Source organism: Salvia hispanica, chromosome 1 (assembly GCF_029641045.1).
Source record: "Salvia hispanica isolate PSC_SH4W2 chromosome 1, Shi_PSC_v1, whole genome shotgun sequence".
NCBI lineage: Eukaryota > Viridiplantae > Streptophyta > Magnoliopsida > Lamiales > Lamiaceae > Salvia > Salvia hispanica.
The window spans coordinates 33977490-34121668 of NC_142692.1; the positions used below are offsets into that span (position 1 = coordinate 33977490).

General features: G+C 36.5%; 12 protein-coding genes, 2 long non-coding RNA genes and 3 pseudogenes across 17 annotated transcripts; 10 read left to right on the plus strand and 7 right to left on the minus strand.

The window, feature by feature from the left end:
- Positions 1–9033: 9033 nt before the first annotated feature.
- LOC125222743 (putative serine/threonine-protein kinase At1g01540) lies at positions 9034–11368 on the plus strand. The gene is made up of 7 exons (XM_048125523.2): positions 9034–9626; positions 9713–9817; positions 10038–10160; positions 10246–10416; positions 10502–10631; positions 10704–10913; positions 11012–11368. Exons 1-7 carry the CDS (start codon positions 9142–9144, stop codon positions 11171–11173), a joined length of 1386 nt encoding a protein of 461 aa, XP_047981480.2. The 5' UTR covers positions 9034–9141; the 3' UTR covers positions 11174–11368.
- Positions 11369–13067: 1699 nt separating this feature from the next.
- LOC125220839 (subtilisin-like protease SBT3 pseudogene) lies at positions 13068–15670 on the plus strand (annotated as a pseudogene).
- A 164-nt stretch (positions 15671–15834) lies between these two features.
- On the plus strand, positions 15835–18472 carry LOC125222004 (subtilisin-like protease SBT3). The gene has a single exon (XM_048124376.2). It carries the CDS (start codon positions 16002–16004, stop codon positions 18300–18302), a length of 2301 nt encoding a protein of 766 aa, XP_047980333.1. The 5' UTR covers positions 15835–16001; the 3' UTR covers positions 18303–18472.
- A 796-nt stretch (positions 18473–19268) lies between these two features.
- LOC125217643 (subtilisin-like protease SBT3 pseudogene) lies at positions 19269–21779 on the plus strand (annotated as a pseudogene).
- A 10819-nt stretch (positions 21780–32598) lies between these two features.
- Positions 32599–34048, plus strand: LOC125219493 (heat stress transcription factor B-4-like). 2 transcript variants are annotated; one of them, XM_089058213.1, is made up of 2 exons: positions 32599–33078; positions 33166–34048. In XM_089058213.1, exons 1-2 carry the CDS (start codon positions 32930–32932, stop codon positions 33782–33784), a joined length of 768 nt encoding a protein of 255 aa, XP_088914339.1. In that variant the 5' UTR covers positions 32599–32929; the 3' UTR covers positions 33785–34048. The 2 variants fall into 2 exon arrangements, with proteins under 2 accessions (XP_088914339.1, XP_047977438.1); XM_048121481.2 differs by having other exon boundaries at positions 32606–33078; positions 33158–34048.
- A 2582-nt stretch (positions 34049–36630) lies between these two features.
- Positions 36631–39546, plus strand: RID3 (Transducin/WD40 repeat-like superfamily protein). The gene is made up of 8 exons (XM_048119768.2): positions 36631–36863; positions 37061–37174; positions 37264–37397; positions 37477–37624; positions 37858–38057; positions 38513–38640; positions 38761–39005; positions 39189–39546. Exons 1-8 carry the CDS (start codon positions 36651–36653, stop codon positions 39363–39365), a joined length of 1359 nt encoding a protein of 452 aa, XP_047975725.1. The 5' UTR covers positions 36631–36650; the 3' UTR covers positions 39366–39546.
- A 3649-nt stretch (positions 39547–43195) lies between these two features.
- Positions 43196–44022, plus strand: LOC125223977 (transcription factor HEC2-like). The gene has a single exon (XM_048127302.2). The coding sequence runs from the start codon at positions 43387–43389 to the stop codon at positions 43936–43938; it is 552 nt and encodes a 183-aa protein (XP_047983259.1). The 5' UTR covers positions 43196–43386; the 3' UTR covers positions 43939–44022.
- Positions 44023–48267: 4245 nt separating this feature from the next.
- On the minus strand, positions 48268–52080 carry LOC125219154 (S-adenosyl-L-methionine-dependent methyltransferases superfamily protein; the record flags this gene model as incomplete). Its single annotated transcript, XM_089064591.1, has 11 exons — positions 48268–48556; positions 48747–48870; positions 48956–49050; positions 49258–49393; positions 49642–49867; positions 49972–50887; positions 51369–51460; positions 51583–51637; positions 51756–51807; positions 51892–51952; positions 52059–52080. Coding segments are annotated over 11 exons (1857 nt in total), but the record flags the coding sequence as incomplete, so codon positions are not given.
- A 467-nt stretch (positions 52081–52547) lies between these two features.
- Positions 52548–54720, minus strand: LOC148933658 (uncharacterized). Its single transcript, XM_089061026.1, has 7 exons — positions 54644–54720; positions 54508–54559; positions 54312–54401; positions 54147–54257; positions 53600–53850; positions 53397–53514; positions 52548–53307 (listed from the first exon to the last, which is right to left on the minus strand). The coding sequence occupies exons 1-7, from the start codon at positions 54718–54720 to the stop codon at positions 53131–53133; spliced, it is 876 nt and encodes a 291-aa protein (XP_088917152.1). The 3' UTR covers positions 52548–53130.
- A 382-nt stretch (positions 54721–55102) lies between these two features.
- LOC125224354 (ABSCISIC ACID-INSENSITIVE 5-like protein 5) lies at positions 55103–58318 on the minus strand. 2 transcript variants are annotated; one of them, XM_048127740.2, is made up of 5 exons: positions 58120–58318; positions 56479–57752; positions 55765–55836; positions 55655–55684; positions 55103–55446 (listed from the first exon to the last, which is right to left on the minus strand). In XM_048127740.2, the coding sequence occupies exons 2-5, from the start codon at positions 57619–57621 to the stop codon at positions 55372–55374; spliced, it is 1320 nt and encodes a 439-aa protein (XP_047983697.1). In that variant the 5' UTR covers positions 57622–57752; positions 58120–58318; the 3' UTR covers positions 55103–55371. The 2 variants fall into 2 exon arrangements, with proteins under 2 accessions (XP_047983697.1, XP_047983696.1); XM_048127739.2 differs by having other exon boundaries at positions 56479–57770; positions 58120–58317.
- Positions 58319–60589: 2271 nt separating this feature from the next.
- On the plus strand, positions 60590–63071 carry LOC125219396 (protein DCL, chloroplastic-like). Its single transcript, XM_048121366.2, has 3 exons — positions 60590–61040; positions 61425–61539; positions 62680–63071. The coding sequence occupies exons 1-3, from the start codon at positions 60721–60723 to the stop codon at positions 62854–62856; spliced, it is 612 nt and encodes a 203-aa protein (XP_047977323.1). The 5' UTR covers positions 60590–60720; the 3' UTR covers positions 62857–63071.
- Positions 63072–64181: 1110 nt separating this feature from the next.
- LOC125222721 (protein DETOXIFICATION 33-like) lies at positions 64182–68371 on the minus strand. The gene is made up of 10 exons (XM_089062890.1): positions 68234–68371; positions 67826–68135; positions 67089–67284; positions 66668–67013; positions 66491–66577; positions 66195–66251; positions 65876–66114; positions 65607–65725; positions 64459–64545; positions 64182–64350 (listed from the first exon to the last, which is right to left on the minus strand). The coding sequence occupies exons 2-10, from the start codon at positions 68063–68065 to the stop codon at positions 64294–64296; spliced, it is 1428 nt and encodes a 475-aa protein (XP_088919016.1). The 5' UTR covers positions 68066–68135; positions 68234–68371; the 3' UTR covers positions 64182–64293.
- Positions 68372–73531: 5160 nt separating this feature from the next.
- LOC148933659 (uncharacterized) lies at positions 73532–75637 on the plus strand. Its single transcript, XR_016137194.1, has 2 exons — positions 73532–73611; positions 75365–75637. It is a non-coding gene; the product is annotated as an uncharacterized LOC148933659 (long non-coding RNA).
- Positions 75638–77512: 1875 nt separating this feature from the next.
- On the minus strand, positions 77513–81843 carry LOC125222720 (protein DETOXIFICATION 33-like; annotated as a pseudogene). The gene is made up of 9 exons (XR_016130229.1): positions 81549–81843; positions 81118–81313; positions 80698–81042; positions 80537–80623; positions 80242–80298; positions 79924–80162; positions 79654–79772; positions 77875–77961; positions 77513–77766 (listed from the first exon to the last, which is right to left on the minus strand). The product of XR_016130229.1 is annotated as a protein DETOXIFICATION 33-like (transcript).
- A 15485-nt stretch (positions 81844–97328) lies between these two features.
- Positions 97329–97721, minus strand: LOC148933660 (Ribosomal protein S12/S23 family protein). The gene has a single exon (XM_089063267.1). The coding sequence runs from the start codon at positions 97719–97721 to the stop codon at positions 97344–97346; it is 378 nt and encodes a 125-aa protein (XP_088919393.1). The 3' UTR covers positions 97329–97343.
- LOC125209450 (NADH:ubiquinone/plastoquinone oxidoreductase, chain 3 protein) lies at positions 97633–98135 on the minus strand. The gene is given in 1 exon segment (XM_089063268.1): positions 97633–98135. A coding segment is annotated over 1 exon segment (357 nt). The 5' UTR covers positions 98127–98135; the 3' UTR covers positions 97633–97769.
- Positions 98136–132407: 34272 nt separating this feature from the next.
- LOC148933661 (uncharacterized) lies at positions 132408–136640 on the plus strand. Its single transcript, XR_016134396.1, has 3 exons — positions 132408–133043; positions 133173–133460; positions 136342–136640. It is a non-coding gene; the product is annotated as an uncharacterized LOC148933661 (long non-coding RNA).
- Positions 136641–144179: the final 7539 nt, after the last annotated feature.

The following is a 144179-nucleotide window of genomic DNA, read 5'->3' on the forward strand; positions in this document are numbered from 1 at the left end:
TTTGAATAATTCTAATATAATATTATCTTATTCTATGGATTTATATGGATTTATTCCAAGATAAATCCTAGATGAATTAGGATAAATATTTATATTAATTTATTTTATCCTAGGGATTTGAATAGATTTAATTATAATAAGACAAATCTTAGATGGATTAAAATAAGTATTAATCCAAGTTATCCTTATCTTTTGGATTTATGTCCTAGATAGATTAGGATGTTGATGATATATAAGAAATCCTTATTTAATTGGATTCAGATATATTTATTTATCTAAGAAATCATAAGTAATGTGTGATATATTCTAGATGTCTATTCTAAATAGAATTAAGATTTGTACAAATCTTTATTGATTGGATTTTATTTTTATCTTATGGATTATGATGGAAGTGTTTCTATCTAGTAATATCCTAGTATGATTTAAATAATGATAATCCTAGATCAACGTTATCTTGAACGGTAGGATTTGATTTTATGGAAATAAAATCTAGAATAATCCTAAGTGGATTTATATAGTTGACTCTATCTTGATAAATCCTAAATGAATTTTGGATAAACATTATCCGAGATAAAACTTAATTATTTAATTGATTCTCCCTTGACTAGATTAAATAATTGTCGTTAATTATCATGTGTGTTTAAATGCCATGCATTAAATGGATTTATCTGTTTATTTGGTGTTTATCTATTTTAAGTGGATTATCTGTTTTATCTGCTTTATCTGCTTATGTGATAATTATGCAAAAACCATATAAAAATATCTAAGTGATGATTATAACAAGTGTGTTGTATACGGTCTCCATCGGTTGGACTGCCAAATTTTGTGAAGTTGATTTTCTAATATTATCGCCACCTAAAGAGTAAGGACAATAATCCTACGAAAAACAGCAAGTTCATAAGGGCGGACTTCTCACATAATAAATACAATGAACTAGAAAGTGGTTCCCAATATTATTGCCACCTGCAGAGTGGGGACAATAATCCTAAGGAACTGCGAGTTTCAGGGTTCAATCAGAATTTATGAGATAGCTTGGTTTTGTTGACAGCACATAACATTGCTATGGGAGTGTGTTGTAGAAATAAAATTCTATAATGCTAAATCTGATGGTCGTGCTTAGGCAGCATTAGACGTATCAACCTCCAGAGGAGGAAGCAATTGATGCGTCGGTGTTGTGACCAGTAAAATTGTCAAAATTTTAATGCGTATTAACCCCCAGAGGAGGATACAATTTATTAATTTTGCAGTTGTAAGATACATAATTGTTTTGTGGTTATTTGTGATTATGTATTGAGCATGAGTATGTGATAATAAGTTTATTTGCCAAATCTTCAGTATGTCATTTAATATTTGTCTGCGATCCATAAAGAAAGAAAACTCGAATGCCTAAATTATGTATGCCGGAAACGAAAATGGATAAAATTCTCATCGCTGAAAGCTTGGAGTTTATACTCAATAATTCATGTCCTTCATTTTCTCGACATAATTCCATGAAGAATGTTCGAGAATGCATTATGCATGTACTTGACAAGCTCTTTGAGGAATAAGGTCAAACTATTTTCCTTTAAGTAGCTCGACAAGTCTTGGTTAATGACGATGAAAGATGGATATCAATAGAATCTGTCAAGATGATTCGATTGGAATATCCTAGAGTGACATAATGTTTTGAGGATCTTTTGATCACTCAAATAGTTTCTGACACAAGTCATCGCCTAAAGTAACAAGAAATGACTATAAGAAGGTTTAACTGAAAAGTAGAAAATCTTCAGAATAATAGTCGTTGTGTTACTATTAGAGGAAAGTAACATGATAGATGACTAATTCATAAAGGCTGCATTTTTCTTAAGTCCTAGTTCATTTGAACAAAAGACTAGATAGTCATTGAAGTTTGTTTAAAGCGAGAAAAGATGCTTTGTGAGTTGGATTGACCTATTTTATAGAAGGACAATGACTTACATGACAATGCAACTTCTAAGTAAGAGATCTTGATCCAGTTAGGGTTTTGTTGCAGTGGGAGCTATTAATGCTCAACTATTGTTTTATGGTTGATGCTTAAGGCATCATAGTATTAAAATAATAATTGCGACAAGGTTGAGTATTAAACAACACATCAACTTCTTAAATGAGGAATGATAAAGTATTTATGGCTCTTAGTCTTAAGGCCAAGAAAATACTTAGCAATTGTTCGAACTGATTTAGACTATCAAGATTTTAACAATTTGTTTGTTAAATAGTTTGAATGTCGAGAAAGTCTGGTTGATGCACTATGAGTTAGAATCGTTTGATTCAGAATACTTATAGAAGTGCAATATAGAAAGACTAGCGAGTTTTAATGGTTTACACCATAAGAAGACAAGCAAAGGGTTATGATCAGTAGTGGGAGTCTAATCTCCATTAACGAATCCAAGCATTCCTCTAATGAATGAGATAGTTATGTAAGAAGGAATCGAAGTCTTTCTAAGACAAGTTTGATTAAGAGATGAGTTGTACTCATTAAAATCTTATCATTGATGGATAAACATTAAAGAAACTACCAACATCAGTACCTTCTACAAAACACGAGTTGTGGACTAGAGCGTCTCTAGTCTAGCACATCTCAAGGTGTAATGTTGTTCCAACACGTGTTGGAAAAGTGTCCAAGAAATTGGAGTTGTGTACTGAGGCATGTTTTAAGGTTTTTCCCAAATGATGTAAGGTTATAAGTTCTATAATTTTCAAAGATATAATTCTTGTATGAAGATCTAGAGATGAACTACAAGCCTAACAGCGTGATAATTCTCAAAATAAAGAGAGAGATATCGGATTTTCCACATTACCAAGAAGTCATACCATTAGAAACTTTTGCACTAGTAAAATCAACTTCAGTACCTAAGATTGTAAGAATCATATCGTAGTGGGAGCGTTCCACTGGAACACAACAAGTTCATGGGTCTAAGAGTGTCGTAAGACTCAGTCTTAGATCAACTCTTTAGCTACAATGTAGTATTGGTTCATTTGGATATTCATCCTTGAAAAGGTGATAGATTTCAAACTACAATCTAAGATAGACAACATGTTTTACAAGACTTGCAAAACTACCTATAGGCTGTGTCAGTCAGTGGGAGCTAGTATATTTGCAAGTGTAAATATGGATCTCAAAAGGCTAGACAATGACAATGGGTTATGCCCAAAGAGAATTATCTTCTCGCTATCGTTGTGCCAGGATTTATTTGATCCTATTGTCTATTAGAACTTACATAAATTAAAATGTATGTATTATGATTGTCAAGACAGTCTTCTATAAATAAAAATCTTGAGGAAATCATCTACTAGAACATTCTAATGGATGTGTAATTAAGGGCAAAAAACGCATGATTGGAAGCTTATAAAGACCTTCGTGGTCTTAGGCAAGCATCTAAATCAGAGTATATGTGTTTTATCAAAATTGTCAAATGTCTGGAATTTGACTTTTGCCCATTGTAGTGCTGTAAGCACTAGGAAGTTGAAAGTGCATTAAATGTGGTATTATTGGTACTCTACGATGATGAAATCTACAAAAGTTGCAAACAACTAAGATTGGCATCTGGCGTAGGAAACTGGTCGTCTACCCAGTTTAAGATAAATGATTTAAGAGAAACTAATTACATTCTTAAGCATGTAAGTCCTTTTAAGATGCTAGAAAGAATGTTGACATTCTCTTAGGAATCCTATATCTACACATTGCTTGGAACATTTAAGCATTAGAAATTCCATGAAAAGGTCTATACCTCTCAAGATGGAATTGTCTTGTCTCTAGTCAAGTGTCGTTTGACGCTTAGTGAGATCAAGAATTATGAGACTAGTTTCGGAGATAGTTGTCTCATGTATGCTATAATGTGTACTAAGTTTGATATTAGTTGTGCTTATGCATAGCAAGTATATATCATATTAACCATGGCAAAGGATTTTGATTGAGGTAATGAATATACCCTAGTGCTTGAGAAAGACTAGTAATTATATTATATTCTAGTTTACCAGTCATTCATGTAATGTCCTTGGGGTTACACTGTCTTAGTTTTATGACTAATCAGTGATCGAGTAAGTCATCCTCTGAATATGTGTTTACCTTAGGAATATCTTCCTAATAGCTTTAATCGTAAGTTTGAGTACGCCTACGAGTATTATTTTTGGATTACTCTAGTAAAGGCTAACTCAAGGGACACACGAGTTTATTAAGCTAAGCAATCACATATGGGGATGAAATTAATTAAAGATCAAGTACGCAACAAAGACATTATGGTGAAAAAAGATATTATCAGAGAACAACCAAGCAGATTTTTCTTTCACCTTGTGAAATGAATGGTAGTTCGATATATCTAGTATCAATACCTGCTTTGTGTATAAATGGGAGAGTGTTTGGCAGTGGGTATACTCGAAAGCATGTTTTGAGTATAAGTGAGAGATTGTTAGGTTCGGTATACTGAAAAAAACATGTTTCGAGCAAGTTTCGCGCGAATAGAATCTTGCTTGTATACGTAAAACTCTACAATCCACTTTTAACCCGATTCAGTATTATTCGAGCAGCCTCGCACGAATAGAATCACTATTAATATTACATTGTGTTTGCTTGTGCATTTATAAGATGTTTTACAAACATTTAAATGCATAAGAAGTAAACAAAGTCTAAGTCTTTTGCTTAGTAGACCGGTTGTGGGCGTCGTCCACTTTAAGGTAACACGGTCAGATCTATGCAATGCTTTGCAAAAGAAAAAGAAGAATTTCACAACCTAGATAGGCTTTGGCTACCTATCGTGAAAGGTTGCAATGTCACTCCGCATATTTCTAAGCCTTACTGAAATAATTTGACATTAGTGTGGTATAGCACTGAACGGATCTAACAGCAAGACGTGTCTTTATGCTATCTACTGAAAGACTAGGTCTTGATAAAATATTATTTCTTAATCTACATATGTTAGCATTGAGCATACGGTATCGATTATGCACTACTTTGACTTATCAAATGGTGCGGGTTTTTCGCAACTCAATAATCCTGATATATTGGGTAGTGGTGATTAATATCTAGCGGTGCTAGGATTGCTATTATGTTGAAACATGCACGAGGTGAGTCTCGTTTGATAATGTCCTCAAGAGGAGCTTGAACAAGGTTTTATTATTCGGAAAACTGGCCAGTTGGAGTTTTATTACTCTATGAATAATAAATAAGTATTTCTTGCTAAGTCCACTCTTGAAATTAATAAGATATTAATTAATTAAGTCCATAGCAGACATTAATTAATTAATGGACATTTATATCTTAAGCACGGGAAATAAATAATAAATAACGGAAACCCGGATCACTTGTAATTTCGGATATGGATGGGGAGAGTTCAATATTACTTCTGTAGTGGCTGCTCGTAATATTCCAATATAAGCTTGTATTAAATTGTGGGTTCAATTTAATTAGTAAAAAGCTAATTGGGCGAGCCCATATCCAAAACCTTCCATATATCCCTGTCTGGGCCCAAAAGGAACTTAATATAAATAGGAGAATAAAGGAGATAGAATCATCACAATTTTCATACTTGAAATTTTTGAAATTTTCGCCCCCCCCCCCCAGCTGAAGGAGATTTCGATTTCTACTCCTTTTCCCAAAAGGATTTCTTCTGTCTTCTTTATTCGAGTCCTAGTATTTTGATAAGATCAGCCCACCCTGATATCGAGATACAGTTCGGGAACCAGAGAGAAGATCCGTGGTCTAGTATTGAAGATCATCACGTGGAGAAGGCGCGAGCAATCGACGATTCTTTGGAGAATCAAAATCGGTAACTCTAAACCGTAGAATTCATGTTTTAGGATTTATATTTTTCTAAGCATGAATTATTTGCGTTCTAGCATGCAATTATCTATTTAACATGTGAATTGATTAATCGCATAATCAGTCAAATAGATCCGTGTCTGATTTGTTTGTTTTGTACAAGTCTTCCGTTGTGCAAGGGGCACCATACCCCAACAAAGAGTACTTCAGAGAAGGGTTTGACGTTGTTGGCCGTCCTAGCCATACGACGCTCCAGAAATGTACTGCGGCGATCCGTCAGCTTGCTACTGGAAAAACGGCGGATTCGTTCGACGAATACCTGCACGTCGGAGAATCCACTGGTAGACTTTGTTTGTTGAACTTCTGCAAAGGCGTCCGGGCAGCCTTCACCGACGAATTTCTGAAGAAGCCAACCACCGCAGATTGTCAGTTTCTGCTCCGACTTCACGATCAAGTGCACAGATTTCCCGGGATGCTCGGGAGTGTCGATTGCATGCATTGGCAATGGAAGAATTGCCATGTGGCGTTGAGGGGGTCATACACGAGCGGCCACAAAGACACCCACCCCACCGTTATACTCGAGGCCGTCGCCGACAACCGGCTATGGATTTGGCATGTGTATTTCGGGGTCCCCGGATCGAACAACGACGTCAACGTGCTCAACAACTCCGACCTTTTCGCTGAAGTTCTGAATGGTAAATCGCCGACCATCAACTTCATCGCTAACAATCGCCAGTATAAAATGGGGTACTATCTTGCCGACGGCATCTATCCGAAGTGGCCAACCTTCGTGAAGACGTTCAACAGGCCTGCGAACGAAAAACAGTCTCTTTTTGCGCAGAAGCAAGAGGCTGCTCGCAAGGATGTGGAGAGAGCGTTCGAGGTTCTCCAAGCTCGACTCAACATTATCAAAGCCCCGGCTAGACAGTGGTTTATGGAGAATATGGTCGACATCATGTATACATGCATAATCTTGCACAACATGATTGTCGCCGACGAAGGACCTGAAGTGGGAAATTGGTTCGACCCTGATACCCCGGGAAGCTCAACCGCAAGTAGTCCGCCTCGAACGAGAGTGCATCCGTCTTTGCAAGAGCGGTTATCTATTCAGGCAAGGACACGTGATTCTACCGCCCACGCCCAACTTCAGGAGGATCTAATGGAGCACATTTGGGCAAAATTTGGCAACTGTTAGATGATCGTCACTAGAGAACTCATTCTTCTGCTTCTTTGCCTTCATTTTTTTTATTTGAGTTTAAGAGTGCAATTTGTAATTTCTAGTTTTTTAAATTATGTCTTTTTTATGTTTTTAGGTATTTAAATTGTAATTTTATTTTATTTAATGAAGTGTGTTTTTATTAATTGAATTTATTGGAACTAAAAATAAAAAATGAAATTGAATGAATAGTTAAGATATGAGCTGAAAAGTACAGTGGAGTCCATGAATAATTAAAAGATGAGACGGTTAAGAAACGAATAAAAGATCTGAAATCAAGTATGCTATTCAACTACCCTTGACCAAACAAATTTGTCCTATTCTATTGCAATAGTTACTATACAATGAGTAGTACTGTATTCCCACATAAATCTTCCAATTACCAACTTTTAATTAAATAAAGTACTCCCATATGTATCTTATCCCCATATAATTTTAAATAAAATAAAATAAAACAAAAAAGAACCCACACCCATCATATGCAATCATCATTACAACTCCATACCTGTACAAACAAATTCAATAATTCGGTTAGCATACAAAAGAAGAGAATCTTTCACCAATAATCTAATTAAATAATTAAAGTAGGAGTACTACATGTTTCTGATAGATTTATAAGTATATTTATTAAATGATTTACGCATTTTTTCCCTCGGACTATATTACTAATCATACTGATATTTTAAGTGTCCGATTTTAGTAGTTGTCCTAAGTAATTGGATCGTGAGGAATTGGTCATAAGCATTAGCTAATAAAATATATACAAGAATTTATAAAAATACTATATATACACAAATTTAAAAAAAAACACAATAAGATACTCTATATGGACCATGATACTACATATTTTTTTCAAAAAGATGAGTGATCCATATTCCTTTCCTTGTTCACCCGCTTTAGATATTTTAATGTTTTAGTAAATATGAGAGATATATAAAAATTAATTGCAGTATTGTTAGTTAAGAATAAATTCCGAATCTTTTAAAATAAAAAATGTTATGAAAGAAATGAAGTACTAGTATTATAATATTATATTTGTCTCATTAATATTTTAACCGTGTTACTTTTTGACCATTCTATTGTAATTGGGTCATTTTCTTTTTTAACAAAATTTAATATGCTTATTTTTTTATTTTAATTCTTTCATACTTTTATAATTTATTTTTCAAAATTTATCTAATTTATTCACACTTTATTTAACTCGCTTAATTAAATAATACTCCTACCTACCATTTGTTCATCTACGTGTCTACAAAAATTGTGTCAACATTAATAATACATAGGGGTACATTTTATCTTTTCACCAAAATCAACCTTTTTAACCTCGCTTACCTTTCACGATTGTCTCGTATAATTAAAATCTAGATAAAATCTGTCATATAAATCGTCATAACTTTTTGATTGACTTCTAGTTAAATTTTAATATGGCCCTACAAATTGTACAAAAATTATAACAAATTTCATTAAAATTAATTTGGATAATAATTATGAAGAGTAGAGAAGTAAGTTAAAGATTTACTAAAATTAGTGATTTAATACATTTTCCCTTTATTGTATTCCGTACATTCTGACACATTTTTTATGACATAACAGCTAGGTACACTCCGATTGGACTTAATCCTCAAAGTCAAACACCAATACAAAATTTGATTGTTTATCATTACTCTTTCCCTAATCACTCACCACTATCCAAATTTTACTCTTAAATCTGAATTAGTTCACGACTAAAACTGTACTACTCCCTCCGTCCCGCTTAAGATGACACGTTTTCCTTTTTAGTCTGTCCCAACTAAGATGAAATATTTCCTTTTTTAATAACTTTCTCTCTCCAATTAATACACTCAACCACTTTTTCTCACTCCTATTAAAATATTCATCTTTCTTTATCTCTCTATTTTAATACTTCCACCCACCTTCTCTCTCCAATTAAACACTTTAACTAATAACTCCTAAAATCCCGTGCCGGCTAAGCAATGTGTCATCTTAGCCGGGACGGAGGGAGTAGTAAATTTCATCAATGGACAATGGGCCCTTTCCCCTTCCGCAGTTGTTCCCATCATTACAGCTTTGCCACTCTCCTCCTCTTCTCTTCTTCTCCCACCAAACTCCAATGTCTCAAACTTGACCAATAATAATACTCTCTCAATCTCAAATGTCGGATGGGAAGCCCGCCTTCCTCAACCAAGAGCTCTCCAAACGAACCCCAATCTTCGGCCTCCGCCTCTGGGTGGTCCTCGGCATCTGCGTCGGCGCCGCCGTCGTCCTCCTCCTCTTCCTCATCTCCCTCTGGTTCACCTCCCGAAAATCCAGAAAAAGCTCCCTCCTTTACATCAACAACAAGAATTCCCCCGCCGTCTCCAGAGAAATCCAAGAAATCCGGATTGACCCGCCTCGAAAGCCCGACCCGGCTCCCGAATCCGAAATCAAGAAGCCCGTTCAGAATCCCAATTGCGATGGCGGTGGGCCGGAGGTTTCTCATCTCGGGTGGGGCCATTGGTACACTCTCAGAGAGCTTGAGGCATCCACCAATGAATTTGCTGATGAGAATGTGATTGGTGAAGGTGGGTATGGGATTGTTTACAAGGGTGTTTTGGAGGGGAATCATATGGTTGCTGTCAAGAATTTGCTCAACAACAGGTTTTTTCCTTCTCCCAATTTGATAAAGATTGAATTTTTAGATTCTGTTTTGCTGATTTTAATAATTTGTGCTGTGTTGTTTGAAGGGGGCAAGCAGAGAGAGAGTTTAAGGTTGAAGTGGAAGCAATTGGGCGCGTGAGACACAAGAATTTAGTGAGGTTGCTTGGCTATTGTGCAGAAGGAACTCACAGGTACTTCATTTCTTGCACAATGTACACCTATGCTGGCTTGATTATGTTGTGACTTTTTGATGCTAAGCTTGAGTTGAGTTGAGTTGTGATGGTTTGTACACTTCTGTTGTGACTTGTGATGTTAAGCTTGAGTAGAGTTATGACGATGAAGTGCAACTTTGTTGGTAAGACTTTTTTTTGATTGATTTGTGTTGAAATTTGTAACATGTTTGTACATTAGGATGCTTGTTTATGAGTATGTGAACAATGGGAATTTAGAGCAATGGCTTCATGGAGATGTAGGGCCTTGCAGCCCTCTAACATGGGAGATTCGAATGAACATCATTCTTGGAACTGCAAAAGGGTAACTAATTTATTTTGTACAAATACCAACTTCAAGATTCCAAATTCCATCAAGATTGTTGAATCTCTTGTTTGGTTTCTACCAGATTGACTTATCTGCACGAGTGTCTCGAGCCTAAGGTGGTCCACCGCGACATAAAGTCAAGCAACATCTTGTTGGACCGGGACTGGCACGCCAAGGTGTCTGATTTTGGCCTTGCGAAGCTCATAGGCTCGGAGAAGAGCTACATCACCACGCGTGTGATGGGGACGTTTGGGTGAGTCTTGTTCGCTCTTGATTTGATCATCGCGTTGTTTTGCTCTGTGGCAATGGCATTCATGTTCGCTCGTCTTTGTCTCCAGCTATGTCGCCCCTGAATATGCCAGCACCGGGATGTTGAATGAGAGGAGCGACGTCTACAGCTTTGGCATCCTCATAATGGAGATCATCACGGGGAGGAACCCGGTGGACTACAGTCGCCCTGAAGGGGAGGTATACGACTTTATGTTTTCGACTTATCATCAACTTAGACACGATCTGGATTACCAATTCTCGTTTCCTCAGGTAAACTTGGTCGATTGGCTTAAAACAATGGTCTCGAACCGCAACTCTGAGGGCGTGTTGGATCCAAAACTACCCGATAAGCCATCTTCACGAGCATTGAAGCGCACCCTTTTGGTTGCGTTGAGATGTGTGGACCCAAACTCCCAAAAAAGGCCGAAGATGGGGCATGTGGTTCACATGCTCGAAGCGGATGATTTCCCTTTTCGTGAAGTATGTTTAGATCAATCTCATTTTCTTGGTGAATTGCATATTGATACACCAAAATGTGGTTGTTGTGGCTCACTTTTGCCCATGTTTCGAAACCACAGGATCGGAGAAGTGGAGGGAAGGAGCACGGGAGATCAGATCGCGATGGAGCCATGTCAATGGAGAGGCGGTTGGGTGAACCGGGTGACAGCAGTGGGTACGAGAGCAGCGTTCAAACGGATAGGACATTGTTGAGAAAGGAGGAAAGAGACGACGGGCGATAGGAAGACCAACGTCTCGTCTCGAACTACTGGTACACTGCTAGGCAGCCTCTCTCTATGTAAATACTGTGATTTTGGCCTCAGCTTTTGATATGAATGGTGATCATAGCTCATTGCATGTTATATAGCATTTGATTTATAGTGTTATTAAAGATATACTAGTGCTTCAATATGATTCATTTGTGATGTTTGATCGAATTATTTTGTCATTATGTTTGATTAAATTTAGTTATAGCCCAATCTCTCTGTTTATGAGGATATGCTTCCACACAATGCAATCAAATTTGTTCACATTGCATGTACTTTATATATTCAATATATGACTGACAATCAAATTTGTTCACATGTACTATACATATTTAATAACGACGAAACGCAATTTAGTTGGTATTTTTAATAATTGTAGATATCTGCTGATTAATGAATTTTGTGAAGTGGGGACAGTTTGGGTTGGGCCCACAGCCCAAAGCAGGCCCATCACTCATAAAGAGTCCAACATATGAAATTAAGGAAACTGACATTTGGTGAAGACAGCTAATTTGTTAAAGAAAATCATTTTTTTCTGGGACCCTTTATTTAATACTGGTAATTATGGCCCATCTACTTAATTTCAGTATCATTTTCGGATAACACAATTTGTTTTAGTACGTATGTTACATCATTTTGCGTCTCTCTTTTTTGTCGACTATTGTCCAAATATGTAAGAACTCTAATGTACCACATTGGTAATGTAGAGTAGGTAATGTGAGATTTTTAGACTGAATAGACTTTTAGGTTGAGTTTTTTTTTGTTTGGACCGTAATATTAGTACTTTTGAGGGTTTTTTTTTTTTTGGTTTGGACTGTAATATTAGTACTTTTATTGAGAGTCAAATGAGACAAGAGTGACCAACATGATTGTGTCTAAAATAACATTGGCTCTTCAGAACATAATCTTGCAAATTTTCTTGTTTCATGAAAACATTTGTAAATTTACCAATACTCACTTTAACTGATTCAGTGAAAGATAAATGTACTTTTAGCAACCAAAGAAAAGAAACATAAAATAGAATAACCAACAATATTTCCTTTTTACAAAAACAACCAAAATATTTATCTAATTTTCAGAAACTATGGTTATTGCGATAAAACACACATATATAGTCATAATAGAATTATTGCATTTAAATATGACCTTTTAGTATGTTTGTGAAGCAAACATAACTTTAATAAACTGATGGCTGAGATTTAGACTAACATCCAATATTGAAATTTAAATTGATCGAGAACTTGCTTTTGGAATCCATCAACACGGCATTTAAATTTATTAAGCAATGCTATGTAAGTGAAAAATATACTCCCTCCATCCCACCATAATCAAAGCACTACTTCTTGCACGCATTTTGAAAAAAAATAATATAAAATAGTTAAAGTAGAAATAATATAAAGTAAACGAGAGAATAATGTAAAGAATAATCTTTTCTATATTATTTTCACTCAACTTTAAAGTAGTACAACCATTTTTACAAAACGAGTTCAAAAAGTGAAGTGTGAGACAGAATAAAAGCTAAATAATTCTGGAAGACAATTATCAAAAGTCAAAACCATTCTGTCCCAATCCTGAAAATTTTCTAGATCTACGAAACTCTGAATAATTTTACCAATACTGATTTTAAACTATTTCAATGAAAGATAAACATAGTTTTAGTAACCAAAGAAAACAAACCAAAAACAAAAGAAACCATCAAAAAATTTCCAGTTGTTCGCATCAATTGATATTTGTTGCACTAAATGAAACAACTTAAAACTTGATTAAACAAAATTATCACCAATCTCAACTAAAGTTACAAATATGATAACGACTGAAGAAGATAAGCTTCAATTTTGATCAAGTTTGAAAAGGAAAAATGAGAAGAAGGCAGATTCTGTTTGAAGCAAAGAGATCATCTTATAGAGGTATTTCAGACAGTTTCTGTAATCATTCTATGAATCTTCAGACAACAAAATGAATCTGTTTCAGACAGTTTCTTTGATTCTGTTTTCTTTGTTTCTGCTTGTTTCAGCAGACAGATCGACCTACATTGTACACATGGACAAGTCTTTCATGCCTAAGGCATTCTCTACTCACCACCATTGGTATTCTTCCCTTCTCCGATCCGCAAAATCCACGGATCGGACATCGCTCAACAACGACAAATCCAACCCGAAGCTCGTCCATACCTACGACAATGCATTCCACGGCTTCTCCGCGTTGGTGTCGGAATCCGAAGTTGCGGTCCTGAAGAAGTCACCGGGCTTCCTCTCAGCTTATCCTGACGATGTCATGACACCCGACACGACCCACTCGTACAAGTTCTTGTCTCTCAACACTGCAACGGGGATATGGCCGGCGTCTCAGTACGGAAAGGACGTGGTTATAGGGGTCGTGGACTCGGGGATTTGGCCGGAGAGCCCAAGTTTCGACGATCACGGGATGACCAAGGTTCCGGTGGGGTGGAAGGGGATATGCCAGGCAGGCGACGGATTCAATTCGTCGCACTGCAACAAGAAACTCATCGGAGCAAGATATTTCAATCAGGGGGCTCGAGCTGCCAATCCTGATGTCCAGATTATGATGAACTCCGCGAGGGATGAGTCCGGTCACGGCACTCACGTGGCGTCCACGGCGGCAGGGAACTACGTTGACGGCGTTTCCTTTTTCGGCTACGCGGGTGGACAGGCGAGAGGAGTTGCCCCTCACGCCCGACTGGCTGTATACAAGGTGGCTGGTTGGCAAGGTGGGAGCTATGAGTCAGATGCGCTTGCTGGCATTGATCAAGCAGTGGCGGATGGAGTCGACATACTGTCGATTTCGCTAAGCTCTCGCCGGACTCATCTGTATGAGCATCCGATCGCAATAGCAGGATTTGGCGCGAGGGAGAAGGGCATCTTTGTCTCTGTCTCAGCAGGAAACCGAGGCCCAGGTGCTGAAACGCTGCTCGGAGGGATCCCGTGGGCGGTGACCGTGGCATCGGGGACGATTGATCGGTGGTTCGGTGGCACATTGGCTCTCGGCAATGGAAAAACCATCACCGGATGGACTATGTTTCCAGCCAGAGCCATAGTCAGAGACTTGCCTCTTATTTACAACAAGACTTCATCTCCCTGCAGCTCGAGTTTACTAGTAGAGGCTCCTGAGCACAGCATCATCATATGCAATAACATTGATAAAAGCACAAGTTTTTCTACCTTGATGAAAGATCTCTCCCGGTCAAATGTCCGAGCTGCCATCATCGTTTCTGAAGAAACGGGCATACGGAGATCCCCCTCATTCCCTTTCCCCGGAGTCGTGATCACACCCTCGGAAGCAGAGGACGTGATCAGCTACGCGTCATCCAAATGTTGTACCCCAACAGCAAGTATTGATTTCCAAAAGACCCTCGTTGGAACGGAGGCAAGAGCTGCTCCGGCCCTGTCAGCTTCCTCGTCGAGAGGCCCTGGCCGGAGCTACCGGAAGATCTTGAAGCCTGACATAATGGCTCCCGGAGTTCTCATTCTAGCAGCAAACAATCCTCATGGCTCTGAAGCAAGTATTGGGAACAACATATTCCTCCCAAGTGACTACACTCTTCCATCTGCAACTTCAATGGCTTGCCCTCATATTTCCGGCATTGCTGCACTTCTCAAAGCCGCACATCCCGAGTGGAGCCCTGCAGCTATCCAGTCTGCCATGATGACCACTGCTACTTCAACTGATAATACCAACCAACCAATCAAGGACACGGGCTTCAACAAGCTAGTGGCCACCCCTTTAGGCATGGGAGCAGGGCACGTCAATCCAAACCAGGCCCTCGATCCAGGCCTCATCTACGATGCAACACTGCAAGATTACGCCAATCTTGTTTGTTCCATGAACTTAACCCCGGAACACACGCGCACCATCATTAGATCAAGTTACAATTGCTCGAATCCATCCTCGGACTTGAACTACCCGTCTTTTATTGCCCTGTATGAAGTTGAAAAAAATAGAACCACTGTAACTCGGTTCAAGAGGACGCTCACAAACGTAGGGGTTCGTGCAGCAGCCACATATGCAGTCAAGGTAAAAGCACCAACGAATTCCATAGTTAAAGTATCACCAGATGCATTATTTTTCAGAAAGAATTATGATAAGATAAGCTATAGTGTGACTATTCAATATACGAGTAGCGGCGAACTCGAGAGCACAGATGGTTCGCTCACTTGGAATGAAGTGAATGGCAAGCATACAGTCAGAAGTCCCATTGTGGTCCATCCTAAATCTCACAGTGATGATGAATGATTGTAGAGGAAATGTATTTCATGCTATCCTTTATGGGAAAATTTGAATAATGTAAACCTTATAATAAGGATATAAAAAGCAGCATTTGAACAAGATAAAAAAAAATTGATGCTAAAACTTAAGAGCTAAGTGGATTATTGGGAAGTTGATGTGGCACACAAGCACAAATTATAAGATTAATTTTTTTTTAATTCCACATAAACACAATATATTTATTTCTTGAAAATCTAAACTTAAATGACCACTTGTACATTTATAAAATCTTTTCATTAACAAAATTCCACTTGCATCCCATTAGATTTATGATTCTATTAAAGCCAATGATTTGTATAATTCTTCTGTCTGTGAAGATGCTTCTTTTTTATCCTCTTTTGGCAAAGGTCATGTGACTTTATTCTCCACAGTCAATTTATTATTTGAATAATGAGAAACACACATGAAGATGACTAGGTAATACTAAAAAAAAACTAAACAATATGTGTAACAACCAGTTCCACTACATATCCTAATCTACAAAACCAGCAAACAACACAAGAAAAAATTCAGACTAAAAATGAGGTTTCAAATTCAGATATTACCTCTAGTTTTCCTCTCATCGCTTTTCTTGATCCATCATGCTTCATCACAAAGATCCACTTACATTATCCACATGGACAAATCCTCCATGCCCAAGGCCTACTCCAGTTGCCACCATTGGTACTCCACTACCATAAACTCCATGAGAGCAATGAATGTCGAAGCATCAGAAATCCACCACCATCGAGAGGCGAAGCTTGTCCACACATACGGCAACGCGTTCCATGGATTCACAGCAGTGTTGTCTGAGAATGAGCTGGAGTCCTTAAGGAACTCACCTGGCTTCATTTCAGCTCACAAGGATAAGCCTATTGTACCTGACACGACACACACACACAAGTTTCTTGGATTGAACACTGCCTCCGGCATATGGCCGGAATCCAAGTATGGGGAGGACGTGATCATTGGTGTGGTAGACACTGGAATCTGGCCAGAGAGCCCGAGTTTCAGAGACGAGGGCCTCCCTCAAATCCCTGCGCGGTGGAAGGGAACGTGTCAGGCCGGTCAGGATTTTAACTCATCACATTGTAATAAAAAGATCATTGGAGCAAGATTTTTCAATCAAGGGGTTTTGGCAGCCAGTCCTGATGTCAAGATAAGCATGAACTCTACGAGGGATATTTTCGGCCATGGCACGCATGTGGCGTCCATAGCAGCTGGGAGTCAGGTAGAGGGAGCTTCGTTCTTCGGCTATGCTCCCGGGACAGCAAGAGGGGTGGCACCCCGGGCTAGACTGGCTATATACAAGGTCCTCTGGGATGAAGGGGCCTACGAGTCTGATGCTCTTGCAGGTATCGACCAGGCTGTTGCAGATGGTGTCGATGTCCTGTCCATCTCCTTGAGTTACCTTACCATTGATCTCTACGAGAATCCAATCGCCATCGCTGCATTTGGAGCGATGGAGAAGGGCATCCTCGTTTCTGTTTCAGCAGGGAACCGGGGTCCAAGCTTTGGAACTGTGCTCGAGGGGATCCCTTGGGCCGTCATCGTGGCATCAGGAACCGTTGATCGTTGGTTCTCCGGGGAGCTGACATTAGGGAATGGAGTGAGCATCACAGGGTGGACGATGTTTCCTGCACGTGCCACGGTTAGAAACTCGCCTCTCGTCTACAATGAAACCTTATCAGCTTGTAACTCAACTGAGGTGTTGAGAGAAGCTCCATCTGATAGCATCATCATCTGTGTTGAATCTTTTGAAACTCCAGAGCTCGAAGATCAGATTACGTATGTGACAGAATCAAACATCCATGCCGTTGTTTTCGTTTCTGATGACACTGGTGTACTCCGATCCACGTCTTTTCCTCTCCCTGGTGTAGTCATTACACCAAAAGAAGGAAAAGATGTGATCAGATACGCCTCAAGAAGCTCACAAGCTACTGCCACCATCCAATTCCAGCACACGATTCTGGGACCTAAGCCACGGCCTGCTCCAGCTGTGTCCACATCCTCATCGAGAGGTCCAGCACGAAGCTATCCGGGGATTCTGAAGCCTGACATAATGGCACCAGGGGTGTTGATATTAGCAGCCTACAATCCTAACACGCCCACGGCTAGCATTGGCACCAACATAGCATTGTCGAGTGATTACAATTTGGAGTCGGGAACATCAATGGCATGTCCACACATTTCTGGAGTCGCTGCCCTTTTGAAAAGCATACATCCGAAATGGAGCCCTGCAGCTATCAGATCAGCAATGATGACAACTGCAAATCCACTCGACAACACTGGGAAGCCCATCAAAGATATGGGTAATGACTATGATGCTGCCACGCCTCTAGGCATGGGCGCAGGACAAGTTGATCCGAACCGTGCACTTGATCCAGGCCTCATATACGACGCATTTCCACAAGACTACGTGAACCTTGTCTGCGCCTTGAATTACACGCGTGAGCAAACTCAGACCATCCTAAGGTCGAGCTACAACTGCTCTTCCCCGTCCACTGATCTTAACTATCCCGCCTTTGTGGCGCTGTACGACCCACAGGAATCGAGGACACTTAAAACTCAGAGGTTCCGGAGGACTGTCACAAATGTAGGAGAAGGCAGAGCTACATACAAAGTTAAGGTGAAAAAGCCAAAGGACACAGTGATTACAGTATCTCCGGAGCGATTAATCTTTCGCAAGAAAAATGAAAAGCGTAGCTACTCTTTGACTATTCGATACCAGACTTATGAGGAGTATGTCATCAACCATGGATCAATCACTTGGATCGAGCAAAATGGCAACCACACCGTGAGGAGCCCCGTTGTGGTGACGCCAGCAGAGCCATCGGGTTGAAGAGAACTACAATCAAGCTGCAAGGAAAATCGTGGTGAAATCATTCGTATTGTTTCAGTCTCATTCACACTTCAACTCAGAGATTTGAGAATGTAAAATGAAGTTTTCAACAAATGCTGGAGCATTTCATGTGTTCAGTCCTTTGCTATGAATAAAAATTTTCAAAAGCATATATTGATTACTCTAGACTAGGAACCTCATTCCTGTTTACTCCTTTTCAACTCCTAAAGATTGTGGCCAAATCACTCATAAATTGAAGAAATGGGGAAAAGATTATACGCAAGAAATCACAAAATACTATACAAATGAGACAGTTTTTTGTGAGAACAGGGAATATTAGTTTACATTTCAATCAACCAAACAAGCTTGATAGTAATGTCATATTTATTGCCTAAGTTCATTTTTGCCTTCTTAAGTTTTGTGAAGTTTTTAATAGATTTATAAAGATCGAACACTGACCTCCACTTTTGAAGTAGAGACCATGCATTAATTCAGTGACATTGACATGCTACCCAATTTATCATTGATCAATATGGAGGAGAATAGTCAGAGTATAAAGTTTTTCTATATACTATCATAACATTTGTCAATTGTCATTATACATACCCCAGTTTTTATTTCGTAAGTTGTCATTTACAAAAAGAACATTTTGGAAAGTCATTTTAGATACGTTTCAGGTCTGCGAAGGAAACAAATAAAATACTCACCCAAACGTATCTCTAGCAAAATCTAAAATGTAATCCAATTATGATCAGCAAAAAGAAGAATGTAATAATGCCTAGTGGTAATATTAAATAAAAAAGTTTGAAAAACAGCAATATTTTCCACTTCTTGTTTCTTGCACTTAATGCAAAACAGCAGACTTTGACTTAACAAAGGCACATCACCAATCTCGAGTAATGCTTAAGGAATTCTTTAATGACCAATGACTCAGCACGAACAAAATTAGATAAGGTGCAATAATTCAGCAGATTTTTTAAAATAAATAACAAGAAAGGCATTTTCTGTTAGAATCAAGAAATCTGAACTGCATTTCTCAAGCTCCAAACAAGAAAATGGAGCTGTTTCAGGCAGTTTTATTGATTCTGGTATGTTGGTCTTTGCTTGTTTCAGCAGAGAGATCAACATACATTGTACACATGGATAAATCTTTCATGCCTAAGGCATTCTCCACTCATCATTACTGGTATTCTTACCTTCTTAAATCCGCAGCTCGGCTCCACGGCAATGGATCCGAGCCAAGGCTCGTCCACACTTACGACAACGCCTTCCACGGTTTCTCGGCAGTAATGTCGGAATCTGAAGTTTCAGCTCTGAAGAAGTCGCCGGGCTTCCTCTCAGCTTATCCCGATGATGTTGTGACGCTCGACACTACTCATACGTACAAGTTCTTGTCTCTGAACACTGCAACGGGGCTGTGGCCGGCATCCCAGTATGGAAAGGACGTGATCATCGGGGTTGTGGACACGGGGATTTGGCCGGAGAGCCCGAGTTTCAACGATGACGGGATGACTGAGATCCCGGCGAGGTGGAAGGGGATATGCCAGGCAGGCGACCAATTCAATTCGTCGCACTGCAACAAGAAACTCATTGGAGCAAGATACTTCAACGAAGGATCTCGAGCTAGCAATCCTGATGTCAACATCACTATGAACTCGGCGAGGGATGAGTCTGGTCATGGCACTCATGTGGCATCCACGGCAGCAGGGAGCTACGTCGATGACGTGTCCTTCTTCGGTTATGCAAGTGGAAGAGCGCGAGGAGTAGCTCCTCGCGCTCGTCTGGCTGCATATAAGGTAACTGGTTGGGAGACGGGGAGTGTCGAATCTGACGTGCTTGCCGGCATTGATCAAGCAGTGGCTGATGGAGTTGACATACTGTCGATTTCTCTGAGCTACCGCCGTACGAATCTGTACGAGAATCCGATTGCAATAGCAGGATTCGGTGCGAGGGAGAAGGGCATCCTTGTCTCTGTCTCAGCAGGAAACCGAGGACCAGGTGCTGCAACGCTGCTCGAAGGTATCCCGTGGGCGGTGATCGTTGCGTCGGGGACGGTTGACCGATGGTTCACCGGCACACTGACTCTCGGAAATGGCAAAACCATCACCGGTTGGACTATGTTTCCGGCGAGAGCCGTGGTCAGAAACTTGCCTGTGGTTTACAACGAGACTCTGTCTGCCTGCAGCTCTAGTGAGTTACTAGCGGAGGCTCCTGAGCAGAGCATCATCATATGCAATATCACTTTCGAAAGCATAGATTTTTCTTCCTTGATGAGTTATCTGTCCCAGTCGAATGTCCGAGCAGCAATCATCATTTCTGAAGATACGAGTATTCTAAGATCCACCCAATTTCCTTTTCCCGGAGTCGTGATCACCCCCTCGGAAGCAGAGGCTGTGGTCAGTTACGCATCATCAGATAATACGCCCACTGCGAGTATTGATTTCCAACAGACCATTCTTGGAACCGAGCCGAGAGCTGCTCCGGCCCTTTCAGCTTCCTCGTCGAGAGGCCCTGGCCGAAACTATCGACCAATCTTGAAGCCCGATATAATGGCTCCGGGAGTCCTCATCTTAGCAGCATATAATCCTTATTCGTCTGAAGCTAGTATCGGGAGAAACATATTTCTTGCAAGCGACTATACCCTTCTGTCTGGAACTTCAATGGCTTGCCCTCATATATCTGGTATTGCTGCACTCCTCAAAGCCGCACATCCCGAGTGGAGCCCTGCAGCCATCCAGTCTGCGATGATGACCACGGCAAATCCACTGGATAACACCAACCAGCCGATCAAGGACATGGCATTCAACTATCGTCTTGCTACCCCTTTAGGCATGGGAGCAGGGCAAGTTGATCCAAACCGTGCACTTGACCCCGGTCTCGTTTATGATGCAACAGTGCAAGATCACGTCAATCTTGTCTGTTCCATGAATTTCACCTCCGAACAAACTCGTACCATCATCAGATCAAGTTACAACTGCTCAAACCCGTCCTCGGACTTGAACTACCCATCTTTTATGTTTCAGTACGAAACTGAAGAAAACAGAACAACCACAGCTCAGTTCAAGAGAACACTCACAAACGTAGGGAACAGAGCAGCTACATACAAAGTCAAGGTGGAAGAACCAAAGAATGCCACAGTCATAATATCACCAGAGACATTAGTTTTCAGGAAGAAATATGACAAGCAAAGCTATTCCGTGACTATTCGTTACACGAGTATCAGCGAGATCGAGCTCGAGACAGCAGATGGCTCACTCACTTGGATTGAAGTGAATGGCAAGCACACAGTCAGAAGCCCCATTGTGGTCTATCCTAGGCTCGACAATGATGATTAGTTTCTGCTAGCCTTTTTTAATAGCAAAAATGCATTCCATGCTTTTGTTCATTGTGCACTATTCGAATAATGTAACAGTTTGAATAATCAGATTGACAGTTTAAAAAAAAAATCAACTCAATGAGAAAAAGCTAATGTACATATATTAATCTGAAGAGCAGTTTCAATTCGAGTATATGGAAAAACGTGTTCGTCTACGGAGTTGAAATACTCTGCACACAATTGTACACAAATTATCCGATTCAGGCATTTCTTCAAGCAGCTGACAGACACAAAACAGTACATAGTTTCTTACTCTAGAAGTTGGATTAAGCATCGCATGGCGCTTTCACTCTCATTCATTCACCATTCATACGAGCTAGCTGAGGTTGTGATTCCAAAATTAGAGATTTTCAATTATGCATCTGTTGCTACGCATCACCCTTTATTTAAATCAATGAACCGGATGAGTTTGGGGGTTGATTAAACTTTTCAATTTTCGGATTGGGCTTCTTACCTAGTAATGGTTTTGGGCCTTTTGGGCTTCGGTTTTAAGAATACAAAACAAACGCATCAACTTTCATAAAAATTAAAATAGTCAAACTATAAAATTTTGACATGTTGGAGATTGATAGAACACAACTCATTTTTCAATCACATATCAGACATGTTGGAAAAGCTTACGATTTTCACATATCATATAAATCAGATTTTAGATTAAAAATACATGTCGCGTATCGATCCTCCATTACCTTGACGAAGAGTATGCTTAAGCTGTTAAGCACGTATACACGTGGAATAGGAGCGTAACCAGAATCTTATTTGAGAAGGGACAAAAATACAATAATATATTAAAAAAAAATTATGTATTTAAGAAGGACACTTAGTATAACTGGGCATTCGCCCCACGTCCTCATAAGCTGGCTACGCCCATGACTGTGAAATAGTTACATGCTTAGGTGACTGTAGCGACGGGCTTAATGCGTTAAGCACGCACGCATGTGCTTAAACGTACCATAAACTAGAATTTGTAACATTTACCGCTATTTTGGACAGATAATTTTTTCGAATTGATGAAAAAGAAAATGTTTTATAGGAAGGGTTTATTGATGATGATAGAAAAAGCAAAAGTCTCCTTTTTCTACGTTGGATTTAAAGGTTATCTACCACTTTTGTATAAGTGTATGAACTCCCAATCCCATCGAGATCTGTGTGGGTTTTTGTTCTCGAATCCATATATATACTCTGACACCAAAAACACTTTCGATTTCATTCAATTTTCCTACCACAAAATGAGATGTTACATTTGATTTTGACCATCCAATAACACCTGAGCTCCACTACCATCATTATATTTTTGGTAAATTATACTCCCTCCGTTCCACAGTAATAGAGGCATTTCATTTTGCGCACTCATTTTAAGAGAAAAAGTGGAGAAAAAGTAAAGTAACAGAAATAATATTGTATATAAGACTCTTCTCTACATTATTATCTCTCTTACTTTACTCTTTCTCCATTTTAAATATTTAATATCATTTTTCCAAAACGAGTGCGGAAATTGAAATGCCTCTATTACTGTCGGAGGGAGTAGTACGTAATTGTTTGTACATAGTATACAAGGATAATCTGATGTATAATTTTTTTGTTGGTTTTGGTTTTTGGTTTAAGAGTTTGTTTTATTTATATATTAAATTAATAAAGAAGGCTCGATTTACGTGTAACGTGCCCTTTCTAATCGGATTTAGGAGCGTGGTAAACTGTCAATTGTGTCACGAAACTACTAAAATTCAACAATTGCTTTCCTAATTCGGTGATTTGATTAAAGCCATGATTTTTGCCTTTTTCTTTGTGTTGTAGTGGTCGGACATTACGCAAATATACCGAGAGAGAAAAAAAAATCATTGATTTCTAATAATTTAAAATTATTATTAATGCCATTAATTTTGGCAAGTTATACAAAAATGAAAGCACAATTTGTTTTTTTATTTATTTTTAAGTTATTCAGAAAATTGAAAAATCAAATTTTAATTTTTTATATAACTTATAAAATTAATAGACGTCAATAATAAATTTTAAGATATTAAAATAAATTAAATAGATAAATTAAAAATAAAGCTAACTTAGATTAAACGAGATGTTGAGAACATGCAGTTTCTCCATACAGAAATTTTGCCTAGTTGTAGAGTCTATTATCTTTGTTAACAAAAATTCGAGAAACTATTGTGTATATAAGAATTTGTTATTAAAAGTTTATGATGTATGTGTATTTTGATAAGGGATATGCTACTCATGAAAAAGTAATGTGATGATAATTAATAAAAATCTCGAGAATCATATCAAGAACTTTACAAACCAAAATCAATTGCAACGTGTGGTAAAATAGAGAAGAAAATGTTCTTATTAATTATATGATCATGAGATGTTCATTGCCCCAATCAAAAGAAAAACCTTAAAAAATCTATAAAATAGAATTCATACTATTACATACACTTTTTTGTGTTTTGAATTATTGGTAAGCAAATTACTACTATAATGCTACTTTTTGCAAGTAAAAAATGGACGTCAGATCTGTGGGTCTTCACTATTGCATGAAAGATAATTCTGAAAATCATGTAGAAGGGCCCAATATTCAAATCTACTTACCAGCCAGAGAGAGAAAATTTGGAAATTCCTCTTTTCTCTAAAATAAAGTTATTTTGTAACACGTAGATTATTTTAGTTAAAAAACTCCATGCAAAATATATTGTAAAATAAAATATATTACATCTTTAATTACAAAAAAAATTGGCAATTCCTTTTTCCAAATTAAAATAATATTAAATTGGAAATTGAAGGTGTATCTTTTTACAAAGAAGAGTATGCGACCATAGAAGTGTTGGAACAAATCATTTTCAACTCTAAGCTCTCTATAATCTATATGTGCTATGTTGTGTTAAAATCATTTGGAAAAATCAGAATGATTCGATCAATGATTCAATCATAATCATTAATCATTTAATTTTTAGATTAAATCAGTTTCTTTCTTGAATTCGAGTATTAAATTAGTATTTTATTACACGGTATAAAAAGAAGAGAAACAGAAAGGCAAGAGAAAGAAAGAAGGTGATATGCATGTGATCTAACAGCCTTTTTGTTCCCCTCTTGCATATGTTATCCAATTTTTTCTTTGTTTTCTCTTGTCATTTTGTGACTAATCCGTCACTTTTCTTTTTTGTTTTTGTCTCTCATTTTCTTTCAACTTTTAATTAGCCATGTTTGGTTAATTGCATAGAATATTGTAGAGTTAATACAGAGACTAATTTACAAATCTAATTCCAAATTTTAGAGTCTTGACACAATCAAATTCAAATAAACAAAGTGTTGAGTTGAATCGTTCAAGTTAGACTATTGAACAAAGTGTTATACAAAGTATATTATTTTCATAAATTAATTCGTAAGTTTCCCTTAATAATTAATTTGTGAATAATGAAGATAAAAGGGAATGAAGGAATAAAAATGATGAAGGAGACTTCTCTTCTTTTTATACTACATTCTAAAAGAGTGTTGAAATCGGGGTTTTCTTTAAGTGATTGAGAGGAATCACCCATGGATCTAATGTACTAAAACTCCAATTTACACATATATATTAATCTAATTTAATTAATTTAATTTTATCTTTATAGAAGCTGCTTTTACAAACTCTTTCCTTTATTGATTTCCAGTAAAGCAACTTTTGCCTGGAGAGTACTATTCCAAGTTAAAATTTCATTTTTTCGCCATATATTTTTCAGTCTTTTTGTATTAAAATATAAATGTAAAACTTGGTATCAAACTATTTGAATGGTAGTATGAATTGGATAATTTGTCGGTAAATGACAAATCTTGAATTTCGTATTAAATTTGTAGGTTATATTAATTGCTATACTTGGTTAAAATGGATAAATAGGAGGTATGTATACGTACAAATGTAGATTGTATCATTTGTATGTTGAATTAAGTTGGTGTACAAGTACAAAGCTTATGCACTTTGATCTAAGTTGGTGTACAAGTACAAAGCTTATGCACTTTGATCTGTCGATATTTATTCAATTTGCAAACACAAATTTGAAATGAAGAATAATTGATGCACATATAAATTCAAAGATCATTAATGCAGCTGATATCAAATTCAGTCTCACTGTATATGTATAGTACATAAATATATTTAAGATCGACACGACAAATCTCAACAAATTAAAAACAAAAATATGGCCACCTGTAATCATATATGTCTCTTCATTGCTATAATTTTGCATATACTCCATTAAAATAGTTCAAAAACCTTTTAATGTAACAAAATACTTACTCCCTCCGTCCGCGAATAGGAGTCCCAGTTGAGTTGGATGCGGGGTTTTAAGAAAAGTTTGAGTGTAATAATTTAAGTGTGTGATAGTGGAATGTGAGACCCATTTATATTATTGTTTGCAATCAAAGTGGATTAAAATTAATTACAGCTTCTAAATTAAGGGAAAAGTGGGGTCATTTTTTATACTCCCAAGATAAAATGTCTAATCGGGACTCCTAATGGCGGACGGATGAAAATGGCCAACCGGGACTCCTATTTGCGGACGGAGGGAGTACTACTCATTTTTTTATCTATAAAATGATCTATAGAATAAAACACAGATAATTACTCACCGTACCAGTAATGAAGATTGTATATATGATCTATGTTGAGATTCTAAGAGCATCCTTAAAGCTACTGGGCAGGGCCGCAACTCGCGAGTCCCGGCCCGATTTCAGCGTTGGAGGGGGGAGAGTCACGGCCCGGGACGGTCCCGGGGCCGCAGTTCCCTCCCTAGGCCGCTCCCGGGGTCCGGCCCGGCTCAGGGTTATATGCATCGGGACGGGCCGCAAACCCCCAAAAATATTTTTTTTTTCTTTTTTTGATTTTTTTGCCATTTTATTATATCCATTTCTTCAACATTCTTCCACCAATTTCTCCATTTCTATCCTCTAAATTATTTTAATATTTTTTCTAGGATGTAATTTTTATTTTCTAGGTCTTAATAAAATTTTTTTCTAGGATTTGTAAAAAATTTTCCTCGAATTTTTAATTTTCTATTTTTCGACTGAACAATGAATTTTCCCGGTTTTAATTGTTCAACATATTCTATTTTACGATTAAAATATGTTGTAGTTGTGAATAGTGCAAATGAATAGTTGTGGCCTGCGGGGTTAATGGAGTTGTGGCCTGGAATCTCAAATTTGAGGAAATGATGAAGTGGAGGGGACTTGCGGCCCAAATCCGGAAGGGTTAAGGATGCCCTGAGAATTGCAAAATGGGCAATATTTTTTTAATATAATCAAGTGATATTAAAATTAGTACTACTACTAGCTCAAGTCCTCCCTGCAGAAAGCTCCATCATATTGGACAAAACAGAAGTTGACAAAGAGACATAAAAGAAAACTTGTACCTTGTCCTCCCTCTTCCATGCCATGTACTCCCTCCGTCCCAGATTAAGAGTCACTTTTTACCATAAAAGTCCATCTCAGTTTAAGAGTTACTTTTAGAATGTTCTATATTTGGTCATACAATTTTACCCCATTTTTCATCAAAATTACATAAAAATGCATTATCTCTATTAAAATAAATCAAAACAAAAATCAAAAGTCAAAAGGGACTCACCTTCAACCAATTCTACCATCTCACTTCATTTATTACACACTCTACCATCTCACTTTATTTATTACACACTTCAACTCTTTATTAAAACCCGAGCCATAACAATAAGTGACTCCAAATGTGGGACGGAGGAGTACTTATCTTTTATGGAGTAATTTTTATTTTTTTGCCCTATTTTTCGTGTATATATATAGACGTTGATCTAATAATACTTAGGTTAGGGAGACAAAATTGCGGTTTCGATAATTGAATAAGAGAGCTTCCTATCAAAAAATCATGGCTCTATAGTTAGAGAGCTTTGGAGTTTGATTGATTAATATTGTATTCGATGATATGAAATCTTTACAATAAGATTATTTTATAGCGCTAGAAATGCACTAATAAGAGTATAAGTGCATCATGTTTTGACAATTAAAACTCAAATAAAATATAACCTATATAAAGGGAGAACTCAAATCAATGTAAGTTTTATGAGTATCCCTTTTTATTATCAATTGGTTTTAAAATGAAACCTATAAATTTCTATAAATTAAAATTCCTCTAATTAAGTTATAATCGAAATTATAATCGAAATACTCTTTGGGGGTGTTCGGTTGCCAAGATTAAATCCCATGATTAAATATGTATCATGTTTGGTTCATAAGATAGAACCCTACAACTTAATCCTAGATGGATAGTCTCATGATAATTAGTCATAGCCTCCCCCCTCCAACTAAAATAATCTCACAATTTAATCTTATATGAATAATCTCATGATTATTAGTCTCACCTTTCATGGTATTTGGTTAATTAAATACGTGATGTGTCATCATTATATACAAGGGTGGTGAGAGAACTGCATTAGCTATGGTTTGAAGAGTAAGGCCTGAGAGTGTAGTCTACCACCATTTTATATTTTTAAATGTGTGCGAGCATGTGTGTGTCTGAAAGAGATAGAGAGGGTGGGTGGGGGGATTTCTCACTTCTCAAGATTTGTCTTGATTTAAGAGCAAAGTTTGATCAGTGTTGGGTGTGAGTTCTAGGCTGTCTCTCCTTGAAATTCTCATAATGCTATTATTATTATTATTATTATTATTATTATTATTATTATTATTATTATTATTATTATTATTATTATTATTATTATTATTATTATAAAAACTATACAATAATTTGATTATTATGTTAAGAGAGTGTTGGCGGTGGTCATCTGAGAAGGACTAGTATTCACTATTCATGGAATAGAATCTTCATTTACATATCTACTACTATAACTTTAATTTTCAAATCAAATTTCCTTTACTATTTTCACATTAATTCATCAATTCGTGTACATGCACAGGATATACTTGAAAGATTGATACGAGTAAATAAGTGTTTATTTAATTTTATGTGGATTTATCTTTCTCATATTGCAATAGAATGTTTTACAAGAATTTGAATATGCCTGAACTTTCATGCATTAATTTAGGAAAAAAAATGTGTGGAAAAGTTGAGATGGATTGTGTATTCCATATTTGACTGACTAATGGTGAGTCCAATCAAAGACATATATTAATCTGTATTTTGATTGACGCATTTGTTCTTGTGCCCTCCACAAGAGACAATTTGGCATCACCTTATGCATTCAATTTTAGCTCATAGTAATGTACTACTCCCTCCGTCTCAAGGTATTAGACCAACTTTTTTTTTTGGAATGTCCCAACATATTAGACTCATTTCCTTTTTTAGCAAAAAGCATTTATCTTATTTTATTCTCCACCTACTTTTTTCTCTCTTCTCTCCCCTACTTTTTCCCTCTCTCATACTTTACTCTCTCCATTTTAACTATTTAAATATCAATTCCTTAAATCATGTGCCCAAAAGAAGCGAGTCTAATACTCCGGGACGGAGGGAGTATAATATTTCATACGAATTTGTCACTAGAATTAGTCTTAGAATTGGTGCAATTTATTGGGCTTATTAAGTGGAGTCATTAAATAGCCTAGGAAATTACTTGTCAAATTCTAATCACACAATCCATAAATATGAGACAATTAAACTTATATCACTTCACACACTCAAGAGGAGAACTTGTCCAAAATATACTTGTGGTGAAACAAGGGAGAATCCATTAGGAACTACTATTGGAGTATATTAAAATTGTAGTATATATACACATAAAAATAAGCATAAAAGTACATGCAAAGCTTATAATAGAAGTTGATAAGAAAAGAGGGGGGGCTGCTTCCATGCCAGCCGCTGATAATTTGTGCAGAGAATGCAGAATGGACAGTGTGTGTGTGTGTGTGTGTGTGAAAACTAGCTAGATGAAGAAAGTGTAGAGAGGAAAATTTTAAGAAGTCTTTTCAAACAGTTATTATGAGATTACTTTAATTTAATAGGAGTACCACTATTTTTATTTCTATTTTGGATTATCGGATATTGGGACTTGAAGCTAATCAACGTTACTTGATTCTGCCATGTTTTGGGATATTATTATTTAATTTTCAAATTTTGTAGATAGAGGTACCATAGTTTGTTTGTTTTTCTAGAAAGAGGCATGATTTTATAAACTTAAATATAATAACACAACGTAAAAATTTATCTGTACAAATTTGGATTACTATATAATAAGTGACCAAGATGGTTACAAAATTTAAGAATGAAAATATATATATGGATGATATGAAGTGCTAATCAAATTATCGTGTAATCCATTGTAGGAATCCAAATCTATATTACTCCACCATAAAATCTCCTAATCAAATTATAAGTACAAATTGGCAATATTCTGCGGAAGGGCTACATTCGAATCATCTTTCGTCAATGTTGTAGAACTCTATAACTTCAGTCCTACTCGCTAAGACAACATATCCCTTTTCATCTCAAAAAATCACACACATATCAACTCGGCCAATTTAAAGAATATTTATATTCATCATAAAAGTACCCGGTGAAGTATTTACCTATAAAAATATAAGACATTTCCATCCAACTTTGGTGTAATGACAAAAGAATTTATTTCCAATTAATTTTCTCTAGATCAAAGTAAATTTATTTCTCCTTTTTCCAGTTTTTTCATGCAATACAAGGGTTAGGGCATAATTGTTGCACTGTAGAGAATCGATAGCAACTCCAAGTACCGAATTTATAAAAAAAAATCCAGCCATCAGAGTTTGCAATGAGGTTGGTCGACCCCAATCCAACCTCCATCCGTCATTAATTTCTAAGTATTTTCCCCTAATTACCGGATCAATAATGTTCATCGTTGATATTTTTCGTCCATAAATTTCACTCAACTTTTAGAATACGTAAAAAATAAAAAAGGCCAATACTTTTTCAAGTGGTGACAACATAATAAGCAAATTAAAGGTACCATACCAAGTAGGTAGCTCGATAGAAAAAAAGAGAGGAATATTGTGATGTATAACTGCAAATTCAAGAAAGCACTTTTGGGAAAGTCCCACTAAATAAGGTAACATTGTTTTAGATGATAGATCGATGAAAAGAACAATCAAAAACAAGCTGCAAAAAGATACAAATAATAATCATCATTGGCGTGGGAAACTAGATGAACAGTCACAACTTTTGCACCTTATGATGATCACAATCTTCAACCCCAAATCCAACGATCTATATTAATCGGTGTTCATATCATTACTCATCATCATTTTCATAATTGTGACAAAGAAAATATATTAGTAATCAATGACTAAACTTTTTATGCCACTCATGGGAGAAAAAGGGAATCGTGTGTGATACTCAAATTAAATTTATAACATGCTCGTGTTTTTAAGTTACATGATATTATTATACGTGTGTTGTCACATTCTTATGAATAAGGATTTTTATAATTATCAAAATCAAAATCTTGCTATGAAAACAATAATAATCCTCATTATTTGTACAAGGTCTAGAGACCATGGCGAATCAAATGGAAATTAAAATATAATACGGAAAAACAATAAAATGACGTATTTGCCCTTTAAACGATCCATGATATATAGTCAAAATCTATCTACGAGTTCGATAACTCCTCATCCTATTTTGTAAATTTTGTACAAAATTAAGGTAATTATGAGTTTGTGACTTTTTCAACTTCGTCGACTATATAAAAAGGTCATGTAAGTTTATTAATTGGTCTCATCTTTTTCAATATATACTAGTACTACATAAATTTATTATTATTAATATAATAAGTGAGGAAAATGAAAAGCAAAAGGAAAAGAGAGATGGAAGCATCGATCACATGGAAATGGTCCATGGGAGTGTGTGTGGTTAGGGCAGAAAAAACAACAAGACAGCAAGAAAGATGGAGTGTGCAGAGGTATATATGTCTTATGTGCATGATGCAGTGATGCTGTATTGAAGTTTGGGATTGTGAAGAAGAGAAGAAGAAGAAGATATACATAAATAATAATAAATAAATATTAGTTTTATGACTCCCACAGGCTTTAACTCCCATCACATAATACGATGTGTGGCTTTTCCTTATATAATCTGCAAAAGAACCAGCAGCAGTAGGAGTAGAAAATGATGGGATTCGGAAATATAATGGTCTCTCTGTGTGTGTCCATTGTTCCAACCCATTACACAACAAAAGGAAAGCTACAAAATGGACTCGTTTCAAGTGAATTAGCTATCTTCACTTTTCTTCTTTCTTCCATTTCTTGAATTTTGACTGTAGTAAATTCCCAACTCTGAGTTGCATGGATATGTAAAAATGGTCTAAGAATAAAGTATCTTTTTTCCCAAAAATAGACTTTTATTTTATACTACTATATATTTACATAATAATATTCCATAAATTGAATTCGTCTATGTATAGACCCAACTCATTTTGGTCCTATCAAATAGATTGTACACAAAATGAAAAATGTAGTGCTTTTTTTAGGAAAAAATGACACTACCAAGTATCAACTGCTAGCTAGTTCATTAATATCAATATTTAGCAAGTCTAATTTCTAATTTGTTAAAAATACAGCCCTATCTGTTAAGAATATTCTTAGATTTTTTGTTTTCTTTTACTTTAACTCCTTATGTCTTAGAATTAGTGTAAAAAGGCTTTATATGTGATGGATCAAATTATCACATCTTTCTATTAATAATAGTTCACGAGTTTGATCTGTTTGAGTGTTCTCGAATTAAACTTATAGAGAAATTTATCCAATCCATTAATCAACCGACAAGGATACATGAGATACTAGTACAAAAGAATACAAAAAATATTGAAGTTGAAAAAGTGGGAGTGTAGAGCAGTATATGAGTGTCAAAACAAATAAAACCAAGATAATAAAGGTCTTCTTTTTCCTCAGAAAAAAGACAGTGAAAAAGAAACACACCCCCACCTTCATCTCCAATCTAATATGCATATATCAAGAGAGAGAAAGAGGAGCCATCACGGGTGTGTCTTGAAAGGCCCTTATTTCCACAGTTCTAGACAGACAGACACATATTCCTCTCTCTCTACATACCCGAGGTCTTCTTTCCAAATAAAAAAATCAAAATCCCCCCCACCCAAACAAAACCCCAAAATCAGCATACAAATTTACTACACTTCCACTCAAAACCCTCACTCTCAAGAAAAAGAAAGAAAGAAATCTAGTGGTATGGCGGCAATGCTAGAGAATTGCGAGAGCATAATGCTGTCACTAGATTCTCAAAAATCAGTCCCTGCCCCATTCCTCAGCAAGACCTACCAGCTGGTCGATGATCCCTCCACCGACCACATCGTCTCCTGGGGCGAAGACGACACCACCTTCGTCGTCTGGCGCCCCCCGGAGTTCGCCCGCGACCTCCTCCCCAACTACTTCAAGCACAACAACTTCTCCAGCTTCGTCCGCCAACTCAACACCTATGTAATTTTCACTGGGTTTTTTTTTTTTTTTTTTTTTAATCTTCAGCAATTTTTAATTAAACCCTATTTATGGAATCTAGGGTTTCAGAAAAATCGTGCCGGACAGGTGGGAATTCGCCAACGATTTCTTCAAGAAGGGGGAGAAGCACTTGCTGTGCGAGATCCACCGCCGCCGCACGTCTCAGCCGCAAATGTCAATCGACGCCGGCGGCAATCACCACCACCACCACCTCAGCCACCCAGCATTCTTCCCTTACCCTTCCCGCGTCAGCATTTCCCCACCCGATTCCGACGAGCAGCAGCAATACTCCTCTCCCCCTCCCCCTCCGCCGCCGCCTCCGATCGCCGCAATCACCGCGCTGTCGGAAGACAACGAGCGGCTGCGGCGGAGCAACCACATGCTGATGTCGGAATTAGCCCACATGAGGAAGCTCTACAACGACATAATCTACTTCGTGCAGAATCACGTGAAGCCCGTGGCGCCCAGCAACTCATTCACCCCCTCTCTCTTCCTCTGCAACTCCAAGCCGCCGTCGAGCGAGCTGAATCTGCTGAGCTCCGGCAAGAAAGAGTCCGAGCCCTACCGCACCAAGCTGTTTGGGGTGCCGCTGCAGTCCAAGAAACGTCTGCATTCCGAGTTTAATTCATCAAACAAGCCGAGGTTGGTGATCGACAAGGATGATTTAGGCCTCAATCTCATGAGTTAGCAATAAAGATTAGATTTTTATTAGTATTATTTAGTGCTCGTGAATCTTGAAGCAGAAACCGAATCTTGAGATGGGAAAAAAATGTTTCTGTACATAGAATTGTAGGCATGGTATTATGTTGCAGGTGGGTTTTCCATTTAGAGGGAGAGAGAAGATCAAATTAAGGTTTTAATCAGATCAAGACTGTCTTTTTTTTGGTTTAGCTCAATGGATATTTCTCTCTTTGTAGTGTGTTTCTCAATAATCCAGCATTTAATTCCTATCTTTCTGGTTCTTGTTTCTGTCACATTAATTAATGCTAACATGAAGAAAGATGGAGAGAGAGAATCTGGAGCTGAGGAGAAAACTCATAAATTTGCAGTCTGGCTTTAATGGCAAAAAAATTTCTTGTTTTTTGTTCTTGTCTGATATGATCAATCATGAATCAATGTATCATACGTACACTGCCAATATATTAATCGTGAAAAAAAGAGAATTAATTAACCCCACAAAATGGAGAAACAAACGAGAAAGTGGGGAAAAAACACAGAGAAGAAAACAAAAGGAAAAAAAACAGAAAAAAGTGAGTGCATAGATACATAATGGATAAATGTAATAAGAAGAAAAGGGAGTGGTGTAATATTCTATGAAAGCGAAATGTGGTAAGAAACTACTAAAAATGTGGTTTGAGATGTAGCTATCAAGGCTGCTTCTATACTCCTTCTCATCAACAGGAAACCTTTTTCTTTTCCTACTTTAAGTATCTGATCCATCTCTTTAACACCTTCCTTTCAATCCTCATACATCCCACCCCAAACAAAAATATCTTCCACTTATGTTAAAGAAAACCCTAATCACTATTCCACAAATAGCTAGGGCGTACACAAAAAAAAGATCTTTGTGGCGGACGAGATTAGGGATTTTCTAAATTTCAAGTTCGAGATTTTAGTTTCGGCCAGATAGTTTTATGCGATTTAATTTTGACGACGGACGCTTTTGCACAAAAAGCCATCGATTTTTTATGATTTCAAGACCACGAAATATTGTTGCCTAAAAAAGTCATGGATAAAAAAATGTGACACCTTAGAGTAGTATATTGTTATCGAATGAAATTAAATAAATTAGTGAAGAGTTAACAACTAGTAGTACTATATAAATTGTGATTGGGGTTGAATTCAAATCATACATTAGTTGGAGGAAAGTAAAAGGAAAAAACAAAAATAATTAATTACAGTGAGCCAGCTAGCCATGAAATACAAGAAGATAAAGAGAGAGAAAGTTGACTGTTAGGTATATTGGGTAAATGTGTGTAGTGAGTGTATATTTCTTGAATGATTCAAAACAACCTTTGCTAAAGATCCCAACTTTCGTTGTTCCTTTGTCCAAAAACAACATAAAGGCAAAGTTTCAATGGAAAGTTTGACCACCCATTTCTCTGCTACCTTTTGCTTTACTTCAAGTACTACTAATTACTAAATGCTGGGTTTTTTAAATCCCAATTTCGAGAAAGAACCAAGAAGAAGAACTAGTGTGGGGAAAAAAGTGTAGGAACGTTAGATTGGAAAAATCTTGGTCGTGGGTGATTTGGTTTTATATTAAAATAAAATAAATAGATAAAAATAAATAGAATAAAAAAACCCTAACACCTAGTATCTTGGCACACCTAGATAAGTACTTCCATTTCTTGTCTTATTTTGTGGGTGTCCACGAAAATGCACGTGCTGTAGAGAGATGGATACAAGATAAGGTTGTAATGAGCTAATTAAAGTAGTGGTAAAGTATGCGAAATTAGAAATTAAGAAGATGTACTAATAATAAATTGTGGGAGATTGAGTTATGATTTGTAATTTACAAAAAGTGAATAGTGTAAGGGCTTTCAGGTGATAAAGATGCTTTAAGAAGATGGTTTTGCACTTTGCATGTTGCTTAACAGCCTAGAGTTTTGAAAGTTGGGAAAGGGGAAGAAAAAGGGAGGCAATTTTGCAATTGGGAAATTTCCTTTTTGTTTAGTCTTTTTAGTGAAACTTTTCTTTTTGTTTTTCCATCCACAGGGTTTAAAATTTAAAAGTAATTTAAGTAGATATAGCATTGTAGCTTGTGAATGGTAGTACTAGTATTCAAGCAAAATACTCACTTATATCAAAATTGTGTTAATCTAATAACAAATCACAAACTTGACAAGCACTTTTCTGAGATTTTTTAATTGTAGGAGTGAGGTATATATTCTTTTTAAATAAAAGAATATGTTTTTTAGTTGAGAAACATTTTCAATCATTTTGATTGGGATTCTTGATGTTAATTAGGTGATGATTAGCCATTCATGTTATTCATATTTCATTAAAAGATTGTAAACGGTATGATACCAATAAAGGAATACAACTTTCTATATGAAACAATCATGAGTTTGGGATTCTATATATATGTCTCGCAAATTGAGCAATTTCATCATTAAATAATAGTAGTTGCATACAGTTAAACAAATTTCCAAATTAATAGTAGTAGATAGCTAAGTAATGAAATAGGTATTAGTGATAATTTCGTTTTATAGAATAATAATCAATCGTTTATTTAATTTTGTTGTTTTTTTGCATGTTTGACCTAGTGAAAGAATGATAGTTGGGCCGTAGAGTGATTATTGGGTTGGAATTCAGTATGACACAATCTTTACAAATTTAATTATGAGGTATGATTTTCAACACATTAGCATTTAGCTCCTCCATCTTTCTATCTTGAAGAGTGAATCAACATATCCACACTCTCAAACTAAATTCTTCTATGGGCCATAGCCCACTCTAAAATGGGCTGTAAAGAAAAAAAAGCCCAATCCGTTTACCCCTTTCTTCCTCAGCCGTCTCCTAAAACCCCAAATTTCAAAACTGTGCTAACAATGGAGCCTGAAATAATAATCGCCTCATCTCCGACTGACGCCGGCGTCAGCTGCTGGGACCTCCGCACCGGGGCGGAGCACCTCCGCTACAGGTCATGCGCCTCACCGCTGCACGGTCTCACCTCCGTGGCCGGCCGCTTCCTCGCTTCTTCTCAAGTCCGAGACGCCAAGTCTTCTACTTCTGGCTCCATTCTCTACTGGTCGTGGAACAAGGTATTTTTCGTTTTTAGCTGCAGATTATCTATTAATCAGACATTAGTAGGAGTTAATTAGTTCCTATTATTCGGAATTTATCGGTTTATGCAGGTTTAGGGTTTCAATAGATGCAAAATGTTAGTGTTTTTTGCTTGGGGCTATCTATTATTGTTAAAGTTGTGTTTTGAGAAGAATGAGCGTCGTCGTTTTTGCAGGCTCAGGTTGAAGTGAGGAGCTTCCCAGCCGAGCCTATTAGGCCGATTGCGTGTAACAGCCAAGGAACTTATATTGCGGGAGGAGGCATTTCTGGAGATATCTACTTTTGGGAGGTGGATTGTTTGAAATAGTATCTTTCTTGATTGCTCGAATTGGGTATAATGGATGAGTTTGTTTCGTAATTCTATATATGCATTTGTAGGTTGCGACTGGAAAATTGCTTAAGAAGTGGCATGCGCATTACAGGGCTGTTACTTGCTTGGCTTTTAACGATGACCAATCCCTCTTGATTTCAGGGGCGGAGGATGGATGTGTTCGTGTTTGGTCGTTGTTCCTGTAGGTTTCTCGTGTGTGTATAGTTGTGGTGCACGATTTTGTTGAATCTCCCAACTTAGATGTTTCTACTTTGTTTTAGGATATTTGATGCGGTTAGGAGGGAAGAAACGAGGAATCTTTTCGAGTATAGTTTCCACGAGCATTCTTTGAGAGTCACCGATGTAAAAACTGGCTATGGTGGGTGTAATGCAATCATCGTGTCTGCTTCCGAGGATCGTACATGCAAGGTTATTAACAAAATTTTGATGATATAGCCCAAGATTATTACTTTGGTGTAAAAGATAATTTGGGGAGAGAAGATTCTTGTCTTTTGAAGAAGATATGAGCTAGCCATCTCTTCTCATTGAAATTTCACTTCTTTTCAACTCCTTCAAGTTAAAGAAATCTTGTTATTTGATGTTGAAGTTTACGATGGTGTAATAAATTATGCTGATTTTCGAATGGTCTTCTCTTTCCTTAGGTGTGGAGCTTATCGAGAGGAAAATTGTTAAGAAATGTTCTCTTCCCTGGAGCAATAGATGCAATTTCCCTTGACCCCGGGGAGCATGTTTTCTATGCAGGTGGTAGAGATGGTAAGATACACATTGCTGCCCTAAACGCTCCAATGAGCCAAAACAGCAACAATGGACCGCATGTACTTGGTTCACTAGCTGAGCACAGGTTAATCAACACATTAATATATTCATTATTCCTTTTGAAATCTGATAATATGTAAAGTTTAGTTTACCTAGTCCTTTACCATAGATATGATGCTGGCTTAACTCCAATTGTTCTTAATGCTTTGGTAAGAAGTCAGGGCGGTTTTTTTGCATGTGGAATATAGATTTGTATGTGACTGTGAATCAGAATTAGTGTAACCATATGTTTCTGCTAATAGGGCAATTTCTTGCTGATTTATTACCATTTCCTTTGGTGATATTATGTAAGGAATTTTTCTTCATTCATGATGAGTTTAACTTCTATGTTTCTGAGAAGATTATTACGCATAGCGAATTAGCAATAGCCTTTTGGATATTGTGCTAACGGTGTTGTAGTGGTGTTCTGCTTGATTTTGTTTTTGTTGACCTTGTTATGATTTTAATTTTTGCATGGACAATTTTTTATTTGTGAAACAGCAAAGCTGTAACCTGCTTGGCTTCTAGTGCTGATGGATTTCTATTAGTTTCTGGATCTGAGGATGGTATGATTAGGGTGTGGGATACAAGAACTCGAAACATCATCCGTGTCTTTAGGCATGCAAAAGGCATGTCGCTTTATCACTCAGTTATATATAGCAAAATATCATTGTTTCCTCTTTGTCATTTATGGGAACCGTATAGAAAGTACTACCAAGTTCTCATCTCCCGCATTTGCTCTCCCTCAGGTCCAGTTAATAATGTTATGGTCACCAGACAACCACAATTGCTTAATCCTCGGACATCTGCTCCGACTGCTTCATCAAGGAAGCAAGCATTAACATTACCTCCTCCGCTCGAAAAATTTGCCAATTCACCTGATGAGAACACCCATGTTAAAGTACTCATTGGGGGCCAGGACCCTTCCAATGGAATCACAGACTCTTCTTACGTCAGTGTTCAAGCAATGGAGGCTCAAATTCGAGAACTACAGGTTCTTATTTTATATGTTTCACTTCTAAATTTTCTAACCCGATCTTTATATATAAGGTGGTAAGGGTAATGCCAGATTCTTCCTGCAATTCTTAGTTTTTTTGCCCTTGCTACTTAACAATAACCTTTTGATCTTAACACAAAACCATGAAGCTTCTAATTTTCTGGTTGAACCCCTCTACAGCAAAAGGGATCGACTGCAGCTGCAGAAGTGGATGTGGAACGACTGAAAAACGACCAACTACGATCCGTGCAAATGATCCAACATTGGAAGACGATGTACGATGATCTGCATCAATTCTGTGTTGACGAACTTCTGGAAGATGTTCGTACTGAAAGACCTACTCATCACAATCAGTGAGACGACGATTCTGGTAACCTGGAAGAGTTAGGATCATTCTACTATTTGCTTCTTTGGTCTTGATTAGTTGGAGGATTATTTACACATACAAAAATGGTGATCCCTACAAGGTTTTGTAGTACTTTGAGAAATTGAATTTTGTATCACTTATGCAATATTAATATTTTGGTATTTACGTCAACGACCCTAACTTTAACTATTTACTGTCCACATCTCATTATTACTCGACAAACAAGAAAGAATAACAAGTCAGTTATGAGTTAATGTTGGGATTTTTGACAACATATTTCGACATTCAATTATATATGATTTGAGACTTGATCATTGATTTTTCTAAAAAGTTTTCAAGTTCGATTTTTGTAACCTGCATATACATGTGAAGTGTCGGAATTGGAGGCGTAATTTCTACTCCAGTATCGACACTTTTGTATAAGACTGTTTTTTAAGTAGAAAAAGTAGTGCTAGTAATAGAAAATTAAAACTGAACTGAGCGAAATCCACATTAACAAGGAGAAGAAAACCAATGAATGGTAACTTACTTTCATACTTCTGTATATAATTATTTGGAAAATAAATGAGTTGGACACAACAATAACATTTAGAGGTGCTCCCAGTTTCAGAACTGGCGGTTATGGTTCAGAATCACCGGTTCCGGTTTTAGAAATTGCCGAACTGGAACCGAACCGCGAGGTGTTTTGCGGTTCCGGTTCCAAAATCGTTGGTTTCGTTTCAGAACTGACGATTTTCCGACGGTTTTTTAAGGTTTTTCACGGTTCCAAACTGCCGGTTTTCGACAGTTTTTTGTGGTTCCGGCTCGATTTTACGATTTTCCGGCGTTTTTTTGCAGATCCGGCACAGTTTTGATTAAAATTTTTTCGAACTTGAACTGAACCACGGTTCTAAAATCAATGGTTTTGGTTTGAGTAAATTCTCGCGGTCCCGGTTCGTAACCGTAACCGCCGGTTACGGTTTCACGGTTAACCGCCAGAATCGTAAACCTTGGGCACCTCTAATAACATTGACATATTTAAGAAATATTTGCACTAACATCAATTAGTTCAATGGGAATATGTGCGGACATATTTGCGAATGCATTCAGTGGTGTCGTCTTTCACTCTGTATCGTAGTTTGACGGTCGTCACTTGTCAATGGATGGCGTACAAATAACATAAGTGAACTCTAACCTCAAAAGACGGGGGCACAGCTAGTGGCGGACTTGTGAAGAGACATGGGGTTCCATGGGAACCCCAACAATTTTACAAAAAACCAGGGGTATTTTAGTAATTTCCTAATTAATTAAATTACTACTATTATTAATATTTAATTAGTGTTAACCTTCACTAATAATCGGCAGATTTTGCATAACCTACACCACTAATTGGTGTGCACCGTATCCTATTCTCTCTCTAATTCTCTAGCTCTCTCCCTTGTTTAAAACATTTTTATTCTTGAACAAAGTATTTTTTTCAATATATTATATTGATTGCTTCTATTATTAAAAAATTTATGAATATAATTAAAAGTGAAAGAAACCGTGACTAATTGACATAGAACAATGAAGAAAAGTAATAAGAAAATAATGAAATTCATTTGTGAAAATGATGGAAAAATGATGAAAAATTGTGACTAATCCGATGAAATTGATCAAGAAGTTCTCTATGTAATAGCATGAGAAACCAATTGTACAGAAATTGCTTAGTTCCTTATATGAAAAATGATGGTTAATGTTACTAATAAAATTATTATGCAGCGATTATGAAAGATAAAGAATAGAAATGTTATGATATGATTATATTTTGACTTTTATATTTATACATTGTGATTTAATTTATACATATGGAGTATGTTTTACTTTTATTTTTAAAATTATTTTTGGACCCCAGTATTAAAATCCTGCGTCCGCCACTGGATACAGCTACCGCATTTTAGGATCAATGACAACAACAAAAACAGAATTTATGGAGTTTTTCGACTCTTATTGGTTGACAATGGGGTGGATCCACCACTGACATAAGACCGACCCACCTGAATTCGCAATCAATATAAATTATTGTGATTAAACACCTACTATATGATTTTTGTTTGACGTACTTTCACATCACCAACTAGCCACTTTGAACATAGTATATGAAATTATTTTATGAAGGGCTAGTAGAAGTTCAAGTTGCCAAGCACCAAGATTCCGACGTTACATGCTACAACAAACCAACGGTCCTCTTTCATAATTTCCTTTTCGTTCTTTTTGAGATATATATATCGATATATTTCAATTAAATTAAACTTTATACTTACATGTATCATGTATGTTACAATGATGATTGTATTGTAAGTTAAAAATAAATTTAAATACAAGGTCAAATATGACGTGTAAATGTCTAATCAAGTAACGGGTAACAAAGAGTAAAACATTGGCAGTTGAAAGTATTTAAATGTTTTTTTCTTCTTTCTGATTTTTTAGTTAGGGGAGTTAATATTTGATGCATTCACATGAAATGAAAAGGAGTTGTTGCAGCCATCATAATCTAATCTACCTCGAATAGTGTGCCACCCCAAACAATATTATAATTCAACCTATACACACACCTTATTTTTCAATTCTTTGGGAGGAAAGGGACCCTTCACAATTTCTGGTCCAGTTGTTTGAAACTAGATTATAGTAGTATATTATTTAATATTTTTTTTAAAAATACTATATATGACTAAAAAAGTTCAGCTATATATTCTCACGTATTTGTCACCTTGCAAATTGTACATATTCAAAGAATGTATTTATGAATTCACAGGTGCATTTGCAATTCACAGAGTCGGCAAGATAACTTAATTATCTACGTTAAAAAATATACTCTCTCTGTCTTAAAGCATCCACATCAAATGTAATACTAGAACAATGTCGTTTCACCCACGTTAATAGTTGTAAGTGATCACCAGTTATTAACTGTTTATCTCGATATAAAAAATCACTTTTAAATTAAACAATTGGACTTTAAATATATGACTCGTTAGACTTAGCATAATATTTTAATAATACTCTAAAAATTTATGGTTGTCGCCAATCTCACGGTGCGACGATTCCACGCTAATTCTTTGAGGTTAGAGTTTAGTTTTTTTCTTCGTCCGTCATCTATGGCTAATAACGACTATTTTACCATCTTTTGTCTTCTAATATTGGCAATTATTTTTTCCAATATGTTTGACTCCATAAATTCTGTTTTTTTTTTTTCCTTTGTCAATTAGTATTAATTTAGTAATTAAAGAAACAAGAGGTGGAGATGGGCAACCGGCCCCCACCGGGTGGTGAGGGGCTCATTTACACAATCCTCTGACTTGTAACATGTGCAATGGGGTATTTAGATTTCTTTAAATAAAGTAAATTCTAAGCCAAAGTTTCCACTCAAATTACTATGTACCAGTTGGTAGATTAGATCTCTGCCATTTTCCACTGTGCCCCAATTTCTCTTATTTCGCCTTCAATCGCATCTTTTCTTAATTATCAATATATCATATGATCATATACGCATACATCCCATAAATTTACAAAATTACCAAGAAAATGACCAATTTTACTCCTTTCACCCAATTAATAAGGGGAGTATTCATTTATTCATTAGGTTTTGACCTGATTTTAAGTACTGCCAGCGTTTACTGTTGAGACTGCATAACTCTATTTCTCCACAACATGGCTTTCTCATGGATAAATAAAGAGAAAATTTAAAAAACTATAGACTCGAATCCGAAATATTTGACCAATACATTAATCAAGCTATCACTAGACCAACGCATGTATCTGTTATGTGCGTTCGATGATGTCCGAATATATTATATATATTCCTCTCTTCACTCCCTCAATTAGTTTCTTCCCAACATATCATCACTATTCTTTTTTCTTCATCAAACCACAACTCCTTTTTTTCCATTTCCCCATCCCATCCCTCTCCTTTCCTCTATTCCTTCAACAATCCCCCCTTTCCACAAGCCCATTTTCGTCATTTCAACAAAGAAACCATCGGCGGCGACGGCCACCATGGACATGATGAAATCCGACCAAATGGAAATGATGCTTATGCAAATGGACAAGCTCCCCGACTTCTCCACCGCCTTGGACGACGACGACAGCGACACCAACAACAACAACAGCAGCAGCTACGCCTTCGAAAACTTGGAGGCCCGGTCGCCGGCGGCAGCGTACCAAGATCCGGCGGCGTCGATGGCGGCGATGAGGGAGATGATATTCCGGATAGCGGCGATGCAGCCAGTCCACATCGACCCGGAGGCGGTGAAGCGGCCGAAGCGGAAGAACGTGAGGATATCGACGGACCCGCAGAGCGTGGCGGCGCGCCACCGCCGCGAGAGGATCAGCGAGCGGATCAGGATCCTGCAGCGGCTGGTCCCCGGCGGCACCAAGATGGACACGGCCTCGATGCTCGACGAGGCCATCCACTACGTCAAGTTCTTGAAGAGCCAGGTGCAGTCGCTCGAGCGGGTCGCTGCGGCCCGCCCCGAGGTTGGATTTCCCGTGCCGATGTCCAGCGGGACCTATTTTCCGCCCAAGGGTTACCATAATGTTGAATATTGATTTAAGGGTTAATTAATTGGTTACTTATATTTGGAGTTTGTTTTGTGTAAAGCTAAGTCTAATTGTGATTGCCAAATTATGTCATGCATGCTTCTTTCTCAATACAATAATCATCTAATCTCCTTATTACACACACTTTTATTTAACATGCTGTATTCTCAAATTTTATGTGAAATTTCAAAAAAATTCACTTGTCTAAATATCCGTGTGCAAAACAATATCTTTTCATAATATTCACACGGGTTATTTTTGTAAATTAAGGATTTTTCCCCTTTCGGTTCCTTTTTTTTTTATTTTAACGAAATACTACGGAAAAGATAATTGAGAATAATTGTAACTTTATGATTCAGAAATGAAATTGGTTGGAGTTAATTTGATCAAATTTCGTGACTTAGACGGATATTATATTTGTAATATATGTTGCAAGATTGTTTTGCATGTTAACATCGGTTAGACGAGATGTTCATGTCTAAATACACGACACATTGATAAACTTATGAATACAATGTGGGACATGATGGAGTTTGATTAGTACTAGAATTATTACTAAACTAAGTAATCAAGGGTGCAAACTGAGGACATAAATATAAGATGGTATATCAAAACATTCTAAATTACTAAACAACACATTCTAAAGTTACAAATTAAAATCACATATATAGCTATACACATTTCATGTAACTTTAAAATCTAGTCACTTTATAGAAACTTGGCGAGAAAAAATAAATAAAGAGTATGGAATAATGGATTAAAATAGGGACCAATTTGGTAGGGGAATTTCGATGGCATAAAATGTCATGTAGCAAAAATGATGCTCCATAAATAATAAACTAGTAGGTCCATTTGAAAATATAAGTGTACCAATTCTAAGGGGCAAAGGGTCAGCCTCTTGGGGCAGAAAACATCATTTCATGAAGCACTATACAATTATTAAAGATTTGAGGATTTTTGGAAAATAGGACCCTCCAATATTAATTACTTTGCTCCCTCGTGAATCGTAAATTTTGGAATTTTTTTTGTTGCAGATTGATGTATTTTTCTAATCGAAGAAATCGTTCCTTTTTTTTTTTTTTTTTACTATTAGTGATCTGTTACACAATAATTCGATGGGATTTCAAATAATTTACTTGTATTTCAGACGTTATAATTGAAATTGGGACACCATAATTAAGAGAGAAGGTCAAAGGTGATACTCCCTACTTATTTTTTTTTTTCAATTCCTAATAATTTATCACCTATAATTTTTAGTAGTACTACTACTATATTTAATAATATATGGACCTCACATTCCATTAATTCATTTTTATTCATATTTTTTTTATAAAACTAATACTCTCTCCGTCTCAAGATAAGTGAGCACAAACTTTTCGACACGGGATTTAAGGAAATGCGGTTTTGTTAGTAAAGTGGAAAGTGAATAAAGTAAGAGATGAAATACCAAAAAAGGAAATGACTTTTGGGACGTCCCAAAAAGGAATATGAATCGCTTATCATGAGACGGGGGGGAGTATTATATAAAAGTATATATGTTCCACATTCTACTAACATTTTCAACTCATGCTCTATTATATTTCTTTAAATGGTGACAAATTATTAAAAAAGGAGGGAGGATATATAGAGAGAGACAAATTGGTTTTAATAAAATTGATGTTTTTGATGATAAATTGTGACCTGTAAATTTGATCCCGTGATTTGTGGGATAGAACTTGATCTTCAATTTTTTTAGGTTGATTTAACATAAAATACATAAATATACATAATAATATTTAGGAGTAACTGCTTTTAAAGTCACCTACTTTCCATGAATTCTGGTTTTTCCCACGAACTTTAAAAAGTTCGTGTAATGTCACGAACTTTATCTTCGGTTGCCATTTTCCCATGTCAGGTTTTCCAGTCCGATTCAAACTGTTCGTTTCCTATTAAGAAAATATCCAAATTCTTTTATCTTACTATCGTTATCTTCGTCTTTAAAATATCTTCGTGTGGGTACCTTGTACGCCTCAATCGGAACTCGGATGAAGAAGTTATGGCCATTATGATAGTACAAGGTCGCACAAAGGTCGCAACCTTCATCAAATGGCCATAACTTCTTCATCCGAGTTCCGATTGAGGCGTACAAGGTACGCACGCGAAGCTATTTCAAAGACAAAGATAACAATAGTAAGATAAAAGAATTTGGACATTGTCTTAATAGGAAACAAACAATTTGAATCAGACCAGAAAACTTTACATGGGAAAATGACAATCAACAATAAAATTCATGACATTACACGAATTTTTTAAAGTCCATAGAAAAAACCAGAATTTATGGAAAATTGGTGACTTTAGAAGCAGTTACCCTAATATTTAATCAATGTCAAACATAACAAGATGACTTTTTTAGGTTGGGTCTGATCTTTTATTTATTTAAATATTTTCTTATACACATGTCCTAATTATATTAATACGGAAATAATTGTAAATATGAAGGGAAAAAAACTACTTAATGAAATAAAAAAATAAAATAATTAATGTATTCTAGAATACAAAAGCCAACCAACGCTAGATCCAACGAAACATATTCTAGAAAGTGAAAAAAGTTTAAATAATTTTATAATAATAGCAAATAAATGTTTTCTATATTACTAAAATAGTATACAACACTTTTGTTGGTATATATTGGTATCTTGGTCCCAACGCACCCGATGAATAATTTTTAATTTGCTCCTAATAATTTAAAGAAACTGACAATTAAGTTAAATTTAATTTTTGGAATGTTCTTTTCCAAAGTACATAACAAATTATTCAATATTCATTTTTTATGTTTGGCATTTGCATAGTTATTATATATCTAATTGCGTAATTTTCCAGTTATTTGTAACAGATTAGTATATTTTTGCGTCAAATTCGTCTCTTCAAAATTCAAAAAGAAATACTACTAATGATCTATTTACGTTTTATAGGAGGAAGAAATTAGAATTCAATGATATCAAAAAATAAAACTCGTTGATCGAGTTGTAGGTGAAACCATAATGTCACCATTATTTTATTTAGGTCTGATGTTAGCTTTTAGTATGTCTTTAATTATTTAAATTATGAGTTAGCACGAGAAGTCCACGTGATTTATCCATAATGAAATTGCTTTCCCATGTGAATCCAACCTACGTGTTCATTTCTTCCCACGTCAGATAATTAGATTAATATTCTAGTATTAATTTTTCTATTATGCATCCATAAAAAGGGAAAAAAGAACAGAAAGCAAATGTGCAGCAGCGTACCCCAAAATTCACAAGTGCAATGTGAAGAATTTTTTTATATAAATTTTCTTATTTTATATTAATATTAAAATAAAATCCAGATATTTATATTAAATAAAGCTATGTATTGCTGTCTAGCCATAAATTAATATTATAAATTCTAATATTAGAATAAATAAATTAATAACCTTATTTCATGCATAAATATTTGAAATAAATAAATTAATAACCTTATTTCATGCATAAATATTTGAATATTACTCCTTATTCATTTATGCCTATTCTAGAGAGACGATGATTTGTACTACCAAATATAGGGTATTATAATTATAAATAATTACGATTTTTGGATGAATTAAATGTTTTACTATTTCATTAGCAAATGAATCATTTTTATTTGAACCGGAATTTGATACAATAACTACCTAATTCATTAAGATCTAACTCAAACACGATATATTAAGAAAACATCCAATCTTGAAACAGACCCGACATACTCAATACAAACATAATCGGAGTAAAATACGAATCACGCACAAAAGATGAAAAGTAATCAATACAACCCCATGTGATAAATCCAGAAATGGCCAGCATCTTCTTTATTATAATGTATGAAGATTTTTTTTTAATAGTACTAGTATTTATATGCCTCAATAAATTGTGATTGGATAAAAGTCCCTATCCTATATATATGTTGCATGGATCTTTTTTCAGATACAGTGCATCCTTTCATACAACATGTACATGCTATTTCTATTTTCAGTTCAATGTAACAGGAGCAATTTTTTAAACAAATAAAATAAAATAAAATTGTTCTCTTCATGGAATTTTTTTTATTTCTTCTGCATTTTCGCTTGAATACGACATTCCATTTAAAGATATTTTTAATTATATAATATTATCCACTGTCCCAATTTATAGATAGAGTAAGAAAATTAAATATATTTTAAAAAGTTACGTTTTCGGATAAGGTTTTCCAAGTAAAATAAATATTGTAGTATAGTATACTTACTATTATCCTATTCAGTGCAAAATAGAAAAATAGAAAATATTTTAACTGCAGTATATTTGCAAGCTTCTATATCCAAATACAGACACATTAATTTTAACCATATATACATATAAATAATAATTATAAATCAACAACATTATGCTGCATCAACACAAACATTTACATCTCAAAACAGACATCAAATACTCCTCCCTCCTATTACACATTTTTTCCTTAACTATGAAATCCCATGGTTAAACGGAACACGAACATTGAGAGATCCCGAGTTTGAATTACACCAATAAATTACTTGTTATATAGTAGATCTGAATGGATCACAAAAGTATGCCGTGACAGCCTTCAATCTTCCATTCAAGTAGTTCTTTTCCACCTAAAATTATTGATCATCAAAATCAAGGAAATCAGCAATGATAAAAGCAAGTTTCTTGCTAAACCATCTCATGGGTGTTTTACATGAGACTCCCCCCGTTTTCTTAGTACAACATGAAACATGAACGGTGAAGAAGGACGAGAGTGTAAAAAGATGAGACGATAAGAATGTAGAGAAATGTGAATGGTACCTCCAAAGACCATGGAGGCAGAGATGATAAGGATAACTCTGCGAGTTGGTTTATATCAACGTTCCTCGGGAGAAACATGACAATCTTGGGAGCAATTTGTTTTCCAGCATCGAAGAGTGATTTCCTGATGTACACAAGATTAAGTATAACATCGAGGAATAACATGAAGTAACGGGAGTCAAATAACCACCAAAAAAAACAAGCAATACCCATCACGAGGCTTAAGCATAGAGTTGATGTCGAATTTTGCTACTTTGGAATAATCAGGACCTCCCCACGGTGGAGAACAAAAGACCGTGTCTGCCTGCAAATTAACAAGTCACACTATTTAAACAACACCTCGAGAATTAAATGAAAAAGAGAAAAAAAATTGTCTTAAGAATCCCTACACAGCCTCGTATTCAAGTAAGCAAACACCATTTTCCAATAAAATAAATAAATAAATGAATATTCCAAGAATATAAAAACTATTGGTTCTATAATTCATATTTATTGAATAAAAAAATCCTACCTTTAATTTAGGGGCCAAAGAAAAGGAGTCACCGTTAATGAAATCTATTCTCTCATCGACTCCATATACCGCTGCATTATGTCTTGCGTAGTCAATTTTAATAGGATCAATATCTATCGCAATCACATGTCTACCCCTGCAAAATACAAACGAGCAAATCCATCACCCAGGTAAGTCTAAATTTAGACGAAGAAGCTATGTAAACGATTAATTTTCTTCCTACACAATGCACAGCCTCATGTACCTATTATAAAAAGACCGAGAAGCTATAATATAAACTGAAGATTCATAAAGGAGAATAAGCACCATTTTTATTTGTTTTCGCTTATATTATTAATAATGTTCAGACAGTGCATAGGGAAACAGAGAGCGAAGACTGCTAACCATTGCGCAAATTGAATAGCATTCCCGCCAACTCCAGTGAAAAGATCAACTATTGCGCCACGACCACAGCGTTCTGCGTGATGTTTGGCTAAGGTCTCAGGTGTAACAGAGAACCATCCTTCTTCATCCATCTTAATGCCATTGTCGAATCTGGAGAATAGCAGGTACCTCTGCCACCAGTATTTGCTTATACTCGAGGGAAGCTCATCCGGAACTCCTAGATAATCTAAAGACATTAAACAAGGAAAAATTACTCGGGTCAAAACCTGATATCAGCAAGTAATATTACTTTTTAGCATGATAATATTGCCTTAAAAAAAATGTTCAAACCTTCACTTGTAATGGATAATTTCCTCTTGGATTTTGTTTTCCTTGTTTTCTTTTTGTCATTCCAAGTGTTTTTGCTGGAGACTTCATCATTTGAAACCCAATCACCATCTATATCATCCAACTCTTGACTTAATGAATGAGCATCATTCGTCGATTCTTTAGCCAAACCGTGGTCCAAATCACAAGAAGCTTGAACCTCTTCAGGCATCTCGATATCCATTTCATTGTTGACCATCTCCGACAGCCCAGGCACTGTGCTAGTAGACTCGTCAGCAACATTACTATATACAAGATGTTCCATACCCGGAGGCGGGTCCCATGTCGATTCCTGCATCGTAACATTGTAGAAGTAGGTCCTCATGTGATAATCATCCCAATATGCTACCCATTCTCCAGAGCCGCAAATCATTTCAGAATCAGCTTGTTCTGAAAACAGTGCATTGGGAGCAACATCCAAATCTTTTATAATCTCCGAATTCATATCATTTGTCCTTCCATCAGCATTGTGGTTCATCACCAAAGAGGCCTCCTGATGGAGAGTATTCGGTTCACACGACATATCATTACCAAATCCAGAAATGCAACCAACACTGGCATCAAATTTGAGTTTCAGTGTTTCACCGTTGTATTCATGTTTGTTGCTGAGGGTGCTCGCACAAGCATCTGAAATCAGTGAATCCCCCTGTTCAAGAGATAGGTCAGGCAAACAACCTATCTCTGCAACAATTTCGTTCTTTAACGTTAACGTATCACTTTGGTCCAGCATTTCGGAAGTATTAAGCACACTAGCAGGGGACCTACTCTCCTCCTCAGTCCCTTTTGTTGAATCCAGCTTGTAATCATCAATCTCAATAGGACTCCGCTGCTTGCTCTTCCTCGAGCCCTTCCCTTTTCCTCTAGTCGTTCCATAATTTGTCTACAGAGCAACATCAACACTACTTGTCACACTAGGCAAAGCCGCAAAGGCAATAGCTAAGGCTCACCAAAAGACAATGACACATCAACATCATACTATCATAGTAAAGATTATGACATGGATCCTCCACAAAATCAGTTAAGATCTTCTGAAAATCAGAAACACTTAATTCTGAAGTATATATGCACCATAAACATCAAATTTGCAAATTCTCTATACATCATAAACATACATTAACGACATCTTGTACTTCGTAACTTATCAACTGAGAGCTGAAACATCATTATCGGCCAGCTGAGGCATTTCACGAAAACAAGTTGCTGCTATAACGATAATAGGTATTGAGAAGCAACTAAAATACTCTCTCAGAATCATAAGCAAACAACAATTCAAATTCAAAATTCAGCTAACTGGTCGATAAATTTCAATTTCATCGTCTAACTAACATGTTAAAGATACATAATGAATTGCAGGTGCCTACATGTTCATTAGCTCGGAAAGAGAGAGGAAGCCCCAAATCATTCATTTGTCTGGCTAGCTCTACATCTACGTCTTCGGACAACGACCAGAATCCTGAACAAATGCAAACATCAAACAATCATTCTCCAACTCAATATGAGAAAAACTACAAAAACTTCAAGAAAATATCAACTGCAAAAACATCAAGAAAGCTAAGTAAAAAAACACAAACTTGCCATTATTTCTCCCACAATCATTCCTCTCACAATCCTTATCATCACTGACAAGTTTCTGCATTTCACATAAACCAGACAGAAAATCAAAATAGCACCAACTTAACCAAGATCACATTTTTATTTTGGGCCAATGTTAATCCAAGCAAGACTGAGAAAAGCACACAGAAACTCACAATGGATTCTTGAATATAAGATGATTCCGCCACTTCACTTGAGCCATCGTCCCTGTTGAGTGAAACAATTCCAATATTTGCAATTTTTCAATAATTAAACACAAAAAACACACACACATAGGGATGATGCTCTCACCACAAGTGAACTTCGGTGAGCTTAAAAAGCGAGCCAAGAGCTTTCGCCGCCGGCGAATCATCTACACAGAAATTCATACTGCTTCAATTCTTGAAATGGGATTTTGTTCAAATAATTCAACGACGGCTAATTAAGATTTTTATCTGCAAAGGGTTTTTGGTGCTTACCCTTTTTAAAGAATAATAGAAATCATAAACGCATCACTTCTATACAAAATTGGGAGGAAAAGAAGAGAAGAAATCAAGTTTTGAAACGGATTATAGGTAAACAAATTTAGTAACGATTCATTATTTTATTACTACTTTTATTTCTTATTTCATTTATTTGGTAATTGTACTTTCACAGTAATTAATTTCAAAAATGCCTAAAATTAACTATGATCCACTGAACTTTACAAAAACCATACAAACACACTTTATAAAAATCATAGTCACAAGATTTTTTTACTAATTAGTAGTACTCTCTATTTTGTAGTCTTAACATATATTCAGCAAATTGGTGGTATTATTAAAAAGCTTGTGACAAAAAATATTGATGGTTAAAGGTTGAATAATTCAAGAGGAAGAAGTAGAAAGGGTCTTTGTCAAACGTCAAATGTATAACTAAAAGATAAATTGAGTGAATTCAACAAATTATTTGAAAACTTTACCCTTCATGGTTCTATATTTGCAAGGTTCTATATCTCGAGGTCAAATACAAATTGATTCAATCTAAACTAATTTTTACTACTTATGTCAATCAACAGTTAAGGTTTATACCTCAATTACAAATATTTCACATTTTCTTTGTAACAAATGCTAACAAATAAACCCAGCAATCATACAGTATACAAATATTGAGACGTGGATGGATCACAAAAGTAGGCCGTGACAGTCTTCAATATTCCATTCAAGTAGTTCTTTTCCACCTAATATTATTGATCATCAAAATCAAACAACATATCAATCAAGGAAATTACCAATAGATGCATCAATGATATGAAAAAAAAGCAAGTTTTTTGTAGTTCTTATTAGCAAAAACTTGTGCCAAACCATCTCACAAGGTCCGTCAGACGGGTTCGCATCTTTCTTAGTACGACATGAAACATGAACGATGATGAAGAAGGATGAGAGAAAAAAATATAGACCATGGAGGCCGAGCTGATAAAGACAACTCTGCAAACTGGTTTATATGACGTTTTTAGGGAGAAACATGACAATCTTGGGAGCGATTAGCCTTCCAGCATCGAAGAGATATTTTCTAATGCACACAAGATGAGTATAACATTGAGGAATCACACGAAGCAACGAGAGCCAAATAACCACCGAAAAACGAGCAATACCCGTCACGCGGCTTAAGCGTAGTGTTGATGTCGAATTTCATTACTTTGGAATAGCCAGGACCTCCCCAAGGAGGAGAACAAAAAACTACATCAGCCTGCAAATTTACAAGTCACACTATTTAAACAGCAAACACCATAAGCAAACATCAATCTTCAAGAACAAAAGAACTATAAAAGTTCTCACCTTCAATTTAGGAGCCAAAGAAAAGCAGTCACCCTTAATGACTCCATACAGCGCTGCATTATGTCGTGCGTAGTCAATTTTAATAGGGTCGATATCTATCGCAATCACATGTCTACACCTGCCTAATACCAACGAGCAAATGCATCGCTCGGATAAGTTCAAATTTACACGAAGAAACTATGCAAGCGATAAGACGTGCTAACCATTGCGCGAACTGAATAGCATTCCCACCAACTCCAGTGAAGAGATCGACTACTGCCCCACGGCCACAGCGCTCTGCATGATGTTTGGCTATGATTTCGGGCGTGACCGAGAACCATCCTTCTTCATCCATCTTAATGCCATCGTTGAATCTGGAGAATAATAGGTACCTCTGCAGCCAGTATTTGCTTATACTAGAGGGAATCTCGTCCGGAACAAGATCCACACTTGTCACGCTAGGCGAAGGCAATAGCTAAGGTTCAAAACGAAAGACGACGACACATCAACAACAATACTATCATAGCAAAGATTATGATAGGACACTCCAAAAAATCACATTATAAACTGAGAAACTTAGGGAATGGATCAAAATATGTTAAGCCTCGGTAGAAATAAGCATATAACGACATCTTGTGCTCGTGACTTATCAACGAGAGCTTAGGCATTTCACCAAGAGAAGTTGCTGCCATAATCTATAATGAGAAGAAACTACGATACTCTCTTCAGAATCCTAAGCAAACAACAACCGAAAGCCGAAATTCAGATCACTTGTCGATACACTCCAACTTCATCGGTTAAAGACGCGTAATGAAGTGCAGGTCCTTGCATCTTTATTAGTTCGGAAAGAGAGAGGAATGTCTTCGGGCAACGAACAGGTTCCTGAAACATCTTCAAACATCAAGCAATCATTCTCCAACTCAATATCAGATAAACTGCAAAAATCTTCAACAAAGCTAAGTAAAAACTCAAAAAAAGAAACTTGCCATTAGTTCTCCCACAGTCTTTGTCATCACTGACAAGTTTCTGCATTTAACATAAACCAAACAGAATCAAGAATGCCAAATTAACCAAGATCACATTTTTATTTAACTTTATTCGGGGTTGACCAATATTAACACATAAAACTCACAATGGATTCTTGAACATAAGATGATTCCGCCACGTTACTTGAATCATCGTCCCTGTTGAGTTAAACAATTCCAATGTTTGCAATTATTCATTATTCACACACTCAAAACACACACACACAGAGGGATGTTGCTGACCATAAGTGAACTTCAGTGAGCTTAAAAAGAGGGCCAAGAGCTTTCGCCGCCGGCGATTCATCTACGGAGAAATCCATATTGTTTAAATTCTTGAAACGGAATTATGTTCAACGCCGGCTAATTAAACAATTAGCTGTAAATGGTTTTGGATCTTACCTTTTTTTTAAGTTGTGCACGTTTCAATTTCATAAAAAATTGTGAAGAAACAATGTAGAAGGAATCGCAAAATTCAGAATTTTATATTCAGATTTAGCCATCCACTTCTTGTTGTTGAACTCAGTCTGCTCTCTACTAGACTTCAAGATGTATACTATAAAAAATCATAGTCACAAGGTTTAATCTCCAATTTATTTTGCAGTCCAATGTATATAATTAACAAATTGATGCTATTATTAGAAGGGCAGTAACAAAAGGTCATTAGATCTTTGAAGAATGCAGCAAGAACCGAAAAACAGAAACTCAAACAATGTAAATATATGTCATTCAAATCTATGTCAACACGAACATGAACACGGGCACGAGAAGCACGACAAGGCAGTAAAATACAGTCTCGACTAATCTCTGTACCTAATCGACTGCCCTTTCGTTAGCTTGAAGCAAATTGTACCTACATTCCATCAGAAACAAGGAACACTACTCTTCTAATTCTCTATACTAGATTACAGCAACATGAACGTTGTCGTCTTCTATGTACTATTTACATAGGCGCATCTCGTTCCACATTGTGTTCACCATGGCCCCGTCTGTGTCCTTCTCAAGCACTGTCTCTTGGTCCCGTTCTGCTGTTTCATCAACTCCAGAGCCTGCCAACATCAAACAGAAAGATGATGAGAAATGCTCGTTTTGGATGGCCGGAGGGGTTCATGTTGGTATTAGTCTACTAACTCATGTTGGACGAGAAAATATCAAAGAATGAATCTTGATGGGAAGTGGAAACGAATCATTGCAAGAAACGAAGACATTCATAAGGAGATCAAAGCAAAATTGTGGCCTTAAAGAGAAGCAACAAACCTGATTCTTCTGCATTTCAATCATCTCGTCCTGCATAGCACAACCCAAAAGCGCGTTAATTTCTTTCCAAATATACGTATGCCATCGCACAGAATTATACAATGACCAACCTGTTTCTTCTGCAATTGTTCGTTTTCCTCCTTTAGTTTGGCAACTTCTTCCTCCAACTCCATATTGTAAGCCTGGAAGAACCCGAAAGGAGATCTGGTCAGTAAGGTTAACATCTTATTCGAACAGGGTCAAAACGAAAGAGAGAAGAAAAGCCGACACCAAAATCGACATCACTGTAGCTGAAAACTCAGTTTGTTGATTAAATGCAGGTACATACATGTTCCTTAGAGCATACACTAACTTACCTCGCTGATTAAGCGTCTCATGAGACTGAGTAACTTGTCATAACTTTTTCATGTCTCGTCACACTCAGAACGTGGCAAGAACATGAAATTTATAGTCATTCCTTTATGTAGCACTTTGCTATCATATCCCTACTTCTACTCTTTTCTCGAGCACTCATTACATCAGACACAGACACAGCAAACAAAAATGTAAAATCTTTCGACATGGCACCATATAGAGATGGACAGGCTGCTGAGGCGAAAATACAAAATTGTTCAAGTTGCAAATTATGGGTAGAAAAGGCACATAATTGCTACAAATATAAATCTACAATACACGAGGAACAAAAAGTTCGATCTAAGTGTGCACGATTGTTGACATAAACGAGGGCAAATTTGATCTTTTATTATAAATTTGATCTTCATGTTTTAAGGCCTCCTAGTTCTATCTGCTACACCCACATTCATGATATATTTAAGATTTTTTACCTGCTTACGAGCTCGTGATCTTGCAGCCGACTCTCTGTTTTTTATCATCCTCTTCTGCCTCCTCTCGACCACCTTCTCCAGGGCAGCACTTTTCCGGCCCCTCAAACTCCCATTAAACACATAAGGAACAGGTGACACGGAAGATGTATCACCATTACTCTTCGAGAGACCATCCGATGAAACAGCTGGAGATCCATTAGACACCAAACCAACCATGTCAAGTCCTCCACCTTGTAAAGCTGGATTATGGACTGGCGAGTTATTCATTACCGGATCAGAAATCCCAACCATTCCGCCCCTAATCCGTGGACTACTCAACTGACCATTAGTTGGAATTCCCATAGCTGATCCATAAGCCAACCCGGACTGCTTAGGAAGGATCTGTTGATGCTGATGTTGTTGTCGTTGCTGTTGCTGCTGCAGCGGATGATTCTCCATCTGCTGAGCAGCAGACCTTACGCCATTCACATTCAATGGTAAATTAGCAGCTGGTTGTGCAGCCATCTGATTACTAGTTTCATTAACCCCAGCACCAATCAACCCCAAATTCCTACTAGCCTGTTGCTGCTGCTGCTGAAATCCGAATCCCATACCCAAGCTGTTATTCACAGGGTGCCACAGATCACCAAAAATCCCAGCATTGTTGGCAGCAGCTAACTGAGCCTCCTCCCTCACGACCCCGGCCCTCTCCAAGAACTCTTCCAGTGTAATTTCCCCCAAAGTCTGCTGCCTCTGCGGCACGCCAAAACTAGCAACAGTGACAGCTCCTTCCTTTGCTGCAGCACCCTCCTTCGACATATCCCTCCACACCTCATCAACTGTTTTCTGGCTTAGTGTCCGAGGAAGGATCAACGATCCCTGCCTCTGCAAGCCACCCCCTTCTTGGCCACCACTCCCACCACCACCAATGGCAGGGCCCAAATTGTGATTATCCTCTGCACTCCATATACTCTTCAAAAGCTCATCCATGTTCATCGACCCAAAATCCTTCCCACTCCCCCCAATAGTATTCTGGAACTCATCGAAGGTCAAAGAATAGACAGAGGACTGCCGTGCCAAAGGGCTATTATTCGGCGGCCTCCCACCACCTCCACCTGCCGGTGGCTCGTTCCCAAAATTCTTGAAATTCAAAGTACTCCCCATTTCTAATACTTCCCCCCTTAAACTCCAACCAATTCAATCCAAACCAATTTCCTTTATCCAATAAAATCACAAAGTAACCCCAAAAGTCAAACAAGCGTGGATCACACCTTTCCTTTCTAAATTCTTCACTCCTACAAATTCACCTAAAACTGAAGGTGAAAGTTGCAAAAACATCTATAATCAGCATATTTACAGCTACCAAAATACATAAAAATACAATCTTGAACCAAAAAAAAAACAGATTATGCTATGATTGCTATCATGCTTCAGTTTCAGTCCACCATCAAAACTTGTTACCACATTCTATCTCACAACATGAACTTATCTACAAATCCAATATGTAAAAACCAAAGTAAAGATTCCCACAAAAGACCCATCCCAAAAACAGCAAAAAGAAAAACAATCCAAATCTAGTAAGCAAATGCAAATTGAGCCCACAACAAAATATCTGTAAAGCTATCAGCTTGTAACGAAAACAGCTCAAGAAAAAACACTAACCACAAATCTCTACGAGATTGACCCAAAATGGAAACTGAACAAATCAGTCCCAAATAACGGATAACTGAAGCCAGTGAGGAATAGGACTAGCCAAGAAAATGAAATTAACAATCGTAAGTCGTAACACACAAAAGTTTTCTTGCCCAAAAAAGACATAAATATAGCAACAAATGAAGGAATAGAGCATTTTTTTTTATTTATTTTAACCAAAATGTTGTTGTAGGATTCCGCCATCTGTCCGGTGGTGACTTTTCCACAGAAAGTGGGATGTAAATTTATGGGCTAACATAAAATAATGGTGGGCCCCACCGACTAAATCGTGGACCAATCATATTTGAGGAGTTAGGTGTGATATCAAACCAACCGTGAGAGGCTAAGTGGTGAGATCAGAACCGCACACGTTTTTTTATGGATGGACGGCAAGGATTTGATTTAGTGTTTGTCGTTTAGTAGGCTTTGACGGGGGCCGGCCCGGCCCGGTTCTAACATGATTGGTTTTGGTGCTCCACTAATTTTGTCCTTTTGAAATTTGAATTGATTAATTAGATGATTTTGTTGCTAATCGCCGATTGCATGTGCAATTGTGATTATGTCAGCTGCTAATTGATTTTATGTTTCATCTAATTTTTCGTACTACTAGTATTTAATTGGTACGATTCTATTTAATTTTTGTTAAAGGAGCGTGGTAAATATCTTGACATGTGTTACATACTATTGAAGCCGATTTTATTTTTGTAGCTGAATATATTAAAATATTAATGTCGTTGCGTTGATATAAAAAAAAATCACTAAAATTATCGTTTGATAACATCTTATCCATTTGCTGATATTTTATCTACTATTCATTAAAATTCGTAAACTTTAATATCTTCAATTCATTTCAAAATTTAAGAGTGTATGGTCTTAATTTTGTATTAGAATTCTATAAACATTATAAGAGGATCTATTAAGAAAGTCAGTAATCCACGTACTTACATTAAAAAGGATGTTCCTAGGGGTGGGTCGATACGATATATCGTATCGAAAATGTTGTATCGTGTTTCGTATCGAAAATATCGATATGAAAGAATTTCATATCGTTTTCGTATCGAACTTTCGATATGGATAATATCAATATCGTTATCGTATTGATATTTCGATATATCGTAAGATCGATACGATACATCGAAATATCGTTATCGTATCGAATACCTATATATCGAAAAATATAATTTCAAAACTGAAAAATAACATAAAAATTAATAAAACTTCTACACAATAAAATAAATAGTATTCTTATTAGGGTTCATATATATATTTTCTAAATATATGAATGAATTAAATGGATTTATATATATTTATAATTTTAAACTTCAATATGTATTAAATTTCAATATATTTCGATATATTCGATATAAAACGATATATCGCGATATAAGGAAATTCATATCGTTATTGTATCGGAAACTTACGATACGATACCGTATCGTATCGGAAATTATGATATACCAAAAATTCGATAATTTTTCGATATTTTTCAACACGATACGAGCGATATATCATTTTTTCGATATTTTTCCCTAACCCTAGATGCTCCTATGAGGGCCGACAATGGAAGGGGTTGTTGGTACAATGGTAGCGAAGTAAAGAATGTGGTTGGCTATGGAGCAAGCAGCCGTGCTAGCATGACTGATTGGCTATGGAGCAAGTAATAGGACGTTCTTGATGAATCGTTGTTTGAATTTTTGTATTTTAAATAAAGTTATTGGTACTACAATTTATATTCAAATTTTATATTTTATATAAAATTGAAAAATGATTAAAAAAATCATTAACATTGACTTTATAGCTATTAGTATTCATTCCGTGCTATGTACTTAACTAATTTTTCTTAAAACTAATTCAAAATTACTTTTTTATCATTCTATGAATTTGAAAACTAAAAACACTAACAAAATTTAGCATCCACAAATGTTTACAATATGCAAATATATAGACTTCATATGTATTTTGTTCTAAAGTTTTCATCATATCTTCTCTTCTAGAGTTTTATATTTTTTTTTTGTATATTATATCTATTTCTAGATATTTTTATTATAAATTATTTTCAATTTTTATACATTATGCTTATTGTTTATTCAAATACATTCCGTATAACGAATAAACATAATTAAAAAAATAAGTCGATGAAGCTCAAATCAATTGATTAGGGGATCATTATTTTAATCATCCTTTTCAAAAAATTTAGCATACGAAAAATATACAACTATAAAACTATAAAAACAACATCATTTTGACTCATTTATTTATAGGTTTTTTAAATCCACAATCACTTATTACCCGACCCAATTCAATCCCGGTCCATTATCAGGACTCCGTTGTTGTCGGCTGTTGGTACCGAGCAGTTCGGATTCGGGTATCCATATTCGTCGGATAGGACGACCCGAGCCGGATCATTCCTTCCAAATTGTGGGGCAAAATATGACATTTGTTATCTTCTACTCTTCGACCTCAAAATTTCTTTTCCTGAACTGAACAAAATTCGCCGAAAACAATCGATGAAATGATTGTTTTTCGCGAATTCAATCCATAAACTGTATAAACACTCTAAGTTAGATTGCTATGGCGTCGTCAATTGTATCTTCGAGCTCAGCTACTAATACTATACATTCATTCTACAGAAATCCGATTTCACAAAACCTAATTTTATCCTCATTTTACATATCTTTCCCGCTTCACAGAACTAGATTGCACGCCGTGAAGACCAGAGCGGATGGCGGCGGCGACTTGTTGAGGAAGCCGTTGGCGCCGGAGTATTCGGATGATGATGGGAGTGAGAACAAGGGCGGAGATGGTGACACGTGGGTGGATTGGGAGGACCAGATTTTGGAGGACACTGTGCCCCTTGTTGGATTTGTTAGAATGATTCTTCACTCTGGAAAGTAAGCTCGTCGTTTAGTTTCATTAATTTGAGTTGCTTATGTTAATCTCTGCATTTCAGCTTACAGCCTTACAGTATGTGTATCTATCTTGCATACAATGATTACAATCACACAAATACACACTTATTAGTTATCGCATTAGTAGAATTTAGTTAGTATAGTGTTGATAAAAATGTTTGAGGCATCTAAATAAACTGATGATGGGAAGTTGAATTCATCATTTGATCCTGTTATTGAGAATTAATCTGAACAAAAAATACTATGAGCAACGAAATCGATGAAGATGCTGGTTTAATGTGATCTATATCATTACTATATGATAGTATGAGGTAGTATAAATCACATTTTTGTCAAACTTACCAATGCACGGATTTTCTATTGTAGGTATGAATGTGGTGATAGGTTGAGCCCCGAACACGAGAGAACTATTCTAGAGAGGGTCCTTCCTTATCATCCAGCATATGAAGACAAGATAGGATCTGGAGTTGATTACATTACGGTATCTATCTTACACTCTCTCTGGTGATACAATACAATAGTTCCTCAAGCTTTTATAGGAATTTAGAGCGATATTCCCAAATTTTATGAAGTTTTCGTGTTTTTTGAACTAGTAAACTTGAAAATTGCTTCACTTTGCATGCATTCAGAAAATAACTCTGGTGCTGAAACATTTTCGAGGCAGCGTGTACCAAAAAATTGTTGCTTTAATTATACGCCAATATCAGCATTTCGTGACGTATAGTAGAAACTATTAGTATTTAAGAACATATTGTATATTTGTACTATCTCCTTCTGGACATATTGTATTACTTGTAACTGTGCTGAAAGTTGTGCCTAAGGTACCATCTATGTCAAGTATTTAAGAACAATGATTCTCCCTGGGGCACTTCACTTCAAAACTTAAGTATTTGTTATTGAAAAAAAGTTTTTACTGATTAAATGTGCATATGCTAGCTTGCAAAATAATGATATTATGAATTAGTGATGTAGTCAGCTATGTGAAATGGAAAATCGATGTGTGATTGCTTTTTCTTGAATAGGGATGAAAAAAATCCTGATGACCCTTTGGACGGAAAAGAACCTACAAATGCAATATCCTTTAGTTCATTACACATACATACCTGAGCAATGACAGCATTGTAGCTTTATCTGAAACCACCGTAGATATCCCTTAGTTCTTTTCTTCTCCTAAAGGAAAAAGCATTAGACTATTGATGATGATGCTTCTGAGATGCAGTTAAGTCATCTGGAAAACAAATACTAATTTCCTTTCCTGCCTTTGACTTTTGGGCATGTTTGCCGGACACCTAGGTTTCAGTTGCTCACAACCAAATGCTCTAACAAGATCCATTTCTCTTCATGTCATTTTATTTGATTCATGGCATCTTTTATAGAAGCTTTTAAGTATGAAAACCAGTCCCATTATTTATTAGGCCGTCAAATATCAATGCAAGAGGCTATAAGCTTATCTATACTGTCAAACACTTTCAGCAAGCATAAATGTGAAAAATGACCTTTTACTTGTTTGTATTGTGTTAAGCCTGATCAGGCTATCACATTCACACAATGTACCTCTAAAACACTCGGTCTTGTTGGTTAATTGCAGAAAGTTTCTAATGCTTGACTCTTTGTTTGACAGATTGGGTACCATCCTACTTTTGGAACCTCAAGATGTTTATTCATAGTTCGTAAGGATGGAGAATTGGTCGACTTCTCATACTGGAAATGCATAAAGGGTTTGATAAGGAAAAACTACCCTTTATATGCAGACAGCTTCATTCTTAGACATTTTAGGAAGAGTAGACGCAACGACTGAAGGTAACTCGTTTTTAAAGAAAAAAAACAGGCTCTCATACTGATACCCATATATGGCTTAGTGTATTACCTCTTTTTCCTCAACCATATCATATTACTGAGAATGAGGATTGGTATATATATTATGCTGGAAAATAGTTGGAAACTATCATTCTGAATATAGCCGTGTTGGATTATGAATGCTTAAATGGAAATAGTAGCTCTGTCTTATGATTAGCATTTTATTAATTGGCTCTTTCTGTTGTAAATTTAGGATGATGTTTTTTTCTATATATTTGTAACATTTGATTTTCTTTTGAAAATACAGCCAACATTTGTTGGTCTTCCATAGCATCCATTATTTTCTTTATTTTTAATTTCCAAAATAATATTTTAGTATTTGATAAGTGAGTCTTACATTCACTGGCGGATCCAGCTTAGGACAAGGGGATACGCTGCACCCCAAATATTTGTCCCTATTATGTTATATTCAGATTTCTCATTACCAAAAGCGTTAGTGGTGCAGTGGTTGGGGGCGTGTTTTCGCCATTCCAAGACCCGAGATCGATTCCTATTAATCCTATTCTTATTTCGTTTACTTTTATATTAGATAGTTACTTATATTTGAATATTTTAGGAAGTTTTTTTTTATGTTTTTTAAACTATTTTGTGGTAGTAGGGGAGCATTAGGGTGCCACCATAGTTAGAGTGACAACGTACCACCAACCTCGTGATGCCACGTGACACGCTATCTAGCAATATTAGGGGCGTATCCAGCAATATCATAGTAAGCGTTTTAGATGGACTGTATAGCTAATACAACAATACTCAACACTCCACACAACAATCCACACAGCAATCCACGTAGTACTATCATGCAATCTGTAAACGCGTACTAAATGAATATAGCTGGATATGCCTCTAATATTGCTGAATAACGTGCCCCGTGGCAGCACGAGATTGGTGGTACGTTTGTCACTTTAAAAGGTTGTCATCTTAACACAATCCAGTTTATATATATATTTTTTTTGATAAGAAGAAAGGCTCAAACCATTCAACATGGTGAGCAAATAATCCAGTTTGTATATATTATATATGTATGAAATTTATTTTTTTATTTATATTTTGATGAATAATTTTTAAAATGTTGTATGTTTATTTACCATAAAATTCGTTTTGGATCCGCCACTGCTTATATTTAACTAAGTCTATATCAATCACATTTTATTATAAAATTATAGTAAATAATTTCACCGCAACAACATCCATGCTAGTTTGGATTTCGGAATAGATTTTTGTCAAATGTGGACCAATCTGAAAATCCAAAAAGCTGAGAGACTATGAATCTGAACCAACCCACAATGTATAAAAATCTGAATTCAAAAATCCAAAATTTTATAAATCCCAATCATATCGAACAATCCAAATAATTCAACTAAAAACAGCATCAGCATTAGCTTTAGTGGTTGGCAACATTTCCACCCCATTTTTTGACACGGCTCTCTGCTTCATTGGCCTATATAATTCAAGTTGAGAAATTGGAATCAAACTCTTCCTCACACTTGTATCATATCACAATCACTTTATTCCAATTATACTAAGTAAATAAATGAAAGAAACTAACCTCTTTCTCCCAATTTCTAGTTGATACTATGCCTATCAAGATCAGTGTCTGCAGACAAATTCCACCAATCATTCCACCCCAAATTCCCTGCATATATTCACCATGTTTTAGATAATAATACATGCGTTAGGATGCGTTAAAATGATAACACCTCTTAAAATAACATCATACCACCATTTCTAGCCAATCATTTGTACACGTGGACGAATAATAAGCTGCCATGTGGCAATAAAAAAAATTGCTCAAGTGTAAAAATCTCGGCCAACAATATACAACATTGTATACATCAATTTTTTCTCAGCCAACAATATCCAACACGCTATACAGCAATCTATAGATTGTTGTGTAGCGTTTATAATATTGCTGGATATGTGGTGTCACAGTGTCACTTTAAGAGATGTTGTCATTTTAACACAAACCTACATATGTTTTAAAAAATATTTCTCTTTCCATTTTTTCGATTTTATACAGAGTTAGTATTTGACATGTTAAGTTAACAAAGAATAAAACAAAAATATTTCTACTCTTTTAGAAATGTCACTTTAAATTGGATAATCCCAAAATAAGCTAAAAAATGTGCATGTGCTCCTTAATGGATATGGATACCAAATGTATCATCTTTACCAATCATAAAATAAATCTCACACAAACCGACCACATGCAAAATCTTAGCATTCAATAGGTGTGGATGTCATATGTATTCAAGACATGGATATAAATTTATTGGACGTCTTAAAGAAATAAAACAGTTGGATGGTGGGTAGAAATTACTGGTGTGGATCCCGTTGCTATTATGGCCGATATAGTACAATAGTAGATTTGTTTAACACTCAATTATTTTATAAAAAAAATTAATATTTTAAAATTATAATTTAGGAAAAAAATAATAGATGTGTGATACAACCTCCCGTGTTATGCTATCAGCCGCATACATATAAATAATACTTTCTCCTTACCTATAATACAAAATATTTTATACACTATTTTTTTTATATAAGTAGATATATTAGTGTTTTTGTTTTAAAAAACGTGGTATCTTCGTCGTAATAAACCAAAAAAGAAAGTATGCTATTTCGTTTAACTAGAAGAATTATTTTAGTAATGAATAAGACAACTAGGTTTAAATTGTACGATGGGAAAGTTCTTACCACGGAGCCAAGGTCGAAAATAAAACCTAAGAGTATCCCAAGTGGTAGTCCAACAATGTAATAACACCCAATGTTGATGTATGCCACAATTGATTGCCATCCAGCTCCCACAGCAACCCCTATCAAGCCACCATGTCGAGCCATTATCTCAACGTTTCAAAACTAATGTCGAAATTATAAAATTGATGAAATTTCGTGCAATAATGATGCCAATGAGCACCCTAGGAATATGAGAAGGGTGCTCGTTGGCATTATAGGCGATATAGTACCAGATAAGACGGGCTGAAGGCCGTTGAGCAAGACCGTAAGAGCGAGGAGAGTTGATAGCCTTGTCGTCTCCTTAGCCACCGCATCACTACTGGTGAAGAGGTAAGGGAAGAAATCCTTTGTGGCTAACACAATAGCCATGCAAACCACCCCGATCAAGATGGTGGTGATCGACACCACCACCACCGAGAACTTTGCAGCCCTGGCATTGCCTGCCCCGAGCTCGTTGGCGACTCTCACACTGCAATGTATTTTGATACAATGAACGCATGTTTCAAACGAGTTAGATTTCCGTGTATAAATAAGTGAAAGAAGGAGCACCTGATGGCAGCATTGAATCCAATTGAGATCATTGCATCCCATCCATTGATATTCATGCTGCAACACACATTTACAAAAGGTGTTAAAACCTAACTCAATGTAGCAATGATAAAAATGAAGAATCTTGTTTTCTCAATCAATGTAGCCATTTTTCATCCATGATCAAAATCAAGAATCTTGTAAAAATCATAACTATATGTAGCAATTCATCTGTGATCAAAACCAAGAATCTTGTTTTCTCAATCGAAACAAGAAAAGAAGAGAAGGATGGTGGGACAACAAGATGAGCCACGTACCAGATAGACAGGGCATCCACCGGTATCACAGGGTTGTCCAAATACCCTGCTATCACTAACAACACCATCAAATACCAGAACTCCAAGCTGCAACATCGAAGCAAAGTCACACCAACATCAACCAAGATCCATGCAAACCTCGATAGGAAAAAGGCGTGAACGACAAAATCACTTTACCATAACATGACAGCAGAGGCCAGAGAGAGCTTCACAAAGTCATACAAGTCGCGAAAGGCCAGCCAGGAGAAGCCACTCCACGCCCCATCAGACTTGGTGTAGAAGATGTACACCAGCTGCAAGATCACAATGAGCCACCACGACGCGTTGAGAGTGATTGCAGCTCCAACAAGCCCCCATCCGAGGTACAAGATCAGAAACCAGCTGAAGAATGTGTGCAGAATCAGAACGAAGAGGGAGATCCACGCCATCACCATGAGCTTCCTCTGCGATTGCAAGAACTTCTGTATAGGGAAATTCACCGCATACGCAAACATCTGTGGTATCATCAAAATCGCAAACCTACCTGCACCAAACACATACTTTGTTCAAACACCAAACTACATTAAAGTTTTATATTCAAAGATTGAATGAAATGAACCTGCAGCTTGAGAAATCTCATCAGACTCCCCGAAGAATGTGAGGATAGGAGCAGCAAAGAGGTAGATCGGAAGGAGCAAGAACGACGTGACAAGCAAGATGATCCATGATCTTTGCATATAAACACCAAGCATCCTGATCTGCCCTGCACCAAATGCTTGCCCACACAATGTTTCTAAAGCACTTCCCATTCCCAACTGCAATCAATACCATCTTTCTTGTTGAATTTCACAACAAAATGCCTTGTTCTATAAACAACATTACAACAGCATATTTCAAGAAACTTATGTGTTTTCTTAATCATAGTCTAACACACATTAAGGTATATGATAAGATATCTGTTTTCCCTGTTTTTCACATAAATATGATAAGATATCTACACACACCCTCACAGTGTCTCTTCCTTACTTTTCATTAAAACATTCAAAACAAATTGTAAGTTCCAACATGCATTAAAGGTGAAAAAAATCCGTTTCCCCTGTTTCATATACAAATCAAGCTCTTTCGAAAAATTTACAATATGTTTCAATAAAAAATTACAAAAAAAATTAATCTTGCAATCCCATTATCCAAAACTAATAACTATAATGAAAACAGTGCCACAGAATCGAATTAAAACCTGAAATTAATTCAAACCCACTAAAAAACAACAAAACCCCACCATAATTCTTCGATTAAATCACATAAACAAACGAGAAAAAAAAAAAAAAAAACAAAGATTGGATTTTTATTTTTTACCATGGCGCCAAAAACAAGACCAGCAATGACAGAGTTCTCGACGGAGACAGCGGCGAGCTCGAGCTCCCCGACTTGGCCGGCGAAGGTCTGCGTGAGGGCGCCGAGCGAGTACTGACAGATGTAGGTGAATATCGCCGGCCCAGATATCCCCCACAGCGTCTTCGACTCCGCGCCGAAACTCTCCAAGAATCCGCCGCCGCCGCGCTTCTCGAGAAGCGGCCTCTCTCCGCCGCCGTCCATGGCCGGAATCACGGGTTGAGTAGTGAGGCAGCGTGATCAATTATACTAAGTACTAGATAATATTATTCTCCTAGTATTACACACGAAAATGAGTGATCAATTATGCTATATTTATGGTGATCAATAAGTCGTATTCAAATTGCCGAATTCAATCGGGTGTACGTGTACCTTAACATACACTGATGCACATGTATTGGATTTATGTTAGGTAAAATGATCGGTTCGCATAGAGGGAAAATAATTATACTCTACTTTATTTGTGTGTGTGTGTGTGTTACTCCTTCTGTTCCGGCTAAAATGAGAGTTGATGGTTAATGTGATTAAATGCAGAGAGAAAGAGTGTGTGTAGGTGTTAAATGGAAAGACAAAGAGAGTTAAATATTTAATTGGAGAAAGTAAAAAAATAGTTGGATGTATTAATTGAGGAGAAAAAATTACCAAAAATAAAAATGTATCTTATTGATGGAGACAAATTAAAAAAAAAAAAATGTCATATTAATTGGAACCAAAATAGTAATTTACAGAGTCTCGTTTCATCTCGCCGTTATATTGAAAATACGTTACGTTAGTCATCGCTTTGGTAAATTGGTTAAATAAGGTTCGGTTTTAAATTCTTTAATATCTACCGACTGGTGCAGTATATAACGTATTTAAATTGTTGAAAAATGTCGGCTATGACAGTTTATTCGTATGATTAAAATGTTTTTTAATCTATGTTTAAAGTGCATGAAATTGCGAATTCGATAATCGTTTAATCGCTTCAGCAATCAATTGTATTGTATCTGCAATCTTGTAAAATAATGGGTACAAGTCCATACAAATGAAATGAAATATAGGGAAAGTAATTTGAATTTGTAAATGTGTTTTGTGTTAAAATATTTTATTTTTACTTCAATTCAACCATGACTTAGCTGTTCTATATATATGAAATCGTGTAAAATAAGGGGACAAGTGCAGACAAATGAAATGGAATATGTATAAGCAAAGTCAATTTGATATTTGCAAATGAGTTTTGTGTTTACATACTATTTTTTTCCTTTTCAATTTAATCATAATTGCATAAAAATAATGTCGTTGAAAGTAGGATGGAATAAAATGATCTCTAATGAAGAACGTGACGAGGCCGAACAAAGATACTACAAACAATTTAATGCATTTGTTTGGATAAACATAAAATTCGTTCCACCAAAAACACCATAAAATTTCAAACGAAATTTAACAAATTTTGTTGTAGTTTAATTATCCAAGAACTGATGATGGCGTCAACATATAACCACTCCATTATCAAGCAAACATACGTCAAAAAGTGATACTATAATAATTTTGCCATGTGGCTTAAAAGATTTTGCATAGCTTTTTCGATAAAGTTTCTGTCGAAATCAAGGCAGAAGTTATATTCACAAATTAAATTTCTTTAGCAAATGTCTCCAAGTCTTATTTTTAATAATTAATTGTCTATAAATATAAAACTGATATCCAAATTTTGGTTTTCAACTAACTCAATTTATTCTATTAAATCTTTAATCTAAATTTTACTATCGGTTACTAACCTAGTTTTTCAAAAATTCTTTGCGATGCTTTCGTAACAAACAGTATATGGTACTCCTTGTCCTTATGTCCTATCTCAAGTAATAATCATTTTTTCATGTCGAGTTGTCCCACCAAATGAGGTGATAATTTCATGATTAATGAGCTCACCCAATTTTCCACGAGCTCATACAATTCCGAATTTCCTATACAAAATCATCATCGAACCAATCTAAATAAAGGAGTTAAATTGACCACTCTTTCCTCATCCATTTTCCATTATTTTGGCAATCCACCAAGAGTGAAGAAATAGGTAGGGATTAAGATGAATAACATCAAAACCACCCATAACACATCCCTAAATTGTTTATTTCCTATATTTATAGGCAATTAAATCACATAAATATGACTGAACAAAATTAAATAAACAAATGAAGCAAGATTGAGATTTAGATTATGATAACCCATATAAAGCCTTACTTTTGGACATTGCAATCTTTATTTGTGCTACATTTCATAATCAATAAAATTCAAACTTGGGCTTCTGGACATATGCAATTCTAAAACGAACTTTTTCAAAAATTGTGATTGGGCTAACTTATTCCATAATCAACATAATTCGAACTTGGGCTTCTTGACATATGCAATTCTAAAATGAAATTTTTGAGTAACTTTTCTAAAAATTGTGATTGGGCCAAATTATTTGAAATCTACTTAAAGAGTGAAGAAGAACTCAACTAAGTTTGAATATTGGATATGCTCAACAAACTAAACTCTAAGCCCAGGCCATAATACCCTTGTCAAAAAATGATTTTAAGACCATACAACACAATTAATAAAATGAGTTTCATTAGCCTAATTAGTTCGTCTACCATGCACCATTTGATATTATTTAATATCATGCACCATAACATTGCATTACTATTCTCATACAAAAACATAAATAAATAAGCTATAGTTGAAATTTACATATATGAGTGTCTAGACCGATATGAAAATCAGAAAATTTGATAGTTACGAATCCACACCAGCCCAAATATATAAAAACTGACATTGGAAATCCAAAATTTTATAATTAAATCCCAATCATAACAGATTAAATCTAAAATTGAAATTTTAATTTATTGATATTTAAAAATTGATATTTAAAATATAATTTTTTAAAATTAAATCTAATATAGAAATAAAGAAACAAAGTGATGACAAAAGGAAAGAAGAATGATAATTTTAAAATAATATCAGATTTAGTACATAAATGAAATAATATCATATTTAAAATGTTAAAAAGTACAAAAGACCAAATTGCCCAAATCCCTCCAAAACCCCCAAAAGGGTATTTTCGGCCGAAAACAGTGAAAAAAGACCATTTTCGAGATAAACCCTTAGTCCATGGATGTCTGACGATATTTTTAAAGTTCAGGGACTATGGGCGAGATAAACCCATAGTACGAGGACCATTTTTGTAGTTCACTCTTCGTCATATTATAGTTGTATAGTTTTAAGACTGTCACTTTGGCAAATGTCCGGAAGTCTTACTTTTATGATTTAATCATGAGTACATATAAGTATAGAAGAGATATCCAGCTTTGATTTGTAACTAAGTGTCTCCGGCGGCGCCCCTCCCACTAGGACCTCCACTAGCCCTTCCCACAAAAACCGCATGCCACGTCAGCACTAGCCCTTCCCATTCCACTGGCACATCTCTAGCCCTTCCCACTGTACTAGGACTTCCCACTAGGACTTCCCGCAATAAAATTAATAAATTCACAATTAAAATTAAAATTTACGGAATTAAAATTTCGACACGAGCGTATTTATAGAGTTTTTTTTTTTAAAAAAAAAAAATTTAAAAATTCCGGATGTCCGACCTTCGCCACAGTGGCGGATGTCCGGTTGGACGTCGACGCGAGGGGCGAGGCCATCGCAGGGGCACTCGGGATGGGCGTGGGCGCCCTTCCCGCCCACTATGGCGCCCGTCCCCGACGGGCGAGTGGGAGGGGCGCCGGTGGAGATACCCTAAACTCTAGATTTTAATCAAATTTTTAGTGTATAATAATTTGGCATTAGTCCAAATTGGCTATTGCAGAAATTAGTTGAAATATAGTGTCAATGATTAGAAAGGATAATTGAAGAAAAACAAGATTGACATGCCCCATGTATTGTTTTAAGCTTAAGAAGATATTTTATGAAGTACTCCAGCAGCTTTTTTTTACTATAAATTTTCTTTTGAAATCAAAATATACGTTAAACTTCAAAGATAAATTTCTTTTGCAAATGTCTAAAAAGTCCTATTTTTACGAATTAACTTCCTATGAAAATAGAAGAGATTCCCAAGTTGGGTTTATAACTAACTCTATTTTTTTTTATATCAAATTTATAGTTTTAAGTAATTTGGCATTAGTCCAAATTGCATTGGCCACTAACTTAATTTTTCAGATTCAGATGTGAAATTCAAATATACTATTGAAAAGCGATACTAAAAAAAAGAAAAAATAGAGTTTGTGGCAATGAATTTCCAAGTCTTTTTTTGTGTGACCAAAACCCAACATAATTAGACAACATTATAAAACTACAATCAAGACATACTAAAAAAAACTATGATCAAGATATAGCTAATTAAAAGTCCTCACGAATTTCGTTGATGAATTCGTCATTGATGATATTATAAGCAATTTCACCTTCAATTCTAGACATATGATTAATGAGCTCATACAATTTCCTATACCAATCTAAAAAAGAATTTAAACCGACCACATTTTCCTCTTCAGCATCACCTTCCATAACACACCCCTAAATTAGGTGCTTATTCATGATTAATGAACTCATCAACTGTGAAGAAATAACCACCCATAAAACACTCCTAAATTGTATATTTCCTATATTTATAGGCAATTCATATATATATAAGTATACAAGAAAAAAAATTATTGAAACAAATGAAGCAAGACTATGATCTAGATTATGAACAATGAAGCCTTTTTCCGGACATTTCAATCTTTTTTTTTATGTTACATTATCATAATCAAGAAAATTCCAACCTGCGCTTCTTTAAGCAAATTTTGAGCGACTTTTTAAAAATTGTGATTGGGCCAATTTGATTGAATGTGTTTAATAAACTAAACTCGAAGCCCAGTCCATGATAAATTTGTCAAAAAAGCATCGTAGTAAGACCAAACCTAATCGATGAAATGAAATTTTAAATGACATTAAATTTTATGTTGATGTTTGGTATAATATAAGTGTAACACCCGCACTTTTTGAACCATAGCCGAACAAATATCACCTTGCATTAGTTGTTATTTTCTTGTTTGTTCGGATTTTAAAATGTGTGCGATCTCGATAATCATAAAAAAGGGACGTTTAATAGTTTTAGTAAATGCGGTATAAAAATCTATGAGTTCGTTTAACACAAGTTCAAATAGAATTTGTAAAGTCCTACACTATTACAATTTATATATCGAGAATAAAGCAAAACAAGGAGACGTGCCCCGAATCTCGTTGGTTGTGCACATCCCGGACCCCCACCTTCATTTTGTGCTCCTATCGATTGTTACATCGCACACTTCCGAAACCTACAAAAATAGATAAATATTAGTCGCATCACCATCACATCTTTCAAATCAAGACAAGACTTTTGACGAAATCACATCACATCAAACACGTTCACCGAATGACGGCACATGTTTTCCAAATGGCGATTGTACTTGTTAGCCGTCATTTTGGATGACTGAGACATAAGATTCTTTCCAAAATTGGTAGTGTGAATGATAGATGTGATAACTTAACCCAAATGGTAAAAAGTCGCTACATTTTGGACAATACTTTTCCTTCATGAATCAAGCTATTGACCATGCATTTCCATGCACCTATTTTCTCTATAAATACTACACCCACTCCACTCTTTAATCTTTGGATCCACTGCAAAATCTCCAAGTAAATTATCTCAATGTGAGGTTTAACGAGAGTGCTAGAGGAAGATCCAAATTTCATCTCCACCTTTCTTTCCTCTTTTCTCCAAGGTAATTATCTTTCCAAAACTTCTTTTACTTCATAGCTTTTGTCTTTCCACATTCAAAGCATGGACATTTAGAGTTGAACATGCCCAACACCATCACATTATTGAATGCCATCAACTTAGGAAACACCAATGCTTATGATCAATTAGTTTATGAACAAAACTTTCTTATCTTAGTAACCAAGAATCCAACATATTTCTCTTATTTAGCTTAATCAATCAAGAAAAGCATGAAAGTATGAACTTTTGATAACCACGAATATAATGTTGAGCTTGAGAACGAAGATTTAGCTTTTAAGGGTACAAAAAAAAAGCATCGGGCTGACCAAACGGCGCCGCTGCTGTTGCTGTCACTCGGCAGAAGCCGCCGCTGCTGCCGTCTCCGGCAGCCACCCACACCCGCGCAGCTGCTGCGCTCGGCAGACACACGTGACTGGGCACCGCTGCAAGCCGGCAGTTGAGATCGAGAGAGAAGAAGAGTTGAAATCATGGGAGAGAGAGAGCTCGACCAGAGCTGGCGTTGGTCGCCAGCGGCTAGTGTGTAGACGGATAGAAGAGTGTCCGAGAACTTTGGCATATAGAGAGGGAGAGCGTGAGACCGAGAGAGAGAGAGAGAATGACAAGGGTGGCGGTCAGGAAGAGAGATTGAAGGAGATGAGACAGAGAGAAAGATATGAATGGGGCCTTTGTTCTATTTAATTTACTGGGCCATAAGAATAATTTAAGTAATTAGGATTAGTTTTGGGTCTAACAATTGTTTAATTAGATTGGGCCCGTAGAAGAGGTGGGCCACTCTAATCTTACTAAGAATGAGACTTAAAATTTTTCGGGGGACACAAAAGATCGAATGAAGATACAGACGACGTCCAACGTTCACGGAGTTTAATTAAGACTTCCCGAAATAATTAATTTCAAAGAAATGCTATTAATTAAATTTCCCGATTTAATTAATATGCAAGTTTTCGGAATTTTTCTTAAGAGTGAACGAAGGATAAAAGGATTAATTAGGGGCATGCATTCATATTAAAGTATAAGAATTTCTTGAGTCTCATTAGTACGTTGTTTGTTTTCAAAAGGCTTTTTTTTTCGCAAGTTAATGGCGGTGTGAGAAAAACTCAAGTTAAGGAACTTTAAGCGGACGAGGTGGGCTTTCTAACCTATGTATTAATGTGGCTTTGTGAATTATGTTTCAAGTCTATTTTATAGTGATAATGATGTTATGTGTGAGCTTTACTATCCTACTTTTTTTTATGCGGATGAAATTGTCAAAAGCTATGAATGATTTATGAAATGATGTTAATTTAAAATCGCACTTTCTTTTCTTTCAAAAGATTGTCAATGCCATAAATATTTTTGTTTTGTCGATGCCTATCTGTTTGGCTATGCCAAAATGAATGAATGAATGAATGGAATGATTACGAACTCCAATAGGACTGAAAATCCTAATCGAGTAGCATGCACAAAAGGAATGGACCGTGAGTCATCGAGAGGGTTGGCCGGTCAATGTGTCGTGGAAGGTGACCGCCTTCTCGTCACTAAAGGAATGTACAAATATGGCAGATTGATAGAAAGAACTTAGACTACGGTCAAACTTTAAGCTCACTGAAAACTTAGTAAGCTCAGGCCTTTTAAGATAAAACCCCTGAGTGTTACTGTGATGACATGGCAAAAATTCTTATATGTATATGTGTATCTTTTGGCAAAGTGTCCACTGAGTACTCTCGTACTCAGCCCTGCATGTATTTCTAAATGTGCAGGTTGAGCCGTGGATGAAGTGGTGCTGAGTGAGATTGGTGATTTACGTATCTTTGTAGGACCCTCGAAGATATATGTCTCCATACATATTGTCGCGTTCAAACCTTCTTCCGCTGTGTATTTTATCCTTGTCTTGTGATAGACTTATCAGTGAGAACTATGATAGGAATGTGAAGTACAAGTTGATGAACTTTTTTTTTTTTTTAGTTTGTATGACCATGTAAATCCCTTGTGAAATCCTAATATCTTTCGAAATAAAATGGACGTTTGGTTCACGATTGGTTTCCTTTTTATTTCCTTCTTATTTTTCCTTTATTGTCACGATTTCCTTTATTTGCTATCATTAGCAAAGTGCGGTCGTGACAATAAGATTAAAAATAAAATTATTTTAGTAATATGTGTTTGATAGGCTAAATATTTTTAAAACTAAATTGTAAAATGACATTTTTATCCTTACAAATTCTATAATACTACTACATGGAGTACTATTAATTTATCTCATTTTTTTTAAAAAGCTGAAAATAATTATAATATGCAACACATGCTAATTAATTTCTGAACCAAAATACCTAATACACAAATATTTTTCTAGAGTTAATGGTGCGAAATGTGTAAAATCAAACTGATCAAATTCACTGTAACGCAATTTTGTGCGAATTTCGGAAATTTGACTAAAATTTATAGTTTTATACAAATGAATTTGACAGCCATTTTTAATTTCCACTATCCACAATTATCTCATATTTTGACTAATGCTAATGTACTAAAAATAGAATATTAATAATTAGTCTAATATTTTGGCACCGACGTAACAAAATATTTTATTGAGCTTTAACATTAATTAATACTAATAAATACATGAGACTCTAAAACGACCTTTTTCGATGTACTAATTAATAAAATATCCTCTCAATTTAAATATTAATGGGACAAAGGCGCCTAATTAAAATAATCACATTCACAAAAGTAAAATTAAATAAGTTATATATAAATATATCTAAGATTAAAATAACATAATGAAAAGTAAAATATTACTTAGTATATGACTAAATTCAAAATAAATTGTAGTAAGATCCACAGAAACACATAATATCTTATGTCAGTTACGTGCATTGCGATTTATTGTGGTGTTCTGTCAATTTAGAGGCTTCCATATAATGTAGTTCTTTATTACATATTATTATTCTTTTGAAAAAATCTATATCTGTCGACCTATATATATGAGTAATTATGGGGTCCAAAATTACATGCCCACTTAAATGATTCTAACTTTAAGTAGCTCACAACCATATGCTCTAACAAGATCCATTTCTCCTCTTGTCATTTTATTAGATTCATGGCATCTTTTATAGCAGCTTTGAAGTATGAAAACCGGTCTCATTTGGAATTATTTATCAGGTCATTAAATTTCAATGTAAAAGACTATAAGCTTATCTATACTGTCGAACGCTTTCAGCAAGCATAAATGTGAAAAAGATCTTTTACTTTTTTGTATTGTGTTAAGTCTGATCCATCTATCACATTCACACACACATCAGTTATCATGTATTTTTCCTCTAAAACACTCGGTCTTGTTGGTAAATTGCTGAAGGTTTCTTAAGCTCGACTATTTGTTGGACATATTGGGTACCATCCTACTTTTGGAACCTCAAGATGTTTATTCATAGTTCGTAAGGATGGAGAATTGGTCAACTTCTCATACTGGAAATGCATAAGACATTTTAGGAAGAGTAGACGCAACGACTGAACGTAACTCGTTTTTTAAGAAAAAAAAACAGGCTCCCATACTGATACCCATAAATGGCTTAGTGTAATACCTCTTTTTCCTCAATCATGTCATATTACTTAGATGAGGATTGGTATATATTATGCTGGAAAATAGTTGGAAACTATCATTCTGAATGTAGCCGAGTTGGATTATGAATGCTTAAATGGAAATAGTAGCTCTGTCTTATGATTAGCATTTTATTAATTGGCTCTTTCTGTTGTAGATTTAGGATGATGTTTTTTTCTATATATTTATAACATTTAATTTTCTTTTGAAAATACAGCCAATATATGTTGGTCTTCCATAGCATCCATTATTTTCTTTACTGCATTTTTCATTTCCAAAATAATATTTTAGGAGTATTTGATAAGTGAGTTTCACATTTGACTAAGTCTATCTCAATCACATTTTATTACAAAATTATAGTAGTGTATGCTAGTTTGGATTTCAGAATAAATTTTTGCCAAATGGGGGGGCCAATCTGAAAATCCAAAAGCTGATAGACTATGAATCTGAACAAACCAAAAACGTATAAAAATCTGAATTCAAAAATCCAAAAAAACAGCATCAGCATTAGCTCCGGTGGTTGGCAACATTTCCACCCCATTTTTTGACACGGCTCTCTGCTTCATTGGCCTATATAATTCAAGTTGAGAAATTGGAATCAAACTCTTCCTCACACTTGTATCATATCACAATCACTTTATTCCAATTATACTAAGTAAATAAATGAAACAGACAAACCTCTTTTTCCCAATTTCTAGCTGATACGATGCCTATCAAGATCAGTGTCTGCAGACAAATTCCACCAATCATTCCACCCCAAATTCCCTGCATATATTCACCATGTTTTAGATACTAATACATGCGTTTCAAAAAATATTTCTCTTTCCATTTTTTCGATTTTATACAGAGTTATTTAACATGTTAAGTGAACAAAGAATAACACAAAAATATTTCTACTCTTTTTCAGAAATATGTCACTTTAAATAGGATATCCCAAAATAAACCAAAAAATGTGCTTCTTAAAATATGATATAGAGAATAATAGGACTCGGATAACACATGCGGAGTATCATTCGTACCAATCATAAAATAAATGCAAAATACATTCTTAGGTCCTTATACTTTAGTCAAAATGTTCATTAGGTCCTTGTACAATTTTTTCGTTTTAATAGGTCCTTAAACTTTTCACAATATTTTTGTCAGGTCCTCGTACAATTTTTCGTTTTAGTAGGCCCTTATACTTTTATCATAACTTTCATTAGGTCCTTGTACAATCTTTTATTTTAGAGACTTTTTTACATTTATCTTGGATAATAATCTAAATTTAATTAAACTTAATGAACTTTTTAATATTCCATTATTTAACTTAGCATAGTATATGAAGATAATATCATCTTGTTATCCAATAATCTCAATAACTGTAGAGAATAATAAAAAGATTAACCGTGATGATTGAAGATTAAAATCGATTTTTTTTAGAATAACTATCCGAATTTTCAATTGATTATTTATATTTATATTGAAAGATACGTTTCATGAATATTTATAATCATAAGAAAAGTTAAATAACAAAATTAAAAGGTTCATTAAATTTATTAAATATAAATTATTATCTAAGATAAAAGTAAAAGAATATCTTAAAATAAAAAATTGTGTAAGGACCTACTAAAAGTTATAATCAAAGTATAAGGACCTACTAAAACGAAAAAATTGTACGAGGATGTGATGAAATTTATGAGAAAGGTATAAGGACATATTAAAACGAAAAAATTATACGAGAACCTAATGAACATTTTGATTAAAGTATAAGGACCTAAGAATATGTTTTGCCTAAAATAAATCTCAAAGCTTAGCATTTAATAGGTGTCGTTGTGACGTGTATTCAAAACATGGATAAAATTTGATTGGACTGCTTAAGAAATACTCCCTCCGTCCCATAATAGATGTCACACTTTCCTTTTTAATTTGTCCCTTAAAAGATGTCACATTTCCTCTTTTAGAAAAAGTTCTCTCTTATATCAATTATAAAATTATATTTTCTCTCACCACTTAATACACAAAATAACATCTCCTAAAATCATGTGTCATCTTCCAAGTGTCACATCTACTATGGGATGGAGGGAGTATAGTAAAACAAATGAATGGTGGGTGGTTTGGATCCCATGCTATTATGGCCGATAGAACAATAGTAGATGTTGTTTCACACTCAATTATTTTATAAAGAAGTTAATATTTAAAATTATAATTTAGGAAAAAAATAATTGGGTGTGTGATACAATATCCACTGCTATGCTATCAGTCACACACATTACACATATAGTATAATACTCTCTCCTTATCAATAATAAAAAATATTTTATACACTATTTTTTATATATTAAGTAGATATATTAGTGTTCTTGTTCCAAAAAACGTAGTAATAAAAATGAAAGTATGTTATTTTCATGCAGATAGAAGAGTTATTTTAATAATGAATAACACAACTAGGTTTAAATTGTAAGATGGGAAAGTTCATACCACAGAGCCAAAGTCGAAAACAAAGCCTAAGAATATCCCAAGTGGTAGTCCCACGATGTAATAACACCCGATGTTGATGTATGCCACAATTGATTGCCATCCAGCTCCCACAGCAACCCCTAATCAAGCCACTATGTCGGGCCATTATCTCAACGTTTCCAAAGTAATGTCGAAATTATAAAATTGGTGAAATTTCGTGCAATAATGATGCCAACGAGCACCCTAGAAATATGAGAAGGGTGCTCGTTGGCATTATAGGCGATATAGTACCAGATAAGACGGGCTGAAGGCCGTTGAGCAAGACAGTAAGAGCAAGGAGAGTTGATAGCCTTGTCGTCTCCTTAGCCACCGCATCACTACTGGTGAAGAGGTAAGGAAAAAAATCCTTTGTGGCTAACACAATAGCCATGCAAACCACCCCGATCAAGATGGTGGTGATCGACACCACCACCACCGAGAACTTAGCAGCCCTGGCATTGCCTGCCCCGAGCTCGTTGGAGACTCTCACACTGCAATGAATTTAGTTACAGTGAACGAGGTTTCAAACGAGTTAGATTTCCGTATATAAACAAGTGAAAGAAGGAGCACCTTATGGCAGCATTGAATCCAATTGATATCATTGCATCCCACCCATTGATATTCATGCTGCAACACACATTTGCAAAAGGTGTTAAAACCTAACTCAATATAGCCATGATAAAAATGAAGAATCTTGTTTTCTCAATCAATGTAGCCATTTTTCATCCATGATCAAAATCAAGAATCTTGTAAAAATCTAACTATATGTAGCAATTCATCTGTGATCAAAACCAAGAATCTTGTTTTCTCAATCGAAACAAGAAAAGAAGAGAAGGATGGTGGGACAACAAGACGAGCCACGTACCAGATAGACAGGGCATCCACCGATATCACAGGGTTGTCCAAATACCCTGTTATCACTAACAACACCATCAAATACCAGAACTCCAAGCTGCACATCGAAGCAAAGTCACACCAACATCAACCAAGATTCGTGCAAAGGCGCAAACGACAAAATCACTTTACCATAACATGACAGCAGAGGCCAGAGAGAGCTTCACAAAGTCATACAGTCGCGAAAGGCCAGCCAAGAGAAGCCACTCCACGCCCCATCAGACTTGGTGTAGAAGATGTAAACCAACTGCAAGATCACAATGAGCCACCACGACACATTGAGAGTGATTGCAGCTCCAACGAGCCCCCATCCGAGGTACAAGATCAGAAACCAGCTGAAGAACGTGTGCAAAATCAGAACGAAGAGGGAGATCCACGCCATCACCATGAGCTTCCTCTGCGATTGCAAGAACTTCTGTATAGGGAAATTCACCGCATACGCAAACATCTGTGGTATCATCAAAATTGCAAACCTACCTGCACCAAACACATACTTTGTTCAAACACCAAACTACATTAAAGTTTTATATTCAAAGATTGAATGAAATGAACCTGCAGCTTGAGAAATCTCATCAGACTCCCCGAAGAATATGAGGATAGGAGCAGCAAAGAGGTAGATCGGAAGGAGCAAGAACGACGTGACAAGCAAGATGATCCATGATCTTTGCATATAAACACCAAGCATCCTGATCTGCCCTGCACCAAATGCTTGCCCACACAATGTTTCTAAAGCACTTCCCATTCCCAACTGCAATCAATACCATAGTTCTTGTTGAATTTCGCAGCAAAGTGCCTTGTTCAAAAAAACAACAGCACATTTCAAGAAACTTATGTGTTTTCTTAATAATAAGCTAACACACATGAAGGTAAAATCTGTTTTCCCTGTTTTTCACATGAATATGATAAGATATCTACACACACACGCACAGTGTCTCTTCCTTACTTTCCAACAACAATTAAAGGTGAAAAAAAATCCATTTTACCATGGCGCCAAAAACAAGACCAGCAATGACAGAGTTCTCGACGGAGACAGCGGCGAGCTCGAGCTCCCCGACTTGGCCGGCGAAGATCTGCGTGAGGGCGCCGAGCGAGTACTGACAGATGTTGGTGAATATCGCCGGCCCAGATATCCCCCACAGCGTCTTCGATTCCACGCCGAAACTCTCCAAGAAGCCGCCGCCGCCGCCGCGCTTCTCGAGAAGCGGCTGCTCTCCGCCGCTGTCCATGGCCGGAATCACGGTGTGATAAATTATAGTACTATATTTATGTGACCGGATAGTATTACTCTCCTCGTATTATAGAGGAAAAATATTTATTTCAACCGGATCTTCTAATCTCATGACTAAGATTTAGTCTTAGTTTGAGATTGCTAATTAATTAGCAATTGATTACTCCCCCTATATATGGGATTACTCCCCTATATATGGTATAGTGTTACAATAAAGAGGGTTGTCATCTTAATACACCCATATATGTACTATGGTGCCACGGATAACACCATACCACCAATATAGTACTATATTTATTAGATATTGCAGTCTATTGTATTAGATATTGCAGTCGTGGTAAACTGCAATATTGTTGTGGTAAGACTGCAATATTCAATGAATAACACTGCAATCTGGTAACGTAAAATTAGAAATTTTCTATTTTACCCCTCCGTGTTTTTATACATGGTAGCATGACAAGCGTATAATGTTACAGTAAATAAGGTTGTCATCTTAATACATCCACACACACACACACACACACACACATATATATATATATAGAGGAGTGATCAATGTTTAACTAATTTTAAGTATATAACTAGAGAACAAATCTCAGCCACACATCTTAATACATCGAATTAATTCTATGACTTAACTATTTTTACATATTTTAATTAAAAAGTAATTAAGAAGGGCATTTTTGGAACCATATTCTATGGGAGATTCACGCTTCATCCAGATTTGCTCACACAGAATCAAAACACCTACATTTCGGCGACGCCCTACTCCGTTCTGCCACCGATAAACCTCCATGCTCGCGCCCTCACCTTCTCGTGCTCCTCTTCCATCTCCTACAACTTCATCTCCATCTATGCCATCACCAACGTCTTGCGCAACAACAAGAGAATCCTCTTCTTCCTCGACGGAGTCCATCGCTTCAGCAAGACGCAACAAGACTTATGCAGATTTGCTACAATCTCCATCGCTCACGCTCATGTTCAACAATTACATCTTGCAAAATATTCATCTCAAGAGCTGATTTCTTTATCTTAATTGTCGATTTCACGAACTGCTATATCACTTTCATCGCAAGAGCTGATTTCTCCCTTGTCAATTGTTAATTTCACGATTTGCTATATCAATTTTCATCGCAAGAGCTGATTTCTACATCGCTAATAGTCGATTTCATCGCTAATAGTCGATCGTCCTTCATCATGAATCCTTCGAGGTACTGCAAAAAGATGAAAGACAAAACAAAACAGAGGCAGTGGGAATCTGGCAGAAATAGTTCACTTTGTAGAATGTTTAGTTCACTTTTGAATGATTTTTAATATCTGAGTGAAGAATATTGGTTATAGTGTACTGCTTTTTCATAGAGTGAAGTATATTGCCCATAAAGTGAAGTATATTGAGCATATAGTGAACTATTAAATGCTTATAGTGAAGTATTGAGCATACCTTATGGTGTACTGTCTTTTCATTCCGGTGAAATAAATATGATTTTTAATATTGCATAAAGTGAAGTATATTGAGCATAAAGTGAAGTATATTATGCATAAAGTGTAATGTTCTAATGATGTACTGTTTTTTTTCATATAGTGAAGTATATTGGACATAAAGTGAAGTATATTGAGCATAAAGTGAAGTATATTGTGCATGTCTTATAGTCTACTATTTTTTTCATTTTCAGTGGAATATATTGTGCTTATAGTGATGTAAATTGAACATGCCTTATAGTTTACTATTTTTTCACTACAATGAAGTATATTGTGCATATAGTGAACTATTATATGTTTACAATGAAGTATAATAACCTTACAGTGAATTATAGTGAAGCAAATATGCTCTATAGTGAAACAAATATGCTCTACAGTGAAGTAAATAGTCAACATAATATTTAATTTAATTGAAACGGATGAGCTTTATATTGAATATAATGACAAATATTATGAACTATATCATTTTCATACAAATGGTCATGAACGCTTGAAGTTTACAATAATTTTTCCACATCTATCTCCAAGTTGTGACTTCACTCTAAGCATAATCTGTTCACTCTAAACATAATATTGAATTTAAATGAACTGAATACGGTTTACAATGAACTAAATGAAACATGTTATGAATATATCAAATTGGTACATCTTCGCCTTCATAGACGCCAAGCTTCCAATCATCATCTTGGCCTCTACTTTCGTTGCTCTAGATCTTTCTCTTCGTCTTCCTTTAAGTATATCAACAGCTTTCAAAAGATTAATAGTTGTCCTGCCATTTATAGAAACTATAAGCATGGATCACAAACACTTCACTTTAACCATGAAATGAAAGGTTAATTAAGTGTCACTCTAAATCAATAGCAACACTTGTGCCAATATCAACGGCTCAGAATCAATCTTAGCACCTCAACTTTGACATGTTAGATTAAGACATCATTAACTAAATTCCCAATAAGATACCCTATTTGGAAGGATATCCAACGCAAAAAAAGTCAAAAGCACATGGAAAATACACCAACTTCACTCTAACACTGGAATACTTCACTCTAACACTGTTTTACTTCACTGAAATGGAAAAACAAAGCACTACAAGCATAGATCACAGACACTTCACTCTAACACTAGAATACTTCACTCTAACCATGTTTTACTTCACTGAATTGGAAAAACAAAGCACTACAAGCATAGATCACAGACACTTCACTCTAACACTGGAATACTTCACTCTAACTATGTTTTACTTCACTGAATTGGAAAAACAAAGCACTACAAGCATAGATCACAGACACTTCACTCTAACACTAGAATACTTCACTCTAACCATGTTTTACTTCACTGAATTGGAAAAACAAAGCACTACAAGCATAGATGACAGACACTTCACTCTAACACTGGAATACTTCACTCTAACCATGTTTTACTTCACTGAATTGGAAAAACAAAGCACTACAAGCATAGATCACAGACACTTCACTCTAACACTGGAATACTTCACTCTAACCATGTTTTACTTCACTGAATTAGAAAAACAAAGCACTACAAGCATAGATGACAGACACTTCACTCTAACACTGGAATACTTCACTCTAACCATGTTTTATTTCACTGAATTGGAAAAACAAAGCACTACAAGCATAGATCACAGACACTTCACTCTAACATTGGAATACTTCACTCTAACCATGTTTTACTTCACTGAAATGGAAAAACAAAGCACTACAAGCATAGATGACAGACACTTCACTCTAACACTAGAATACTTCACTCTAACCATGTTTTACTTCACTGAAATGGAAAAACAAAGCACTACAAGCATAGATGACAGACACTTCACTCTAACACTGGAATACTTCACTCTAACTATGTTTTACTTCACTGAATCGGAAAAACAAAGCACTACAAGCATAGATGACAGACACTTCACTCTAACACTGGAATACTTCACTCTAACCATGTTTTACTTCACGGAATTGGAAAAACAAAGCACTACAAGCATAGATCACAGACACTTCACTCTAACACTGGAATACTTCACTCTAACCATGTTTTACTTCACTGAATTGGAAAAACAAAGCACTACAAGCATAAATCACAGACACTTCACTCTAACATTGGAATACTTCACTCTAACCATGTTTTACTTCACTGAATTGGAAAAACAAAGCACTACAAGCATAGATCACAGACACTTCACTCTAACATTGGAATACTTCACTCTAACCATGTTTTACTTCACTGAAATGGAAAAACAAAGCACTACAAGCATAGATGACAGACACTTCACTCTAACACTAGAATACTTCACTCTAACCATGTTTTACTTCACTGAAATGGAAAAACAAAGCACTACAAGCATAGATGACAGACACTTCACTCTAACACTGGAATACTTCACTCTAACCATGTTTTACTTCACTGAAATGGAAAAACAAAGCACTACAAGCATAGATGACAGACACTTCACTCTAACACTGGAATACTTCACTCTAACCATGTTTTACTTCATTGAAATGGAAAAACAAAGCACTACAAGCATAGATCACAGACACTTCACTCTAATAATGTAATACTTCACTAAATGAAAAACAGAGCAGGTAGTTGTTACTCACGATCGGAGTCTACGGTTGTTGTTTTTCTTTTTTTTCTGTCGATCAAAACCTACACATAACATAGAAGTAGTTAACTGTAGTAATTAACTGTAAGCTAACATCTGTTCTGTTAAATTTGGATTCCATAATAAACTACTGCATATCTCACTTATTAAAAACTCTCGACGTTTGAATTTGCAGAATTCTCAAAACTAAATCTAAATAAGAATGAGAAATCTAAATCAGAAACTAGAAGAACAACTTACATTTTGAAAAATCTTTCTATTTGAATTCATTGTTCGACTATGGATGGAGGCGACGGCGATTGCAGCGATGATGGATGGAAGCGATGGCGACGATGGATGGAAGCGACGACGACGGTGGATGGAAGCGACGACGACTATGGATGGAGGCGACGGGAAGAGCAGTGATGGTGGGAGATGAATTCTGCAAATGAGAAATTAATTCAATTGTTAACCCTAATTTTATTAGTGAAATGTCCATTATACCCCCGCCTTGTATAGTGAAGTAAATTTGTGATAGAGTGAACTGATTTCTCCTTCAAATTCGAAAATCTCATGTGTTAAAACTAGCCCTTGATTTTCTTGATCCTGTGGCTGTGATTTGTTCTCTAGTTATATACTTAAGGGGCACTTTCCCCATATCACTACTATATATATATATATATATATATATAGGGTCCTATTCTAATGTTTATAGCACCCTAATCCAAAAAAGAGACTAAATCTCCACCATTGGATTTTAAAATGAGTGGATGAGATTAAAGCTCACAAATCTCAATAAATAGTATACAAAAGATCAACAAAAGGGTAATATCGTCATTATGTTATCATATGATAATTTTCGTGAGTGTTTTTTTATATCAACATTGTGTATTACAAATATCAACAATATGACATTAGAATATCAACACAAGGACAAGAAAATATCAACACATTTTTATTGAGATTGGACATGCATAATATTGAGATTTTGCCTACAATATATTGAGATTTTTTGTTGCATTTGTTGATAAAAGCTGCTTATCAACATGTACGAAAATTGAAATATAATTTATCAAATTTCATCACCCGAACATCGTTGGAACATATGCAATTGAGATCTCGTTGGAATCCTTATTAAATTGTCTATAATTTGATATATTTTTTGCGAAAAAATAATTTAAATTGAGAGAGTTACGTAAATTTAAAGATTTGAGATAATTTTGAGGAGAGAGAAAGTAGTTAGTTATAATTACTACATATAGGATTTGACATTAATACCCTTTTAATTTAATTAATAATTATTTAAATTTAAAATATATTACACTTGACATTATATCAACCACAAGATCTTCTAATCTATTGGTTAAAAATTGGTCTCAATTTTGGATTGATAATTAGTTAGCAATTGATCACATCCCTATATATATATATATAGGATTGTGATCAATTGAGATTTTTTATGCTAATTGAGAAATGAGATGCAATATCAGCCACTCATTTTTATTAAATGAGTGGTCCAGATTTTTCCACATGGAAAATATCTTTAGATTAATTAATTATGAAAGGGCAGAATGGTAATATCATAGTAAATTTTATTCAATAAATATTTTTTTTTAATTTTTAATTTTAATTTTTTATTAATTTTTTTAATTTTTTTTAAATTATTTTTTATTTTTTATTATTTATTTTTATTTATTTTTAAATTTTTTTATTTATTTTTTATTTATTTTTTTATTTATTTTTAATTTTTATTTTTCAACTACATATACAATTCATGTCAACTACACACATATAATTGACGTAAATTATGTGTACAATCCATGTCAACCACACATACAATTATGTCAACTACACACATATAATGTCAACTATGTGTACAATCCATGTCAACTACATATACAATTCATGTTAACTACACAATATAATGTCTACTACATGTACAATCATGTCAAATAATATTTATTGAATAAAGTTGTTGACATTTGATGTGTAGTTGACATGAATTGTATATGTAGTTGAAAAAAAAAAATTAAAAAAATAAAAAATAATAAAAAAACGAAAAAAAATTAAAATAAATTAAAAAAAATTAAATAAAATAAATTTTTTTTTTTATAAAAATAATAAAATTACAATTATGCCCCTCTGTTGACATAAACTACATGCTGTTGACATTTCACAAATATTCTGGATGAGTGGCCGAGATTGCATCTCTTTGCATCTCAATTCTCAATTAGGTTGATAAATCTCAACCTAACAAGACTATATATATATATATATATATATATATATATATAGGTTCATGATTAATTGAGATTTTTTAGGCTAATTGAGAAATGAGATGCAATATCAGCCACTCATTTTTATTAAATGAGTGGCCCAGATTTTGCCACATGAAAAATATTTTAGATTAATTAATTATGAAATGGCAGAATGATAATTTAAGTTTAAAACAAATGAAACGTGGTTTCCAGCACTCCAATTCAATTTCATTCCCAATTTTCCTCCATTAAAGCAACGCCTTCACCAAATCTTTAACCAATTAGCCAATGGAAGGCGTTTCCGCCACCGTCTACCGAGGAATCAGAGGCTACTGACGCCGCAAGGGCTACCAGCGCATCGCCGACGCTGGTCACAAGCAGAAGATGCGAGTTGTAGAGCTAGGCGATTCCGGCGGGGTGACGCGGCGGAGGTCGTGGCGCATCAAGCTGATGCTGCGGCTGAAGCTTGCCGTGAATCTCCTTCGATTTCGCTATCGTCAGATCGATCATGCCGTAGGCGATGTCTCTGTCGCCGTCGGAATCGAAGCGGTGCACCTCCGATCTGAGGATGTTCCGACACACGTCTGATCTATCAGTTTCAGAGCAAAGATCTCTCAGGTATTTTTCAGCGTTGTCGCCGGAATCGGAGCTGTGTGATTTTCTTGATCTTTTCCGGTAGCCTCAAAACTAATTCAAAACTAATTTGATTAGAAGAGCGAATTAAGTATGCTGCTTCATCTAATTTTGTGTTTTCGCACAACGTTGGCAGATTGAAATGCTAATTTGATTAGAAGCGCGAATTGTGATTTTTTCAATTTGAAACTTCAACTGTTTGATTGGCTTTCACTGAGTTTTGAAGAAACAGAAACTTCAACTGTTTGATTGAATTTTTTATGCAGTTGTTTGGATTTCGAGAAATCTCGTTATTTTTGGCTATGAGTGAAGGTTCAATTCGTAGGAGAAATCATTAGTTTATTGTTTTTCTCTAGAAATTTTGTTTCTCCGGCGTGAATCGCGAGCGTAAGCGAGGTCAGATCTGTGATCATAATGGAGTTGCTGATTCTCTACTATATGAAAATAAGTTCAGAATTTTGTAGCGGATTGCTGTAACCGACTACGTCCGTCTCTGATTTTTCAGATTTTTTTTATGGTGGTGTTGGTATATAAATCAATTCTCAATTTCTGTTATGCTTTCTGTTTCTGGAAAGTGTATTTGGTGTTAATTTTGATAAATGCAGTATATATTGCATCAAATTGTGTTTGCTTATTCAATTATTTGCTTGTTTGAGGTTGGATTTGTTCCTATTTCTGCAAACTTGAACTTAAGTAGTTGAATCTCCAAAAAAACTTCAAATTCTGTTTTGTGTTTCTGGAAAGTGAATTTGGTGTTAATCAATTGTGATTAGATAAAAATAATTGTTATTTTTTAATTATCAATTGTGTTGGATGTAGCTAGATTGGAGAATCTAGCTTAATCATAATGCACTCTAGATGTTTGGTGATATTCCTTTGTTAATGTCAACTACGCACATATAATGTCAACTACATATATAATGTATGTCTAACTACATATACAATTCATGTCAACTACACACGTATAATGTCAACTACACACATATAATGTCAACTATGTGTACAATCATGTCAACTATGTGTACAATCATGTCAACTACATATACAATTCATATCAACTATACACATATAATGTCAACTATAAGTTGTTGACATTCGATATTCTCGGTATTAATATGTGAATTGTAAGTATTATTTTTTAGTTGTTGACATTTTAATACGAGTTGTTGACATTCGATATTCTCGGTATTGATATGGAATTGTAAGTATTATTTGATAGTTGTTGACATTTTAATACGAGTTGTTGACATTCGATATTCTCGGTATTGATATGTGAATCATAAGTGTTATTTGTTAGTTGTTGACATTTTAATACGAGTTCTTGACATTTGATATTCTCGATATTGATATGTGAACTATAAATATTATTTGTTAGTTATTGACATTTTAATACGAGTTATTCTCGGTATTGATATGTGAATTATAAGTGTTATTTGTTATTTGTTGACATTTTAATACGAGTTATTGACATTCGATATTCTCGGTATTGATATGTGAATAGTAAGTGTTATTTGTTAGTTGTTGACATTTTAATACGAGTTGTTGACATTCGATATTCTCGGTATTGATATGTGAATTGTAAGTGTTATTTTTTAGTTGTTGACATTTTAATAAGTGTTATTTTATTGAATGTTGAAGATTTGAAGATTTGAAAATTTGAAGATTTGAATGTTGAAGATTTGATGATTTGAAGATTTGAATGTTGAAGATTTGGAGATTTGAAGATTTGAATGTTGAAGATTTGAAGATTTGAATGTTGAAGATTTGAAGACTTGCAGCTAGAGGTTTAGAGAGGATTTTAGAAAATGATTTCAAATATAATTTAATGAAAAGACAATTATACCCCCGTGTTGACATAATGTGATAGTTGTTGACATTAAGTTAATCTTGTGAATTAGTGGCTGAGATTGCACCTCATTTCTCAATTATGCTAAAAAATCTCATCCTAACAAGACCATATATATATATATATATATATATATAGGATTGTGATCAATTGAGATTATTTAGGCTAATTGAGAAATGAGATGCAATATCAGCCACTCATTTTTATTAAATGAGTGGTCCAGATTTTGCCACACAATAAATATTTTCAGATTAATTTAATATGAAAGGGTAAAACTGTCTTTTCGCGTTTTAATATAGGTTTCTTCAGCATATTACCATGAGATTGGCGATTCTTGTTAGATTTTGCAATTTCCGTCAGATCACTGATTGAATCTATTTTAACGATTTATGATTCAATTGATTCGAAAATTAGACTCAGACGATTTCAACGATTTCAACAATATCTGATTTGCGATTCAATTTTCGAAAAACAGATTTCTGTGTTGATTTTGAAGTTTTTCGGTCGATTTTACCGATTTTGAAGTTCTTCAGCTTTCAATTGCGATTTTGGTGAGAATTGCGATTTCGTGAGATCTCTGATTCAATTGACTAAAAAATTAGAACGCAGACGATTTCAACGATTCGAACGATATCTGATTCGACGATTCCCCAGGATATCAATTTTCGAACAGAAGACAAATCGACGGATTTCGGTGTTGAATTTGAAGTTTTTAGGTCGATTTTATCTACTTTGATTCTGTTTTTATGTTTTATTTGTTGATGCCCAGTCAAATTTCTTCCTAATCAATTTTTATTTTTTTTGCTTTTCATCTTTAGCTTCGATTTCACTTCATAATCAACACCTAAGTGTTATCTGATGGATTCTTCATCTTATTCCGAGTCGACGTCGACGAATGGTGGAGGTAATTTGGTTTGATTTTCATTAACATGATTTTTTTGTTTTGTGTTGGTGAATTATACTTTGTTGACATGACATGATGTATGTTACCTGTCAAATTTTGTGTTATGTTTGTGAATTATACTCTGTAGCTATACTCTTTGTTGATATTCTGTTTCATTAACATAATTTTTTTGTGTTATGTTGGTGAATTATACTCTGTTGACATAAACGCACTATTGATATTTAAATTGATGTTCTGTTGACATAAATGCAAATCTGTTGGCATGATGTATGTTATCTGTTAAATATTCTATGTAGCTATACTCTTTGATGACATTTTGTTGATATACAAAATAGTTTTATGCAAAATGAACCCTCCCATGTCTGAACAGCCCCTGCTGTGGTGTTTGTTGGTGGAGGAAGGGGTTAGGGATAGTGTTGAGAGTCCATGATAGGATGTCTGATGTATGTTACCTGTTAAATATTTTATGTAGCTATACTCTTTGTTGAAATTTTGTTGATATACAAAATAGTTATATGAAAAATGCAACCTCCCATGTCTGAACAACCTCTGCTGTGGTGTTTGTTGGTGGAGGAAGGTGTTATGGATAGGGTTGAGAGTCCATGATATAATGTCTGAGATGTTGGTGCTGGTGTGGGTCAATTAAGATATGCTATAGTTGACATTATCTGTTTCAGTTTGTTTACATATTTTCCCATTATGTTGTAGGATTTGTTATTCCAATTTATGATTGCTTGCTTATGCAATTTGCATAATTTGAGAGATGAATCTGATTGGATTGCAGTTATCATGATAATTCATTTGCAACTTCTAAGGCTCTGCATATAGCTAATAAGATCAACTCTTCATCAACATTCCATGTATTGGAAGCCTTTTTCCACCATCAGGTACATTGTGAATCTCCTACATCGGTTCTTGATCTTATACTTCATGAAATCTTGTGTGTGGTTTTTTTTTTTCAAGCGCGGTTGTGTAGTATAAAGCTCGAATTACTTAGTTGAAGATTGCAATGCTGCATAACATGCTAATTGCACTTGAGATTGATTGAAAATTAAAACAGGAACTGTTTTATGGGAAGGTGACATTTAACAAGTCTAAAGCAGCTGTGAGGGAGCGTATAGCGGACTTCGCAGCAAAGGCCCTTGGATCGTTGCCGTATTGTTCTGCAGTCAAATCCGGCTTCAACGACATGAATTATATGTAAAACATTGTTGTTGACATGAATTATATGTAAAACGTTGTTGTTGACATGATTTATATGTAAAATGTTGTTGTTGACATAAATAATATAGGTCGTTGACATGAAAATATTCGTTGTTGACATTAATTATTTGTAAAATGTTGTTGTTGACATAATAGTTGACATAAATAACGTTTGTTGTTGACATCGTGGTTCCCATAAATAAAATTTGTTGTTGACATCATAGTTGACATAAATAATGTTCGCTGTTGACATTATAGTTGACATAATGTCTCCGTAGTTGACATCGCGAAAATGACAATTATGCCCCCTAGTTGACATAATGTTTGAGTAGTTGACATTGTGCGAAAATTGTGAATGAGTGGCTGAAAATTGTTGACATTTGGTTATAAGTTGTTGACATTTTAATACAAGTTGTCAGACTTGCCTCCGTGCTACTCGCTGATGAGGGCGTCCAGGCTGCCTCAGTGAGGGGTAATTACAATTACAATTCATGTTTTTAAGGTTAATTACAATTAAAAATCATGTCAACTATATATACTAGTCATGCCAACAACTAATATAATTATGTCAACTATGGTGCATATCGTGTCAACGGTACATAAAAGTCATGTCAACTACGGTACATATCGTGTCAACTACACGTACAAACCATGTCAACTATGTTACACACTATGTCAACTACACGTACAAGCCATGTCAACTATACATAGAAACCATGTCAACAACAATTATAAGTCATGTCATCTACACGTACAAGCCATGTCTACAACAATCAGAGTTGTTTTTTAGTTGTTAACATATACTAAAAGTTATTGACATTATCTTATTAGTTGTTGATATTTGATTTTGCTCTCTAATGACATCTATCTTATAATTTTCTTTATTAATTATAATATTTATTTTCTGAGTTGTTGACACTTTATACAAGCCGTTGACATTTGGTTATAGGTTGTTGACATTTCAATACAATTTGTTGAACTGATTAACATTTGATATAACTGCTAAGTTCAAAATTCAGAATCCACAATAATAGTTTTAAAACTCATCCAACTATATAATTTAAGATTACTAACACATGGAGATGTAGTCATATAATTTAAGATTACTTAAACATATAATTTAATTATGCTCAATTATAATTCATGTTTTTAAGGTTAGTTACAGTTAAAAATCATGTCAACTATATATACTAGTCATGTCAACAACTAATATAATTATGTCAACTATGGTGCATATCGTGTCAACGGCACATACAAGTCATGTCAACTGCGGTACATATCGTGTCAACTACACGTACAAACCATGTCAACTATGTTACACACTATGTCAACTACACGTACAAGCCATGTCAACTATACATAGAAACCATGTCAACAACAATTATAAGTCATGTCATCTACACGTATAAGCCATGTCTACAACAATCAGAGTTGTTTTTTAGTTGTTAACATATACTAAAAGTTATTGACATTATCTTATTAGTTGTTGATATTTGATTTTGCTCTCTAATGACATCTATCTTATAATTTTCTTTATTAATTATAATATTTATTTTCTGAGTTGTTGACACTTTATACAAGCCGTTGACATTTGGTTATAGGTTGTTGACATTTCAATACAATTTGTTGAACTGATTAACATTTGATATAACTGCTAAGTTCAAAATTCAGAATCCACAATAATAGTTTTAAAACTCATCAAACTATATAATTTAAGATTACTAACACATGGAGATGTAGTCATATAATTTAAGATTACTTAAACATATAATTTAATTATGCTCAATTATAATTCATGTTTTTAAGGTTAGTTACAGTTAAAAATCATGTCAACTATATATACTAGTCATGTCAACAACTAATATAATTATGTCAACTATGGTGCATATCGTGTCAACGGCACATACAAGTCATGTCAACTGCGGTACATATCGTGTCAACTACACGTACAAGCCATGTCAACTATGTTACATACTATGTCAACTACACATAGAACCATGTTAACAACAATTATAAGTCATGTCAATAACAATTATAAGCCATGACAACTACACATAGAACCATGTCAACAACAATTATAAGCCATGTCAACTACACATAGAAACCATGTCAACAAGAATTATAAGTCATGTCAACAACACGTACAAATCATGTCGACAACAATTATAACCAAATGTCAACTACACTTTCAAGCCATGTCAACAAAAATTCAGTCATTTTATAAAAACAATATACTATTTAATCTTAGTTATAGTTATTTTATTTTAACAATATTCTCTTCTTTCTCTTTCCCTTTCTCCTGTTGTTTTTCTTTGTTCCTTTCAACTTGTGCGTCATCCATTGGGCCTGCAGCGGGTGGTGAGATAGGAGAGGCTGATTCATTGGCTCACCCCTTTAGGATCATAACCTGGCGATGTAGGGATATTTTCTCTGTTTCTTTCTTCTGCATACTGCTTGTAAATTAGTTCTACAATGTTAGTATATAAACTGTAGGAGTAATCTAATGTCAACTCAGAGAAACATATGTAAACAAAATGATGTACTTACTTCATCAAAGAAATGTCCAAATTTAAAAGTTGGAAATTCAGTCAAATCTTCAAGAACTTCATTTTCTTTTTCAGCAATAACTATTGATTCAGATATTGTTTTCCAGTGATCAAAAGTATCAGACTTGTCTTGAAGGAACGTCTTGGACAAATGAAAAAACTTGTCGGCCACAGATTCAAGTGGAGTCGTTTGGCTTCCAAGTGCAGATCTAGCCATATCACACACCAATCCAAATAAAAAATTAGATTTGATGTGTGAGGGAGCTTCTTTAAGGACCTAGACAAGATTGATCTTTCCGTAATTCATGTGATTAATGGTTTTCACTACATTTTGTATGAATTCTTTTGGGAGTAGGTTTTGGGAAGACCCAACACCACTGTCATCAACATCAGGCATTTGTTGTTAAGGCACTTGTTCTTCCTCAATGGACCCAACTTCACCGCCAACGACTGCCTTTCTCTCCACCACAATATCATCTCCCGTCTCCTTCCCCATTACATCCTCTGGTCCAAAACATACAGTATATATATATATATATATATATATATATATATATATATATATATATATATATATACCACATCATTCATTTATATATATATATATATATATATATATATATATATATATATATACCACATCATTCATTTATTCATTCAGAAAAACGCTTCATATTTTGGAACGGAGCTTCTGTCCAAATACAGCAGCCTCTCCGTGAAATCCTGGCTCCAGCAGCAGGGCTCCAAGCATTTCACCGGCCGCGGCCTCTTGATGGCTAACGGCAACGACTGGTACCACCAGCGCCATATCAACAGTCAACAATCAATTAGTGAAATCGATCCTGTTTATAATGTGAATATAACTATGTCAACAGTCATTCAAACAAGAATACACTATGTCAATATCTTGTTTATAATGCACAGTCTAATTAGTGAAATTGATCCTGTTTATAATGTGAGTATAACTATGTCAACAGCCATTCAAACAAACATACACTATGTCAACAATATACAATATCATGTTAACAGATGTATACTTTTATAGCTATGTCAATAGCTATTGAATAAAATGTCAATAATCTTAAAAATTTAAACAAATCCTTAACTGGAAGGTGATGCTTGATGTCCTCTGATGTTCAATTGCGCTTCTTCAATTGCTAATCAACAAAAAAAATCATCAGAAATTGAATTCATAAGAAAACTGATTATTCTAGTATTAATCACATCAAAATCATACTACTAATGAAATCGAATAAGGAAAATCCCCCCAAAATCAAAGAAAATCAGAGAAATCATCCACAATTCCACATCAATGTCGCAACCAGATCGGCCCCAAATTCTGGGAGGTAAATTGCGATGAATTTATTTTTGTCAAATTTAGCAGGAATGTCAAATTCTCAATCATCCACAACTTCCGATTCTACCATCACTAATCAACAAAAAAAATTAGCAGGAATCGAATTCATAAAAAAGAAATCCAGATGTGTTTTAATACACCAAAATCGAAGCAATATACTTAAAATTTGAATCAATTTCTTAACCTGAATAAGTCGCTTCAACCGTCGCCGATTTGGAATGTTATCTTCGATCGCTGCTTCAGCCAATTCAGCTTCAATCGATGTTTCAACCGATTCTTTTCGATTTTGCTCTTCTATCGTCATTGTAGAAAACTCTGTTTGACTGTTTACGATTTGAATTTTGAAGATCAGCGAGATTTTGCAGATTTTGAAGGGGTTCGAATGGTATGAATTGTATGAAGATTTGAAGATTTTTCAGCAGAGAGGTTTTAAGAAATTGGATTGAAATACGTTTTTATGTTTTAAGTTTTTTAATTAATGAAATTACAATTATACCCCCTTGTTGACATAATGTGGTATTTGTTGACATTTTGTTAATCTTGTGGATTAGTGGCCCATATTGCATCTCATTTCTCAATTTAGCTAAATAATCTCAACCTAACAAGACCCTATATATATATGTAGTGGCTGCATATTCAGTCGAGCACATGTGGCTGAGTCGCCCGTACCTGAGCTCGAGAAACTTTCCTTATACTGACCGAGAAAAACAAGTTCCAGAGGCATCTTCCATTCATATCGATTTGGGTTTTTCCGCACCATATTTTGATCTGCCTCTTCTTCGATCCAGAATTCCCAGCAAATCCCTGACTCCTCGAATACAATGGGATTTCACACCTGGCAAATCTTTGACTCTACCTCCTCTTATTAAGACCTTAGAATGTTCCTGCGAATTATGACCTTCGCCTGGAATGTGAGCAAATATATCATGTTTATTGCTCAACTGTACTTTGGCTATCTTACGTAGAGCTGAATTCGGTTTTTTCGGTGTTCTCGTTGAAACACGCGGGCATACTCCTTCCTTCTGGGGACATTGATCCAAAGCTCGAGTACGGTCCGTGCGCCGTTTTTCTTCTCTACCATGACGAATCAATTGATTTAATGTAGGCATCGCTCTTTCCTTTGTCCTTCCCCCCTATTTTTGCCCTATCACTAGTGGTTACTCCCGATCCGAAGCACCCCTTTTCCATTCATAGAGAGATCCAATCGTCAAAATCAATAAAAAGGCCATCATGGACCAAGATCCAAAGGGATCAATCTTGTTGGGAGGTACTGCCCAAGGAAAGGAAAAGGTGACTTCCGGATCAGGAATAATAAATAAAATGGAAACAAGATAAAATCGTATATCAAAACGACTTCTGGCATCACCGGAAGGATCGAAACCACATTCGTGGGCCGAAAATTTTTATGGATAGGTCGAACTATTGGAAGAAAATGGAAAAGGAAGACCGAGTGGAATCAAAGAAACTAGCGAACTGATCACTAAATAGATCAAAATAGGTTCAAATTCGGACATCACCACAGCACACTTCATTCTTTCGCTCCTTGCTCGCGGAGCAACATACCGGAAAAAAAGAAGAAAAAAACGATTTCTTGGCAACTTGGACAACATATTAGGTTAGCGGGTATAAAACTTGGCGCGCTCTTGACTAAGCATCGAGTCGAACTTAGTCGGGAGTGCTTCTGCAGGAGTGCAGTCCAATTCCCGTTGGAGGGATTGGGTATAGCCCGGCTGTATAACCCCACCATAAAAATCATATCGCAAATTGGTCAAGAAGTGATTAAAAGCGGATAACCTTTCTATGGTGAGTGGATCCTCTATTTCACCAGGGATGTGAACCACCCCGGCAAAATAGAAAGGGGAGCCTACTGTGTCCCAGGCATCTATACCCAGATTTTGAATAGGACCCCTGCAGAATTTCTCGCTCCTCCGAGCTTGATGCGCCGGCATCACCCACGTGCGGTCCTACACTCAAGACTGGCAGGAACGGGAATAAGCCGGTCATTAAATCCGGAACTACGTTGGAAAAGTATATATGAATCCAAGAGACTAAGAGAGATAATGCAAATATCAAGGATATATAAATAATATATACAAGCGGAGGCCCGTGCTTCTTTCTCAAAGCCAAAGATTCACCTTAAATCACGGGAACTTCTCCTTTTTGGTTGACAACTTCTGTTGGGCTGACTAAGCCCACTATCCTAACCTAATAGGGTCCCATCTTGTGTCGGGTTAAGGCTCCACCTTATGTTGGGGCAAGGGCAGACTATTCTGATTCAATTGCTAAGAGCTCCTTCTTCTGCATAGCCAAAAGACTCTCTCTTTAGCTTTAGCCTGCCATTGCTTCTCAAATTGAGTCAAGTACGGATTTTACGTCCAAGAAAGAATTCTTTTTCATCCCTCATTTGAACTAAATAATTACTAAATAAAGTAGTTAAGATATGATATTTCAAACGCGACTCCGAATCGAGTTGGGCCCTTTCTTATCTCCCAACTCTCCGGCTTAACCTTAACCTTCGACCGGTCCTTTTGAACGATCATGAACGTTTACAAGATACGATACACCAAAAGACACGATAACTTGACAAATGAACCCGATATACCAAAGACTTAAGCCAAATAGCCAATCCCAGAACAGAGCCGACTATAGAGTAATATTGCTGTGATTTATAGCTTTATATAGTTTTTTATACGGCCTACTTTCCCGTACATCTGCGTTTACTTCTCTTTGATATTCTGATAGTGTCGATTCTGACAAAAGGTGATGATGGTAAAAAAGAATTCCTCGAATTTGGGGCATTTTTGATATTATTATATCAGGAAGAAATCCATCTTGAAGCAAAGCTGCTTCTATATGCCTTTCGATTTCGATCATAGCTTCAGGGCCCTCCTTACCCTACTTACCCTCCTCCTTATCCTTAGGTTTCTTTCCGCCTTCATTTTCCTCTTCTTTGTACAATTCTATTATAACCTTGATCCAGCTAAACTCGATTCGTTTCAGCCTCTTGTAGCAATGTATGATGATATATTCGATCGAGTCCAGTCTTTTTTGACCGAACTCAAATACCCGCCACAGGAGGAAGACGACGCATAAGAAAAAAATAAAACTAAATACAAGCCAAAGAGCTTGCATAGGGTTGTTTTGGACAAAGTAGCATACAAGAGTCATTTCTTTTTTCGATCGATTTCTCACTTGAATGAATAGGAAGATAGGAAACCTTCTTCTCTTATGATATTTCGAACTTTCATTAAGTAAGGCTTCAAAGCAAAGTCAAAGTACGGGGAGATGCCCGAACGTCTATAGAGTAGGCAGCTTCGATCGGAAAGGTTTCTGCATTCTAGCAGTGAATTGGTCTCTTGATAGATTGATGAACCAGACTTGTATCGAATAGTTTAACTTGGACGTGCGAAGTTGAATCTCCTTGAATAGTTGACTTAAAAGTCTAATTATTCGTCTATTTCGCTGGACTCATATCTAAGGTTTCAGTAAAGGTTCGGGTATTCTTAAAGCTGTAATTCTCTCGGAAGCTTAGCTTTCGTTTTAGCTGAAAGGCTTTCTTCCTCTTGTTTGGAATTAGTACACGTTAGGAATGAGAGATCTAACACGGAACACGAACTCAATCTAAACTGAGATGGAGGTGAACTCCATTTTCTATTAAAGATTTTCCCATACATGGATATGCCCTCCTTATGATTATGAAGGGAATGGCTTCCATTTTGCATATCACTGTATTGTATTAAGTGAAGCAAAATAGACAAAACGGAAGGAATCGACGGATGCAGCAGCTGCCGCTGATAAGCCGGAAGTGCTACTCAATAGGCCGGAGATGTTCCTACCCAAAGAGAAAAGGGGGGGTACTATTTCCAACTTCGTCTCTTATGAGGGGAGTTGGTCCAGCCCCTTGTCAATCATCACAAAAAGAATATAACCCAGAGCCTCTCTAGCCTCTCTTTTGGCTACTTCTTTTGATTTTAGTACATACAAGATTGAAATAGCGTAAGGAATGACTTAGCTCCGAACATCTTAGTAACCTTAAGCTGCTACTAGCAACTCTTAAGCGAACGTAGCGAACTGAGGTTAGTGAGCGAGTGATATGTAGTGGTTGGCTAAGCTTTCTTCCCTCTTATCAAAGTGTACTTCTTCTAGTTTTTGTTGCATTTAGGAAGAGAAATGGACACGGAACGCGAACGCAATCACCAATGTTGTAACAACGGTTTTTCAAAGGCGAGTAAGTTCCGCTTTTGTTTTGGGGATTTTCCCCATTTCAGACCTATTCTTTGGCCCGCCGCCTACCTCTTATAGAACCCCCTTGGCCCCACTAGCTCTCATTCGCCGGACAGTTCTAGAATCGGAGATAAAGGGCATTGCCAATAGAATGAAGACCAAGGCACTATGTCCTATTGATAGCTAGTAGTTCCAGTTGCTTTTTTGTCCTAGTCTTGGGTTGACTTCCTCTTTTGATGAATAAGGATATGTACCCTTTTATGCAGTTTATGGTAAATTCCCTCTTCTTCACTTCCTACTTTCCAAAGCGCCTACCTTGGATTCGATGGAGTCTTTGGTATGTGGCTTCTTCGATATGTGAGTTCCAACCTGTAGCTAATCGATATGCGAACCAACTGCTAATCGATATGTGAACCTGTTGCTTGATCCTATCGATATGCCAGATCTGCCAATATGCTCACCGAACCAGTAGCTCTAGTATCTCCTTGTATTTCCTTGAATATTTGATCCTGGCCTTGCGGCTCCTCAATATGTGTAGCTAGATCCTTCGATATGCCGATATGTGTAGCTACAACCCAACCAGCCTAAAGGAGAAGCTATAGTTCTTCGTTATCGATATGTGCAGCTAGGATGAGATTTTTTAGCATAATTGAGAAATGAGATGCAATCTCAGCCACTAATTCACAAGATTAACTTAATGTCAACAACTATCACATTATGTCAACACGGGGGTATAATTGTCTTTTCATTAAATTATATTTGAAATCATTTTCTAAAATTCTCTCTAAAACTCTAGCTGCAAGTCTTCAAATCTTCAAATCTTCAACATTCAAATCTTCAAATCTTCAAATCTCTTCAACATTCAAATCTTCAACATTCAAATCTTCATATCTCTTCAACATTCAAATCTTTAAATCTTCAAATCTTCAACATTCAAATCTTTAACATTCAATAAAATAACACTTATTAAAATGTCAACAACTAAAAAATAACACTTGTAATTCACATATCAATACCGAGAATATCGAATGTCAACAACTCGTATTAAAATGTCAACAACTAACAAATAACACTTACTATTCACATATCAATATCGAGAATATCGAATGTCAACAACTCGTATTAAAATGTCAACAACTAACAAATAACACTTACTATTCACATATCAATTCCGAGAATATCGAATGTGAACAACTCGTATTAAAATGTCAACAACTAAAAACTAACACTTATAATTCACATATCAATACCGAGAATATCGAATGTCAACAACTCGTATTAAAATGTCAACAACTAACAAATAACACTTACAATTCACATATCAATACCGAGAATATCGAATGTCAACAACTCGTATTAAAATGTCAACAACTAACAAATAAGATTTACAATTCACATATCAATACCAAGAATATCGAATGTCAACAACTCGTATTAAAATATCAACAACTAACAAATAACATTTATAATTCACATATCAATACCGAGAATATCGAATATCAACAACTAACAAATAATACTTATAATTCACATATCAATATCGAGAATATCGAATGTCAACAACTCGTATTAAAATGTCAACAACTAACATATAACACTTATAATTCACATATCAATACCGAGAATATCGAATGTCAACAACTTGTATTAAAATGTCAACAACTAAAAAATAAGACTTATAATTTACATATCAATACCGAGAATATCGAATGTCAACAACTCATATTAAAATGTCAACAACTAACATTTAGATTAAAAAGCTAGAGAGTAAATCCTCCGATTCAAGCGTCGATCGCCGCCGCAGCTCCGATTTCTTATGCAACCACAATGATCCACCCTTCTCATCCATCCTAGGCCCCTCTCTCGCAGGTCTCTTTCTCTCCACCAGAACCTTCAGCTCAGCCAAAATCGTCTTCAGCTCCTTGATATAGCCAATGGCGTCGCCCACGATCGACGCTCTGTCAATCTCCACTCAACAACATCGGACATTAATTAATTAATTCAATAGATTGTAGATGAGATTAGTAATTAATTACCTTAGTTGGAGTTGGAATCAATGCTCTTAGAACTTCATACTTTCCTTTCACCACCACTCTCACGTGCTTCTCACTCGGATTTCGTGTGGAATCCCCAATTCCATCTTCAATTTCCCCACCTTCTGTGATTCAAAATCATTATTGCCGTTCGGCAAAGAGTAGAAGAGCTGAGTTTGCTAATTCCTCGTAGCACCGCGAATCGATCTCACCGCCGATTCTCGCGATTAATCACCGCTCGACAGCAGCCAGAAGAACCACGTCAGCACCGCCGACGTGGTGTCTCTTCCGGCGAGGATGAAGCAGATAACGACGTCAACGATGAATTCCTCGTCGGATTGACCAGATCTGAGAAAGCTAGAGAGTAAATCCTTCGATTCAAGCGTCGATTGCCGCCGCTGCTGTCTGAATTTAAAATTGACAGCCGTCGAAACCAGGTGACGAGCTGCTAGGTGAGGGGGAAATCGCGGACAACGCCGGCGACGTCGATGCGGCGAGATCCGAGCGGCGGCGACGGGAAAATTGGGGATCTTTTTTGAGGGATCTTTGATTTCGGAGAAGTAAAAAGGATAGAGAGAGGGAGTAACTACAATTACCATTCTGCCCTTTCATAATAAATTAATCTAAAAATATTTTTTGTGTGGAAAAATCTGGACCACTCATTTAATAAAAATGAGTGGCTGATATTGCATCTCATTTCTCAATTACCCTAAAAAATCTCAATTGATCATGGACCTATAAAATTATATAAAAATATTCAAGAGTTTAATATAATCATTATAAACTGTACCTGTTCATTTATGATATCAACAATAACATTTGTTGCCTTGATTGCTTCTTCATTGTTGCTGATTTCAAAGTCAGTACATGCTTTTGATAATAGATGCAAGACATTTTGTGTTCTTAAGTCTATATCAGCTTCATCTTCTGCTTGAATTTCAAACTCACTTTTCCTGTTCTCAAATCCTATAATTGATGCTTCAATATTGACATGTGCAGGAGATTCATTTGTTGGTGATGTCCTATCAGCTTCTTCTTCTGCTTGAATTTCCAACTCACTACTCCTGTTTTCAAATTCTATAAGTGATGATTGATTATTGACTTGTCCAGGAGATTCAGTTGTTGGTGATGCCCTATCAGCTTCAACTTCTTTTTGCATTTCCAACTCAGTTCCACTGTTCTCAGATTCCATAATTGATTCTTGAGTATTGACATGTCCAGCATATTCAGTAGTTGGTGATGCCCTATCAGCTTGAACTTGTACTTGAATTTCCATCTCACTTCCTCTGTTCTCAGATCCTAAAACTGATGCTTGATTGTTGACATGCTCTGAAGCATTGGCTTCTTGTTGTTGGAGAGATGGGGATGCTGTGTGTGGAGATCCTAATACGGCTGTCAAGATAGGAGAGTTTGATTCATTATCACCATCACACATCATGTTCTCCTTGCTTTGTTCATCTTCTTCAACAGTTTGTCTGACCTCTTCAGGATTATCAACTGGTGATGTAGGTAAATTTTCTCTATTTCTTTCTTCTACAGCCTGTTCAAAAATTAGTTCAACAATGTATCAACAAAATGATGTATTAATCTAAATATAGGTTGATTATGTGCTTACTTTATCGAAGAAATCTCCCAATCTGAAAGTTGGAAATTCATTCAAATCTTCAAGTGTTTCGTTTTTTTTTCAGCATTCCGTATTGAGTCAAATACCGCTTTCCAGTTATGAACAGCAACATTGTCGTCTATATGAAATGACTGGGACAAATGCAGGAAAGTGTCACTCACAGATACAACTGGAGATTTTTGGCTTCCAATTGCGCTTCTAGCAATGTCACAAACAAATCCGAATAAATCATTATTCTTGATCTGTGAAGAAGCTTCTTTGAGGACTCTAACAAGATTGGTCCTGCCATCATTTATCTGATTGATGTATTTTAAAACATTTTTCACCATATCTGATGAGAGTATGTTCTGAGAAGAAGACCCCACTCCACTGTCATCTACATCAACTCTTTGTTCTTCATTCTCTTGCTGCTGCTCTTCATTTCGAATGTATCTCTTCTTTACATTTCCTAAACCAAAAACTCTTGCACTAATCTCTTTATCTTCTCTAGCCTGAAGATGCTCACTTTTCCATCCTTTCATTAATGGAAATGTCCGAGGAACAGGACGCTTGTCTTGTATAACTCTGTCTAAGTAGCAGAGCTGCATATGTTAAAAAATGCATGTCAATTACTATTGTGTCGTGTCAACTAAATACAAAATCCACTTAAAATAACTAGTACAGCTTATGTCAACTATAGTACGAGCTATATCAACTACACACACAAAATGTAAAACATACCATAAGGAAGGGAAGTGGTCCAACAAATGCATTCTTCTCTGTGATTGACCAATTTTATTTTGCAAATTTGAGAACAGATATTACATACGAACACCAATTTACATTTCTCACGTTATCCAGATCATCAATTATCTCTCCAATCTTAGATTTTACCATTCCACATGTTGATTGCTCAATCAATGTTGATTCTAGCAATAACAAAAACATTGTCTTAAATTGCCTTCCTCCTTGAAGATCATCAACATAACCTTTAAAACATCGTTGTGGTTCACACTTTCTTTTTTCGTACCACATTTCTTTGCTATCTTCCTCATGAAAGCTGAATTACTTTTACACTTATCTCTAGAATAAGTAATGTCACCTCTTGGGAATCCATATACAAGCTCCACATCCTATTCAGTGATATGAATTTTTTTACCATTGTTAAGCTTTATCTTGCACTTATTCTCTTCAAAAAATTTTAATAATACTAATGCTAATCTGCTAGGAATGTAATCAATCTTGAAATGTAGGACACTCTCGAAACCCAACTCCTTCACAGAATTAATATGTTCCTCATTCAGTCTGCTTATTGCATCAACAAAATACATCGGCTTCCTTTTCACTAGAATTCTTTGAGATAGATTTTCAGCAATAACAATCTGTTTTCCATCCTCTACACTTTTCTTTTGCTTTTTGTTAACAATAATTAACTATTTCTGAGATACTGAGGTACTCCTTTTTCTCTTGGATGTTCTTCTGTTTTCTGGTTTAAAATCAAACATAATAAATCTATATCAATTATACAAAATATCATGACAATAACAAGTGTACTCTGTAGACATCAAGTGTGTGTATATTACTAAAATTATTTCATTAGATATACCAATCACAATTAACAGAATTTCAGGCATTAAGTATGCTCTGTCATTAAAAGGTATTTTCCATATATAGTTAGAACAATTATATTATTACTATGACAAGTATACTCTGTTTATATTATTACATAACCTGTTGATTATCTTATAAAGTTTATGACAAGTATACTCTGTTTATATAAATATGACTATGTCAACTATTATTTAAACAAGCTTAGAATATGTCAATAGCTATTGACATACTACTACAACCATACATATGTTTTCTACAGCCATCCTAACAGCCATTGAAACAAGCATACCCTATGTCTACGGTCACTCTAACAAGCATACAATATGTCAATATTATTATGTCAATACCTATTCAAACAAGCATACACTACTGTCATTACTGTCAACAGTATATTATTATAGTTATGTCAATAGCTAGTATATAGAATGTCAATAATCTTAAAAATTTAAACAAATCCTTAACTGGAAGGTGAAGCTTCTTCTCTTCCTTTTTTTACAGCAGCATTTTTCGTTGCCATCTTTTCCGATTCTACAATCGCAAATCAACAAAAAAATTCAGCAAGTATCGAATTCATAAAAAACGAAATCGAGATGTTTATTAAAACACCAAAATCAAAGCAATATACTTAAAATTTGAATAAATTTCTTAACCTGAAGATGTGGCTTCATGCATCGCCGATTTTGACTTCTGTTCCTCAGCTTCAATTGATTTTTCAATCGATTCTTTTCGATTTTCCTCTTCATTCGTCATTTAGAGCAGCGAGATTTTGCAGAATTTGAAGGGATTCGAATTGTATGAAAATCAGCGAGATTTGAGATTTTTGAAGAGAGATTTTAGAGAAACTTTTAGAAACTGATTTGAAATCAGTTGTGTGTTTTACGATTTTTCTTATTAATGAAATTACGATTTTACCCCCTTGTTGACATAATGTAGTATTTGTTGACATTTTGTTTAGTTTGTGGATTAGTGACCCATATTGCATCTCATTTCTCAATTTAGCTAAATAATCTCAACCTAACAAGACCATATATATATATATATATATATATATATATATATATATATATATATATAGGGGAGCACTAGGGCGCATCCTTAATTAGAGTGCTAACGTACATCCAACCACGTGCTGCCATGTGGCACGAAAAATGCAATATTATATATATAAAAATGCAATACACATTTGTGAAGTTGTTCATGCATTTCCACAGATTGCATTTTAGTTATAGGAAAATTGCATTTTTTATTGTTAAGTTTTGCATTTTCAAATAAATTGCATTTTATTTTGTTAAGTTTTGCATTTTCACATATATAAATGCAATCCGTATAGATATAAAATGCAAATTAAACAGTCAATATCAAAAATGCAAAACTCAACAATAAAAAATGCAATCTGCATATAACAAAAATGCAATCTGTCGAAATTCAATTATAACTTTTACAAATGCATATTGCATTTTTCTGTATATAATATTGCATTTTTCGTGCCACGTGGCAGCACGTGATTGGATGTACGTTAGCACTTTAAAATTAGTTAGCATATTAGTACATCCCTATATATATATATATATATATATATATATATATATATATATATATGGTCTTGTTAGGTTGAGATTTATCAACCTGAATTGAGATGCAATCTCAGCCACTCATCCAGAATATTTGTGAAATGTCAACAGCATGTAGTTTATGTCAACAGAGGGGCATAATTGTAATTTTATTAATTTTTTTATATTTTTTTAAATTTTTAAATTTTTTTTTTTTATTTTTAAATTTTTTTTTTCAACTACATATACAATTCATGTCAACTACACATCAAATGTCAACAACTTTATTCAATAAATACTATTTGACATGAATTGTACATGTAGTTGACATTATATTGTGTAGTTAACATGATTTGTATATTTAGTTGACATGGATTGTACACATAGTTGACATTTTATGTGTGTAGTTGACATGAGTTGTGTGTGTGGTTGACATGGATTGTACACATAGTTGACATTATATGTGTGTAGTTGACATGAATTGTATATGTATTTGAAAAATTAAAAAAAATTAAAAAAAATTAAAAAAAAAAATTAAAAAAAAATTAAAAAAAAAAATTAAAAATTAAAATTAAAAATTTTAAAAAATATTTATTGAATTAAATTTACCATGATATTACCATTCTGCCCTTTCATAATTAATTAATCTAAAGATATTTTCCATGTGGAAAAATCTGGACCACTCATTTAATAAAAATGAGTGGCTGATATTGCATCTCATTTCTCAATTAGCATATAAAATCTCAATTGATCACAATCCTATATATATATATATATATATATATATAGGGGTGTATTCAAATTAATGTGTAAAAATATGTTAAAAAGGAAAACTAATCTCATCCATAGATTAGGTGTGATCTGATGGTTGATATGGAAGCCACGTGGAATTTAAAAATTAATAAAATAATCGAAAAGGGTAAAAATGGTAAAGCACAATTATACATGATTTCGGTACATGATGTAGTTATATTTGTACATTATGTTCTATTAGTACATGATGTTAATGTATGAAAATTGTATTTTAATGTACAGGTCTCAAGCTTTAATGTACAACATACCCATGATAATGTACTAGGGTATGAATTCGCAGATGGAAGATATACTATATAGCATCTACGAAATTCACAAATGTATACCTCGACGGAAAGTGATGTACGAAATACCAGTGATAATGCATGATATACCCATGATAATGTACAATATACCCATGATAATGTACCAGGGTATGAATTAGCGGATGGAAGCTATACTATATAGCATCCACAAATTCATAAATTCATACCCCGACGGAAAGTGATGTACGAAATACCAGTGATAATGTACGATATAGCCATGATAATGTACAATATACCCATGATAATTGAAGAGTTGATTTTTCTTGCTTGCTGTATCCTATCAATTTCTAATTACACACTTCCTAGATCCAGTAAATCAACTAGATCACAAGGTCTAGAGACTCACAAGACTGGAAGTCTGGTCGTTGGTACGCAAGCAAACCTTCAAAACCCTCAACCACAGATACTAAACTAGCACAGGGAAGTAGGGATCGATCCCACAGAGATGGACTCGTATAGTACATGCATAGAGATTTGGAAACTATTTTTGGGTTGGCTGCTGCCACGCATATTTTGGGTTGAGGAATTTAACTAAGTGAATTTGGAAATAAAGTATGCTATGCTAACTGCTAGATCTAGGCAAAAAATGAATTATGTATAAGAACTAAATCAAATCAACTACTAGATCTGGGACTTCTACGAACATCTCTAGACCAAGGAGATTAAAACAAGTGGGGACCAAACTCTGAAAAAGGTAAGTACGGACAGAATCGAATCTGCAGCCTAACTAACTAAAGCATCAACTGAAAATGACTTCATCTTCTTCAACGAACACAAATAAATGCAGAGATCGAGAAAAACAAACTCAGATGTAGATTGGAAACATAATTTTAACGGTAAACGAAACAACGACGGAAATCACACTACTAGACGAAGCAAACCAAGCAGAACAAAATCCCCATAATCTCATGCACAAATTTCACCTCCCCTGTTCAGATCCACACTTCGGATGCTAAATCCACTCCGGATCCAAGCATCCGAACAAAAATCCAACCGAACACAACTTCAATACCACGATTCTCGAATCTCCTAAAATATTCAGCAACAAATTCAAGAGAACATCTCAAATAAACAAACCAAAATAGCAAGCGTCATAATAATCAACACGAAATCCAACTTCATCAAGGCAAATCAAACGTAAACAGAACGGATAAACTGATTCAGCAACAAAACAACAAGCTCGACTTCCAAACGTGAAGTTCGAGACGGAACAGAGTAGTAAACAGAAATTTTAAAAAGAACAATTGTTTCTTCGCCCTCAAGGGACGGTGATGCACTGATACGAGACTCCTGAAAACGAAAACCACCCCAAATTTCCCATTTCCCTTGTGTGTGCTAAGAGCGTGACTGTGTGTGGAGTGTAACCGATCTGCCATTCTTGTTGCGCACTCCTTTATTTATAAGCTTCGAGGTGGGGCCCAGCGAGGTATTGATTGACTTGATTGCCCTCAGCTTTTGGCTTCCTTCCTCTAGCTTTTCCTCGTGATTCCGTTCCTGCTCCTCGCTAGATATCCTCCTCCAGCATCTCCTGGATCTAGCGCTACACACACACCTGGCTTAACAAAACTTGTTAGATCCAGCAGAAATGTGATGTTTTTCACTACATAACCAATGCATGAAATTAGCCTTATCAAACTGCTCACACTTAAACCATACTTGTCCTCAAGTATAAAGACAAGAAGAAAAGAAGAATAAGGCGAATTTCAAGCATGGTTATCCCCTTGACCGACTCTACAGACTCTAGACAAAACTCCTACACCTAGACACAACTGAGGCAAAGCTAGACACTAAAACAAAGAGTACATAATCACATAGGATGAAAACATATAAACACATATGCATGAACTGGTTTCAACTTTTAGGCAACCGTCCCCACAAGATTAAGATCAATCCAACAGGCTGCACTCCTCCAAATAGGCCTTTTTCTCCCCTCTACCTAGCCAACCTGTCAGCTCGTCAAGATAGCCTGTTACTTCCCCAATTGTTAGATTCACTCGATCGCTCATTCCTTACCAGGGATGTTAGGACCGATTCTCTCTTAAGTTATTGCCAAACCACTGAAACCTCGGGTTATGAGAATTCCTCCTTCTATCCTCCGTCACTATCCCCCTTTTTTTCTTTTTTTTTTTTTTTTCTTTCTGGACTTCGTCCAGCTTATACCTCCTTGATTTCCTGGACTTCGTCCAGCTTATACCTCCAGATTTTATGATTATATATTTTCTCCTTTCCCCCTTTTTTATTTATATTTTTTTTTTTTTTCTTCTCTTTTCCTTCAGCATTCAGTGGCAGACTTTTGACATATGTTAGCTCTAAGTGTTATCACAGGCTTATAACTCACCTCTAGAGTAGGGCTTCACAACTGAGCAAGTAAAGGCATTTACTATCGTTCTCGCTTCATTCAGATTGGTTCGGCTTACTAAAGAATCAGGCTTCTGAGTTGGAATACCTCCTATTTTCAATTGCTCTCCCTAAGGGAATCTGCCGTATTATATCCACTAGTTCATGCGACACACCCCTAGACCTACGACTCCTCAAAGCATAATAACACTGCATTGATTCCTCTCCCCCTCCCACTTCACTCAAGCTTGTCCTCAAGCCATCGTCGTGAAGGGGGGAAAACAGAGAATTCAATGCAGAATTAAACAACAATTTCACTTCTCACACTTAGACCGAGCAACGGGCTAAGTGGGAGAAGAATAAACCAACAGAAAACATAGAACTTCTCACACTTAGACCAAGCATTGGGCTAAGTGGGAGAAGATAGCATAAAACACAGCAACGCATGGAAATAAAACACAGAAAAAGAAACACAAAAACTAAAATTTACTTGGTCTGGGGAAATTGCTCATTTCTGGGGCTGGCTCCCGCGAGAGCCAGACGGTGGTGGAACACTGGGGCGGTTTGTTTTCACTTTCTTCTTCGCTGGTTGCTCCAGCTCTTCCTTTCCTTCTGCAGCTTGATCGAGTCCTGGTTTCCTCATTAGCATTTTCGTCCTCGGTGGATTTGGAACTTTCTCGGGAATAGTCGGGGTGGTCAACTGCTGGAATGGCTTGATCGAGGGACTGCTGTGGATGATCTTCTGTGCCTCGCCACTTGACCCAGGAGTCGACTTCGACTGGGTCAAGGGAAGCGTCTGATGCAGCCATTTCAACATCCGCGTAGATATCTCCACAGCTTCCGCCACTCTTTCACTTTGTTTGGCACATTTCGTGGCCAAATCTGCTACGTTGCTGCTCAGAACTTTTACTTCTTCCCGACTCCCATTGAGTTCCTTCCGTATTCCCCCGAGTTCCTTCATCATCTCCTTTTTCATCAGTTGCATTTCCTTTTTCATGTCCTGCACCTCCTTCCTAAGCTCTTCCACCTCTTCACTTGGCATGGCCTCCTCAGCTTCCTCCGGGTATGCATACTTTAAATTTTCAGGCAAAGTTTTCAACTCCTTCTTCGGTGTGATGGCTTCCTGAGGTAAAGGGTTCTCCGCCTTACTTCTTGGCGCCATTTCCTCTAGATTCGCTCCCTCGTCTGGGCTCTTCTCCTGAACAGATCTGGCTGATTGGAATGATAGTGGCTGGTGGCAGAATGCCATGATCGCTTCATTGATCTGATCATCTGTCAAGTCCTGTGTGAAAAAAGTTTCACACCATCCTGTCACCTCCTTTTCTACAGTCTGGCTCAGCTCCGAATTGTCAAACTGTTCCTGCATTAGTTCAGTCTCAAGATATTCTTGGACTAGGGGGTTAATTACATCTACAACATGCAAGTTTTCAACATCAAGCGGTTTTTTCATAGCTTCTTCAATGTTGAAGGTGTATTTCTCCCCATGATAGTCCAGGCATATGGTTCCATCAAACACATCAATAACAGTCTTCGCGGTGCGAAGGAAAGGTCTCCCCAGTAACACCCCACTAGACTCAGCAGATTCATTACCCCTCATTTTTATCACATGAAAATCAGCTGGGTATAGGAAATCATGCACTCTGACTATGACATTTTCCAATACTCCCTCAGGCGATATGCATGTTCTATCGGCCAACTGAATCACTACTTTAGTATCGACCAAACTGACTCCCACCAATTTTTTATATATTGACAGCGGTAGGACATTTATCGAAGCACCTAGATCACACATGGCATGCTCAATTTTAATATCACCTATAGAAATAGGAAGAGTGAACATACCTGGATCTGTACACTTTGACGGCATCCTCCTCTTTTGTATCACGGCGGATACATTTTCTCCTATAACAATCTTCCCATCAGGTTTGGTTTTTCCTGCTATGAATTCCTTGATGAACTTGCTGAAGGTGGGTATTTTCAGAGCCTGCAAAAAGGGTAGGTTAATCTCCAGCTTACTAAATATTTCCACAAGGTCCTCAGTATCATCTTTCTTTTTCTTGGCTTCTCCTCGATATGGGAATGGTTTGGGTCGCTTTACTGCATTCGTGGAACTCCCTGCTGGGGCTGCACCTGTCTCCCTGCTTCCCTCTTTAAGTTCCAACTCAGGTTCTGGATCAAGGAAAAATGGGTCACTTAGTCGAGGCATAGATCCCCTTAAATCTCCCTCCTGGAGGTCATCCTGTATAGGAATTTCTCTGAGTCCAGGATCATCTCCTCGAGACTTCTGATTCCCCTTTTCTCCGTTCATCTGTGAGGGTGTCTCCTCGTTTATCACTTGCTTCGGTCCTTCATAGCCTTTCCCCGATCTCAAGGTAATTTGACTAATATTTGCTCGGTCTGGTGGTTTGACAGTGGCAGGCAATTTCCCTTCATTTCCCCGCATTTCGTTCAGCGACGTGGCCAACTGGGACATCTGCTTTGCCAACATGTCCATGGCAGACTTCTGCTCCTGCTGGGCATCTTGAATTTTGTGCACCACGTCATTGTTAGCCTGCATGTTATTCTGCATGTGTTGTTGGAAATTTACCAGGTCATGCACCATGTCATCAAGATTCCGCTGTGGTCGGAAACCTTGAATTGAACTGGGATTAAATCCTTGATTTTGATTGGTTCCAACCACCTGGTTCTGGCGAAAATTTCCCTGACCTCCTTGATTATTGTTGTACTGGGTTGCTGGACCTGGGTGACTCTGTTGGAAATTTTGATTGTTTCCTGAATTGTTCCTCTGATGCGGTGGCACATAAGAATTCCCTTGGTTGCTCTGGTTCCTGTTGTTCCAGTTATGCTGATCCCCTTGGTTACGGAAATTCCAGTTGTTCAGCCCCTCTTGCTGCTTCCCTGCCCAGTTAGAATTATGCTGTGGTCCTTCCTGATTCCGGCTGGGCCATGTCTGCTGGTTCTCCGCTGGACCTGGGTGTTGTGACTGTGGTTGTTGGTTCCCTTCAGCCCATCTGAAACAAGGATTGTCCCTCCATGGTGCCTCCTTAATCTTCCACTGGTTCCAGTTGGTATTTTGATTACTTTGATTCCAATTCCCCATTGCATTCACTTGAGCTTGGAAATCTCCATCGAGTGAGGGATTATTGTAAAATTGAAGCTGATGTTCCTCTTGACCTGGGTTTTTTTCCTTATCAGTCGACCCAGGGGTATTTTTCTTTTCAATGGCATTTAGCAGTGCCTTCTCCAGTCGATCTATTCTGTCTCTAACCTCTTCTCCTTCTCGTTCCTTAACTGTGTTCGCGGAGCTTCTCCTCATGATAGCACGCGGGCAGTCATACGCCTTCTTCGCGTCGATTAATCTTCCCAGAATCTCGCGTGCCTCGCTTGCCTTATTCTTGGTGAAATTCCCCCCGCTCGAGGAATTCATTAAGTCCTTGGACTCAGGATTTGCCCCTTCGTAGAATAGATAAAATGTTTCAGCCTCCGTCATCCTGTGATTTGGGCAAGCGTCAAGCAGGCCTTTAAACCGAGACCAATATTGGCTTAAAGATTCATCGTAGTCCTGCTTACACTCTTGAATTTCTTTTTTCAAAGCGTTTGTCTTATTGGACGGAAAGAAATAGTCCAGGAACTCCAATTTGAAATCCCTCCATGTGGTGATCGAGTCAGGTGGAAGCCTCAGCAACCAAGTGTTTGCCTCTCCTTTCAATGCAAATGGAATCGCTCGCAGGCGATAGTCCTCCTCGGTAGTTTCGTTAGGCCTTTTCTGGATGCTACATAGCTTACTAAACTCGTTCAAAAACTCATAAGGACACTCATTCCTCCGTCCAGAGAATGTAGGTAAAACGCCCAGCACATTCGTCTTGATCTCAATAGACCGCTGACGTTGATTTGACACTATGGCATGAGCTGGCTCTCCGTCGAGATGTGCAGTTAGCGAACCAATCTCTGGGTCTAGGTCCACTAAGTTTGCCATTACAGACTCCTCTTCCTCCCTTTCCGAATGCTCAGTTTCTGACGACGACCGTGAATCCTCTTTCCCCGATGAATTCCACTCTTCTTCACTCCCTGATTCAAACGGAAATGGATCTACAGTTGACAACCCCGATCTGGTAGTTATGGCGGATGTTGATTCCTTAACTTGCCACTTCAACTGCACGTTCCTTGACCAAGATGGGTTGCTCCAGATTCCTGACCTTGAGCCCTTGCTCATAAACTGCCAAAAGCGAAATTCAAAAGATTAAAACTATTTACACCAAATCTCTAAACACATAAACAAACTACGCCATCCATCCCCGGCAACGGCGCCATTTGAAGAGTTGATTTTCTTTCTTGCTGTATCCTATCAATTTCTAATTACACACTTCCTAGATCCAGTAAATCAACTAGATCACAAGGTCTAGAGACTCACAAGACTGGAAGTCTGGTCGTTGGTACGCAAGCAAACCTTCAAAACCCTCAACCACAGATACTAAACTAGCACAGGGAAGTAGGGATCGATCCCACAAGGATGGACTCGTATAGTACATGCATAGAGATTTGGAAGCTATTTTTGGGTTGGCTGCTGCCACGCATATTTTGGGTTGAGGAATTTAACTAAGTGAATTTGGAAATAAAGTATGCTATGCTAACTGCTAGATCTAGGCAAAAAATGAATTATGTATAAGAACTAAATCAAATCAACTACTAGATCTGGGACTTCTACGAACATCTCTAGACCAAGGAGATTAAAACAAGTGGGGACCAAACTCTGAAAAAGGTAAGTACGGACAGAATCGAATCTGCAGCCTAACTAACTAAAGCATCAACTGAAAATGACTTCATCTTCTTCAACGAACACAAATAAATGCAGAGATCGAGAAAAACAAACTCAGATGTAGATTGGAAACATAATTTTAACGGTAAACGAAACAACGACGGAAATCACACTACTAGACGAAGCAAACCAAGCAGAACAAAATCCCCATAATCTCATGCACAAATTTCACCTCCCCTGTTCAGATCCACACTTCGGATGCTAAATCCACTCCGGATCCAAGCATCCGAACAAAAATCCAACCGAACACAACTTCAATACCACGATTCTCGAATCTCCTAAAATATTCAGCAACAAATTCAAGAGAACATCTCAAATAAACAAACCAAAATAGCAAGCGTCATAATAATCAACACGAAATCCAACTTCATCAAGGCAAATCAAACGTAAACAGAACGGATAAACTGATTCAGCAACAAAACAACAAGCTCGACTTCCAAACGTGAAGTTCGAGACGGAACAGAGTAGTAAACAGAAATTTTAAAAAGAACAATTGTTTCTTCGCCCTCAAGGGACGGTGATGCACTGATACGAGACTCCTGAAAACGAAAACCACCCCAAATTTCCCATTTCCCTTGTGTGTGCTAAGAGCGTGACTGTGTGTGGAGTGTAACCGATCTGCCATTCTTGTTGCGCACTCCTTTATTTATAAGCTTCGAGGTGGGGCCCAGCGAGGTATTGATTGACTTGATTGCCCTCAGCTTTTGGCTTCCTTCCTCTAGCTTTTCCTCGTGATTCCGTTCCTGCTCCTCGCTAGATATCCTCCTCCAGCATCTCCTGGATCTAGCGCTACACACACACCTGGCTTAACAAAACTTGTTAGATCCAGCAGAAATGTGATGTTTTTCACTACATAACCAATGCATGAAATTAGCCTTATCAATAATGTACAATATACCCATGATAATGTACCAGGGTATGAATTCGCTGATGGAAGCTATACTATATAGAATCTATAAATTCACAAATCCATACCCCGTCGGAGAGTGATGTACGAAATACCAGTGATAATGCATGATATAACCATGATAATGTACGATATACCCATGATAATGTACCAGGGTATGAATTCGCGAATGGAAGCTATACTATATAGCATCCACAAATTCACAAATCCATACCCCGTCGGCGAATGATGTACGAAATACCAGTGATAATGCAAGATATAACCATGATAATGCACGATATACCCATGATAATGTACCGGGGTATGAATTCACGGATGGAAGCTATACTATATAGCATCCACAAATTCACAAATCCATACCCCGTCGGAGAGTGATGTACGAAATACCCGTGATAATGTATGATATATAGCATCCACAACGCAGATCCATGAACGGTAAAGCAGTAAACATTATCAACATCAAAGTCGACTCCCAAAAGTGAAGTTCGACGGTGGAAACTAGCAAAAACCACTGAAATTAAAAGTAATTGTATCTTCGCCCTCACTAGGACGGTGTTGCCAAGCACGAAATCTTTCAGAAAGTACCCTCCCGATCACAATTACCCTAGAACCATCCCCAAGTGTGTGAAAATGTATGAGCTAAGAAGAGTGAAAAACTGTCTGTCTTGCGTTGCATGCTCTTCTCTATTTATAGGCGTTTGAGTGGGCCCAGCGAGGTATAGATAATGACTTTGTTGCCCTCAGCTGTAAACTCCTCTGTCACGCCACATTTCCTTGTAAATTCTGCTCATTTCATTCCTTTCTCTCGCTAGACCATCTCCTTCATTACTTCCTTGATCTAGCGATTTTCTTCACACACCTGGCTTAGGAAACGTGTTAGACCCAGCAAATTATAACATTTTTTGCACATTACCGATGCATGAAATTAGCCTTATCAAACTGCTCACACTTAAACCATACTTGTCCTCAATTATAAAGACAAGAAAAGAAAAAGAATAAGGCAAATTTCAAGCAAGGTTATCTCTTGACTGACTCCTAGACCTAGACACAAGAAAAACTAAGAATGTAACAGCCCGCCCTCCTAGGGTACAATAAATGCGGCGGCTGTTACCCCAAACCGACTCCAAGAAATCCATACATGGCTAGGGTTTCATTCAAAGAATACCGACCAGAGGAAACGAAGGAAATATCAGAGTATTTAATGCAACAACTTAACCTAGACACTTAAATAGGTAAACAAAAGGGAGTTTTATAAATGACGATCAAAACTTAAGAGAATGGCATAGGTTTCAAGATAACGTCACGAGAAAAGTATAAGGCCTCAAAAACGAAGAAGAGTGCCAATCAACCAAATCAATATCAGAGTATTAGAACTTAGCGGAAAACGACCAAGAGAAAAAGCATAGCTATGTATGGAGACACAACTACACTTAGAGTTCAACATGTCCATTAATTAATTTAGCTGCTCAACACCCGCCACCGCTCGTCATCATTCAACCTGCACATAGGAAAAACACATGCAGGGTGAGTATTTTGAAATACTCAGTGAGCTCGTTGCCAAAACATTTTATTCAAAAGTTATGCCACCCTTACCAAGTGAACTCGAGTTTTAAGCAGTTAAGAGAAATATCACGAGTATCACAAAATATTTTCATAGACTGGCCAGTCAAATTAACTCCCCATTTTCTCATCAAATTCCACAATCACATATCACAATCTTTCCATGGTGCGACGAAAGCGTGGCCATGCTTTTCGCCCACGAGACCGGCCGACTAGCTAGGACGGCTCCCGATCCCCTCGTGTACACAGCCTGGTAGGGTTTGCGGCCCATACTCAGACCCGAATTCTTATATTATATCCATAGCCCTATAGCCCAATGGAGCGAACTCACAAACTAGGCATCAGGCACACAATCTCACAATAAAACAAACATAGGCATGGCATAACAGTTAAACCACCCTTATAGCTCCGATAATTATCTTTGACAAAATAAAAGAGAGTTTTTGAGAGTAAAGCCCACCTCGACTGCTTAGATTTCAAGTAGTTTCGCTTTTCCGTTATCTGGCTTCGCAACCGAGGTTTCACCTTTAAATTCACATAGGCACATATTCACAAATTAGGTTCAATTATAACTCTTAACTTATGCATGTCTCGTTACTTCCCTCTTTCCCATCGATTCGCCTAAATCTTCATAATTTATAAATTTCAAGTCACACTCATCATAAATTACTAATTTCAAGTCACGCTTAGCATACATATATTTCTTAGCATCTCAACCCTAGATCTATCATCATATGTCATACAAAAGTATTTAGCCATCAAGCACGCACTACACAACACACACTTCAACACACACTCATACGCATAACACACACACACGACACACACACCTCACACACTCTCGGCACACACACACACACACACACATGTGTTCCCATATCCCTTCTTATCCCTTTTTCACTCAATTAATATGCATGAAGGTTCAAGAACACCGATTAAATCGGTTGGAAGAAAAAGAAAAGAAGGGGTAGAAGAAGAACAACATAACTCTTAAGCAAAAATACCTTTTTAGAGAAAATCAATCGGTAGAAACAAAGTAGAGACTTGGTTCTTCAATATCCTCGGATTAAACTTCGATTTCTTCTCAAAAGATGAAGGATTTATGGAGTAAAGTGGAAGAAAATTGAGAGAGTGAATGGGGGTGAAGTTTTCGAAAATATGGGGGCTAGGGTTGGGGGTTTTGGTTCTTATTTATAGAGTCCAATGAGATCTTTAGGTAATAAGAATAAAATATTTGGTAATATCTTTTGCCTTATAAATAAATAGAATAAAATAATATTGTGGAGTAGGGAAGAAGAATTAACAAAAATAGAAGATGGCAATATCTCCAAATTTTCGAAAATATGGCTAGGGGATTAGCCATGGTTTTGTTTTTGGTATATTTTCCAAGTAGAATAAAATATCATGGAGCAAAATAAAAATAAGGAAAATCCTCCATGAAACAAGGTAGGGGCCGATTTCTATGCCTTTTAAATAAGGCATGGATTTTTGAATATTGGCTAAAACAAAGTAAGGCAAGATCTCTTGAAGTATGGAAAGATTTGGTAGAATAATTAAATTCTAGGTATGGAAGGAATCAAACAAGGGATTAACTAAAATAAAACAATTCCTTCCTTCCCAAATATAGTGATTTTCGAAAATCACTAGAAAAACAAGGGGCTCGATTTTTACATCTCTAAACAAGGAAATAATTGGCTCTTGGAATTTAATTTGGATAAATATCCCAAGGATTAAATAAATTCCGGAAAAATAGAAATTCTCTTAAAAAGGGTCTAGGGTTCGAAAATCACAAGAATTAGGGTGACAAGTATTTATGGCAATTTCCTCTAATATTCTCACTCACCCATAAACAATTAAATTACCACATAAATCACACAAATAAATAAATCACATGCCACATCATTAAGTCAAATAGTTTGACTTTTCAAACTTTCACACAAACCCTAAAATTAATTCGACCATATTACCTCGTGAAATAACTGCATTCTCGATGCCACGTCATCAACAATAAATTCTAGAGTTCTAAAATTAGGGTTCTAAAATTCTAGGACTTTGTCCAGCTTGTTCCTCCATTTTTTTCCTTTCTTCTAGACTTCGTCCAGCTTATGACGCCTTTCCCTGGACTTCGTCCAGGTTATAACGCCTTTCCCTGGACTTCGCCCAGCTTATACCTTCATAACCCAATTCCCAATTTTTTCTCCTTTATAGCTCTTCTTCCCTAAGCATTCAGTGGTGGCCCTTAAACATGTGTTAGCTCAAAGTTATCTGAGGTTTATAACTCACTATATAATAGGGCTTCACAACTAAGTAAGTAGAGGCATTCTCTGTCGTTCTCGCTTCACTCAAATTAACTAGGCTTATTTAAGGAAAAAGCTTCTAAGTTGAAATGCCTCCTATCTTCAATTACTTTCACTATGGGAATCATGCCGTATTAAATCCACTGGCTCATGTGACAACACTTAAAACTAACAGACTCTTAACATGCAACACGGGTAATGCATTGACTCCTCTCCTTCTCCCACTTCACTCAAGCTTGTCCCTAAGCCATCATCGTGAAGGGGGGAACAGAGAGATCAATGCAAAACCAAAATCATAAAACTTCTCACACTTAGACCAAGCAATGAGCTAAGTGGGAGAAAGACACAGAAAAACATAGGAAAACAAATAAAACAACAGAAAACACAAACTTCTCACACTTAGACCACGCAGTGGGCTAAGTGGGAGAAGATATAACAAATGTTAAACACATATATAACAGGTAAACAAAACAAAAAACGAAAAAAAAACGACAAATAAAAGTTACTTGGTCAAGAGATGATTGATCATTTCTGGGGCTGGCTCCCTCGAGAGCCAGACTGGGGTGGGATTCCGGGTCGGGTCACTTTCACCTTCTTCTTAGGTGGCTGCTCCAGCTCTTCCTCCTTCTGCTCTGGGATTTCAGGTACTGACTTTCTCACGATAGACTTTGATTTTGGTGGGGCTGGAACTTGCACGGGAATGGTCGGGGAGATCAACTGCAGCGACTGCTGTGGTCGCTTGACGGAGGGACTGCTCTGAGTGGGCTGCCTGACTTCACTGCTGGACCCAGGAGTTGTCCTCGACTGGGTCAAGGGGAGCGTCTGCTGCATCCACTTCAACATTTTCAGTGAAAGCTCCACCGCTTCCGTCATCCTATCATTCTGTTTGGCACATTTCACCGCCAAATCAGCAATATTTCCCCTCAGGGTCTGTACTTCCTCCCGATTTCCCATCAATTCTTTCCTCATCCCACTGAGTTCCTTTATCATATCCTTCCTCATCATCTGCTTCTCCTTTTTCACGTCCTGGACTTCCTTGCGCAGCTCCTCAACTTCTTCACTCGGTATGGCTTCATCGGCTTCCTCCGGCTCTGCCTTCACCTTGTCTCCTAATGAATAGAAGAGAGTTTTGGTGCCCTGAGTCTGCAGCAACCCCTTGTTGAAGAAATAATCAACACTAAACACCTCCGGGGGGTCGCACATGACTACTAGCGGAGCGGCCTTAGCAATTCTCATTTCTATATTCCTCTGAAGGTAAGCGCCGATGAGGTGGCAGGTGTACATATGACGCCCCAGGTTGCTCGTCATCTGGTGGCATGCCTGCGCCATCCAATATCCGAGGTGCACCTTAACACCCTCCGCCATGCACCATGTGAAGTAGAGATCGGTAGTAGTGAGAGCTGAATTCGCACTGCCCATCAAATTGTAGCTGATAAATGTTTGAGCAAAACGGAGGATCCGGTCTTCGATGTGGGAAGCTTTGGAGTAGCTGGATTTAAACGCCCCTAATTTAGAGTGCGTGACCCGTTCCCATGCTGTCTGGACTTTGAAACCAGGCGTGTTCTTTGGCATCCCTACCATCCTGTCGTTCCATGCCCCCTCTTCATCTTCTTCCTTAGTGAACAACCCCATCCGTAGGGACCACTCCCTAATGCTCAACTCGTGTTCCTGATTGAAAAGCCTGAATGTGATAGAATCCGCGTCCTGGTCCGTGGTATTCTTCAAACGAAAAGTGGAGAAAAACTCCCTCGCTAGATCCACTGGTACCCTCTCTTGGCTGTGCTGCAACAGCCACTCAAACCCTATTGCTTGGATATAGGCGCGGAATTCTCTATCACGTGCAATCATCTTGAGCTCCCTCTTGCTATACTGTTTTCCTGACTTGGCCATCTTCCCTGCGCTACATCTCTCCTTGTATACCGCGATTCTCTTCTGGTCGTCAAACTGTCTCATCTCCTCCAACAAGCCTTTAGTCAGCCAAATTACCGGTCGTCCGGGAATCGGCTCTTCCTCAACCTCCTCAGAGTTATAACTGGGCTCAGGGATGGGCTCGTCGTGCTCCTCGACAGAGGGTTCCTCGGTCATAGGGGAAAGGGTCTCCTCGACCTCCTGGACGGAGGGAGCTTTTCTTGACCGAGTAGATGTAGTCGCCAGCGCCTTTCCTTTTCTTGCCTTCTCCTTGGCCAAGCGCACCTCTGTCTCTGTCGCGTCAGGTATAAAGTCATCGACTTCGTCAAGGAGGCTTCTCCTAGTGCGCCTCCTTTTTGCCCTTCCATCAATCTTGGGCTCACTTTCTTCCTGGTCATCAACCAGGTCCACGATCAGTTTCAGCCCTTCCTCGGGCTCCGGTACTACCGTTGAATGTAGATCTGACTCCGCCAAAAGCTTTTCTGGGGTTTCCCCCTCTTCAACCATCATTGGGGTTGCCCCCTCGATATAAATGGGGTTCTCCCCCCTGACATCTCCTGGAATAGGGGTTTCCCCCTCAGCGATTCTCTCCAAATTAGGGGTTTCTCCCTCAGCAACCTTCTCAAACACAGGGGTCTCCCCCTCAGCAATTTCAACAGAAACAGGGGTTTCCCCCTCACGAACTTCAACAGAAATTGGGGTTTCCCCCTCACGAACTTCAACAGCAATAGGGGTTTCCCCCTCACACATTTCCCTACCCTCAAGATTAGGGTTTTCCGTTTCATTTCCTTCTGTCTCTACCAAGGTCTCGTCATGTGTCGGTTCACCATCCTCCGACTGTTGTTGTAATGCCTCCTCTTCCTCCGCCTCCTGCGAAACGACCTCTGCATGCGGTGGTTCTGCGACTAGCGATCCTTCTTCAGAGAGATTTGCTGGTTTCGCAGCCGAATCCGCCGGAATTTCCAGTGATGGTGCATTTGGCGCAGATGACATCAGACTGGCGGCGAATAGGGCATACACCTCCTTCACTTTCTCTAACTTCCCAACTTCTGTGTCAATTCGGCCAACAAGGTTGGGTCATACTCAGTGCCCTTGGTAGAATCCATCGGTGTAGATCTGAAAAAAATGAAAAAAACTGGGCGATTTTTGGTTAGGGTTTCGTCCGTGTTTTAGAGAGAGAGTGAATGAAAAGAGAAGGAAGAGCAAACACAAATTTTTGTCTAATTAGGAATGATGGAGAGAGAAAAACGACGGTTGCTTTTTCTGGTGAAAGGATGGTGCGGTTGCAGGCGTGATGTAAGCAACCGTACGTCTCCCATAATTATCGGCCAGAATTTGAAATTCAAAATATCTTTTCTCTCCTTGACTCCTTCCTTCAGACTCTCCTCCTGGATAATCCCCTCGACCATGCCCTACAAAATAAAAATTGAAGGTTCCAGACCCCTGGGTCGAGGTTAGGGCATAAAATATGGGTTCCCTTTGGAGTCTGGTGCTTCGAAAATATATATACATAAGTTTTTTTTTTTTTTTTTTTAGAGAACAATTAAACTATTTACATGTTGTATTTCCGAGATTCCCTGGTTCAATTGTGAATTTTCAAAATTATCAGCTTACCCCTTGACCCAGGAATTCATCGGAAATTACCCCTGTCCTTTTAGGCAATAATAGGGAGTGTGTGTAGTGGAATCTCGTCCACTACACACAACTCGGAATTATCCCTAAAAATTTTCACTCTATGACCGTTTACAAGGAAAGGAACAGAGTTTGGAGCACTTCCCTGGATCTCCACTGCTCCATTTGCTCGGATGCCTACGATGGTGTATGGGCCAATCCATTTAGACTTCAGTTTCCCTGACATTAGCTTAAGCCGAGACTGAAAAAGGAGCACCTTTTGTCCCACACGAAGTTCCTTGACCCGGAGGTTTTTATCATGCCATAACTTCGTTCTTTCTTTGTACCACATGGCAGACTCAAACGACTCCAGCCGAAGTTCCTCCAACTCTTGCAATTGCAACTTTCTCTCTTCTTCGCAAGCTATCGGCTTCATGTTCATTTCTTTCACTGCCCAGTACGCCTTGTGTTCAATACCCACAGGTAAGTGACACATCTTACCAAACACAAGTCTGTAAGGTGACATCCCAATAGGTGTCTTAAAAGCAGTTCTGTAGGCCCACAATGCGTCCTCGAGTCTTTTGCTCCAGTCTTTCCTTGACGGATTAACTGTTTTCTCCAATATCGCCTTGATCTCGCGATTAGAAATCTCTGCCTGGCCATTGGACTGAGGATGGTAAGGAGTTGACACTCGATGGTGTACATCATATTTCTTCATCAAAACCTCGATGGTGCAATTACAGAAATGTGTTCCTTGGTCTGAGATGATGGCTCTAGGAACTCCGTATCTATTGAAAATATTATCCTTGAGAAATTTCGCCACCTCCTTCGATTCGCAAGTTGTGGTGGCCTTAGCTTCTATCCACTTAGATACATAATCCACTGCCACCAATATGTAGGTATTCCCACATGATGACGGAAACGGTCCCATAAAGTCCATTCCCCACACATCAAAAATTTCGCACACAATTACTGGGATCAGAGGCATCTCATCTCTCCTTGAAATTCCCCCTGTCTGCTGGCATCTCTCACAACACTGGCAGAATTCGAAAGCATCCTTATTCAATGTTGGCCAATAAAATCCGCTGTCTAGAACCTTCCTCGCTGTTTTCCATGGCCCAAAGTGGCCTCCACATGCTAACGCGTGGCAATGATTTAACACATCTCTTTGTTCCCATTCGGGAATGCAGCGCCTAATCACTTGATCTGAGCACATTTTCCACAGGTAAGGATCATCCCAAAAATAAAATTTGGATTCGCTTCTAATCTTCATCCTCTGGGCCCGGGAAACTTCTTCTGAAATCGGCATCTCTCCCGTGACCAAGTAGTTGGCTAGATCAGCAAACCACGGTTCTGCATTCAGCGTGCGCTTCCCTTTATCCGATTCCCCTAGACAGGTCAAGGCTAAGACTGCTTCCCAGTCAGGCGGTCTAGGAAATTTCTCCAAAAGGTATAAATGTTCCTCGGGGAAGGCATCGAGGATGGCCTCTTCTGTTTCTCCTTGGAAAATTCTGCTCAAATGATATGCTACCCTATTTTCTGTTCCTCTTTTATCTCGTACTTCCCAATCAAACTCTTGTAAAAGTAACACCCAACGGATTAACCTTGGCTTCGACTCCTTCTTAGCCAGTAAGTACTTTATTGCTGCGTGATCCGTGAAGACTATAACCCTTGACCCAAGAAGGTAGGGTCGAAATTTTTCAAAGGAATACACGATGGCTAACATTTCCTTCTCCGTGGTGTCATAATTCTTCTGAGCTTGATTTAGTGTTTTGGAAGCATAGAAAATCACATAGCTTTTTCCATCAATTTTTTGTCCTAGGACGGCTCCCACAGCGAAATCGCTTGCATCACACATTATCTCGAAAGGATGGTTTCAGTCTGGTGCTCTGATTATTGGTGCTGATACTAACCTGTCCTTAAGCAGCTGGAACGCCCTCTCGCATCCTTCGTCAAAGACGAATTCAACATCATTTTGTAACAACCGAGTGAGTGGTTGAGCGATTTTTGCAAAATCCTTTATGAACCTCCTATAGAACCTTGCATGGCCTAGGAATCCTCTTATCTCTTTTTGGTTCGTGGGGTATGGTAATTTTTGATATCACATCCACCTTTGCCTTGTCTACCTGGATACCCCGCTCAGAAACCACGTGACCCAGGACAATGCCTTCAGTCACCATGAAATGGCACTTCTCGAAGTTCAACACTAAATGCTTTTCCTGACATCTCTGCAGCACTAGATCAAGGCGGGCTAAACAAGTATCAAATGAGTTCCCATAAATGGTGAAATCGTCCATGAATATCTCAATGCACACTTCCAACAGATCCGAAAAAATGCTCATCATACATCGCTGAAAAGTTCTCGGTGCATTACACAATCCGAATGGCATTCTTCGGTATGCATATGTACCAAAAGGACACGTGAATGTGGTCTTCTCTTGATCCTCTAGATTAACGTAGATTTGGAAATAGCCGCTGTATCCGTCAAGGAAACAAAAATACTGTTTGCCCGCCAATCTCTCCAGCATCTGATCGATGAATGGTAAAGGAAAATGATCCTTCTTTGTGGCTTCGTTCAACTTCCCGTAGTCGATGCACATCCTCCACCCAGTCACTAATCTGGTGGGTACCAATTCATTCTTCTCATTTTTGACAACTTGTATCCCAGACTTCTTTGGCACCATATGGACAGGACTGACCCACTCACTGTCAGGAATGGAGTAAATGATTCCTAGAGCAAGCAACTTCAATTCCTCCTTTAGGACCTCCTCTCGCATGTTCGGGTTCAGCTTCCGTTGTGCATCTCGATGAGCCTTTGCACTTTCTTCTAAACGGATGTGGTGCATGCAAAGATCTGGACTTATTCCCACCAAATCTGAGAGAGTCCATCTTATTGCCTTCTTGTTCCTTTTGATGACCTCCAACAACTCCTTCTCTTGTCCCTTGGTCAAGTTGCTGTTGACTATTACTGGAAATGTCTCGTCCTCCTCCAAGTAAGCGTACTTGAGGCCTGGTGGAAGTGTTTTCAGCTCTTTTTTCGTTCCATTCGTCTCCTGGGGCAAGGGATTTTTATCTGAAATTTCCGGTGAAGTCTCTTTCCCTGACCCAGGAGAGTTTTCCATGCTGGCCACATAGGCTGATCCCTTGGACCTAGCTGATTCCGGGCTTCTGCAGAATTCCATAATGGCCTTTGTGAGCTCTTCATCTGTCAATTCCTCTGTGTTCACTGCTGCACACCACCCCACAACCTCTTTGTCAATCGAATGGCTCAACTCCGAGTTGTCGATTTGTTCCTGTATCAATTCTGTCTCAAGATATTCTTGGACTAAAGGGTTAATAACATCAATAGCGTAGAGATTCTCAACATCTGAAGGTCTTTTCATCCCCTCATCTATGCTAAAGGTATATTTTTCCCCATTATAGTCCAGGCAAATTGTTCCATCAAACACATCGATAATGGTCTTAGCCGTACGCAAAAATGGCCTCCCCAAAAGTACCCCACTAGACTCAGCAGACTCATTATCATTCATCTTGATCACGTAAAAGTCAGCAGGATATAGAAATTCATGCACTTTGACTATAATATTTTCCAACACTCCTTCAAGGCAAATGCAAGTTCTATCTGCTAGCTGGATCACTACCTTGGTATCAACCATTCTTACCCCAGTTAACTTCTTATAGATTGAAAGTGGTAAAACATTTATTGACGCCCCTAGATCACACATGGCATGCTCAACCTTGATATCCCCTAAAGAAATGGGTAATGTAAACATACATGGGTCGGTGCATTTCGAGGGCATCCTTCTTTTCTGTATCACAGCAGACACAGTTTCTCCAATCACAATCTTCCCATCTAGCTTGGTTTTCCCTGCAATAAACTCCTTAATGAACTTACTGAAGGTGGACATTTTTAAGGCTTGCAAGAATGGCAAGTTGATTTCCAACTTGCTGAAAATCTCCATGAGATCCTCTGTGTCATCCTTTTTCTTCTTCGCCTCCCCTCGATATGGAAATGGTTTTGCTCGCTTTACTGCATTTGTGGAAGTACCAGCCTGGGTTTCATTAACTGCTTTGTTTCCTTTCCTACTGACTTCCTCAGGTTCGGGGTCTAGGAAGAACGAATCCCTTGGTCGAGGTAGAGATCCCCCTAAATCTTCCTTCTAGGGTCTCTCTGAACAATGATCTCCCTCGGTTCAGCGCCTCCCTCTTGCTGTTTCTGACTCTGTTTCCCTTCTTTAGCTTGCATAGGCGCTTCCTCATCAGTTCCCAACGTCGGCCCTTCGTAACCCCGCCCAGATCTCAAAGTGATTTGACTAATGTTTGCTCGGTCTGGCGGTTTGACGGTAGCAGGAAGTTTGCCTTCATTCCCTCGCATCTCGTTCAAGGAAACTGCGATATGGGAAAGTTGTTTTGCCATCATTTCCATGGCGGCTTTTTTCTCTGACTGAGCATCTTGTAACTTGTGCACCATGTCATTGTTGGAATGTAGGTTACCTTGCATGAACTGTTGTGAATTTACCAAATCATGGACCATGTCATCCAAACTCCGTTGTGGTCTGAAGTTGAATTGACCAAAATTTTGTCCTTGACCTTGGTTTTGTCGAGAATTTCCTTGATGATTATTGTATTGGTTATTCGACCCTTGATTGTTGTACTGGCCACCAGACCCTTGATTCCCTTGGTGGTTCTGTTGGGAATTCTGAAAATTGCCTTGGTTATTCCGTTGGTGAGGTGGCACATAGGAGTTTCCTGGGTTGTTTTGATTTTTGTTCCCCCAATTAGTTTGGTCCTAATTCCTGTATCCCAGCTGCAATTGTCCTTCTTGGCCCTTCCCCGACCAATTGGACTGTCTCCGGAGGTTGTGCAAAATTCGTGAGCTGCAAGGGAGGTGGCTGGCTTTGATCATGGTCAGTCCATCTGAAGTTTGGGTGAGTCCTCCATGGAGCGCCCCTCTGTCTTCCTTGATTCCAACTTCCATCGGGATTCCAACTTCCCATTGAATTTGCTTGAGCTTGGCACTCCCCTTCACAGGGCTGACAGTAGTATGGTTGCAGTTGCCTTTCTTCTTGACCATGGGATTTCTCATTTTCCACTGGAGCATGCGGATTGTATTTCTCGATCGCATTTAGCAAGGCCTTTTCCAGTTTATCGATCCTATCTTCCACCTTCTTGTCTTCTTGATCCATCACTGCATTAGCTGATCCTCTCCTCAATATGCTTCGCGGGTTATCATAGGCCTTCTTTGCCTCAATTAGTCTCCCTAAGGTTTCCCGAGCTTCACTTGCCTTATTCTTGGTAAAATTTCCCCCGCTCGAGGAGTTCATCAAGTCTTTTGATTCAGGGTTTGCACCCTCATAGAACAGATAATAAGTTTCTGCCTCGATCATCCGATGATTAGGACAAGCATCCAACAGCCCCTTGAAGCGGGACCAATAAGAACTTAGAGACTCATCGTATTCTTGTTTGCACTCCTGAATCTCCTTCTTCAAGGCATTCGTCTTGTTAGATGGAAAAAAGTAATCCAAAAATTCCAGTTTAAAATCCTTCCACGTGTTGATCGAGTCCGGTGGAAGCCTCAGCAGCCAAGTGTTCGCCTCCCCTTTGAGAGCAAACGGAATTGCTCGAAGACGGTAGTCCTCTTCTGTTGCCTCATTGGGTCGCTTCTGAATGCTGCATAGTTTACTGAACTCGTTCAGAAATTCATAAGGGCATTTGTTCCTCCGCCCAGAGAAGGTAGGTAGAACTCCAAGTACATTCGTCTTGATGTCAATCGACCTCCGTCGTGGGTTCGAGACTATAGCATGAGCGGGTTCACCATCAAGATGTGCGGTGAACGACCCTATTTCCGGATCGGGGTCTAGTAGGTGAGCCATATCTGGGTCCTTCTCCTCCTCGGTCTCGGAATGCTCTGGTTCGGTTGATGTCCCTGGGTTCTCCTCTGTCGATGAATTCCACTCTTTTTCACTTTCTGACTCGAACGGGGATGGATCTTCCGTTCTCAATCCTGATCTAGTAGTGATGGTAGATGTAGATTCCTTGATTCGCCACTCGTACTGGCCACTCCCCGATCCAGATGAGCTTGCCCAACTTCCAGATTGGAAGCCCGCTTTCATAAACTGTCAGGGAGAAAGAAAATAACAGAAATTAAAATATTTACACCAAATCCTTAATAACAACAAACGCCATCCATTCCCCGGCAACGGCGCCACTTGAAAGGGTTATTTTGTGCTATGGCTGTTCAAATAAGAAAATAACAGGTTCCCTAGATCCAGCAAGTCCACTAGATCACTCAGTCTAGGAACTCGTGGGTCGCGAGGAATCCCGGTCGTCGGACACACAAAACACTTTTTCTTTCAAAAAAAACCCTCAACCACTTTACTAAACCTAGTATAGGGAAGTAGGGATCGATCCCACAGAGAAGGATGCGTAAGACTCATAATCAAGGATTTGGGAGTGTTTTTGGTGTTGGCTGCTACCATGCATTTTCTTGGGTTGAGGAAAATTAAAATTAACTTGACTTGGGAACCTAAAAAAAACTTAACCTAACAGCTAGACCTAGGAAATAAATCTACGGTAGGGACCATGTCTAAAAAAAAGCAAGGTACGACTGAAAAGTTGGCAGAATAACTAACTCTCGTACTAACTGACAGTGACATCGTCTTCTACAACCAAATTTGCGTAAAACTTCTTAAGAAAAACAGCATGAGCAAAACAAAAACAGAGCTACTGACTTGAAATCAAATTTATGCATAATAAACGAAGAACTTAGCAGATCTGCATACCCTAGACGAAGTGAAATAGAAACCAAGAAGAAATAAAACAAATCTATCGAACTACTGTCTTTCCACATTCCAAATCCAACCTCAGACGCTAAATCCACTCCGGATCCAAGCGTCCGACATGAACTCCAAACAGAAGAAACTCTCCATCACGTCAGATTTTACAAATAAGAACTCCGAATACTCAAACAACCACAGATCTGTCACCAAATTCCACATCAAAGACCTTAACAACGAAATAAACAGAGATCGACATAGCAATTGAAGAATTACACTAACAGCAGAGAGATCTATGCAAAATAACTTGAAATTAAACAGCTCAACGCAGATCCATGAACGGTAAAGCAGTAAACATTATCAACATCAAAGTCGACTCCCAAAAGTGAAGTTCGACGGTGGAAACTAGCAAAAACCACTGAAATTAAAAGTAATTGTATCTTCGCCCTCACTAGGACGGTGTTGCCAAGCACGAAATCTTTCAGAAAGTACCCTCCCGATCACAATTACCCCAGAACCATCCCCAAGTGTGTGAAAATGTATGAGCTAAGAAGAGTGAAAAACTATCTGTCTTGCGTTGCATGCTCTTCTCTATTTATAGGCGTTTGACTGGGCCCAGCGAGGTATAGATAATGACTTTGTTGCCCTCAGCTGTAAACTCCTCTGTCACGCCACTTTTCCTTGTAAATTCTGCTCATTTCATTCCTTTCTCTCGCTAGACCATCTCCTTCATTACTTCCTTGATCTAGCGATTTTCTTCACACACCTGGCTTAGGAAACGTGTTAGACCCAGCAAATTATAACATTTTTTGCACATTACCGATGCATGAAATTAGCCTTATCAGTTGTCATTTTAACACAAACCTATATAGGAATGTGATCAAATGAAAACTCTAAATATTGTACAAACTCAAAACTACGATCTTGACCATTGAAAAATGTCAACAGATCACAAAAAACCATCAATGGGAAAATGTCAACAGAATTTCAACGGTAGTCAATGATTGATGCGGTGTTGATATTGTGTTGATACTGTGTTGACATTAAAATCTTGAAATTTTACACTGTGTTGATATTGTATTGAAACTGTGTTGAGGAGTTTTGAGTTTGTACAATATATAAATTTGCATTTTATCACTACCCAACCTATATATATATATATATATATATATATATATAGGATTGTGATCAAATGAGATTATTTAGGCTAATTGAGAAATGAGATGCAATATCACCCACTCATTTTTATTAAATGAGTGGTCCAGATTTTGCCACACAATAAATATTTTTAAATTAATTTAATATGGAAGGGCATAATGGTAATAGGCCAAATTCACCAATCTACCACCACTACCGCGATGATCGTTGCGATGATCGCCCTTGGCGGCGTTGCTCCGCGCAGCACCGAATCGAATCGATAAATACAAATAAGCATTGGAAGAAATAGATTGTTATTAAATAGATTGTGATTAAGCGCCGCCGCTTCTGAGGAGAATGGTAATTTCATGGCAAAGAGTAGAAGAGCTGAGGGGGCAGATTCAAAGGAAACAGAGAAGCGGCGGAATTTTGGGGAAAATTGGGGAGCAGCGACGGTGGCAGAGGAAATATGTTGAGCAGATCGGGGAATTCGGCGAATGCAGCTTTAGGAGCGTAAAATTGGTTGAAATCAGGTGCGAAATTTTGGTTGCAAGGATTCCAATTCGAGGATCTGGAGCGTCAAATCTAACCTCCTCTTCCGCTGCGCGTCTCGCCGTTTCATCACCTTGCTGAGAAATCAAATCTCTGTCGGTGTTCAATTAGAATTTGATTTCTTCACAAACTGCAGTTGCTGTGTTGTTTCCGATTGAAGATATTTTGAATTGAGTGAGTTATTTAGTAGTTGCGGTGGTCGGCGATGGCTTCGGGATCGCCGGTGATTAATAAGATTGAGAGGGCGCACCAGATGTATTGAGAGGGCAAATATGCCGAAGCACTGGCGTATTACACCGACGCGCTTTCCATGGCCAAGACCATGCCGCAGAAGATTGCGCTTCACAGCAACCACGCCGCTTGTTATCTCAAGCTCCACGACTTTAACAAGGTATCTGTGTTAGCTTATCAGCTCAACCTTGTTATTTCTGGATTGCTTCTGACGAACTCATACAATTTCTCCATTGATAATTGACGTTTTCTCCATTTATTGCAATTTATTTTCATCCATTGTTGCAAGGATTCCAATTCGAGGATCTGGAGCGTCAAATCTAACCTCCTCTTCCGCTGCGCGTCTCGCCGTTTCATCACCTTGCTGAGAAATCAACTCATTGAACTTCCCGAAGTAGGCATCCCGCAAACACCGCATCCTCGCTCTCGCGCCAATCGTGATTATCAAAACGTAGTTTCTTGAACCGCTTGTGCTTTGAGATCGCACTGTTCTCCGCCATAGATGAGCCATGAGTGCTCACATTTTTGCATCGTTGCCTTCGTCCATTCACTAATGAACTCAACAACTTTTCTGCAGGTGCCTTCGTCTTCTCTTAATTTTTGTTTTTTCTGCTTCATATCTGATTCTCAATGTTTAAAATAAACAAATTGAATATCTGTATTGATATGACGCAATTTGTTGCATCGATAATGTGCTTTGTTGCTTTAATTTGTGTTGGATGAATTTGTTAATTTTCAGTTTTAATCGTCGAGATGCTGTGATTTTATCTAACCATCGCATTTTTATTGTGGGGCAGAACTGAACAGATTACCAAAACTCCATGAATTTTTTACTCTTATCTTTGATCGGTTGCTTTTGATCTATGATTTGGGGATGGCAGTCGGGAGGAATTGGATTATCAATTGTGTTGGATGTGAGCTGGATCGGGGAATCATAATGCAATCTAGGTGTTTGGTAGTATTCTCGAATTAGTTGCTAAGAGTTAGATTCAAGATTTAGCTATCTCCCTGTTTTAATGTCAACTACGCACATATAATGTCAGCTACGTATATAATCTATGTCAACTACATATACAATTCATGTCAACTACACACATATAATGTCAACTACACATATATAATGTCAACTATGTGTACAATCAATGTCAACAACATTTACGATTCATGTCAACTATACACATATAATGTCAACTACATATACAATTCATGTCAACTATACACCATATAATGTCAACTACATATACAATTCATGTCAATTCGATAATCTCGCTATTGATATGTGAATTATAAGTGTTATTTGTTAGTTGTTGACATTTTAATACGAGTTGTTGACATTCGATAATCTCACTATTGATATGTGAATTATAAGTGTTATTTGTTACTTGTTGACATTTTAATACGAGTTGTTGACATTCGATATTCTCGATATTGATATGTGAATAGTAAGTGTTATTTGTTAGTTGTTGACATTTTAATACGAGTTGTTGACATTCGATGTTCTCGATATTGATATGTGAATTGTAAGTGTTATTTGTTAGTTGTTGACATTTTAATACGAGTTGTTGACATTCGATATTCTCGATATTGATATGTGAATAGTAAGTGTTATTTGTTAGTTGTTGACATTTTAATACGAGTTGTTGACATTCGATATTCTCGATATTGATATGTGAATAGTGAGTGTTATTTGTTAGTTGTTGACATTTTAATACGAGTTGTTGACATTCAATATTCTCGATATTGATATGTGAATAGTAAGTGTTATTTGTTAGTTGTTGACATTTTAATACGAGTTGTTGACATTCGATGTTCTCGATATTGATATGTGAATTGTAAGTGTTATTTGTTAGTTGTTGACATTTTAATACGAGTTGTTGACATTCGATATTCTCGATATTGATATGTGAATAGTGAGTGTTATTTGTTAGTTGTTGACATTTTAATACGAGTTGTTGACATTCGATAATCTCGCTATTGATATGTGAATTATAAGTGTTATTTGTTACTTGTTGACATTTTAATACGAGTTGTTGACATTCGATATTCTCGATATTGATATGTGAATAGTAAGTGTTATTTGTTAGTTGTTGACATTTTAATACGAGTTGTTGACATTCGATATTCTCGATATTGATATGTGAATTGTAAGTGTTATTTGTTAGTTGTTGACATTTTAATACGAGTTGTTGACATTCGATATTCTCGGTATTGATATGTGAATTAGAAGTGTTATTTGTTAGTTGTTGACATTTTAATACGAGTTGTTGACATTCGATATTCTCGATATTGATATGTGAATAGTAAGTGTTATTTGTTAGTTGTTGACATTTTAATACGAGTTGTTGACATTCGATGTTCTCGATATTGATATGTGAATTGTAAGGTTATTTGTTAGTTGTTGACATTTTAATACGAGTTGTTGACATTCGATATTCTCGATATTGATATGTGAATAGTAAGTGTTATTTGTTAGTTGTTGACATTTTAATACGAGTTGTTGACATTCGATATTCTCGATATTGATATGTGAATAGTGAGTGTTATTTGTTAGTTGTTGACATTTTAATACGAGTTGTTGACATTCGATATTCTCGATATTGATATGTGAATAGTAAGTGTTATTTGTTAGTTGTTGACATTTTAATACGAGTTGTTGACATTCGATGTTCTCGATATTGATATGTGAATTGTAAGTGTTATTTGTTAGTTGTTGACATTTTAATACGAGTTGTTGACATTCGATATTCTCGATATTGATATGTGAATAGTGAGTGTTATTTGCTAGTTGTTGACATTTTAATACGAGTTGTTGACATTCGATAATCTCGCTATTGATATGTGAATTATAAGTGTTATTTGTTACTTGTTGACATTTTAATACGAGTTGTTGACATTCGATATTCTCGATATTGATATGTGAATAGTAAGTGTTATTTGTTAGTTGTTGACATTTTAATACGAGTTGTTGACATTCGATATTCTCGATATTGATATGTGAATTGTAAGTGTTATTTGTTAGTTGTTGACATTTTAATACGAGTTGTTGACATTCAATATTCTCGGTATTGATATGTGAATTAGAAGTGTTATTTGTTAGTTGTTGACATTTTAATACGAGTTGTTGACATTCGATATTCTCGATATTGATATGTGAATAGTAAGTGTTATTTGTTAGTTGTTGACATTTTAATACGAGTTGTTGACATTCGATATTCTCGGTATTGATATGTGAATTGTAAGTGTTATTTGTTAGTTGTTGACATTTTAATACGAGTTGTTGACATTCGATATTTTCGGTATTGATATGTGAATTGTAAGTGTTATTTTTTAGTTGTTGACATTTTAATACGAGTTGTTGACATTCGATATTCTCGGTATTGATATGTAAATTATAAGTGTTATTTGTTAGTTGTTGACATTTTAATACGAGTTGTTGACATTCGATATTGATATTGAAGATTTGAATGTTGAAGAAGATTTGAAGATTTGAATGATGAAGAATTGAAGATTTAAAGATTTGAAGATTTGAATGTTGAAGATTTGAAGATTTGAAGATATGAATGTTGAAGAAGATTTGAAGATTTGAAGATTTGAATGTTGAAGAATTGAAGATTTGAAGATTTGAATGTTGAAGAATTGAAGATTTGAAGATTTGAATGTTGAAGATTTGAAGATTTGAAGACTTTAGAAAATTATTTCAAATGTATTTTATTTTTGTCCTCTACATTATTAATGAAAAGACAATTATACCCCCTTGTTGACATAATTTGATAGTTGTTGACATTAAGTTAATCTTTTGAATTAGTGGCTGAGATTGCATCTCATTTCTCAATTATGCCCAAAAATCTCATCCTAACAAGACCATAATTTTATATTAGTTATTGACATTGTGGATATCATAGTTGACATAGATAAAAATATAATTGACATGGTATAGCATGGAGTTTCAAGAAGACAGGGAGGATGCAGCTGCATGCTCAATTGTTGAGTATATGATGAGAGAGGGTATTGAAACACTGGATGACACTCCTCCTGAATCCAACATACAAATACAAGAACATAAAGGGAAAGAGAAGATGCATGAGGAAATTATTGTTTACATTGCTTGTAATAGTTGTTAAAATGTAATTGACACAGTTATTGACACGATATGTAGTGCCGTTGACATGATATGTAGTGTAGTTGACATAATCATATTAGTTATTGAAACAATTAGTGTAATATAGTTGACATGATTTGTAATTGCAACTAACATTAAATTCACTGACAACAGCATCCGAACCCTGTTCCGATCTCTGAGATTCCACTGGCTGAAGCTAGAGAGAAACGGACTCGTGCTGAAATGCGTCCTAGCCCAGTGCTACGCTCACCATTTGAAATACGAGCCGTGCATATGAAAACAACCCTGAACCCAGACGAAAGAGATATGGTACTACTACATAGTAGAAACTGAAGGAACAAATGAGTATACATAATTTAATTCTTTGAATAATCTCTACAATCCTTTTATATTTACACGCAGTTGACATAATTTATGAATGATATTTAAATGTTGTCTGCACGCTTTCATTTCAGTGATTTATGTGTCTACACTAATGGTTTTGTTTGGGCAAGCAAAGGAGTGTTTTCATCTCTGAAACCCCATTCAGAAATCAGTACAGGTGTAATTGATGTATGGGCAGCACACCTGAACTACAAGGAAAGAGAAAGGGCAAAATCGTCACCTCCGCGCCTGTTTCTGACAACATCCCCATGCGTGAGTAATCTAAATTTCTGTGTCAACTATTTGGATGACAAATTTCACTAACAAAAAAATGTTAAATGCAGTATTTGAATATAACAAATCGGCAGCCTTATTGGGATCCATTACAATCCCAGAACAACTTTGTGTCGCGAATTCAACAGGAGATTAGAACAATAGAAGATTTCGATTGGAGAAAGATTGATTTGGTAACAAATTTATTTTTGTGCAAAGATCTCACAGTTTCACCTACATAGTTTTTGACAGGAGTTGTCAAATTATTTTCTCTAATTTTATCTAACATACAATACAGGTATTCTTCCCTGTTTTTAAAAGTGGCTATTACTATCTTGTGGTATTCTGGATGAGGATGAACAAAATTGAGATAATTGATAGTGCCAAACCACCTAGAGACAAGAATCCCTTGGAAAAGTATAGCTTTGATGTTGCAATACTGGTATGCTTTTTTAAATATAGCTAACATTATGTTTAGATTTTTGTTGACATAATTTATGTATCTTGCTAAAATGCTTTGTATGCAAATTTTAATTTAGTTGTTTATATATTTGCAGAAAGATATGTTTGAGGCATACTTTATAGAGAATAACATGACAGATCTATCACAAAATATAAAGAAGTCTCCTTACACGGTTATTCCTTTAGATTGGGCCACAAGCACCAATAAAGAAGACAACGGTGTTTATACGATGAGACATATGGAGACATACTTTGGCAGGAAGGGAAGGGATTGGGATATTGGCTTTACTCCACGCGGCTTGAAGATTCTACAGGTACTCAGAGGAAGATATTGCGAAGCAATGCTTACATCAGAGAGCAACAAGAAGTGTATGGATATGATATGTCATGCTAACATCTGGATGAATGCAAACAAGCAAAGATTATCTGCGTTACAGAACAAGTACAAGGAATGGTTTAGCCGTAGAACCAATAAGTAAACAACTGTTTTATTTTGATTTGAACAAAGACTGGTTTGAATATTTGATGTTATCATGTTTTTTAGATGGATGTGTAAAACAATTATTATATATCGATTTGAACTACGCAGCCTGTAATAATATATCAACTATGAAATGAGTAAAGCAACTTCAATAGTAATGCCAACAACTTGAATTTTATGTCAACAGCTCAAAAACAATTGTTTTAACTAAAAAAAATGTACAACTATTTTTCTTCATTTTTTAATTTTAAATATGTACTGACATCATTATCATAAAAAACATGTTAATAGTTTCCATATAAAAACTCAACAAATGTGAACAGCTTGTCAATAGGCTTCATATAAAATTTCAGATAACTCAATATTTTGAACATATTGATGAATTATGGTCATACAATACATTTCAGTATAAAGCAAATTAAACGTGAAAAACAAAAAAGAAAATATAAATAAACTCTATGTAATGCCAATAACTAAATAATTGTTATGTCAACTGCTTTTTTTTCAAATATTAACAATGTCAACTGCCTTTTTTTCTAATAAAATGGATGAAAAAAAATATAATTCAAAATCATCTACTCTACAAACTATTCCGCTAAGTCATAAAAAAGCAGAATAATAAATATTTCTCTACCACCTACTCTCTCACACATAGATTACCGCTCAAAGAAATTTATGCTACTCTCTCATATTCAAACCCTTCGTCTAACCGATTTCATCTCTTTTCTAGGTTTCTAAATCGATTTAGAGTATTAGGAATGTCAACAGAAGAAAGAAACACAAGTGATTCAGTATCGTCGACCGTTCCTGGAAAAACGACGTCAGAAATGGAGGTCAACGGCAAATCAACAAATAGTACTGAAACGACTCATTCAGGTTAAAGATTTCTTTCGTTTATTAATTGTATGACTTCAATTTCACTTTTGAAAAACACAGTTTGATTATTCAAAAGATTTTATTTTTAGGTTTCATTATTTAATTATCTGATGAGTTCGACTTTTGCTTTTTTAAAACAGTAGCAGAATATTCTGAGGTTAAGTAGTATGTATTTAAATTTTTATGATTATTGACATTAAAAGATGTCTGTTGACATAGTAGTATTGACATTTTATAAAATAAATGTTAACATAATGTATGCTTGTTTGAATTGTTGTTGACATAGTCATATGGTTCCTATAAAATAGATATGTTCTGTACAAACAAACGTGAATTCATATGTGAAGTGTCAGAGGATTACAAAGTATATCAACAGGGTATGATGACAATTGTCATATGTATGATTGTAGTTGATATAAATTTTGAAATGATAATACTGTATTGTTGACATTTTGTTGAAATAGTGATATTGACATTTTATACAATAATTATTGACATAATGTGAGCTTGTTTGAATGGTTGTCAAGATAGTTATATGGTTAACCTTATATTACTGTATTTTTAACATTTTTATTGTACTTGCTTTTAAACCAGAAAAAAAGAACACAACAAAAAGAAAAAGTACATCAATAGATGGGGATGAGTTGATTACATCTGAGATTAGAAGTAAAAGAAAAAATGACAAGAGACCATTAATTGCTTCTGAGATTAGAAGCAAAAAACAAAATGAAATGTATACAGAGGCTAAGTAACAGAAAAAGAAAAGTAATTTCTTTTCTAAAAGGCTTCTAGTCAAAAGGAAGACGTGGTATTTTATTGAAACACTGAGAAAATTGAATGAGGCCCAGATTAATGCTGTCAAGGACATGGGTTTTGGGAATGTTTTTCATTTCAACATCGATTATATTCCTACCTATTTGGCATTTGAATTGGTGAAATGTTTTGATGAAAAAGAGTGCAAGATAAAGCTATATAATAGGAGGAGTGTTAGTATAACAGAGGACGATGTGGAGCTGGTATACGGATTTCTGAGAGGTAGGATAAATTACTCCAGAGATAACTGTAAAAGTAATGCGTCTTTCATGAGAGATATAGCCAAACATTATAAAATAAAAGAAGGAGGAAATGTTAGCCATAAAGCTGTGTAAGAGCTTATGTTAGAAGATAGTGAAAGAGGGCCATGGTTCAAAAGATTGTTCTTGTTACTATTAGAATCAGGATTGATTGAGCCATCAACATGTGGAACAATAAAGTCTAAGATTGGGGAAATAGTTGACGATCCGGACAATATTCGAAATGTCAATTGGTGTTCGTACACATTGTCTGTTCTGAAGTTTGCAAAGGAAAATTGGTCAAAGAAAAAGATGAATGCTTTTGCAGGACCACTTCCTTTGCTCATGGTATGTTTTACGTTTCACATTAAAGATTATTAATAGTGAACATAATGTTGACATAATGTTGTATATGTAGTTGATATAGCTTATAATTGTTATTGATATGTATTTTGTATGCAACTTTGCTACATGGATAGAGTTTTACAAGCCAAACGTTCAGTTCCTCGCACATTCCCATTAATGAAAGGCTGGACAAGCACACATCTCCAGGCTAGGGAAGATAAGGAGATAGCTGTGAGAATATTTGGTAATGGACTTATCTTCAGAAGATATGTCCATAATCTGGAGCAGGAGCAGGAGCAGGAGCAGGAGCCTCAACAACAGATTCCACACGTAGTTGACAGTGGGGTTGGGTCTTCCCAAAGCGTTGTCCCAAAAGATATCATGCAGAATGTAATGAAATACATTCTACTCATAAATTATGGGAAGACCAATCTACTAAAAACCCTTGAAGAAGTTCCTACACACGTCAAAACTAATCATCTATTTGGATTAGTGTGTGATATTGCTAGATCTGCAATTGGAAGCCCAACAACTTCTGTTCAATCTGTGGAAGACAAGTGTGTAAAATTGGCAGAGTCATTTCTTCAAGACAAAAATGAGGCATTTGACAACTGTAAAACAATCTGTGAAGCACTAGTTACTGTTGAAAAGAAAAAGGAAGCACTTGAAGATTTGACTAAATTTCCAACTTTCAAATGAAGAGATTGCTATAACAAAGTAAGTACATCATTTTGTTTACATACCTTTTCTCTAAGTTGAAATTAATTTAATATTAATTATAAATAACCCTTTCAATAGACTGCTGATGAAGAAGTACGTGAAAAACAACAAAGTGAAGGACAAGAAGGATCAAAAGAGGACAACACATGTGGCATCAATAATGAATCAGCGTCTCCTATATCACCACTTGTACTAGAATATGATAACAAGGGGAGTGAGACAGAAAACCAGAAAGATCTTGAACAGGTACAATTTACAATAACTATCTTAAACTATAAAGAAATTCTGCATATTATAGAAAAAAATATAATTAACATAACATAATGTGTTTCAATTGAAATAACATGAAGATAAGGAGAACCAAGATGACACACATGGTGAACCGGACAGAGAAAATCCACTGGATAAAGAAGATAATATTGTTGAGGTAACTAAAACTAAGATTAAACAGTATATTATTTTTATAAAATGAGTGAAGTGTTGTTGACATGACTTGATAGTGTAGTTGATATAAGTTATAATAATTATTGACATGGCTTCTACGTGTAGTTGACATGGACCATTTTGTTTACATACATTTCTCAAAGTTGAAATTAATTTAATATTAATTATTCATTACTATTTCAGTAGACTGCTGATGAAGAAATACATGAAGAACAAGATAATGAAGAACAAGAAGAAGGAGAAGCATCAAAAGAGGAAACAACATGTGGCGTCAATAATGAATCAGTGTCTCCTTTATCAACACCTGTACTAGAATCTGATATCAAGGGGAATGAGATAGAAAATCAGAAAAATCTTGTACAAGTACAATTTACAATAATTATCTTAAACTCTAAAGATATTCTGCATATTATAGATAAAAATATAATTGACATAACGTAATATATTTCAGTTGAAACAACTTGAAGATAAGGAGAATGAAGATGACACACATGTTGAAACGGACAGAGAAAATCCACTGGATAAAGAAGACAATATTGTTGACGTAAGTATAACTAAAATCCATTATATTATTTTTATAAAATGAAAGAAATGTTGTTGACATGACTTGAGAGTGTTAGTTGATATGATTTATAATAATTATTGACATGGCTTTAACGTGTTGTTGACATAGCCTCTATGAGTAGTTAACATATTATGTACCATAGTTGACAAGAGAAAGAAACAGAATACATATCCCTACATCGCCAGTTTCTGATCCTAAAGGGATGAGCCAAATCTTGTCTTTTGTTATTTAGAATTAATTCAAATTAATTTAATATTAATTGTAAATTACTAATTTAATAGGCTGTTGAAGAAAAAGAAGAAGTAGGAACAAAAGAAGACACAATGGGTGATAACAATAGTGAATCAGCCTCTACTATTTCACCACCAGCTGCAAGTTCAATGGATGACGCACATGTTGAAATGAACAAAGCAAAACAACAGGAGAAAGGAAAAGAGAAAGAAGAGAATACTGTTAAAGTAAAGTAACCGAAACTAAAATTAAATATTGTATTGTTTTTATGAAATGGCTTGAAAGTGTCAGTTAGTTATAATTGTTATTGACATGATTTGTACGTGTAGTTGACATGTCTTATAATTGTTGTTGACATTATTTGTATGTGTAGTTGACATGTCTTATTATTGTTGTTGACATGATTTGTATGTGTAGTTGACATGTCTTATAATTGTTGTTGACATGAATTTTATTTGCTGTTAACATGGATCTGTCTGTAGCAGACATAGTACATACTGTAATTTATATAACTTGTATGTGCGGTTGATACGATATGCACCATACTTGACATAATTATACTAGTTGTTGACATGGTTAGTATATAAAGTTGACATGATTTTTAATTGACACTAACATGAATTTTATTTACACTGACAGAAGACTGTTGTTCCATTCTTTGAGATTCCTCTGACAGAAGCTAGTGTGAAAGAGTCCGATGATAAAATGCATTCCGACCCATTCCTAGGCTCTCCAGTTGACATTAGAGCTGTAGATACAAAAACATACATGGAATCTTATGAAAGAACTGTCTACTACTACATACTAGAAACAAAAAGAACAGATGAGTATGCATTATTTAATTATTTCATTGATCTAAAAAGTATTTTTAGTTTTCTATGTAGTAAACATAATTTATGAATATTGTTCATATGTCATTTGTATAACTTAATTTCAGAAATGCATGCGTTTATGAAGATGATTTTACTTGGGCGACCAAGGAATTGTTTTTATCACTAAAGCCCCATGTTGAAATTAATGTGGGTGTAATTAACGCGTGGGCCTCACACCTGAACAACAGAGAAAATGAAAGGCCAACAACATCACTTTCACGCTTTTTTATGAGTACATCTCCATGTGTAAGTAATCTTAAATTATATGTAAACTATTTGAGTCAGATGTCTCCCTAACAAAAAATGTTAATTGTAGAACTTCAATGTAACAAATCGGCAGGAAAATTGGGATGCTTTGACAGCCAAGAGAAATTTTATTTCTTAGATAGATAATGAGATTGAAAGAAGACCAGATTTCAACTGGAGAAAAATTGATTTGGTAATAAGATCTAAAAATGATATCTATGTTAGAATATGAACAAGTATTCTATG

Bases quoted from the DNA above. Each gene is read 5' to 3' on its own strand.
- LOC125219493 (XM_048121481.2), top strand. From the start codon at position 32,830: ATGGCGGCAATGCTAGAGAATTGCGAGAGCATAATGCTGTCACTAGAT. The intron at 33,079-33,157 runs GTAATTTTCACT...TATGGAATCTAG, and splicing joins TCCGCCAACTCAACACCTAT to GGTTTCAGAAAAATCGTGCC.
- LOC125222743 (XM_048125523.2), top strand. From the start codon at position 9,142: ATGTCGGATGGGAAGCCCGCCTTCCTCAACCAAGAGCTCTCCAAACGA. The intron at 9,627-9,712 runs GTTTTTTCCTTC...TGTTGTTTGAAG, and splicing joins AAGAATTTGCTCAACAACAG to GGGGCAAGCAGAGAGAGAGT. The intron at 10,161-10,245 runs GTAACTAATTTA...GGTTTCTACCAG, and splicing joins ATTCTTGGAACTGCAAAAGG to ATTGACTTATCTGCACGAGT.
- LOC125222721 (XM_089062890.1), bottom strand. From the start codon at position 68,065: ATGGACGGCGGCGGAGAGAGGCCGCTTCTCGAGAAGCGCGGCGGCGGC. The intron at 66,115-66,194 runs GTGCTCCTTCTT...AATACATTGCAG, and splicing joins GGATTCAATGCTGCCATCAG to TGTGAGAGTCGCCAACGAGC. The intron at 64,351-64,458 runs GTTAGTTTCTTT...TGAATTATATAG, and splicing joins CTAGAAATTGGGAGAAAGAG to GCCAATGAAGCAGAGAGCCG.
- LOC125219396 (XM_048121366.2), top strand. From the start codon at position 60,721: ATGGCGTCGTCAATTGTATCTTCGAGCTCAGCTACTAATACTATACAT. The intron at 61,041-61,424 runs GTAAGCTCGTCG...TTTCTATTGTAG, and splicing joins ATGATTCTTCACTCTGGAAA to GTATGAATGTGGTGATAGGT. The intron at 61,540-62,679 runs GTATCTATCTTA...TTTGTTTGACAG, and splicing joins CTGGAGTTGATTACATTACG to ATTGGGTACCATCCTACTTT.
- LOC125224354 (XM_048127740.2), bottom strand. From the start codon at position 57,621: ATGGGGAGTACTTTGAATTTCAAGAATTTTGGGAACGAGCCACCGGCA. The intron at 55,837-56,478 runs GTAAAAAATCTT...GGGTTCTTCCAG, and splicing joins GATCACGAGCTCGTAAGCAG to GCTTACAATATGGAGTTGGA. The intron at 55,685-55,764 runs GTTGGTCATTGT...TGTGCTATGCAG, and splicing joins AACAATTGCAGAAGAAACAG to GACGAGATGATTGAAATGCA.
- LOC148933658 (XM_089061026.1), bottom strand. From the start codon at position 54,720: ATGGATTTCTCCGTAGATGAATCGCCGGCGGCGAAAGCTCTTGGCCCT. The intron at 53,851-54,146 runs GTGATCTGAATT...TTTGAACCTTAG, and splicing joins AAGTTGGAGTGTATCGACAA to CTATTGCCTTCGCCTAGCGT. The intron at 53,308-53,396 runs GTGAGAACTTTT...GTAAATTTGCAG, and splicing joins CTTTGGCTCCTAAATTGAAG to GCTGATGTAGTTTTTTGTTC.
- LOC125223977 (XM_048127302.2), top strand. From the start codon at position 43,387: ATGGACATGATGAAATCCGACCAAATGGAAATGATGCTTATGCAAATG.
- RID3 (XM_048119768.2), top strand. From the start codon at position 36,651: ATGGAGCCTGAAATAATAATCGCCTCATCTCCGACTGACGCCGGCGTC. The intron at 36,864-37,060 runs GTATTTTTCGTT...TCGTTTTTGCAG, and splicing joins TCTACTGGTCGTGGAACAAG to GCTCAGGTTGAAGTGAGGAG. The intron at 39,006-39,188 runs GTTCTTATTTTA...ACCCCTCTACAG, and splicing joins CTCAAATTCGAGAACTACAG to CAAAAGGGATCGACTGCAGC.
- LOC125222004 (XM_048124376.2), top strand. From the start codon at position 16,002: ATGAGGTTTCAAATTCAGATATTACCTCTAGTTTTCCTCTCATCGCTT.
- LOC148933660 (XM_089063267.1), bottom strand. From the start codon at position 97,721: ATGCCTACATTAAATCAATTGATTCGTCATGGTAGAGAAGAAAAACGG.